General features: G+C 42.9%; 1 long non-coding RNA gene across 4 annotated transcripts; it reads left to right on the forward strand.

Moving 5' to 3' along the window:
* Nucleotides 1–361: 361 nt before the first annotated feature.
* On the forward strand, nucleotides 362–116,220 carry LOC135239690 (uncharacterized). 4 transcript variants are annotated; one of them, XR_010325460.1, is made up of 5 exons: nucleotides 362–431; nucleotides 3,412–3,577; nucleotides 111,892–112,008; nucleotides 114,262–114,469; nucleotides 114,611–116,220. It is a non-coding gene; the product is annotated as an uncharacterized LOC135239690 (long non-coding RNA). The 4 variants fall into 4 exon arrangements; XR_010325459.1 differs by lacking the exons at nucleotides 114,262–114,469; nucleotides 114,611–116,220 and adding an exon at nucleotides 112,257–112,822; XR_010325461.1 differs by lacking the exons at nucleotides 114,262–114,469; nucleotides 114,611–116,220 and adding an exon at nucleotides 112,282–112,822.
* The last annotated feature ends 27,959 nt before the right edge of the window (nucleotides 116,221–144,179 follow it).

The raw sequence follows: 144,179 nt of genomic DNA on the forward strand, positions 1-144,179 counted from the left end.
AGATTTTCTAAACTCTCTTGCAACAACACAGAGCTACCCCTAGCCCCCCATGAGAGTTCCCCAAAACTGAACTACTGTCCCTCTTATATAGGATAAATAATTTCAATAACCCTCTCCATGAAAAAATCCATCTGTGGGCCATATAATGGAAGACATAAAGCAATGGCATAAAATAAACAATAATGAACTATTACAGCACATTATGAACATACATGCACCTTCAAAATCACACAAAAATGCAAACCATATTATTATTTGCATATTTATATATTAAAATAAACAAATACATAAAAACTGCAATAGGTACAATTCTGTCATTGAAACTTTCCCCCATTCAGAATTATGGCGCGCTCGTGAGCTTTAACTTGCACCCGCAACCGGCCGTGCACGCTATGCGCGCCGCACAATAGAAAGGACTACGAACTACGCAGGTAACTTTCCCTCCCAAAATATAATCTTTCTTCACCGTTGCAACACTCCCTACTACTCTGCTTAACCAAAAAATAGCGGGCATTTTTTAATGGTGAAATTAAAATTGCCGTTTTAAATAAGCAACTACAATAAGCACCTGCGATGCCGTAAGCCTCAATATGTTTCATTTAACATTTTCCCGTTTCGCGACGCCATAACCCAACGATACAAAACCTGAAATTGAACATATATTGCATACCATGTTTCAAAGGAAAGGTGTGCATGATATTATTGCACTGAGTGAGAAAGCATACGTGGGACATTTAATTCATTAATATTATACATATCGCGTTAATTAAAGTGCATTTTCGTTCAAAAAGACGCCGAAATACAAAAGCGCGGCAAGTCCGCGATGAAGGAGGGCCCTCTCGACTTAATCATACATACTTGCAATAATACATGTCCACATACATACATAAATAACATTAATTGACTGCACTCTTGTTTCAGCTGTTTGAGTTAAAAACAAAGGCATTAAAGATTCAGTAACTGCACTGATGAAAGATCCACGCTCCACGTTTTTAAGATGAGGGTAAAGCCTCAAACCTTCCAACATATTGGCTTCTCATCAATTGGTGATTAGGCTCATGGCCGTCCTATATTTCTATAATGCAACATTACTAAAAATAAAAGGTAACTTATGTAGAATATACATCATATTTGTTATTTCATGTTTCTTTATTGATTTTTCAAGGACATAGCTTAGTAACAATTAATCATTGCTTCTATTTGTTGAATACATTTTTTGTTTAGTAACCAATGTGAGAAAATGTACTATAAAATTTGCTTTATTTTATGTCTATCTACATAATTTGTTTGCATAATTCCTTACAAGTACTGTTTCGTTTGGTTAATTTAAAATTAAATGCCTTCAAAAAACCCAAGTCTGATGGTTGTCATGGAAATTTAGTGAAATTCATTTTATTACTTAGAGCGTACACAATACCACTTTATTTGTATGGAGATGTAACTCGAAGAAGGGCTCACTGTGTTTATGAAAATACAGTTTAAATGAAGACACAGCAGCAGTATTACACTAGGTGGCAGTGTTACACCAGTAAATATAAGAGAGAGAGAAACTTTTGGCAAAGCAGGAATAAGATTTGTTAATTTTCCAGAGGCAGTGACGGCAGTTATCTTTTAATAGATGTGCACAGAGAAGGCAGGTGCCAGTTGTTAGTGTGTCCAATTGTACAATCGCCTAGAGGACTTGCCAGATCCATCACTGTCAGACACCATGACACCCTGTCACCAACCCTAACTTGGAGATTCAGATGAGCAAACCCCCAAACGAGCTATGATGTGTGTGTGTGTGTGTGTGTGTGTTTCTGTGCGCGTGTGCATGTGTGCGGAAAGGTGACGTATGATCATTTTGTTAGAGAAGCTTTTCTTAGAGACACAAAATGTGAAATATATGCAAAAAAGAATGTTTCAGTAATCATGCTGACAACTGTAACAGCACAGAAGGACAAATGATGCGGACATACTCTAAGTACTATTGATGACAAGCTCCAGTAATTATTATTACTTAAAAACAGCACATTTTGCACAGAATATATCTTGAAATGTGTGTTTACAACACAACAACAACAATAATAATATTTTCCTTAAATTCATTTTCTTTATTTTTTGGGGTAATTATGTTTTGGCTAATTATGTTATGAAAGCTTAATCGAAAACTAGCAGTACTCTACAGTAAAGCATCTATGCTCTTTCTCCTTTAAGTTAATCGTAAGAAATTTTTGATTCTTCAAAAGAAAAATGTCCTCTAAAATGCTGAATGTTTGCATGCATTTAAGCATCACACTGTCAGTACTGCAATATCATTAGTTGTGCATGCAGAACGCATGCATGCTCAAATAAAGTTTAATACAGATCACTGCGATTTTATTGTGTTTACGACGATACGCTCTTCTGTTTCAAGCATGCAGCAGACCGGTTTTGGGACTGCAGAGCCCCTGTGCTGTAATGTGTTCACCCCGCAGCTGCCTGCATCGCAGCAGCGCTTGCGCTCGCATCTCGCAGAGACGGGGGTCTGACCGACCCGTGTGAACGTGCCCCGCTGAACCCAGGCGCCGCGTGACCTCGCCGCAGCGCTCCGCGTGAAGGAGGGGGGCTGGCGGCGGTTTTGGCGGGGTGCTGGAACGCGCGCTGCCAGGTGCGGCTGTCGGGGCTCTCAGAGGCGTGCCGCTGTGCTCCGAGCTCGTTAGGGCCCCTTTCGGTTGCCAGGTCTTTGGTAGGTCAGTGTCGAGTCTGCTCCGGTGCAAACGCTTGATGTGTCGAGGAAAAAACGAGGACATCTGTGTCTCCCGCACCCCCTCGCCTATAGCTCCTCTCCCATAATGCAACAGTGCAAGAAGGTCCTGAGGTCTGGTCTATGTATGTACATTCAGCTCTTCGCAGGTAGATGATGGAGAGACTACAGTCTGCTTTGCTGCTACCCAAAGCGTAAGCATAGACAACAAATAAGCTCAAGCTTTTTTTTCTTAGTTTTTGGAGTATTCAATGGTTGACAATAATCATGCAGAAGCATTTTTTGCTGTGTATTCATGTGAATATTTTGATAGCTTTAGCTGTTTGCCATGAAACGTGGTAGCTGGATTTGTTTTATACTATAAAGCCTACCACTTGATAAGTTTATCATTGTAAAACAGATTCATAATTCTAAATTATTCCACTAAAACAGTATCAGTTTGCATGTATCCATATTGCTATCATCATATGGGAAGTTAAAGCATTGTAACTGATTGTCCTCATTTAGGAATTATTTTACTAATGCTTTACCTATTTTCACAAATTTTACCAGTGCACATCCTGACTAAATATGACTTCTTTGAAACAATTGTTCAAAACCATCCCAAAACCTCGTTCTTGTTCTCTTTTACACAAAGGAAAGAAAAATCTATCACGTTTTCACCGTTTTCTTTCTTCGCCCTGCAGCCGGGTGCGTGCTGTGATTTTTGAGGCATCACGTCGGTCTCCTGCTGGCTAGCGGACTGCGCCCCCTCACCCCGGCTGTGATCTGCAGCACAGCCAGGCCTGAGCTCTGCTCCTCTGACATCTCCCCCAGCCCCGCGCAGGCCACCGCTCCATTCCCCACGGCCAGGTAATCACAACCACCCTCCCCCCCCCCCTTTTTATTTATCCCCCTTTCTACAGAGCAGAATGAGTAGACGAGCTAGAGAGACATTCCTTATAGGTAAGGCACGCTACTTCATTGTGTCCTCCCCTCTTTCCAGGTTTAAAAATGGTTTTTAAAACAAATCGATGCAATGCCTTTTGTATGGAAGTCCTGATGAATGAATGCAAGTTGGCACTGTCTATTTTCTGTGCAAGGTTTCAAGGCTAAAAAGTGAATCATGAAAATAAAAAGATTTAATACTGAAACCTTTTAGCAATGAAACCTTTATACGCTATTTAATTTTCACAGGACCATAGCAACTAAGAAACAAACTGGAATGCTATCGAACAAAAGAGTTGAATGATTTCCGCCATTAAATGTTAAAATATACAGTAGTGGGTGGACTTTATTATTATTACAACAACAGGGGCCCACGTGATGTACAGCACTGATGATTAAACAGTCTTCATGATCACTTTATCCAGTCTAAAATGCATCATCTTAATCCAGTTCTTTGTCTTTTTCCCCATTATGTTGCTGTTTCTTTTCCTGTGTTTTATCTTGGAAAGATACACCATTTTAAAGGAAACATTTGACCTATCAATGCATTTATTTCTCTTTTTTCACAGTGTACTAACAAAATCTAGAAAAACAACTTTTTTTTTTTACTGAACATATTTTAAATTATCCATCCTCAAGAGGAACAAATTAAAATCTTTTTCTACTTATTGCTGCACTCTTAATTTGTTGATTCACAAGTTGGCTTTAGCTACATCAGTGCATTTTGCTGTAGCTCCTGGCATAACTCTGACCCCATCAAAGGCTTCATAGATATGTGCATATTTTAAATTTAATATTAGGGCCTATTTCTGTTTAAAAAAAAAAAAGAAAAAAGAATTCTATCCTAGCTCTTACTGAAAATAAGTATTAAATATATAACTAACCACAGCCATATAGGGTAAGGTATAAAAGAGAGCAGAAGAAAGGCATGGCTGGCGATGGAGACTTGTTCTCTCGTGCTAATCCCCGGGTAATGTGGCCGCGCAGGTTGAGCGGTCCGATTTAGCGCTCAGTTGCGTTTCGAGGTTAATCGCGGGCCAGTAGTGTTTATGTTTCTATAATGTGGGCTTTAGCCTCTCTGGGAAGCCCGCAGATTTTAAAAGTCACGCGCCTGCCTCCCCTCTCTTCCGAAAAGAAATGCGCTGAGAAAGAAACCGTGAGGTGACCCGGAGAGGATATCCAAATGGTAAAACATGGTAACATTTACATAGCTCTTCAGCCATTGCAGTAATAGCTCTCCCTTTATTTTGCTCAAAAGCAGCTAGACAGTTTTTTCTTTTTTTGAAATAATTATTTTCAGATGTCATTGTGGTCATACTTGGGGTTTATGCGGGATACTGGGTTTTGTTTATGGCGACTGTAAAATCTGACTATGATGTATTACTTTTTCAATACTCCTACAGAGTTCTCCAAAATAATCAGCGATTATCGTGTAGTGATTAAATGGCAAGCACTATTTCACTGTCACTGTGTTATTTAAAAACATAACAAAATTACATGAATTAAACTTGGAATCAGGGTGGAATGTGAAAGTGACTTTGATTCATTCCTATAAATAAAATTGTGTCATTTTTGCCAGCATTAAAATGTAAGTTCAGAGAGATAATGAAGGAAAAAACGACTTTAAATAAATGGACTGAATGCTGGATGGCAAAGTTTTCAGAGAATAAAGCAACTGTTTTCAATGTTTGAGTGTTTGAGGATAAAGCAACAATGTGAAGACACAAGACAACAAGATCATTGTTGCTCGTTCCTTTTGGTCCATTGGCCTGTCCACAAAAATTTGTGAGCTCATTTTTATGCAGGTTTTAGATCCGTTAATACTGAAGTTTGACTGGAACATTTGTATAACAAACGAGTAAAGCATTATGTGTTAAAGTAAATAACATGTTTTTAACCACTGCAGCCTGCATGGTTTTGTGGGTACAAACTGGTGCAGGCATATTGTATTAAAACTGTGTCGTACTCATAAGCACAGAGAGAAAGTACAATGTTCAGTCTTAAATCAACTCTGAGCAAATCGTACTCTGATACAGCACGTTCATAAAGTATCTTGGGGTAAAATTAATACTGAACATTTATCGTGTACACAGCGTGACTATAAAGACCAACTCTATCTCTGCAGAGACTGACAGATGCAGACTAGCACTTTCAAGTCAAGCGTATTCGACCTTAACATGTCACCTGGCAAGACGGTTCTTATTTATATAGACGGGGAGTGGGGTCACAGCCCAGCGTGCCAGAGAGCATTAGCCGGGCTCTAGACCCAGGTGCTGAAGCTCAGTGGACTGTGACCCGGGTTCGGTGGCAGGCGCCCCCCCGTTTTTATTTGGACGTTTAAAACAATAAGGGAGCAGCGAAGCCTCGGTCAGGGATCGGCCCCACGGCTCTCTCTCTCTCTCTCTCTCTCTCTCTCTCTCTCTCTCTCATCACAGGCCCATTTCGAACGTCCGCTCTCCGCCTCGCCACGGCCCCGTAATGAGTTTCCCGCGTAAGGTTCGACGGTGAGGGCGGGGAACGGGGAGCGGCTTTCGGTGAGAGACGGCCGTCCGTCTGCGTGCCGAGGAGCCGCCTGCCTACAGATGGCCAGCATTCAGTCAGGTTGCACTTTTTTTTTTTTTGGGGTGGGGGAGGGGGGGGGGAGAAGTCTGTTTTGATTATTTTGGCAGGATTTATAGCAACACTTGGAAGAAAGCTTTTCATGATCGTTTTATGATCGTTGGCGATCAATCAGAAAGCAACGTTTAAAAGCAGAATCGTAAACATGTAAAAAAAAATTTAAAAAAAAAGACGCTAAGCTTTGTCTTTTAATTGACTTTCTTGCCGCATATGGAATGGCACATCAATGAATGAGAAATCAGAGGAAAGACACATTAAAGTTACAGATGCTTGTCTGACCAGGTTGCAAAATTAGAACAAATAATTGAAGCAGGGAATAGTACCATTTTTAAAGGGATGTGCTTAAATTCCTATTTTTAAATGCGACAAAATATTCCATTTTTGTTTGTTCAAATGTGGTGGGTGTTGGAGAGGTTAGAGTCCTGAAAGTTTTATAGTCACATATACACAGTCAGTTTGAGCATATAGCCTATATTTTGTATCATCTGTACTCATGAAGGCTCTACACAAAAATGTGGCACCATAAAAAAAACAAATAATGATAATTCATGGAAATAAATATTTGTATGTTCATGTTTTAGATTATAACATCTTCAAAAAGTTTTTGTTTTTTTATCATCCAATATATTGAATTGAATTACCATATTGGCTTTATCCAATCAGTGCTTCTAATTTAATTGTTTCTCACAAAGAGCATGTTTGCCATTGAGGACAGCAGTGTACTGAGGATATATTTTCGTCATCCATCTTGCTGTTCTTGCTGGCCTGGCCAAGTGCACTTCAAAGTAGAATATCTGAGTTTTCCCCGCTTCATTCTTCTTCTTTTTTTCCCTTCTTTTTCTGTGGGCAAACTCTCTAATTGCTTTCACATGTAAACATACAGTCCATTTGCGCAGTCCACCAGGACAGATTTTCCTACAATTGAGCCAATTTAAAAGCCTGCCCCTCATCATCCCCCACCCTCCGGGCCTTCAAAATGAATGGAAGCAGCTCAGAATATTTGGGGTTAAGTGTGCTTTTATAATTTGGATGGGAGATAAGACCGGGAGTTGTTCAAGACGGCTCAATTACCTCTGCCTCGGTGGAGGAAGTGGCCACGAGATGCCATCGCAGGGAGAGGCTGAGGGCTCGCACTCCAAATAAAGTCTGTGGCATAGCTCTGGTGTGTTTGGACTTTCCCACCCAGAGCCCTGCGAACTGACAGACAGCAGGATTGGGTTGGGGGTGGTGGGGGGGGATGACAATGACATCTTTGTTCTGCTTGGAGTGTACCACTGAATAAAGGTGTATTAACAATTCTAATTTGCTGTGCCAGCTCCTCTGCATTTGAAATTTATGGCTGCAGGCCAAATTCCCCCCCCCCTCCCCCCCAACTCCTTATTGGACTTACAAAACTGCTCTTCAGTGTGTTGTACTGACGTTTCAGTTATTGTTGTGTTTGCAATAACTGTTGCCACACACACACACACACACACACACACACACATGTGTGTGTATACATAAATATTGCACTTGTGTGTATATATTAAAGTTGAGTATTTTTCTTGGGCCGTAGGCTGGCCGATTTAACTCGGGACCACAGGGCTCCTCTCCCACTCCTTTATCATTTTGTCATTTCTGAAAAAAAAATGCAGACAGGCCCTTTACTATAAGCGGATTATGGAGAAGGTGCAGTTCAGCGATGAACTGAGGCCTTAGAGAATGACATCGAATGAGGGTGCAGTATTGATCCGGGCTCTACAGCATTGTGCTGCTCGGTCAAGGTGCAGACGGTATGGAACCAGCTCAACCCAACCCAAGTCATGCTTTAGCCAATCCAATTGTGAAGGAATGCCGGGTGCCAAGTCTTTGAGCCAATCAGCTGTTCTTCTTTCTTTAAAAAATTACATTTGTTCTGTTGAGCTGTTGAATACAATACTCTTCAAGTCACGCAAATAGAGCAAGACATTAAAAAAGAAAGACATTAATAATAAATAATAAAAAAAAACAATCTGAATCTTAGATATTTAAAAGTAGGCATCTTTTATATATGTAACTTTTCATGTTGACTGAACCTTATTAAACAATTATAGAAATATCAATCCATCTATCTAGCTAGCTAATTATCAGTAATTTAAAGGAAAATAAAACTAAAGATTTATCAATGCAGTGACTGTAAGTGTATAAACTCTTTAATTAAAGCTCTTTAATTACAGATTTAACTTTGGGATCTTCTTTTTAGTAACAAATATTTATCTTCTAGTGTCTATGATTATATGTGGTGGAACTGCAATTTCCAAATGGCGCCAAAAAGATACCACAAGTGATTAGATGACTGTGGGAACATATCAGTGAAACGTGAGGATAAGCTACAGTATACGTGTTGTACAGTATACATGGCACGGACTGCTGATTATTAGAGATGCTTTCTGTTGGCCTAGCACGGAAGTAGTCACAGCATTTTAAATCCAGAGAACAGTACAGCATTATGTCAGCTGACTGGTTTGGTCCTGGTCCAGGCATTACTTGGACTCCTGGGTTTGATACCATCGTACTGTTCATTCAAAAAGCAATATAAACATTCCACAACAAGGATACTTTTAATCAGAAACCATGGTTAGTTTAGCCAGAATCTTTCTTAATACCAATTGCTAAATATCCTATCAAATGTTATAGCATATACATACATTGCATATACATAATGTTACATTATGATTACCACGTCGGGTTTGGTCCTGTAGGTTCCTTATTGTTACTTCATGTAAGAGCAAGCAAACAAACATTCTAAGATAGCTTTTTTTCAGGCTTTTTGAGAGAACATTTGAACCCTCACCAACCCAATCCGCTGACCTGCCGAGCCGCGACTCCTTCCTGCTTCAAATGAAGCCCCGCGCGGCGCCGTACCCTTTCGAAAAGCGGGGGCGCGCTGGAAAGTGCCACGATGGCACGGGCCAAGCAGGCGAGAGCCGCGCTTTTCCCCATCTCTTTCGGTCAGCTCCTACGGTCACTTAAAAACACGGTTTTCGTCTTTGTCTGGAGTACACAATGGTGATGTAATGGCTCCTCTTTAGTCAGACAGCTCTATTGACAGAGGGCAGCACGGTTCATATGACAAACGTGTACAAAATGGTGTTTTTTTTTTTTGTTTTTTTTTTTTGTCAGAATGCTCTTCTTTTCAATTCTCAGGATCTTTAAATTGTTCCCAGGTGCTCTCAGATTGCAAGTAGTGGACATGACAGCAGTGCAATCAAGTGTATAAATTTAATTGCAGTCTCATTTTGCAATGCTTATTAGCTGTTCTGGGGCACATCATTCCACGTGAACCCAGTTATTTTGAAGGAGAACATCTGTTCAGGTCTTTTTTTTCCCCCGGCATCTGTTTTAATGCAGAGCTTCGCAAAGTAGGTTTTATTTGCAGTAGTTCATTGCAATGATCTATTGTGCAATGAACTGTAAAAATACTTAAATACAACCGTTTTCACAAACACTTGCCAAGCACCACATGCAATTTTTTTTTCCCTCTTGTAAAACAGAAATGCAATGTTTTATTACAAAGAATTTGTTTTGGCTTTGCTGTGCGTTGTGATATGCAAATTGATTACGCGTAATTTAAATTATACTGCTTGGCTTTTATTTGACAGATTTATTTTTTTTCTCTCCAAATACCACTTGCCATTATTTCCTGATAAAGTGCTTCATCACTGGCACTTTGAAATGAGCCCTCTCTTCGTTAGTGTTTCGAGAGAGTGTGTGAAAATCTTAGTGCCGGATTAGGTCTTAGGTTTTGGCCAGATGGAATTGCCTGACTGTGGAAATTTACATTTTAAAGGCCATGTTCAAAGTACAGTAAAGGACAAGGCCATTCCAATCGAAATGTTAAGTCACATTTAAAAGAAGGAAGAATTTTAACCAGCACACTGAAGTTACCTCCTGGCGAAGCATTCATCTTGCTGCTCGTTTTTGACGCCAACATCACAACCTCCCTCGCCCTGTTAAACACATGTAGACATATTCGTTGTCAGAAAATAAATTGTATTACTGTGTATAATGTAAAATGAAATGCAAAAAGAGTAAATCCATCAGAATATTGTCCATAACTGGGCAAAAAAATGATTGAGCTCTTGTTTTCTGAATTTTCAGCTTGACTGCCTTTTAAGAGGCTGGGGAATAATTTTCTAGTTCTTTTTTTTTTCTTCTGTTTTTCTATTTATCCAGGAAAGTTCACTGTGAAGCACCATGTGGCAACTTTTATTGTAAATGGCGCTATTTAAAAAATGAAAATTGATTGAACAACAGCAAGAAGTGTAGATATGCAGGATTCGGAGTCTGACCGTTGGACATTGATCACAGTGCTAAGCAGGGGTAATGGAACTGTAATAGCAGGTACAGTAGAGCTCAAGCTATGAAAATATCAATATTTCACATTCATTTTTGTCCTTATATGAATAAGATCTGTAAAACACTCACTTTGTTGTGGCGTTAGACAGCGCGCGAGAGGAAATAATCGATATTCCGGTAACATCTTAGATGTTGACGCATGGATGCCTGCAGTGTTGATGCCCTGTATTTACTGCATTAAAATGCACAGTAGAAGTGGCACCATTAAGAAAAGTGCAAACTAACCAGGTGCAGGGCCAACATTGGTGATTTCTCGCACGCTGTAAATCACCTGACTAATTGGAGCAAATTGCAGGCTGACATTGAGCCATGATTTTTATCTGTCAGCATCACAAACATCTCATAAAGCACGAAGCGGGGGACTTTTCAATCCACACATTTCCTGCAGTAAGCGTAGGCCTGTGTATTCAGTAAAACGCACGATGTTAAAGGTAGGAATCCATTAGCGTGCATTTTTTAACCTTTAACCACTTCACCCGTTTGACAGAATTTGATAGATTGCGTAGGTACTCGTCTTTAATGCCTGGCATGTCCCTGCCGGCTGAACAAGAGCACTTTAAAACAAAGGAGTGTATTCACACGTCATAGACAAACTGAAAATCCCAGGACATACATTGAAATCCCAGTATAACTTTGCATCAGGGGGGTTCAGCTGGAGCCTTCTGCATGGTTGACTTTGATAATTAACAACCTCTCCACAATTTAAATCATGACAGCGGCTCTCATTTCACCTGCTCAGGTATTTCATTCGTTTGTAGTTCCCGTGCACCGTTACTAAGAAAGAGAACCATAGATTGTACATGACACAGTAACAAAAATAGCATGTTTTCAGGAATGCTGAGTAACATCCCCATTGTGGTGCTTTTGTGTGTTCAGCTGAAAAACCGTAGACTCTGTTCTTGAAATATACGTATGTATAACGTCTCCATATTTCAGTCTCTCGAAAACCAATCTAGAAGCAGAGAGGAACAGAACATTTCTCAAACGAAAGCAATTTAGCTACCTTTCTCATGAAAGGCTCATACAGTCACATTGTCCCTCCATCTTGTCTAAGATATGTGGTGACTGTCGATGTTTATTGATTGGCTGTCCCAGGTATTGCTCCCTCCTCCCCACTTTTCAGCCTCAGTTTGGTTTTAGGCCTTCTCTCCCATCGGTGTGCACCGATGTTCCCCCCCAACTGACGGACGACAATCGCCGAAGAGAGAGAGAAGGAATGAAAACTCCTGTTTGACCCCTTTAATGCTGGCGGCTTATTACCGCGGGCGGCGCCTCGGCCGGACGTGTTCGGGGCTGTAATCGCGGTTGGAAAAGGACAGCTGTGTGTGGCGGCGCGTGTGCGGAATGCTAATACCGCCCTTATTCAAATGATCTGCCGCTCGACTTATTACGGCGACGGCCCCTGCTGTCTCAACTCCAATAACTTTTAGGTTTGCGAGGGAAAAGTTAACGGTGGAGGCACGGGCACGCTGAGGGCGGAGCTCTTATAACTTATCACCCATCAGGTGCGTTGTTAATTATTGTGACTTGCGGAGAGGCCTGGTGTTTGACAAGGTTCTTTTTTATTGCTCTCACTCACTTCTTGTCTCTCACTCGTGCTCCATCCCTCACTCTGTCACCGTGTTCCTGTCCAATCAGTACTTTTTCCCAATGACCTCAGAGAGGCGTGATACAAAAAAATGCAATTAATAATACACTAAAAAAACACCTGCATGCATGTGCATTCCTCTCCAAACCAACTGCGTCCATGTGCGTTGCTGTGAAAACCGTCTGCATGTATGTGCATTGCTCTCAGAAACACCTACATGCATGTGCAATATTCTCAAAACTCCTGCATGCTTCTGCATTACTGAAAAACACTTGCGTGTATGCATGCATGTGCATTGCTCAAAAGCACCTGCGTGCATGTGCATTACTCTAAAAAAAGAAACGCCTAAATGCATGTGCATTACACTGAGCAGCACAGACATCTTCATTTCAAAGTGACCGTTTATTAGCTGCAGTAAATCCTAAGCAGGTTTTTAACAGGGTTCCATCTCCGCGGGTTGTAATCTGAAGGTGACAGGAGGCCATTCTGGGAGAGGGGAGGGGGGGCCGGGGAGGCGCTTTTTGAAACGGCTCTCTGCGAAGGATCAACAGCCCGTCCCCGCCGCCCCTCTCTCTCACCTTCGGGTGACACGCGCCTCTTTTTTTTATTTTTTTTTACAGGCGATGAGGCCTCGTCATCTGCCGAATCGCTCTATAAATAAGAGAGAGCCCATCTGTCTGAGCTGACAAACCACTTCACTCCCGCCCGCCACCTCAAACGCTGCACCCCCCCACCCCCCCGCCTCCTAACAGGCCGTGCCAGCACCAGCGTGCGCCACTGCGCGCAGATTTATGCTGTCCTGATTCAATTCAACACGGCCATTTGTTTACTGCCATTTATTTTGATGTATGTGGAAGCGGTGTTAAAATCCTGGGAGAAGCTCGTTGGGAGATGGATTGCATGATTTATACTCCACAAAGCGCTTTGTCTTTAGGCTGATGTGTGTATAAACACGCATGCACGCACACACACACACACACAATTATACACATGGGCATGCACAAACACATACAGACGAACAAACATTTCGGACCAGCACCCACACACCATAATACGTATGTAATGTCCTGTGTATATTACAGTGCCTAACTATATGGAAAAACAGACAGGACCCAGGTGGTGTTCCTGTTTTCTATCCGTGTGAACTTTTGTACTTTTTGTGGGATTCAGCGCCCACACACAGGTCTGTTCAGTTTTGAGCTGAGTATGTTATCTTGCAGTTCTTTCGTGGGGTGAGAGGTGGGGGGGTGGGGAGGAAGGGGGGCAAGAACAGCAGGTTTATCAAAAACCCTGCAACTATAGCAGGCCAGACCGTACAGCTGCACCTCTGAGTCATGTGACACACTCAACCTGCTTCACGCAGCGTCAGCCCTGAACCTGTCTCTGTGTATACCATATCATGACACAGATTGGTGACAATTGCGCTTCCGTACCTTGGGGACTAAACGGTGTGCTGAAGATGGAAATGGCGGACATTATATGGTTAATTATTTCCATATATACATTTTTTATGGATGTATCTGTGCTGCATGGGCACGTAGGATTCTGTAAACGCTTAATCTTTATAGGAGTGTCTTGCAATGCAGGTTTTTAAAGGTGTGATTGGGATATGCATCTGTGGACATTAACACTAAATAACAGAAAAATCTCATCCCACACTCATATCCTCCCTGTGCAACAGTGCAGTGTTTTGCAAAGGAGCACTCACATGCGCAGACAAGGGCCATTTCAAGAGAAGGCAGATGTGTTATGAAGCCAGTTGTCACATTATTAATTGTTTATTATCCCCTCCCACGGATAATAATAGGATGTCTCCTGTGGTGCTTGTGGAAGGTACTTTATTTCTCTGTCCTGTCCGTCAGTAGGGAAGTGTCGTTATAATGGTGATCTCCCAATAAACCCTCCAGCCCCTTTAAAAGAAACCAAACATGACCGAGGCGCGTGTGGAGCAGGTCAGATTGGGTCGCAGGCCAGATCTCCGGTGGGACCGGCGTCTTGTTGGTTGAAGTCAAGTTTATTTAGTCCCCCCCTCCCCCCCCCGGCCCCGTTCAATAAGCGGTCTCCATGACCGGCCTCCAGCGTGCGCGTTCTGTCCTGGGCGGCCTGCTTCATCAGCGGTGGCGTGGGAGGTCACGGGCAGACGGTCCAACCGTTCCGTGTCGCTGCGCTGACTGCGGTCTTGGTGGCCTGCATCACCGCAAGCCTTCATTACATCTACGGTTTTTTAAAATGGAAACACAGCCACTTCATTTCACAGTGGGAAAAAAAATGCATCTCACTGGGTGTGGTAAGAGCACATTTTTGGAAAAGGGCAACAAACGGACAAACGGAACCGCGATCAGCATGGCATGTGCGACAGCAAAACTAGGAATAGTAGTCAGTGTGCTGTTTGAGTTTGTTTCAGTTTAAATAAAAGTCATGGTTTACTTTCACAATTTTTACCTTTTTCATTTTTTTTGCATTTATATACATTTATTATTTATCATTTATGTTTATTTTTAACATTTCTGCAATTTTTCACAATTTCAATTCTTATTTAAATGAAAATCAAACATTTTTCATGTTGATGTTTTTATTCCACAAATTAATTCCAGCTATTTTCTCACGTTATTTTATCTGAAGTCAAACTGGCAAGCCACATGTATCTATGTAATATAGTATATCTAGCAACTGGAATCCTGTGCAGTGGCAAATACATTTTTAAAACATTCCAATAATTAAATGTTATTCTCATACATATGCAGTATCATACAACTGGAAATGGAATTTTATTTTTTATTTACAGCTGTCAATGTTTTTCTTAGAGAACTACAAGAAAAACACCTGGGAGTTTTCTGTTTAGAAATGTTGTGTTTAGAATCTTAATTTAATTTTTATTTGAACATAAGGTGTACAAAATTACCAAAGTATTGGAAAATAAAAACATATAAACAAAACCCTGTGGGACTAGGATGCAAGGCAATGTGGAGAGAAGAGTTTTCAAAGACACATTAAGTTACAAACATAATGTTGAGATGACAAAAATTGTGGTCGAGAAGATTAAATGGCACCGGATTGAAATAATAAGTAGTTTGCAATATTTAAAGAAACTTGGAATCCGCATTGACATATGAAAAAAAACTGATAAAATATATTCATTCAAATCCTTAATTGTTAACCGCAGGAATGTTATTCTACAATTCATAATTTTTGTTCCACAGGAAATTATTATTATCATTGCTGTTGTTGCTGCCTCTGCTATTATTATTATTATTATTATTATTATTATTATTATTATTATGATGTCACACATATTGTCTATCCTTCCCCAGGCAGCATGTATTGTGAAGCGAGCAGAAGAGTGGACGCGTGAGCTAGTATTTCTGAGAGGGAAATTCTGCTTGTGTGTTTTTATTTGGCGTCCTTTGTCTCCTTTCTCGTGACGAAGCCTGTACCAGACTCGTCTGGTTTATCTGGAATGTTCTTCACCTGACTGAAAGATAATTAATGATGGCACTCAGTGATGATTTATGATATCGCTGACATAATTAATGATACACATCAATTTTCCTGTCTAACTGAAGGAGGCGTTAACTACACCAAATTCCAGAAAGGCAGCTTAGGAGAACATCAGATACATGCAGACAGCATTATTATTTTTCCATGTTTTTTAAATGCACTTTCCCTGAAAAAAAAGTGACTGGTTTTAAATCAGTTTCCCAGCATGCTGTTAGTGAATGCAGAGCAGAAGGAAAGTCCAGAGATGTGATTACATGGAACACGGTCGCCTTCAAAGGGCACTGCTTCTTAAAGTTTCCCTATAAGACTGGCAAATGCATAAATGTGCCGAAAAAAAATTAAATCACATAAACCTTATTTCAAGCTGTCACATTTTTTAAAATTTAAAATAAAATCAACATTGCACATCTTATCATTACATCACCACTGCTGAAGTATACAATAGAAGAAAATTCACAGATCTAAAATTGGGTATTAAGAGAGCGTACTGATATTTAATTAGCATTCACTGGTAATGTCTTCTTCGGCCTTTTTTTAGTTCGCATCGAACTTGATCGTTGGTGCGAAATGAGCTCTGGCTGAGTGCACTTTACTCTGATAGAATACTCATGAGTACTCACACTGAGCCTTTCCACTGTGCAGCCCTGGGGGAAAGCCAAGCGTTATTTCAAAATGAAGACTAATAATAATAACAACAACAACGACAACAGTTGGATTGTAAAATATCATTTTAAATACTCTGGTATTGTGCAAACTCGTTCTCTCTCCGGCTTCAAGGCTGGCGGTAGAGAGGGAGGCCGAGGGGCTCCTGAGTGTTACAAACTTGATTTGAGTGTTTCACGGCGCTCCACTCAGTCCCCCATTGAGGGTGCGATCAGGTGCTGTTTTTGTCTGTGTCAACAGAGGGGAAAGTGGAGGGGGGGGGAGGGTGGGGGATTAGTTTCCATGGCAACGGAAAAGCATCTCTGTTTGTGGACAGAAATTCTGCTACATGTGAATGTGATTGACAGGTCTATGCCTTCGCCGCTGACCCATAGAAATTAGCAAGTGAGCGTTATTGTGCTGCTCTGTATTGAGGGCGTCTCAGTATCTTAAAGTGCTCTTGTAACTTCTTCTGTGGTATTTGCATGAGAAACTTGACATGAACTGTTTTAGGGGTGGTGGGGTTGTGGAGTGCGGGGTGGGATTGAGAGGGGGGGTCATATCTGAGGCTTGATGGTTTCTTTGTGAGGAATGAGAATAGCTTAATTTCCAGCTCTCTCATCATAGAACGGACTGAGTATTGCTGTGTGGAGAAGCACTTTGAAAGGATCGTTTTTACAGTGTGGAGGAGTCTGCAGGAGCAACATTCTCTGTCTGTTACAACCATATTTATTTTGTGTTTCAGCACTGCACAGAAAATGAATGGGCCTAGGAAGTAGACTTCACAGACTTCTTAAGCATATTTGGTTGGAGCAGACAATTGTATATTGAAATAAATTACGCACTTGAAACCATTACTAGCTCACAGACAATAGAGATCTGCACATATCTCAAAAGTCCTTGCTCAATGTGGACTACATATCAAAGAGTTAGGGACTCAATAAACATGAAGCTATAACCACAAAATAAAACGAAAACGCCAAACATTTTTATTCTTTTTTTTTTTGTTTTTTTTTGTTGCAGATTGATGGTTTGAAAAGCAAAAAGCAAACAGAATGCCCCACTTGCTCTGTCCACTTTAGTGAATGTGCTTCAAGGCTCTGTCTCGGCTCTAATTCACCTCAAGAGGTATTCACTTATTCTATCAAGAGGCTGGTCAACCCAAGCGCCGGGGTCACTGCAGCCTGCCGAGGGGGCAGGCCCTATTAGAGAGTGGCACAATGGCCTCTTTTGAGGGTGCCAAAATTGAACGGCAATGAGGGGTCTTTTCAAGGCAAGGCACTCTGATTATGGAGCAAAGGTAGGGGTGGAGTTGGGGGGGGCGGGGGGGGGTGTCAAAGGAGGGGGAAAGAGAGAAGGAGCGATGGACAGAGGGACAGAAGGAATGACAGACATGAAGAGAGAAAGATTAAGTATTTGATGGGTTGTACAGAAACTCAAATTTGCAACACAACCATTGTCTCAGACTTTATAACACAGGGACGGCAAGATACTGTCAGTCCAGAAAATTTGAACCTTGGAAGAGAGGTGTAATACATTTTTCTATTAACTAATGCATAGACTGATTACTTTCAGTACCAGGTGATTTGGGAGAATGAATTTCTTATTTTAAACTATTCGCTCTCATCGATTTTTGAATACATGTGTTCTTTATTTTGAAGTAAAGCAAACAATTTTTTCAATTCTTTATCTTTTCAGTTGAATGTGGTCCTCAACATTAATATATGGTTTGAATAGCCAAATTATGCTTTTATCAAAGAATAAAAATATATATGTACAGCAGAAACTTTCAAACAACATTAAGTATGTAAACAGTAGGGGGCAGTCTTGATCCACCTCTGAATAAAGATTACAGCCAGGCCACTGGTTTTTCAGAAAAGATAAAGATTTCACTTTTAATTATGCTACAAAGTAAACTATCATTACAACTACTGGCATTTTAATAATGCTAAATATATTGTAATAATATTATATAATGAACTGTAACAAAAATATTATTCATTGTTGCGTATTGTTAATTCTAGCAAGCTATGATTATTATAGCTTGATAAATTTATGGAAATTCCAAGTTCTTTTCTTTTATCACCATAAGTACATATACTACATTTTTTTTCTTTATTTTAAAGAATAACAGATACTAATACATATCTCTTTGGCAATTTGTCTCCTGTACTTTTATAATAAATTGTGACTCTTTAAAACACATTTTTAAATTTAAATAAACTGAAGGTTTAATGATTCAATTTTAAAAATGATACCGTCTAGCTTTTTGCTTACTGCTAATGGAATACATTTGTCTGTTAGCTTTATATATATATGTCTTTATTAATGATGTGGCTATTTCATAGCCCTTATACTTAAGTTCACTTTACCATTGCAACTAATTCAATATATTGCTCTTAAAATATAAAATTAATTTAACTGAATTCAATTATCCTTTGGATAAATATAATCAAACGCATGTGGAGCTCAAGTGTACGTTTTTCTTAAATAAATGCACACAGAAAATTTCTACAAATAACTTCATATCTCATATAATTTATATTCATACAATTCATATAATTGATATGTTCTCCATAAATCTAAAATATCTTTAATGAGGTTAGACATGTTCTCCATTTCACAATTCAAAAAAAGGATTTGAATGCATTTACAACTGGCATAACAAAAGTATTTGTAACAAAAATGTTCATGCAAAAATAAATTGTAATGAATAAATATCCCCAAAATTTGCATAAAGCAAATAAAAAATCTTACCACATTTATTGGCTTGTATTTTTAAAGTAAAGAAAGCAGAGGAGGTAAGATTGTGATAATTATCCTCAGATTTCTTCCATTTTTTGGATGTGCATTTTCCGATGATGATGATGATGATTATTATTATTATTATTATTATATTATTATTATTATAGAAGCATGTCACGTTTGTAAACTAGTTAAACCTTTTGTCAAAACACGCAATTTCCTTGATAGCTTAAAACATTCTCATATCAATATTATTTTCAAAAACATCAATTAAAAACAGAAATAAAATATTATATACAATGCCCTTTCTACTTCCTTTCTACATTTTGTAGTTTATAATTATAATGAGTTTGCAATTGTTATTTAGTATATTTGCTTATGTGTAGCTATAACGTTTTCATAATTCACGTTAGTATTGATGGTTCAGGACATAAAGATGACTGTAGAGGAGGACGTGCGAAGCAGTGCTAACAGCACAAAGGGAAGCAGGCAGGAGCAGGGTCAGGTGGTTTGCCGCTTTTGTCCGTCTTTCCCTTTTCAGAGGGTCACATGACAGGGTTTTTGAAGCAGTCCGTCTGATGTCACCGCGTCGGGATTGGTTCGCTCGACGTCACCTTTTGCGAGAGGCCGCCGGCCTCATTTTCAACCCCGGCTCCGTGTCGTTCGCGGCTGCCTCAGGACGGGGGGGGCTCTGAGGATCCCCGCTGGTCGATGCGTTGGTTCCGTCAGCCCACGACCGTTTGGCGTGTTTCTCACCGGCGTGACCTCGCCATTCTCCCCCAGGTCAGCACAGGCGGGAGGCGAAGGGGGGTGGGGTTTTCACGGCGCGTTAGTAAATCTCCTGTCTCTGCAAACCCTTCTTAATATCTTTGTTAAACTCTTGCTTATCTTCTTTTATTGAAAGCAGGGAAATTAAGGCTTTCCCTCTGAGGTTTTGTGTACAAATGGCACTAAGAAAGTTTCCTCAACGCAAATGAGGGAGTCGGGGGTCGCTGAAGAAAAATGTCTACGTAAGGATTCGGAACACAGCTCCAGAGTCCAGCTACCTGGAACTTAAGGGGGTCTTTGGAAATGTATAACCCCATGGAAAGATATAGTCAAGCCCCCCGTCCTCCAGATTAAATTCTGACATGATTTAATTTGTGGTCGATCATTTTAGAGAAACCCTTTGTTGATCTCTCTTTTCTATTCATTAATATATCATAAATGGTGTTGTGGTTTGGGTAATTCACACCTTTAGTTTCTCTGCCCCTCTCAACATTCAATTAAATGACACAATTATAATGGCAGAATGATAGGAAGGTTTCTGCCGTTTTATTGTCCCTGTTATTATAAATATTACTGCTGTTCTCATTCCGTGTCTGTGGCTAGCCTGTGTGCTTTCACTCAACCTGCCTGTGCACCATACTCTCCTAAACGCTGCTTTTACACTGGCTGTAGATCAGAGGTAACTAGCGCAAATAACAGTAAATGTTTACAATATAATTTCCCTCGTTTTTTTTTTTTTTGTTTGCACCATCACCCACCGCCGCACAGATTTACACCAGGGATCACAATCACAAATCAAGCAGGGGGATTAAACCTTGATGTTTTTAAAGGCTCTGCGGTGTGTGAGCTTTTGAGTCGGACGCCCATCGGAGATGTATATGTTTTGTTTGGCCCGTGGTACTCACGCGTTAAACCTTGCCCTAGCTGGCATTGACTTCTGGGTTGTGCCAGGTCAGAGAGCACCAGCATCAGACCTGTGACGAACATGCATGTTTATTTTAGTTTATTTGAAATGCCTTGCCTGTTTTGCTGCTTGTAACATTTTAGAACACAAATCAAATTGTAAAAGAAGAATTATACTAATGAAAAAGTACAATCATATGAAAGAAGATTTGTTATTTAAAGAAAATATGTACAGTGTTTATGTAATGTTTAAAAAAGACTTTAATACAGAATATGGTGCTGTTATAAACACGTTTTTTTTGCCGAATGGAAACGTCATGAGAATACCGGATATTGGCAATATTGAGCACAGTGAAAGTAATTTGGATTCCAGTGCTTCCAGATTTGGAAGTTCCAAGGTTACCAGTAATTTCATGAGGTTTGTTCAGTCTGCTTCTTAAAAATTTGGTCAGCTTTAACTAATTGTTCACAGGAAGTGCTTTCGGTAACAGAACATTTTACATTCAAGGATGTTTAACATATCTTAATCAAGCTTGTAAATACTGTAAAAAAAAAAAAAAAAAAGTAAATAATAAAGCTACATCGTGTTATAGATCCCAGTACAATTTTGTATATGTGCAGCATTTTAATTTGAAATTGAAGGAAATAATGAAACGGGACGCATTTTCAACCTTGAAAATGCAGACATTAATGCTGCTTATTGAGTTTAGATTTTTATATAGTTGGTCTTCTGAGGCGTGAAACCTGTGTGCCCTCTTTAGGCAGACAGCTTCATTCCTGACAGAAGAGGAAATGTTAAGCATGCCTGTGTCATTGGAGAGAGCGTCGGTTTCCTTAGAAAGATCTGCATGGATGTAATCAATGCGCTGCTACAGTACGCTAACCATCGTCTCCTCAGATAGTCTCCCGTCAGCCGGCAGATTTGATGGCCTTGGAGCCACTGTACAGAAACAAATCCATTTCATTGTGTGTGTGTGCATGCGTGCGTGCATGCAAGAGGGAGAGGGAGTGAAAGGGAGAGATGGAGGGAGGAGGGAAATGGAAAGGGAGAGAAAATAGAGAGGAAGAAAGAGAGCTGTACAACTTTCATGAGTGCTTTTCAGTTTTCTCGGCTTCCTTCCTCTCCCATTAGTAATGATAACTACTTCTATAATGATTGCTGTGGTGTTTGTGGCAGTATCACATTCTAACATCAATACACATCTCTACAATATCTCATTATGGAGCCAAGTAGTATTTCTGGCATCATTTTCCAGTAAAGTGATTTCCAAATATGAAACATCAAATATCTAGTGTCTGATGGGCCAAATATCTCGATCGAGTTTCTCTCCTTTTTTAAAGACATCATTAAGAACACTTATACTATTTTGGTGGCGGTTTAATTTAAACTATATCTATGTTTTTAAAGTCTACTAATGCCTTTGCATATCCAGGGTTGTTCAGAAGTCTGAATAATGAGATGCAAGTGACCAAGGCAGTGAGAGTTTTGGTGAGGACCCAGGCTCGTTTTATTGGTTCCCTGAATGACCTCTGATCTCTTTCTCAAGCTGAGAAATCAGTGAAAGTCTGAAGCAGAGCAGGATGGTGACTGTGCAGGATGTGTTAAAGATTCCTTTGATGGCAGAACCTTCTTGCTTGCCAGGGTCTCTCCGGATCGATGGCAAGGTTAGCTGTGTCCAGGAGTTGCTGGGTGGCTCATCCTGTTGAAGCACTGTGCACAGATGGGCTTCCCTGTCTTATGTTGTGTCTTGGGCTGCATTGGTACTGACTGTGGCCTGTTAACCCACAGAGCAACACAGAGTTGGCTCTCAATGGGCACTAGCGACCCCTGCATTTGTAAAGCGTTTTTCTGTTGGTGTGATCTTGTAGACTGACCACGTGTCTAGGGGAGATAATGTACACTAGTTGTGGTCAGTATGAACCTAGTATGAAAAGTTATATAAAAGTATGAATATATTTGTATAAGCTGCCACCACTGGTTTCTTTCTGAAGGTTCAGCTTTGCCTTTGTGATTTTAGTGAGTGCTGTAGGTACACATTAAAATGTTCAGTGTTAAATAAATTCTCACAGGTCTACTGGACTCATATGTACTCTGTTAGAGTTGAATTAACACTGGACATTTTACTGTGTATCCAGTGTTAAAATAATTTTACACGAAAATCTTTTAGTCTCATCCATTCTAGTAAGAATCAGTTAGTTTGAGGCTTTGTAGTCTGAGCCTTTATTACATTACACCAGCAGTCAAGGGAGGGAGGAGGGGGAGATGTGGTTACTGTGGACCGGGAAGGAAGTTCACCACCAGCAGTGTCCCTTACAGAATTTTAAACACATGTCTGCCCCATTGTACAGTATCCAGAAACAGGAGACAAACAAAAGCTCAGCGCATGAATACAAAAGCAATTATTTTTCAAATGAACGAATGACCGAAAGCTTGGCTTTAATTCTGAGTTCTCCCCAATGAAGTACCTTTAGTGTCATGTGTATGAGTAGTGTGAGTGTGGGTCATAGTAGTGTAATAGTGGCAGTGTGAGTGTGCATCATGGTAGAGTAATTGTGCAGATGTGACTGGATCATTGCAGTGCAGTGGTGTGAGCACAGTTCATTGCAGTGCACAATGTTCTCTCTGTTCCCTTCTCTTCTCGCAGCTGCTCATATATTGTCAAATGAAAGCATAAATATGCTGCGTACAGCAGTTCCAGGGGTGTATATACCATTGAATATGAAACATGACAACTTATGATAAACGGCCTGTGTTTTGAATTTAACACTACCGATGAAAAAATAATGCTGTGGAAATAAGATTTTGAGGAATCAGGATACCGCTGTATCACAGGAAGTGCAGAGTGCTGACTTCCTGTGGTTCAGGTAATATTTGTAGCTAGAGGTTTGCAGTTTCTGAATTAGCTGCTTTTAGGACCCAACGCGCAGTTATAGAGCAAGATGTGCTTTTCCAATTTTTTAACATTGAAAAGAGTGACTTTAGAATATAATTGGTCGACGTCAGGAAAATAAATAGTATAAAACCCATTATCTGTGAATATCTGAATAGGATATTTGGCTTCAGATACACCCCTTTTGGAAGAGGTGTGGTATGCAATGGAAGCAAACAGGAAGTGACAATGAAGGATAATGTATCACATATATAGTGCCTTTTATGGCTTTTCATATGCTAGAAATGCTAGACCTTCTTTACAGGAAATATGAGTTTGACTGACCTCTTGAAGGCCAGCTGTCAATGTTCAGATGAGTACCACCTGTATAGCAAAAGCTCATTAAAACAGACGCATACGCACACACACGCACACACACACACACGCACACACACACACACGCACACACACACACGCACACAGGCACACGCGCACACGCTTGTCCAAGGCGTCAGGAAAACCTGCTTCCTTTCGCTCTCGGCCATAAGTGCCAGGGGACCTTTAATGATCACCGTGACCTTGGTTTAACTCCATCTCCAGAAATGTGGGTATTTATGAGATGGACGGGATCGCTGAGCTGCGAGCGCCATGGGGCGAGCAGCTGTTCCAGCGTCAGTGACAGAGGGAGTCCTCTCGCTGATCTCCAGGCAGCCTTTAATCCCAATCCCGGTGTCCTCTCCTCGCATCAGGGGACCTTTTCAAAGGATGGAGGGTAGGATGGAGGGAAGCTGGGGCGCTATCGCTCTCTCCATTCGCTTTGATACCCTCGCAGTGCATTATAACAGCGACAATATGTTTCATTGAAGTTCAGCTTTTGCATTCGGTCTTTGATGATTCATAGCAAAGTGCCCCGGCTCAAAATTTGCACTTGGCTTTAAGTGCCTCAAGGTCATGGAAAGGGACTGTATACAGTCTCTTGAGTCGGCTGCATAACCGCTGTTTGTTAAATTGAGTTTCCTGGCCCTGCTGTTGCAGGTGGGCAGGTGTACGCGGGCGATGTACGCGTCTGACTGCACACACACGCTTATAGGAGTCCTCTGGGTACAGGCCAAGTACACGCGAAGCAAAACTCCCACTTTTATTATTTTATAAAGCGACATGAAAGTGACAGAACGTTTCTTTTCTCTCTCCACCAGATCACAACAGGAGGTAAAGGAGACTGTTGTAATGAGAGCCAGTCTGGAACCGAAATGCGTGTCAGTAACTAAAAACACCGCGTTTCGCCATTCTGTGTAGAGCACAATAGAGTAGCCTTAGTTTAAAGCAAAATCACCCCTGCAGTGGGGTTTTGTTTCAATAAAATAAAAAATAAAAAGCTCACATAATGAAATCGTTCTGTGAATGGGCCTTGGGTGAATTCTTGCCAAGCAATACCTGAACAATATTTGAAAAGCTATTGAAAATGCCAAAAGACTGATGAAAGACTGGAGATGTCCAGGAATGCTGAAGCTAATACCCGTTTGATGAATGGATCGGCAAATGAATGATGATTTTATCTTAAATTGCATTTCTTTCCTATGCATTTTCAGTCTTTTTTTTGCATACCGTTGTCTTAATTCATACCCTCTTCCCTTTGACTACGCAGGTAGCTTCAATGCCTGGAAAAACCCATTGGCACGTGTAAATATCTTTGCTTTCAAACAGCATTGTTTTGTGAATTTAGTCCTTTTTAGAGATGCCGGATCTGTCTAACAGAAGACGCCGAGCAGTGAAAGCTATTTTTTTTTTGGGTCTGGGCTTGTATACATTTACATGTGAAACACCATAGACTGCAGAACATATTAATCAGTAGCCATCATTCATAGTTAATGAATTCAGCATTTCGCTGTGTCTGAAAGACTCATAAATCAAAGGAACACAGCCATAAGATTAGGTACTCAAATTGCATAGAGAATGCCCACTTACCTCTGTACAGGAACATATTTCTGGTAAAGAATTCTATACAAAATTAGTTTTACCACCTCTGCCATAGCTGGGCAGTGCTTGTCTGCCCAGCTATGGCAAAAACTACAGGAAAAGACTGGTTGCACAATTTATGTACAAACATCCACAACAATGCATAAGCTTTCTCTGAAATCTTATATCACACAAAATGCATGACATATGCTTTCATGATCGTGCATATACCCAGCAATGGTACATTAATTGAAAATGTGTGGCGTTTGTTCAAGGTGTTCCCCTGCACACAATGCACGGGAGTGGCAGTCTGTTTAAACAGAAACAGAAAAAGAAGAAGAATAAATCTCCATGCATCTAACCATATACATTTTGGGAAGTTGCATGTCCAGTGGAAATGATGGGGTCATATACAGCTCTACAGCACAGACAGTGCTGAGATGGTGTGGCAGACAGCCTTTGCCTGGCATGGTGTGGCCAAGCAGGACCCCAAACAAGAAATGCAGTCAAACATTTCATTCTCACAACATGGTGAAACTGCAGGACCTAAAAAATACCAGAGTGCTTTCTGTGGGGTACGGGGAGTGCCGTTCTGAGAGTCGGTTGTGTTATCCATCTTTGTTTTTCTGGGTCTCTCCGCTTCTTCACTAATCAGGCTCGCGCTCGCCCCACCAGAGACGCCCACATTTCTGACCCGGGAGAAATCTGTGACTGATTGACTCCATATCTAGGGTAATGCGCCATGTCTCGCCTACCGGCTGGTAGAGATCAAGGTCTTTGGTCACACGCAGATACACCTGGGAGCTTTCCTTATTGCAGTCTGGAAAGGATGCTGGTTGGTGTTCACTTTGATGACTGGATGGCAGCTTCGCTGTGCTGATTTCTGATTTGCCAACAACTTTTCTGAGGCATAGGTATCGCTTTAGAATAAAGGATTATTGCCTGTGATATTCAAAACATCATGCTGGTTTTTGAGGCCAGAATGAATAAATGCTATTCGCAAGTGTTTTACTGTAAGTACTGTTTTTGTGCTTTTTGCAGTCCCATCCCAACCCTGGGTGTTTGAACCTTGTGTGGAATTTCATGTCCCTTACTTTAATAACACATTCACTAATGTTTATCAATGTCTAACTAGCCATAAGCATTAGCAGTCACTAGCAAGTGCAGTGCATTGTTTTTCTTGAACATTCTAACAAAATGAAAATCACAGTCCATAGCGGAGAAGAAATCTTATTTACCTTTAAATAAAATCATTATATGTACATTGTACTGGAAAATTTTACAAAAGGTCCCCATGCTCTTGTATTTCAGAGTGGAAACAAGGGGGAACATGGGATCCACGGCTGTACACTAGCCTGCACATAGCTCCCTCTGACTGAATCCCTGCAGACCATATACGCGAACATGAGCTATTTCTGTAAATAGTGTCATATGGAAAACCACAGAGCCGACAGTTATCGTTACTGTGGCTACCCTGCTGCCTCATGGTGGGCTTATGCCCTCTGTCTGGTCCATTGGGTGGGTAGACGCTCCTTGTCCTTGTCCTCCTTTCGGTGGCCTTGGACTGTGTCCAGTGGCTTAATGAACCAGTAACCTAGTAGGAGCCACCGCAGTTTAATTGATCTAATTCTTTACTCAAATGACCAAAGCAATCACTCTCTTCCAGGCCTGAGTTTGGCATTAACAATAGCATTCTGTTGACACTTGCAGTACTGGGCCAGGCTGCTGTGATGTTCAGCTCATTCGGAGCTGCCCGAACATACTGTATCTGCCCTGCTTTCGGATTTGTCTGAAAGGCCAGTCGTTCAAGGGGGCTTCCGCAAACTCCTCGCAGAATGTTCCGGAAGACCTGGAGAGCTTTCTTTTGTTTCCACCACGATGGCCTAGCCCTGGCTATCATGGTGGTCGGTGGGACATTAGGGTAGAAGATGCACTGTTCCGGATTTTTCTTTCTGAAGGCCACGAGGGAACGATCCAGAGCGCACCCAGCTTGCGTCCCCCGGCTCATTATCCGCACGTTTTATCGCCGCGCGTCGGACCTTCTCTAAAGAGCGGGTAATGGTCGGGAGAGGTAAGAGGATCCTGGAATTAAGCAGCCTCGCGCAGAAGGGTAATTTGGTTTGATGAATGTGCCTCGACTGGCGTCTAATAACACATATTTTAAGTAGCACCTCGCCGGCGCCGTAAAGCTAGCGTCATTATTAATATCTGAGCCGCGCCGCGCCTCTCCTCCGGGTTACGGTACAAGGTCAGCACGTGTTTCACTGAATTAAAAGCCGTTCTGAGCCGTGGCACTCCCCATCAACTCAGACCTTAAGGTGCAGCGCTTTAATTATGACGAGACACCACTGCCTTTAAATAAACAGAGAGGTGCGCTGATTTAGAGGCGCGGCGTGCTATCCTTAGAGCTCGTTAGCAATGACCGATATCCGCTAGTCTTCGGGCCTCTCTTTCCCCGAGTGCTAAAGCTTCGAACCAAGTGACGCCTACCGTGAGTGCCCGTAATGTACATTTTTATTGGGACACTCATCCCAGTCATTAGAGAAAACGATGACAGAACACCTAAATAACAGTAATGCATTCCCTCTAATTACATGATTAATTAAAACTGGATGTACATCCGTTTCACATCTAAGCGTCTGGGTACGTCTTTATGCTTAACATTTTATAAAAGCTGTCCCCTGCTGACTAAGTGATGTGATCCATAATACCGGGCATATTTTTTCCATAAAGGGATATGGCGATGTGTCTGTACAGTGTGGGGGGCAGGGGAGAGTTGCTCTGATTTTATGAATACATGAACAGCCAGGCTTTAAATAGCCTGCACCCCCCCCCCCCCCCCCAAACCTCACCCCCTTCAGCAAATGACGGCATGGGGAATTGTGGGTATTTTGAGTATGTTTTCTTTTAAATTGATAATTCTACATGGCGAAATTATCTGCGTTAAAACAATCCTTTATAACACATTTAGTCCCTCTTGGACTCACAGAAACACTGATAGAGTTGATTTAACGCTTGGAATTTTGCTGGGTACAGTAAAACATCCTCACTACTAATATGCTGTCCACTTTTATGCTTGTACTAAGCTCAGAAAATGTGCAGGCATGAGAAAGTGGAGCCCGGTTCAGTGGCTGTATCACTGTTAGGGCACGCTTTGCTCCGAGTTGGCAATGCGCGCTCCTTTTAATTGCTGGAGGTAAATAATTCCCTCACCACTAAATCGGTAGCACTCATAAAGATAATCGTCTGAGTGCCTTAAAGGATCTTGTAGGTCTCTAAAAACACGTTCCCCTCTAAATGCTCTTCTTATAATGATGGCACATTTATTGACAAGGACCTCTTACAAACGGTACGTTCATTTCTGCTGTTGTGTGTGTGTGTGTGTGTGTGTGTGATTCCACAGTGCGGCTTATAGGCTACATCCATGTTATCAGGCTAACTTCACAGGTTTGGGATTAAGACTTTGTTGCCCTGCAACAAATCTGGCTAAATTGTGAATTGGCTTTGTGAGTTTATCCCAAAATGTCAATGAACTTATAAGGTCGCTAACTGAGTTAGCCACATACGTGAAACAGGGCCCAGGGCCTTTTGGGGAAAAGAAAGACATGTCAAGGCTAACAGCGGCCCGATCTCCCTGGGCCAGCAGCTCACCGGCGTGGCAGACCGCGCCTCCTGCGCCAGCGCTCGGCGGCATGGTTGGCGGCGTGTTAGCGACCTCATTGCGCCCTTAGTGGCCCATCGCTCTTTTGCGCTGTCCTTGGGGGAACAGCGGCCTGCGTCGCATCCACCTTCACTGTGCATCTCATTACGGGCTGCATGGAGCAGCTTCCTGTGGCTCAGCAGCGTGGATCCAGCCTGAGCCCGCCGTGATTCCCCCCTCCCTGGGGCCAGCCGTGTCTGCTAAGTCTCGGGCTGGGCCCCTCGCACGCGCGTCAGATGCGGAGGTGGCCGCAAACCCGTGTGCGCTTCACCTTGGCTCAAAAACACATTTAAACATATATATTTATCATATACATTTCTTAAAATGTATATGCCCAAGATTGTGCTTTCGATATTTGCTTGGAATTAGCTTTTGAGCCTTTTAGCATCAGGGTACGCTATTCCTCATGAGTTCATAATGATTGAGAATATGCAAAAGTATGTAGGGTCTTCGCTCAAATGTGACCAAAGCTGGTGAGGTTTTTACAGGTGCATTGTGGTCGTATGAGCCAGAGGGTTTCTATGGGGGGGGAGGTGTGCACATTGTGTTTGCAGGTTGCAGCTGGGCTCACACCTTACAGCTGTCAAAGTTTAAAAGCTTCTGTCCGGGGGGGGATCGTCACCCCTTTTGGTTTGCAGTGGCGTGCTCCGAGCCCCCCCCGCGCGAGCGTGACTGCATTTCATGCCCTGTCGCCCCCGGTGTTCGCACTTATTGAGACTGATGTACAGCATGTCTGCGCGCCGTGCTGCTGATTTCTGTTCCTCAAATAACACTCGGGAAGCCTTGAACCCTGACTATAAACCTCTCTCCGGATATTAGCGCCGAAGTGAATGTCATCGCTTGTGAAAGAGAGTTGCCTAAAATGATATGCCGATGCTGTCACAGAAAACAGAAGTGGGCCTTATCTAAGATGTTTTCTGAGCATGGAGATACATTTGTGGGTTGCAGCGCACTCAAACGGGCACATACACTCATGCACGAAAATGTACACTTACATCTTTTCAAGATTATTTTAATCTATGATGACAGTCAAGTTGTCTAATTTGCAACAAAGTTTTTTGTTGATCTCACTTGAGACCAATAGCGTGACAATTACAGCACACTTCTGATAACTCTTAAGCCAATAAGAGAGCAGTGTTGATTAGGGACAGCTCTGCTCACCCAATCACATCTCAGCTCTCGACTCCTCGCACGCAAACGCGTCACCTTGTCACCTGCCTACAGCGACGGTGGCAGCGACCGGAAGCTCCTCCCTCCCCCAGGGTGCCATGGCGACGCTCTGCTCCCGCCTTGATTAATGCCGTCTGGGTCCGTCCGCCAGCCCCTCCGCCTAAGATAACGGCGGGCGGGCGGGCGGCATTAGCGGCTGACACTTTTAATGCACAATGAAGTAGAAGAGGGGAGAGAGAGAGAGAAAAAAAAAAAGTTGGCGCGGCGTATGCAAATTCACCGAAAATGACAAACGACTGCGCGGCGGCGGCGGGGATTGATTCGCCGTAAACGAAACTAATTAAGGAAACGTCAAACGTAATTAATAAAACAGGTTTGAGCTCCAAATCATTGTCATTTACAATGGATGAGGAGGCGCCGGGCCCCATTGTTTGGGCTTTATTTAGGACCCCGTGTTCCGCGCGCGGCGCCCGCTTAAATGCGCTCGCCCCCGCCTCCTCGGATTCCCCCGGCGAAGCGAAAATAAATTCGCTTGTCTCTCCCGTGACTGTGGGAATTAATTGCCGAAATCTTGTCCCGTCCAAGTGATACATCCACCCTCAGAACATTAACATAACTAATATGAAAGAGCCCAAATGAGCCTGTAATAGGGCCTGGTCCCGCGCGCGTGCCTGCCGCCTGGTCATACCAAATTAGCTCGGGTTTATAATTAAAATTTTTCCCCCTGCGCTAATTTTTTGTGCTATTTCCACCCCTGTCAGCCTCCCCTTTTCATCCCTGATAAGAACAAATGTCCTATAATTCACAAAGAGAGTGCTTGACCTATAATTAGAGGGAAAGGAGGAAGGGAAGGGGAGGGGGCTGGAGAGACGAGTGTAGCTGTATTGCCGGGAAAGAGGGCCCGGGCCGAGGAGTCTCCGGGGAGCCGGATGACTAATGGATTCTGATATGTATTTTTTTTAATGTCCGTCCTGTGCGCCGGCTATGACCTTTGCCGGCGAATGCACTTCCGCGCCGACCGCTGGCTTAGCACGGGGAGCGCCCGTCTGAGGCAGCGTTCGTAACCTCCAGACGTGAGCCCGGAGTCCACCGCAACTTTAAAAATCACCCCTGCCACGTGCAAACCGCTGTCCGACGTGGAGGTCGGCTAACATTGGACCGTTAGACTCTATTGCATGTGAATTTTGTATTCATCTCATCACCTGCACGCACCGCACATGCCTGTTGATACTTTTATTCTCGTTTTTTTAATTATGCAGCCCCAATGGATTATATCAATAATATATATTTTACATTACATTCATTTAGCAGACTCTATCCAGAGGGACTCACAACACTGGAGAGCATGGGTGTGTTTACCTTATTCATATGAACAATAGTGTCAGACCAGGCTAACGGCATTCCCAGATCAGCAAGTATATGTAACTTTGTATCAGAGGATGGTCAACGGTCCAGATGTCCTAAATACTGTGGGAAGTTTGTTTCACAGCTGGGGGGGGTCAGTAAAAGCAGCCATAATGACTTGGTGAAGTGAACACACAGCGAGGTCGTGGGATAGAGAGATCTGGCCCGGGTGTAGGTTGACTGGGCCTAGGTACGAGGTTTGAAACTTTACGAGCTGTAATGAGTAGCCAGTGAAGTGAGTTGAGAAGACTGATGTGTCGCTTGCGGCTAAGTTTTCAGCTACAGATGAAAATTTGCCTCCTTCATTTGCAGAACTGTTATTAATGTGCATTCTCCTTCTCCGCAACTGTCCACAGGATTGTCATGTGTAAAATGACAAGAATATTTGGAAATCATAAGGAAATGACCCTTCAGGATCCTTAAATGTTTTTATTTTATAAAGCTTATTCATCATATTGTAAAACTGATTCTAATAATAAATAAGGATTATGTCAGTGGATAACACGTTATACATTTTTCATCTTGTTAATCTGTGGAAGGGGTGTGCAAACAGAACAGATGCAATCGTTCGAGGGAAAAACTCTCTTGTCGTTTCATTACAGAGGTTTTCCACACTCATTGTGTTCCATATGTATTGTCCCAGGCCCTCATTTAAATGCCGTGCTTGCATCAAGAAAACACAAACAATATGGCAGACGTTAATTCGCATGCTGTCAAAAAAAAAAACAAAAAAACAATATTTGTGTTGGCATCGTTTGACTTGCTTGGATGTCAGATTCTTCCCTGCGTTTTGTCGAAGAATTAACTTCCTCAGAGTGAGCTGAGCATATGGCCGCAGCTCTCTGGAGAGGGCAGCCTATCAGAGCGAGCCCTCGGGGGGACAGCGGCCTATCGGAGCGAGCGCTTGTCGCGGTTCCTGCCCCCCCCCCTCTGCCGGCAGATGCTCTGGGCCTTTTCCGCGATTAAGTGGAGACTGCCACTGTTTTCTTTCAGCTCCTCTGTGCCTTGCGCTCACAGGCGCTTTGTTAATAAGCGTCTGCTGTCAACATCAGCTGCCAGCGCCCTCCTGAAGTTTGAACTCAGACATCATGCTTCTGTCCGTTTGTCTTTCTTCCTGTGTTTCGGTATGCAGTGTATTGGCCCGTGATACAATAAACTGTCAGATTTTGCAGTGAGTTTTAACCACGGAGAATAAAACTAGAATATAAATAATAATTAAATGCACACAAAAATGAGGACAAAATGAAAGGCTCTAATTACCCTGCTTGGAGTGCTAATCCAGTCACTTGATTATATTCACATACACATGCTATATTCACATGCTAAAAATCTCAGATTGGGTTCCAATCATTAAGTTAAGATCATTAAGTATAACATTTCAATTTAATTTCAGTTCACAGTTATAAACCTGCATGTTTTATCTGAACCTGGTCGAAGCGATGCTTGATTCATCACTTCCAGGTAAAAATGAATGTAGGTGCTACAATGCTCTAAAGCAACGGCCCTCTACCTGCCCTAGAGAGCCACGCTCTGTTGCTTTTTTCCCCCTAAAATCAGGAACCAATTCAGACCCACGAAACCAGGCAAGGTGTTAACTGTGTGATCAACTGAATTTTATCTATCAAGTGCAGAGAGGCAATGAAAACCAGCAGGCCTAGCAGCTCTGCAGGACTCGGGTTGAGGGTCAGGAGAAGTGCGCTACTCTTAACCAATATCCAACAGGAAATATCGTGCGTAAGGGGAAAAGAAAAGACTGGCTGAAATAATCACCTGAGTAGACTCACTCAGGCCCCCTCGAAGCGAAGCGAAGTACACTTTTAAAGTGTAGTTCAGTTCAGCTGTTCACATGGGCCCCAGAATTGAAAGACCAGACAGCGATTTTGTGTGTGTCCAAATTTCAGTGTGCACCTTCGCTTGGGCAAGTCTTAAAGAACGATCTGTTCCCTTAAGAAAGAGAAGTGTCACTGCAACCGGCTGGCCTGTGCACTCTTTTAGCTCCTGCAGTGGCCTTTGGTTTCTGTGGTGAAAAACTGAGTCCTCATGTGGCCAGGACTTTAGGGGTGATACTAGAGAAACAGGGCAGTGCTGTAGGAGAGGGAAAGTATATTTGTACTTTTCCTCTGCACAAAATTGTGTCTTTTCTCCTTAAGTAGTAGCAGGGAGCCAGGGAGTGGTCCATCCTTGACACACTGAATGCACCATTGTTGGCACCTTCGTTGGGGAAGTGGTGGACGATTGAAAGAGGTTAAGGGTGAAGGTCTCGCTTAATTGCAGGGTTAGGCAGTCAGCCGCTGCCAGCGTGCTAAAGCTAGCTGGGAGCCCATGGCAGGCTTCATCTCCGTTCCAAGCCTAAGACTGATGGTGTCTACAGTAATGCCTCTTTAATGGCCCCCTGCTGGACCTCAGGGTGCCATCCCACTCTGGGGCGTCGCCACGGTTTGACGGGCAGTCCCCACGCCCCAGAAGAGAGGGCCGCGCCAAGCCGACACGCCGGCCCCACGCCCGTCTGATCTGCCGGACCCCGCCCGCCGCTTCTGAGCAAAGTGGGCGGAGAGCTCACCCCTCTCTGCTGCGCGCGGCTCTCGGTGCTGTGAAGGCGGAGGAACCCACGCTCCGCTATGGCTGTGTTGTGACGCGGCAGCGGCTCTGGTGGCATGTGACCCTGTCGTCTGATGCTGCCTGATAATCCGCCATGACTAAATCTGACTTTCAAAAACCGGAGAGAATGGCAGTCTATGAGTCCTTAATCACTGGACACTCAGAAGTGTGAGGCTGAAAACCACTCTGGGATGAGGCTGCAGCTCTCATAAATCCCAGAGCTGGAATATTTGCTCACAGAAAAAAAAAAAACAAGCGTTTAAAAAAAAATGCAATTACATTTTCAGCTTATCAGCATGTCGGATAAAACAGTCTGTCAAAGAAATGATAATATTCTCTAAGCTTCAGTTAGCTGTTTACTAAGTTATTCTGTGCGTGGGCCTATATGTCGAGACTTCCTTTGGTGTTAATAATCGTTCTTTAGCGTGAATGATAAGTGTTGACATCCATGGACCTTTATCAAATGGTAGCCAGAATCTTAAACAAACCATTTTCAGCAGGTAACCACCATTTCAAACAGACCATTTCACCATGTAGCCAGTATATGGAGCAGGCCAGTTATCAGGTAACCGATACCTGGATCTGACGGATCCACCACTGAACTGATAATTTTTTGCATAAATATAAGCTTAAAAAATATTGCATTACTTTACATAACTTTATGCTTCATTCCAAGCAATTATGTCCAATTCCCACCCTAATTTGGAATGTTTAATTTATTTGGCAACCGCAGCTGCGTTCATGCATGAACCCCATTGCCGATTCGGGAGCGCAGATATTCCTTCCCCTTGGTGTTGCCAGCCTGCTTCTTTTCACACCACAGCCCACAGCCAAGCTCACACAAAACTGAGTTGGAGGATGACCTTTCGTACACAGCTTTGGCATGCAGTCTACAGGAACCTTATTGACCAGCAGGGGTCTCTTGAGATGAAACATTGACCCCTAACCAGCTGAACCCTTACATACCCTGGGCAGCGCAATTGGCAATTGCATGTCACCCTATGGAGCTACTGGCCACAGTCGGCACTAGCACTAACACTAGTCCGGATTTGATCATCCATTTGATAATTGGTGGTTTGATTTATTGTTTTTTTAAAAAATGCTGAATTGTTCTAAAATAAGAAATGATAAATAAAAATCATAATTTTTTAAATTATAGAAATAAATCATATTTGAGCTTTTTTATCATACAAAAAAGTTACAATATTTTTACAGCTTTATGTTTGGATGGACCAAGAGATGGATTTTTTTTTGTACCGCTGGATTCTATAGGAGCCAATCAGTGCCACGCACCTCCTCCACAAGGACAAGTGAGTGTAGAACGTGCGGAGGCGCAGCGGCAGAATGTGTGAATGCGCGCGGAATGGCTTCTCTGCCTCTCTGTGTGCACAGCGCTGCAGGCTCTGCCTTCACCTGCAGTGTTTACCGTCAGAACGCAATCGAAAAGAGCGTGAAAAAGCAGCTCTGTGATTTATTATTTATAAAGAAAACTTTCCAGGGGGAAGGTGTCGGAGAAAGGCCAGACAGAGTGCACAGATAGCTGGAGGATGCGGGGCCTTGTGTGTATTTTGCCACCGGCTCTTCAAAGGGTAGATCCTGCCAGTAGCCCAGCTGGGAATCGGTATAAAAGTTAGAGGCTGCCCCCACCCCCTACCCCCCCCCCCCCCATTCTGCTGATGCAAGTTGTTTTTTTTATTCTTCCTCCTCCTTTTATTTTCGCTGAAAGCCTGTCTGGCGTTCGCCCCCTCAGTCCCGAACCTCGCAGCTCTCTGCCGGTCCCGGGGGTGAGGGTGCTGGGGGATTTCAGCCGCGTCCTGCGGGTGAACCCTGCCGGGGGTTCGCTGGGAGGGCACGCGTCGGCCCGCTAATGCCATCCCCGCTTCTCCACCGCCCCGCTGGTGAACCTGCGCCCACCCCCTCCCCCCTCCCCCCGCCCTGCCGATGGGGTGTCAAACTGACTCTTACTTCCCAGAGAGCCCTGACTCCATGGGTTATAGCTTCACTGTAAGTTACTGCATACACCCCACCCTTAACTCCATGCTCTGCATACTTTTCTCCATACTTTTATATAAACACGCACGCATGCAGACACACACTCAAACACACACACACACACACACACTCAAACACACGCACATGCACACGTACATGCACACGCACACACAAGTATATGCAAAATCTTTGGATTACTCATGTGCTCTGTGCTCAAAAAGTATCTTACTGTTAATAGCTAAAAAGTATAGGAGTAATTTAGTTTCATTTTATTCAATTAAATGTGCAGATGCGGATATACAGTAAATGGCTAGTAAACTTCGGTTCATCTGTCTTACATAGTGCTGCCACTCAAATGTTCTCAACATTTATTTTAGTTTTTAGTGTATTTATTTATTTTGTAAATCATATATTATATATATATATATATATATATTATATATATATATAAATATATATTTTAAGATTATTTGTGTGCCCTGTACAGAGGCAATCATTCTGTGAAAAGTACAGGAGTGAATATGAGTGGCTCATAAAATAATTTGACCAGTAATGTTTACTGTATGTAATTGCCAGTGAACAAAACCCAAACAACATAATTTGTCGACCTACATAAATTTAGTTTGACATTCTTTATCAAGCGATATCCATATAGTCATGGAAATAAAAATAAAAAAAACATTGTTTTTATATACATAGTTTAATTTATGCAGCTGATGAAGGAAGGATCATGCACCTTGTAGCAAAATCTAAATGAATTATTCCAGATGATCTCTGCATAATTCATGTTATTCCCTCTGGTGGAACACACACCAATGGTGGCCGCAAGAGCTAAACTTTTAGTTTTTGCACCTGAATTCTTTATCACTGACTCTTTTTGTAATTGTTCTAATGGCCTTGAATTACATTTTTTTGATGATATATAAAATGAATGGGGGGACTGTGTATAAAAAGGGCTGCGATTCCTACACAGTTCACCAGATATGGATGCATCTTCAAATTAAAGCTGACCATCTACACTAACTTTTGTTGCCATGTGCAAGAGTACAGAGCGAAAAAAAAAGACAAAAATAGTGTCACCGTTCAAATACTTACGCATTGCACTGTATATCACAATTATTGTGTAAAATATAGTACATTGAAAGTACTGTGCACATTTATTTTTGGAAAGTACATCATATTTAATGCATTAATATACTTCCAAATGTGTATTGCATCAGTGCTACTTCACAGTACAATTAAGTAATATTAATTAATGCCAATAGTTATGAGTTATTATGACATTTAAACATAATGCCTTGTTCTTGGTTTGTCTTCACTGTATGTTGTGACTCAACAGGCAAGAACAATATGGAAGGTACCTTGAGATTTACAACGTGCACTTTTACATATATCTGGTGACAAAAGTCTATTTATGTATTATATCTACAAACGTTATATTATGTACATGTAAAAATAGAATTCACAATAAAGACTATGTTAACAGACTGGATGGTAAGATGCTAATTTGTATTAGCTCCTTTTCTGTGTTGTCACCTGGAACGAAGGTCTGTGCTGTTTCTATCCACTAGAGGGAGCCTGGATTAACTGTACAAACCATGACGGTTGCTGTGAGTCGTTCTTTGCAACCTTACAATAGATTAAATATCTTTAACAACTGCCTACCTCTCAATTAAATAATTCATTTGCAACCAAGACAGTAAAACATGTCTTGGTTTAAGAGGTTGACAGGTGAATTATACTGCAACTCTATCCAAAAACATGGAAAAAACATTCAGAAAGGTGACAGATTTTGTGAGAAAATCTAGGTGCTAACATGGGGTTTTATTGCATTCAATTAAAAACTCTAAATGTATAAAAGAACAGACAATCAATTGTCAGTCAATGAAAAATTATCAAAAAAAAAACAACAAAAAAAAAACAAATGCACAGGGGGATCATTTTTCTACATATATGAGAAAAGGATGTTTAAATTAGGGAGCAATTAAAATCCATTCATTATTTTATTTTACATTAAAATCCATGTATTTATATCCTCTATTTATCAAAATGTTACATGTTTGATATTACATATATGCATTTAGTAGACCAGAGTGGCATGCATGATGCTCATTAATATAGTTGGACATATTTACTGAAGCAAGTCAAGTAAATTACTTTTTCTCCAGGGTACAAGTACACTGCCCTAGCTGGAAATTCTACCTGCAACCTATTGTTTACAAGCCTAATTCACTGACATCATGCACCTGCTGTGAACTTCGGCAATTAAGTCATTTTGCTGACAATATGAAGTAAAATTGAAGCTGGATGATACAATGTGATGTTATGATAAAACTGTGATTGCTGGGTTAATATTGATTCTTGCGCTGTAATGTTTCCAGGTCAATTTGGCTCTAAATAAATTTTGGCCGTGATACTGAGAAAGCCACATGAGAGCTGGTACATGCGGCTAGCGTCTGTGAACCAGATACCTGGCTTCAGAGGGTAATCTCAGAGGCATTGTAAATGTCACACCGGCTCGTATCTTTCCCCCCCTCCGCACAGACGACACTGATCCGTCAGGGCATTTTACACCGTGCCCTTAATCACAGACGTGCCATTGGACAGGAGCTCCGAACAGGCTTTCAGCTGATTCAGCACAGGGACATGCCTGTGAAATGGAAGCCTCCTGGCCTGGTTAGATTCTGACACAATCATGTCTTTAATCTTCTATAATATCAGACAATGCAGTATTTTTTTTCCCCCAGTATTTTTATTAGAGTTTTACCCAGATTGGCCACATCAAACACTCTAGAGTACTTATGGTTGAGGTATTACTCAAGTCTTCGGGCTGACCTATTTGTGTTATGTTTTAAATATTAATAATCATTGATCTGTTGCACCGTGCTGCGGTGCGTGGATGAGCCTTGCGGCCTTGGATCGAATCAGACCGTGTCGGTGGCGAATGGCCAGTAGCTTCATTGAGCGATGCGAAATTGGCGATTGCTTTTCCTGGGCATGGGAGGTATGGTTCAGTCATTTAGGAGTTCACATTCATTGCTATCTACCAAACTACGCTGGTAAACCAGGTGCCCGCGGACCGCGATTTAAAGCCGCGTATGAAAGGTCCTCCTCAGACTCCGCTCTACGCAAGCTTACCAGTGGTCTGTGGTGTGAAAAGCAGCTGGCAGCACCACGTGTTTCAGAGGAGAACTGCGCAGGTCTACACTCTTCTGAGTCAGCAGTGGGGTTTGCGCATGCACATTAATGCCAACTTCTGCTATTTTATTAGCCCAAGCACCATGGGATCTGACCGTTTAGATAAGCTCATGAATGACATATGAATACTGTACTTGTGCCCCTATATGAAGCATTTTGCTGTAGTCTACTCTATCAGTGAAGCAGCATTGGTGTGCTGGTAGTTAAGCTAAATGAGCCTGGCTAACTGCAGTGGAAACCAAAGCCTGCATGTACAAACCCACCCTCCAGGAATGGAATTGTTCAGCCCTGCTGTTAAGCTTTGCACTAGAGTGGCAGTGGAGTTCAAAGTAAGTAGAATATTGGAAGTACTGAAAGTACCACCCCACTGATGTCTCATTAGATTCATGAACTCTAATATGTTTAAGCCAGAGAATTCCCAAATCAGCAGGAGAAACTGCTCTTAAAATCTTAACTAGCCTAGTCACTCCCCAACTTTTATCGCGTTAAAAAGAAAAAGATTGATTACAACTGAAAATACATCAGCATACAATTATGCAGCTAATTAGTTAATTGTGCCAATTAATCTAGGGTAATTGGGTGGGGCAAAAATCAGCACAGCACGTCAAGCTTCTAGGACACCACTGGTGTAAATAGCAGAATACTGAAGGGCCTGGTAACCTGTATCAGTTTAGCCTGATAATTGATCCAATTATGTAATTCTGCTATTGATTGGACCAAATACAGAACTCTACCACCATCCACCCCTGGTTCACGATTCATGAGGGCAAGCATGTAGAGTTTTGAAAAACTGCCCCCCCTCCCATTTAAATGGAAGTAGAAAGTGAAACAGTGATGGCAGATGCAACCCTAATTATACAGTTGTTTTGAGGCTGTTTGACTGGGGTGAGGAGGCAGTAATCCAGGATGGGCTGGTGGGGGGGTGGAAATCTGGTTTACACCAGAACCGATCGCCCCTATCCCACAGTCCGTCTTCCAACGGCAAGTTGTGACAACCTGTTTGCATCAATGAATGGGGTGTGGCTGTGCTTGCTCAGAGATCCTGAACTGTCTGTTTGTTTGTATGACAGTATGCGTCAAATGCTGTTCTATACTTGGGGATGAAATGGGGCTATATAAATATGCAGCTTATTAATTCGTTGCTGGGGTCGCTAGCGATGAAACGCGGACCCCTAACTGACTGAACTCTCCTATACCCTGTGTGAGACGATTGCCTATTGCGCATCGCCCTATGGAGCTACTGGTCGCAGTTCGCACTGACACAGTCCAGATTCCATCATCCATGCATCACAGCCTGCTGCCTTAACCACCCAGCCACCCAGCAGCCCCAAGCACAGGTTTGACTGGTCTGTGATTGGCGCTGTATGAAAGCTCCACCCATTCTGTGGTTCATGAAGCCTGTTTCACCCAAAATCGTAGGTGGGCCGTTGCTTTCCCAGTCCACTCAACAAGAAAGGCCCCGTCCGAGGTTCCCAATTTGTCAGTCGTCAAGTAGAACATCCAGAGGAATTTAAGGTGCACATTGCTGTTTGCTGTTCCCGCATTACGACCTTCTCCCATCGTCTTCTGCGGGGGGATTTAAAAAAAAAAAAAAGGAATAAAAATGCGTATCGAGGGAGGACATGGTGGCCGTCGTTCTCCCTTGTGAAGTTCACTTTGGCGGAACAGAGCGCTCTTTGTGTGGGGCGCGCCCGGCACGGGGCCCTTTCACGCTGCTCGCCCAGCTGTGAAGCCCGGCGGCTTTCCCGCTGGCTGGGGAAGGTTGTCAGATGTGTTCTCCGGGTTTATCGCTTAAACCGAGGAGCACAAATGGGAATTCAGACGCAGTCGCTCGGAAAAAAGTTCCGCTTTGTGCGACAGAGAGAGAGGGAGACGGAGAGAGACTAAAAGCCAGCTGCTTATTTATTTTATTTTATTTTTTTTTCCAGAGGAGAACAGATGTTGGAATGCTCCAGAAAGAGTGGATGATTACAAATCTGCTCTCTGTAATCACTGTGACTGTCATGAATACTTTGGCTTGCGAGACATGCTCATTTTCCACCAAGCTGATTGTATTGGTTTTTCACATTTTTAACCGTAATCAGCATTCAGCCCTCCAATCACACTGACACTTACACGCTGCTGACAAATCACAATCTCAAGTGACGATTCGGCAAAAAAAAAAAAAAAACTTCCTTGTGAAATGAAACTTCTGCAGCACAAAACAATCTGTGAGGATGTGCAGCTGATTATACATGTAATGACAGGACTCACAGACTTCAAAACTGATAGCGGGCATACCTTAAAAAATTTCGATTTTTAATTTGCACTTATAACTGCATAATTTTCATGTTTATAAGTTTTACCAGGTAGTAAATTCAATTAGCATATTTCCATTCATGCACTGTTCATGAAAATGTATCTTGTGCAGTGGCAACAATTATCATTTTGAGTGCTGTTTGTTATAATCGACAGACAGCTGAATACACTCATGCACGCGAAAGGCGTCCTTGTATTTTAGGAAAATATTCGTTGTTTTGTCATTCGCGGCTGCTCAACATTTTCAAATTTTTCAAATGTATTCGATCCCGGTCGCGCTGCCGCCTCAAAGCTCTAGCCTTAAGATTCAGAACGCGTTCCGTTCGCCGTCACGTCTTTTTGACGGCCTCTTCCCACAATGAAACACGGACCGCGGTGCACTGGGGGAAAAAAAAAAGTGTGATTAATATTGTGTGACACCTTTTAATTGCGCTGCCCGTCGCCACGGAGTCGATGGAGAGATGATCACCTACGGAGGTGACGGTGGGGACAGGACTGGACCGGCCCTGCCTCCCTTCCGCGGGAGATTATCCCCAGGCATCACAATTAAAATTCACAGCCGGCTCGGCCTTATCTCGCGTAATTACCGAAGAGCGCCGCGTTCACTCGTGTTGATGCGTGAGGAAAAAAATCACACTGGTGTGTGCATTTACATATAATGGGAACCAGCTGATTGGATTGACTGCTACATGGGCTCTAATTAACAGTTAGGAGAGTCTGTGTCCGTGCCTGCAAATGTGTTTTTGCGGGTGTGTGTGTGTGTGTGTGTGTGTGTGTGTGTGAAAAAGAGAGTGAGAGACAGATAGACAGAGAGAGGGCATACATGCTTTTGTTTTGTGGTGACTATGAATGTGCTGGTGCGTATTTGCTTGTTTACTTATTTATTTGATGACTAAAATGGTGGAAGCATAACAACTACATCAAGAATAACAGTCAAGCATCAGGCTTATGTCTTTCTTTCCATCTTTCTGGCAAGATGCCATGGGATGACATGGGGGAGAAGCCTTCATGTACGTGGCTGTGTGTATGTGTGTGTGTGTGTGTGCATGTTTGGGCAGGGTAGCACAATGTGGAAATATATATTTCTAGATGTGTGTGCTGGATATGGAGCGAGGAAGTTGCAGAAAGGCCTTTACATTCTTTAACCATGTTATTAATGTGTTTACTGTGCTTTTTCTCCACTGTGATTATGAAGACAATTATTCTTAAGCTTGTGATGAAAAGTTGCAATTAGAATGTTTCCACTTCATTTCATACGAAGCAAGATTTCTTCTCCTGCGGTCGATCGATTGTGTGCAAGGAACTGCCGGGATCTGTGTGGGTGCCTGCAATGACATAATATTTACATCACCGAGAGAATCAGGAAGAGGAAATAACATACTGTATATCTTTTTTAGAAAGCTTTGGTATGCTGTAATCTGTTACAAACAAATATCTGTACATTTTGTTTCCAACAAACCGCCTAAGGACGAACTGTACTGTGTAATTTTGAAGTGTAGAAGAAAAAAACGGAAGGTGCTAGAATATATATATATTTTTACAGATACAAGAATTTAATCTGTGCCTGACATTATTGAACAATTTTCACGGATATAAAACAGGAATAGTAGCTAGTAATGGTGCATTATCCACAGTGGTGGTCATAGTTTATTGTCTTTGAGGAAAATAACTGCGTGTCTGAAGAACCCCGTTCCACCCCCCTAACCCCCCCCCCCCCCCCCCCGCTCATTCTCATTGTTGTCGGCCCTCTCTGCTCAGTGTCTAAGAGGGGTGGGGGGGGGGGAGTGTGTGCTGTGTGCTGGCTCTAGACTTGTTTTCCTTGTGGGAAATCTCATAAGATGAGCCCTCAGCTGTTCGGGCCGCCATTACGGCTCTGCGCACTTTTTATCCCGGACCTCGGGAGACCCCTAACTGCCAAAGCAGGTGACTTATGGCCGGCTCGGCAGAGTGGACCCCGCGCCGCAGGGGAGCGGCCCGAGCCCGCGGAGCCGGCGACGTGGCTGCCCATTAAAAGCCATCCTGACACCGGCACTTCATCTTTCCTCCCCTCGCTCGCCTCTCCCCGCCCCCCCGCCCCAGAGGAATACAGATGGGGGCAACTATCGCTGGCCGCCCCTCATTAAATGTTAAGTCCTTCTCCTTTTACCTCGGCTTACCTGCGCCGCTTCTCCCAGCCTCGCCCCGCGCTTCCCACCTCCGCCACCGAGTCACGTGACACCCGGCTAATGGCGTTTTCTGATATTAGTCATTCCCGGCCCTGGCGCGGTCGGAGGACGCCCGCGCGCTCGTTTCGGCCACCCGTGGCGTTTCGCCTCGTGCGGACGGTCCCCGACCCGCCTCTCCGTCCCCTGCGCAATAATTGCGCACTCAAACGGTCGTTGGGAGTCTTACACAGAGAGCGCTTTGAGTTATGAGGGCCCTGATGGGGGGGGGGGGGGAGAGTGCCTCCAAGCTTTTTGGATCAAAGGGAACGACCAGGAAAGGCAGGTGCTGGAGAACGGGATCCGTTTCACTCCATAAACTCTCTTTAATGCAGGAAATTATAAACCGAGCTTGAAACCACTTGAAAAAAAACATGCTCTTTTACAGCTTCTGTATCTAATATCAAGGGTTTTTTTTCTATCCCCAGATATCTATGGCTGTTTATGAAATGAGCTGTGGTTTGTTTTTGTGACGTGGTGACAGAATCGCGCAGACGCTAAAACGGAGACGCCGCTCCTCGCCCGTTGCTGTGCTGCAGGATGGGTTGTTAGCGGCGGGCAGTGGTCTGGCCATGGCGGGTGCTCTGGGGCCCTGGGGCCGCGGTGCAGTGCAGTGTGGGACCGAGCCCTGATAATGACAGCCTTAATGAAGCCCAGGTCTCGGCAGGCCCAGCGTACGGACCGGCGCACCGCTCCGCCCTCTTCGCTTGGCGGGGGGGGGGGGGGGTGGAGAAAAAGAGAGAAAATAAAGTGTGCTGCGCTAAAGGACCAGGAGCTTGTTAGCGCCTTGTATCAGGCACTGGGGGGAGAGAAAATCGGACTCTTTGTTGTGGACTTGCCTGTTCTGCAGCCACCTGACTGTTGTGTCTGAGTAAAAACCAGCCCGGCCTGGTAAAAGACGATCACTCATCATCTGTGTACCACACGTCCCTTACAAGGGCCGCATGTCTTTAAAGATAAATAAATAAATAATGAAACAGGACAAAAAAATCATCAGTTGCAGTGGAAATATTTTCTAAAATTTTTTTTATTTAATCTGAAAGTTTCAGCATAGCAGAATATATGGTTTGTGAGATTAAGACCAGAGACGAATGTCCCCTACGGAAGAAAAAATGAACCGTCACATTTCTGGAGGATATTTCATTTAACTTCACATAAGTCCTGTAATGCAATATTTTTATTATTATTTAATTTTAATGTTTATTTGATAGGGACAGATACATTTAAAAATAGATTATTGTCAAACAATATCCAATGCAATGTATCACAGCATTTATAGCATATGCTAATTTCCGATGCTTGTCCCTAGACAAGCTTCCGTGTATCAGTTGTTTGTACAATTATTATTAGTTATCAACACTTTTTCCTCTTATTTTACTGTAAGTTGTACTGACAATTAATGCAAATGCGTGGAGACTGAGCGCATAATAATGCTCCAGAATTGTGCTGCAGGTTGTGTGATTAGATATTAGGTGTAAACACACACAGCAGCCTCCTGTGTGTGAGTGACTAACGGCTGTGTATTTGCCAGTGATCATTTTTACATTGACAGCATTTAACAGGGATTGAGTGTCTCTCTGTTAACATGCAGCTGGTGCAAGAACAGTATGGGAGGACAAAAATAAATCAGACAGATAAGGAGTTTACTCATACTACTACTACTACTACTAATAATAATAATAATAATAATACATTACATTACATTTATTTAGCAGACGCTTTAATCCAAAGCGACATACAAAAGTAGTAAATAATAAATTATTATAATCTGCTAATGACATCTTTAGTTTTTAATTAAGCAGGATCCAGACTAGTACCACATTAGTAGTAACTAACACTAGTAACATTTTGTGGAGAGTAACTAAGGGGTGATTCACTCATCAGAAACCTGCAGAATAATGGTCTGAATACTGCTGCAGAATTCAGGGAACTATCGAATGAATATTATTAACAAGTCAGTGAAAAAAAAAACGTTTACCTTTTCCAGGGAGGCTCAATTAATGCACCTTGACAATCGCTTGATTCTGCGGGTGGCTGGGAGATCAGTGCTGCCTGAATGGTAAGCTCTGTTTTGATTGGCCCTGCCCGTGAAACGCGGTCTGAAACGCGCAGACGTGTGTGGGCTCCAGCTGAACGGTTTCAGATGGCCTCGCTGAGTGAACAGCGGATTAAAATGCATGGCTGAATCTGACTTCTGCCTGAAACGGAATATACGGTCTGGACTCTCCACTTCCTTATCTTCGCCTTATCACTTTTGTATCAATCGTTGGCCTAGTGTGCTGGGAAATGTATTTTTCTGTCAGATATATTAAAAAAAAGTTTTCCCCTTAAAGATTTCAGTGCATGTCTACGAGCAGGAAATGTATGAGCGTGACCTCTGTTAAGTTCATCTAACGTGCAGTAGGGCTGAATTGTTAATGAATCTTTCAGCTCATTATAACGCGTAATAATAACCGTAAAATGACAATATTCCCCGTACACCGATGCCTTCGGAAGGAGTTTTGATGAGGTCATTCAATTCCCTGGCGCCAAGATTTGTTTCCCTTATATGCCCCTATTAATTTACCACTATAATAATTATTATAATATTACCTTTAAGCCACGCGGAGCTCCCGCCCCCTGTTAAAGTGGCACTTTATCCGGCCTTTTAAAAATCGCATTACCATTTTACGCTGCTCTTCTGGAGAAAGAAGGCCATTTGTGCAAAACTGAGGGCCAATTATTAAGGCTGAATTATGTGCCGTTTATTGATCCACCTGGCATAATACGGTCTTTGAATTCATTCGGATGGATTAGGCGGCGAGATGATTGAAACTCAGAGGGCCCTAGCATGGATCCCTCTGCTCCACAAGCAATTAATGCCTCCCAGGTAATGGAATTTCAGTTTTACACTAAATCTATGGTCCATCTGACATTTCAAGTGCCTTTAGAGAAAACATTGGTGTAATAAATTGGTGGGCCGAAGCGTCTTTCTTTAACCCTCTGCTTTGCTTCTACTGTATGAATCATTTTCATAAAACGCTTTCCAGCTTGTTTCAGTGTTTTCCTAGTGCACACAGTTTGAAGCACAGAGAGGAAGGATGCTGATATTTCTGTCATGTTTTTGATCTGTACGTGGATGGATTTTGTTTGCTTGATGAATAGTTTTTGTGCCACAGATATGCAAATACATGCACACAATATCTCCTGTGGTCGAGAACATGCAGCCATGGAGGTCCTTCATGTCATCTCCTTCATCATGTGAAGTACATGTTCCAAATGTTTACTGTGCAACCTAACCTGCTGTTATACCACCGAGTGCCATTTTGTTTAGTCACAGGCAAGGTCATCAGATTCAGAATCACCTGTAAAATAGCTCACTTTAATCAATTGTCTGGAATTCCTTTAAAGGCATTGCTCCACAGAGACACAAGTGCACCTGCTAGACCAGGGTTCGTATTTATCAGGTGAACACACATCCATAACGAGGCTGTACTGCGCTAGAACATATCTACCGATCATTGACACACACGGACGACAAGAGAACGGGCCATCAGCTGTCGACAAGAAATGAACTCGCAGACTGTTGATATACTTCAGACATCCTTTGAAAGAAAAAGAGTTAAAAAAAACCTGCACCCTCCCCTCTCCCCCCCCCCCACCCTCACCCCTCAAACCCAGAAAAAGTTTACCTTCGGGTTAATTGAATTTTTAAGTACGTGGCATGCCACCAGCTCCTGCAGCTGGGCAAACGGGGCTTCTAAAGTGACCCGGAATGTTCTGAGCGCTTGACTGGCCACACAGCTGGCGCCGGGCTGTGTGGTCCGCCGGAATCCTTATTGCTTGTGTTTGTTCAGGACCTGTGGGGCGAGAGAGGGGGAAAGAGAGAGAGCGGGAGGAGGAGCGAGAGAGAGGATAAGATTTGTTTTAATTCATAATTGTGCTCCGGTGAATGGGCGTTTGTGAGGGGAGGGAGGGCCCCATTGTTGCGCGGGCCCGGGTGCAATAAAAGATGCAAAGCGGGGAGCTTAAAGCCGGTGTAGTCCCAGTTGTTAAAGGAACTTAATTAGAGCTGGAACTGGACCTGAGAGGGGAGGTGGGGGGCCGAGCGCCGCAGCGGGGGGGAAAGTGGACCTCGGGGAGTCAGTATAGACCTGTTGGCGGAATGTAGACAGCCAGTCAATGGCGCTGCTCTGATAAAAGAAATATGTTAATTCTGTTTAAAAAAAAAAAAAAAAGGCTCAGCGCTTTTTAGTTTTTCTGAGGAATGAACTGAGTGTAGCAATTCATATTCTGCCTGCAATGTTCAGGTAAACATTTATTATTATTATTATTATTATTATTGTTATTATTATTATTATTTTGCCCTTCCTTATGTTTTTCTTCCATATACAAGTTGTTTAACCAGTTTTAGCAGAACAAATTATCTTTGTAAAATATAAAGTCTCCCAGTTCATCTTGAAATATCTAACAATGACATCAATTCAATGTGAGAATAAAATAGAATTTTTCCACCACTACTCATTGAAACCATACAAAATGTACAGTATATAACTGTGATAGAGCTGTCCAATTTAGATTTGATATTCAGATTTAGATTTTGAACAAGAACAAAAAACATTCAGATCATCTATTTATGGATTGGTACTGTATATCTGGGATTGAATGTGATTTCAAACCATTCTTACGATCATCCTATAATGTGACTGTGTGTAAATATATGCGTAGGCTATATGTTTAGTACGACAGCAATGTACTCAGGTTCAGACCCTCCCACCATGCCTTGATGAAGTCCCTGTGTGGTCAAAACTGGTCAGCGCCCTCTCATTTCTAAATTTATAAATTGTATGTCTGATATGCCCATGCTATGCTAAAGGATCTGATCCACCCTCGTGCTGCGGGATAGCGTGACTGAAACTAGCCGTGTTTGGCTTTTTTATCCCCAAATTGAACAGCTGTTACAAGTAACGTCTGGATATGTAATCACGTGTGCGGGCGGAAAATTTAACTTGTTCCCTGTTTCAAACTGTCCCCCCTTGCTTTGGACAAGTTTTCTCACTTGTGCATTGCCGCTTAAACTAGCCAATCACAGAAGAGCTCACAACCTTGGAAGCAGTGATGAGAACTTTCATTCCTTTTGGTGAGCTGCATCTTTTGGCTCTGTCGGTGTGAGTTTGAGTGTGAGTAAATATCACTTTACCCTGTTGGTAAGAACATTTTCTGGTTTTTCTATTTTCTGTTAAAGCCTTTTCGTGGCAGTGTCTCTGTAAAAACACAAATCATACTGGATTTGTCAGGCAGGGTTTTACACTGAAGTGTATGTAGAGATTGCTTTTAAATATTTTAGCTTGTATTTGGAGCTTAACCTTTTATGTTTCATAAAAGTTTCATAACATTTGGGGGAGACACATAAACATTCAACCAGACAGAGGGACGCTAAGGATTGCGGTGCTGTTTCTTTGCAGGCAAAAACTGAATCCTAAAATTTGAGAAATGCATGCATTTTTTTTGCATTAAAATAGGAGAATGGCAAGTTGAACCAGTCAAAAACTTGTTAGACTAAATTTACCCCAGAGTGCCCTCATACTTACTGTTATTACATGTTCTGAAGTAAGCCATCCACATGCTTCGCCTGCTTGGCCACTTATATGATTAAATCTTATTTGATATTGTATTATTGTATTCATGTATTCATATTTATATAAAAATCTATGTATAAAGCCTGTTCCAGGATCCCAAGGGTCTGCATATTTTAGTGCTACAGTATACACATATAAAGCTCAAGTATAAGACTAGTAGTTGGTTGCTGTTCCTTTTGAGTTAAAAACTACAGTACTCAAACAATCTTTTTCCAGCCCAGTCCAGGTTGTATTATAGGCTGTCAATAACCCAGAGTTGAGAAGGTAGGGAAAAATTAAACAGAAGACTTATTCCCAAAGCTGAAGACCAACCGGAGGTGTTTCCCCCGCCTCATTCAGATCAATGAAAGGAAAATGGGGTACATTTCTTGTTTCTCAGCATGGTATTGATTGCCTTTACTTCCAGTCCCATTGTGTCCTGTGTCTTCCGACCCCTGGGATCTTACAGGTTACTATCGATGGGACAGGCTAACAAGCACATGATGAAGAACACGCCTCTCAAATAAGCCAACATGAAAACACGCACACATGCACGCGCACACACACACAAACACACACATCCATCTGTGGGAAAGAAAAAAAACAAATGCGCAAGATTTAGACTGGAGCAGCTGTGTGGGCTACGGAGGGGTGTTTCGATAAATGCACAGTGTGTGTGCGCACGCGTGTTTGCGTATGTGTGTGTGTCTGTGTGTGTGTGCGCATACATGTTTGCATGTGTGATTGTGCTTTTAAAAAAATATTGCTAGTAATTGTGTTTTCAAACCGCATTACATTTTTTAACTGGCTTATTACAAGTAACAAAAACATAAAAATTTTCATCATGGTCATTTCTACCTCGGCTACCTCTGCCTAAAGGAAAAACCCTGTGAAAATATGTGTTGAGCAGCAATCAACAGTTTATAAACTGATTGAAAATGTATGTATTTGTAAATATAACTTCATGGCTAAATTTTCACCCCATGATCCCTTTGCATATGCACTATCTGCTGGAGAATAAGATATAATCATGTTGCAATGGACATCATCACGTGCTCCAAAGTTTTTGTTTGCATGTGAAATAAACACTGACTACAGACATTCCAAAGGCAAGCCAGATGGACATGTGTTGCCATGACAAGGTATTCAGCATATGACCTAAAAGCAGGAGGCATTCTCAGGCTATCTGCCAGTGACCTTCATTGACCTCATTCTGCAGGGTGACTACTATTAAAAACAGCAGACCGCTAGTGATACTGTATCACTGTATTGTTTCCATCCCTGTCTGCTCAAACTCTATTTGCATGCCATTTTTGACAGATCCTGTAAAATAACATACTGTATATCAATTTCTATTGAACAAAATAATGGACAGTCCTTAGCACTAAATCTGGTGCAGAGTGCTGAAGATGTCGCTTGGTTCCGCGTGCAATCATTGAGTCAAAGAAAGAACTGGAGACACATGCTGTGTGTCACTTGGGGGGGTTGAGCACCGCCCTTGGGGAGCACATTCATTATTTGCGGTTATCGATCTGCGGACACAGACGAGGCGTGCGATTCTTCTGTTGACTTAGGCGCTGCCCGTGGCCTGTGTTAACTCTCTCTGGTCTAACGCTCATACTTTATCTGCCTCTGAGTGCGTCTCCCCAGCTTTTTAATCATCCCCTGCTGTGCTTCCAGGGCCAGAGGTGGTCTTAGTGAACTCAGGAGTATCTCAATCACCAGACAAACATTTATATAACAGATTAGATCATCATAGAACTGAATACAATAGAATTTTATTTCATACCAGAGGAAAGCCATAAAGCATACTATATAAGCAGCAAAATTAAGGAAATGTACAGTATTTGTTTTTTTGTCATTTCAGCACCAAGATAATAATGTAGAAAGCTACAATACAGTAGCTGTACTGTATGTTTAAGTTACATAAAATGCTAGATGTACAAACAGCAAAATTATGAAATAACAATATTAAAGAAAGTGAAATGCCTGAAAACTTACATACAGAATAGAGCATACAGTATACAGCACGATACATGCGGACAAACAGTACTGACTGTAGCTGGTAGTCTTGTGGGTTGGGGTGTGGTGGAAATATAAAATAGGCACAATGGAGTGTTCACAGGCTTACCACTCTTTTCAAGGAACCATTGTCCAGGACATGCACATACATTTGTTTCTGAAATCAGCCACTTGAGCACTGGGTTGCCGTGGTTATACGCCTAACAATTACCTTATGTTAGCTAAATTGGTTAGGTAATGTTAGCAAGCACATGTACATTCTTGCTAACATTGAACCACAGAGCATGTAGGCTACACAATTCTCTATGGGAAGTTAGCTAACTTAGTCAATTCATCGGTAACTAGCTTAATGCAAAATGCATTGCTAATGAAAAGGGCAGCATTTGTGTGTAGCAGGTAGGCAGTTTACGGTGCAATTTTAACTAACATTCTGGGGCAATAATTGAGAATGCGGCTAATTTGCCTTAACAGTAATATGCTAGTATGCTAGTATAACAATTGCAAGCAAATTTTTTTTACCTTAACCGCAAAGGGCATTGACGGTCAAATTGATCAAATGGATCGTTTTTCCTTTGTACTAATCAAATTTTCATTTTTAAATCATATAATTAGGCAAAATTCACAATGTCTACATTTATTTCATGTTTTTTTTTTTTAAAGCAACGTTGTCGCATTGAACTATATTACAACAATGCCATTCAATTAGTCAAGTCAGCATAAGTATTTGGACAAATGACCATCAACTGTTTCAAATTGCACACATTATTATTATTATTTATACACAAAAAGCTGTGAGCGTCAGGGCACATATACACATTACACTGCCCCCAAAGTCTTCCCATACATACACTGTCTTGCCAGGTTCACAAGAAGGGTGCACCATCCAAGCACAAATCAGACAAATCACACATCCTGGCCAGACATGGGAAAATAAAAAAAAAATAAAAAAAAGTGTTAGAGAAATGAAAACCAATAAAGAAGGCAGACACATCATTTATCATGTTGACTATACAGACAGTAAATAATGGCAGTCGAGATTCACTACAGTGTGACAAGTGTTAGTGCTGATCAGGTTTATTGCTTCCAGATTCTCAGACTATAGAGATGAGTCTCTGGCAGGTCCCCAGCAGCCAGGACCATCATTAAAAATCATACTCTCAGGAAAACAGGCGTTCTCCTCAGGTTTGACCCCGTCTGCAGCCATGCGAGTCTTATTGGCTGCTAAGGTCGCCTGCATGTGTGATGTCTTTACAATTAAGGCCTGATATATTCCTAAGATTACCCCCCGAAAAAACAGTGTGTTCACTTCAGGTGTAACTTGTACAGGCAGACTATGTGTTGCCTGGTTGACCAGAGGGGATTGTGGGTGCAGGACAAGACCCAGACACCTCCCAGCTGAAATCCCGCCTTTTTGTGGCCGATGCGGATAAATCACGTGCCGTCCGGATAGAGTGCCTGACTAAAAATGACATTTTTGTTTGTGATGTCTCACTGTAGGGCTTGACAATCTATTTAAAAATATGAAATATAATATCCATATATTTTTGAAGTGGCAGAGTACACTAATGTATGGTATGTGGTGACCCAGAATGAGGACTGCACAATTTCCACCCTCCTGTCAATCATGGGAAAGTTGGAGAGGGTGATCAGTCAGAGACCCATTCAGTGTTGGTCCAATTTTTCCTTTCAAATCTGAGTTGCTCTATAACCAAGCGGCCTACTCTACAACTTGCTCTACAACCAAGCGGCAATGCAGCCGTGTGGTAGCTTTTCAATAGCTGAGCTTACAACTATGAGGCTGCAGGTTTGATTCCCAGATCATACACTATCATACTGAGCAAGGCAATTGAAGGCATAACTGCTTTACGCAGCCATCTGCATTTATACAGTATATCATTTCCTCATTTCCCCACTTGCTGCAGAAATAAGGATAAATAAAATAAAAGATGATTACAGGGCACCATTTTGGAATGGCTTCTTATTGTGGTCATTGAGTCAATATTAAGTTTCATTGAGTCAAAATAGCAGTGACCACAACCAGTGGTCATGCTGTTCAAATTAAACAAATAAGAGGCTGCTGAATTTCAACCTGTGAAGAATGTTCACTGTGCATTAACTAAGATTTTCACATTCCCTATTTTTGTTGGTTTGTGTATTTTGCTTTCGCACACATTTGCATGCCTCGGTCTCTCTGTTGATAGGGTTGCTTTAGTCATCGAAGTGAATACGGTTCATTTCCATACAGTCAAGCTTAAAGAGGAGGACCTGATTAACAGTCTGATGAGCCCGCTGCACACAGTGCCATTTATGAAAGAGGCCTGATTGCTGTTTCTCATTGAAATAATTCCATGAATGCAAACATTCCCCGTGGCTTTGCTGACAGGTAGTTAATGGTAAGTATTTAATGACAGTGCCAAGCGTACGGCTGGGGTCGGAGAAAATGTTTGATTTCGGTTCCACGCTATGTTCGAAGAGGAAAACAAATCCTTTTGGTGATGGCTAATTGGGGACTACATGGGCCTTATAAGGCAAGCACTTGCATGCAGTTTCTCAGATGCTCTGTACATCAACAGTACAACTGCACATGTAGCACTGATCCCAAGCAGAGACTTTTTTGAGGTTTGAACACAAGCGTGCTAATATTTACAATATTACAGAGGGGCTAGTTGACAGCTCAGACCCACAGGAAAACCCGCAGGACGGTAGATCCTGGAACAGAGCTGAGCAGCCCTGGTTTACACAGACCTGTGTCAGCTGGTGTCAGAGGGGCAGATTTGTGACAATACAAAAGCGATGAAGTGCCACTTGTGCACGTTAGCCGAAACAAACGGGTAAAGTACCAAAGGAAGAAATACGCTTGAGCTCAATGTATTCAGCTCCACCTTTAAACAGCTGCTGAGAACGCATTAGAGAGCATCTGAACACACAAACAATTACGATGCAAGAAATTAATTTACCATACAGAGCCAATTAACAGCATTCTTCCTAAGGGCTGATAAACCAAATCAAAATCCAGTCATAGTTGTAACATTTTTAATCACTGTAAATGCCAAGAGCTAATGGTATGCTTCATCACCAAAATAAAATATAATAGAAACAAACCCAACTGTAATAATCAGTGTTTGTTGTAGGCAAAGTGGATTTAACACAATTTGATTAATCTCTCCAAATAAGCGAACTTGGGGTTCTTATGAGAACAGTTTTTTTTTTCCTGAAACAAGTGAATGAAAATCACATTTATTTTTCATGTGTGTATTTATACCTGTTAATCAAATTACAACGTCTAAATTTTGTTTAAAATAACACCCACACCTGGAAGCTAGGATCTTTCTCACTTAATTTATTCTCTGTCTGTCTTTTCTCCTTGGTTTTCCTACCACACCCAGGGCCTCATTTATAAAATTGCCTTACGATCAAACAGTGAAGTGGGCTGTGTTTGTGCTTTAAGAATAACACTTAATTGATAATCAATTTTAGGCAGGAAGAGTGCAAGACAAGTGCAAAACCTTCTTTAGAGGAAAGTGGGTGTTATTGGCCACACTCTCAATGCAAGTTCAAACTGAAGTTCATTTGAGATCTATATATCACATGTCCGTAAGACTGACACATTTTAAAGCAAGGTGAGCAACTTCTTTCAGTCTGGTATTTTTATAAATCAAGCGCGAGTACAATTTGGGAAACGATCTTGAGATTACATACAAGTTTAAAATGAGAAATGAGGCCCCTGTTCTCTGACTTTGAATTGAGCTATTTCCCCTGCTGACTCAAACCTTCCCTCCTCTTCACCTCCCAACCACAGACCCCCCTGCCCCCCCCTGACCGGACTGCCAGCTGCAGTCAGTACTGGCACTACCAGGATTTGATTGGGGACAATGAGGGAGTTTCACTGCACTGAGACCAGGTGCTTTGTGCTTTATCTAGACCTGCTAAAGAATGCTGTAGCTGTTGCTGTTGAACATTTTGATATGTTAATAATAATAACAACACAGGGACAGTCTACAGACGGTCACTCACAGACATTTCAGTCAACCCTACAGCAGTACATTTGTCTCTGCGCTAATGTCTGACTCACAGATATGGGGTTCAGAATGATAAGACAGGAATATAATTCAATTTTTTGGGCCTGTCTTGCCAGCCAGGCTATTGAAATTCAGAGTTAAGGAGATTACATTTGCTTTCCCATCATGTCTGGATATTGCTGGATTTGCATGTTTACAAGATTGAGCTCACTATACCGTAGGAACACCTGTTTTTTTTGTTTTTTTGTTTTTCGTTTTGTTTTTTACATTTTTTAGGAGGGGGACATAGCGAACTAGGAGGAACCTTGAGAAAGGGCTCAAGCGATATATCAGTCAACCAAATTTGTCTTAATATGGCACATGAAAGGAATTGTCACAGAACCCTTCCCAGGGTGCACCAGGCCTTTAAACGCTTGCATGTGTCCATAAAGAGTCTCTATACTGAGGTAAATGGAAACACATTCACCTGGAGCTCCAACAAATTCTCAGCTTCCAAACACAAAGGCTGTCTTTGTTGGGGGGTAGGGTTTGATCCTGTAAGAGAAGCCAAGAGCGAGGGCAGATCCCATTATGGATCTGCACCTGAAAGGGCAACAACACCCCCCCCCCATCCCCCATCGCCCCGCCCCCGATCGCCCCTCATAGCGCCCCGCCTTAGATGACCTGCGTCCTGGACTGTGTTTATTAGGGTGGAACATCTTTTCCGCTGGCTAAGCTCGGACTGTCATTCGCCGCGCTCGGGAACAGGGTCAGGTCAAGTGCACTCAGTCTAGATTGGACTCATTTGTCATAACGTTACAAAGCGGAGCCCTCCCCCCCCCTCCCCCCCCGCCAGACAAGGGTGTGCTTTTAAGCACCCTCCCCTGCCCTACCCACCCACCCACCCACCCCCAGCAGCACCTGTGACATTGGGAGCAGAGAGGGGAACCCCTCCGCAGATGGGCCCCCCACCACACCCGTCCCAAGCTGTTTGCTCCCAAAAAGAGACTTTTTTTCTCCTCAAATTACGTATGGAGGAAAGCTTAAGAAATCTGCTGTAAAAAAAAAGGAAGAATTGTGAACTTTTGACAGTCAGCATATTTAAGAAAGTTTAAACTGCTTCCAGGTTTTTTTTTTTTGTTTCTTCTTTTTTTTTTTCTTGTGAAGGTCTAAAATTGCTACTCGAGTGGCCATGAAGATCAGGGTTGCCTTCTGGACCGGAAAATAAAGCATAATTCGGTTCGGGGGTCTTGCTGCTTAGCAGCGAGGAGAGTCGCAATTTCGTCTGAAGCAAAGGTTTTCCCGTGGTCAGCACAAGGCCCGTGTGAACAATGGGCCGTGCTGAGCTGGCATGCTGAAAATCACTTTAATTCTCCGAACAGAGTGGCTGCTCTGTCATCTGGAGGCTCCAGGGAGGAAAACAAAAGCAGGACTGATCTTGGTGTGTATTGCTGCTTTCACAGGACCGAGCTCATAGGCAACATTTAACGCACACCACGTACTTGTGCTCATATGAACGCTTTTTCGTATGTTCTGAAAGCATGTGCGAGACTATGTACAATAAAGCAATAAAGGAAGCTTTGAGTAGTGGTTGGAAAACTGTAGGTGTGACCAGATGGTTGCAAGTTCAACTCACACTTCTGTTTCCACCAGGGGCTAGGTATTATTATCCTAAATGGGCTGGGGTGGCTGCAGGTTTTTGTTTGAGTACAGCACTAAGACACCCGATTCTACTTAGTCTTGAAGACCATGATGAGTCAATTAGTCGAATCATAAATACTTTCTTTTCTTGGTGCAAGTTATATGTTATATGACTGCTCTCATTTTTAATGTGGGAATTTCCCACTGCTTCTAACAAAACCTATCATAGTAGTAAGTAAATAACTGAATTTAACGTGTGTTTTGCTTGTAAACATCACTGTCAATCATCATCTGTGCTTAATTAGTGGCAATTACTTTATCAACTTGGATACTGAAGTGGTGCAAATGGAATAATTGTTTGAGAAAGGGCTTGACAAAGAGGCTATTGGGACCTCTAGCTGGCGGAGGACTGAAGTACAATGCAAGGAAACAAGGAGAGACACACTGGTGGCCCTACTAATGAGCTACACTGAGGACCGAGCTCATAACTGGTTTTGAAGGTTGCCTACAACATCTGTTACTCAGGCCACCTTTGCTCTGTTGTTCAGCTGTGAGGTCAGAGGTCAGGGGTCAAGTGGCACAGAAAACCTGCTTTTCATTTGCCTCTTCTCAGTTTGAGGGAGTTTTTGCCTCTAGGTGAATTCTTTGTCCTTTTTAAGTGCTCATTCCTGCTGTACTCAAATGCATTAGGAAACTATGTGAGGTGTAAACCGTAAGATACAAGTTCATATAGACCATGCATACTTTCTTTATCCAGAGTATAACTGTAATGTGTATAAATATATTTAACTGGTCAATTAGCAGTCAGAAAATCGCGACTTTGCACTTTGAGTTGCACCTTTTCTCCATGCTGACAATAGCATTTATATGTCTTGTGTGGATCACCCAGTTTGTGGGCCTCACCTTCACCGAGCTGCACTATGATGCTTTTACCTGAGAGAGCTTACAATATTATTAATGTAGAGCTGGGCATTTACTACAGCATCTTTAGTACCATGCGCAGGGGTATAACAGCAGTGCACAGATTTGGAATCAAACCCACAACTCTCGCACCCCAAGCCCCGCCTCTGCCCCGCCCCGCCCCGCCCCATTTCCGCGTCGCTCCTCTTGAGCGTGATCGGTCGGGACGGCGGAACCCTCAGCAGGGTCAGGCCACGCCCGCGTTATTTATGTAGCCCTGACCTCAGCGAGCGGCCGGGTCAGTCCGGCTCCCTGACCCGTCCTCAGAATGTGCGAGGTTCACGTTAACAGATGTAGAGGTCAGGCTGCCCGCGGTGCCCGGCGCGCTCTGGCCTAAATCCCCTAATAACCCACTGAAGTGGAATACTCAACGGGGAGCCCCACGATGCCTTTATGATCCCTTCATCATTAAAGTCTGCTTAAAATAATTGTTTCCAAACTTGCACTGTTTTTTTTTTTTTTCTTTTTCTTTCTCTCATTTCCCCCCCCCCCTTCTGTTGTGGTCCGTGTAAACTGATTTAATGTCGCCGTCGGCGTTTTTTTTTTTCTTTCTCAGCTTGGCTTCACAGAGTGTTAATTTTCATTAACTTCAATATGGCGGAGACCTCTTAAGGGATTAGCTGTAAAATACGTATCCTAACTGGAGGCATGTGACATATTATTAGAAACTGTATCTGATCCCCCTTCAGATAATAGGCTTTATGTTGAAATTGCACGTTAACCCATGCGAGTCTGGCAAATCTGGACAAACATCAGGGCAGAGGGAAGCTGGTCAGGCTTAAAACAGGATACGTCCCATTGCTGACAGTCCCTTGATGCATGTTAGAATGTGAAAGCCTAAATTAACGTTCAGTTTTGGTATTTGCCAGTACAATTTGGGTTTGGTTTGTACAGTTTTACATTTTGGCTTTTTATATTTTCATCCGGTCAGACCCTTGATGAACAAAGATTCTGGGCCTGGTGACAACTAACTAGTAATGCTACAGATATTTCACAAATTCCTGGTCCCCTAAAAAACTTCTTTAAAGCATTCTACTGAACAATCAAATGTTGAATAATAATGAAGCCAGTATAATAATACAGTAGATAAATAACTGACCTGCTTAATCTATTCTTTCCTGTCTATGTATATTACTCTCATTTTCACACACTTTCATGCACAAGATAGCTAACATTAACTATCCTAACCAATCTCTGTTGTTACCTACCATTGCCTGGAGTGTTGGACCTGTTTTCTTGTACGTAAATATTCGACTCATTGTTGTTGTGGTCGTAAAGTAAAAAGAGGCATTGCAGATTTGTTTCAGCCAGTGTCCTTTGTACACACCTGGTGACTCAGCGGCGAGTTTCCAGCATCCAGGCCTTATCAGGGTTTTTTTTTTGTGTTTTTTTTGCTCCTAAATCTTCCGGAGTCAAAGACCTCGCATCGGTTCATCTTAATCTGTTTTCGCCTACGCCAGGGAACACGGCCATTTTGTTTTGCAGACAGAGACGTTTTTCATTACGCATTACCCAGCATGCTTCCTGCTACTCCTGGGTGGCACGAAGCAGCTTTTTGAATTGAATAAAATAATATTGAGTTTCTCTGCGCACCCCTTTTTATTCTTTTTATATTTTTCTAGCAACAAAGCAGCCATTAATGAACGCGGGATTACCTGGTGACCTTTTGCGGGCTGTAAATGGACCTGCTTGTAATCTGAATACATTACATCCTTGTGCCTTCACACATAGTGACTGAACTTTACCCTATTGAATACTTACCCCTGCTCCTATCTCCCCCCCCCTCCCCCTCTTCACCCACCAAGTCTGGTACCTGCATGATTGCTAGATAATTTGTACCTGGCTTGTCTAAGACTCGCTCCAAGTATGAATTCTATTCCTTGTGTCTCAGCATTTAATTATTTTATATATATATATATACAACAGCTCTTTGTATAGATTACAGATACATATGAGTTTGGTGACAATGGGGATGGGGGAAGGGTGCTGACGTATACGTTAATTTGGGGGGTTTGCACAACACATTTCTGTTTATCAGCTGTATCGGCTATAAATCACACGTTACATTATCCCTTTGTTCTCCCAATGGAATTTCACCAGAACTGTAAAACCTCCGCTATCGATTTGGGAGGACAGAGACAAGCACGTGCCGATCCGACGCATGTGATGTGAGCTGCCCCTTTGATCACGCTGCAGTTCACCAGTCGGGCTCGCTCTGGTGAGAGTCAGAGTCAGAGTCAGAGTCAGAGTCAGGCGCTCAATGCGGCTCACCTGCAGCTCAATGAGGGGGGACTCACCGCACGGGCACCTGATCGACCGGCATGGCCGCTGTTGCGTGAAGATGTGCTGTCATTCTGACGGACTGAAACCTCACCGTCCAGAGGCGACTCTGGTGCGTCCATCTGCAGGGCTGCCTAGTGCAGTCAGTATGGAATAGGGCTGGGGACTGAAACCTGGTACCGCTGTAGCGATGCCTGATTTCAGTGCCTCATTTCGGTGCCTCATGCCTTCTTCAGTTAACGTTATACTTGCTCTTTCAGCCAAGCCAGTGACAGCGGGTACCATTAGCAAGCCAGCTAACGTTAAACTTGGTCAAAATGCCAAAAAAGCGAAATGGTGTCAAATAGTACAGGTTATAATTTAAGCAATTAAATAAAACAATTGAATGGTTCAATTTCTTTTCCTTTGCAGTAAATAAGAAGTTCTTTACTGTCGTTTGCTCTTTATTTTAAAGAACGTACCAGTTCAGGCATCGTTTAGGCCTGAACTACCGGCAGCAGTTTTGTTTTAGCATTAGCATCGGCAAAATCTGCACACTACCCATCCGTAGTACCGTCATGAATCGGATTCCAAGCGGACCCACGGGGCCCATCCACCCACTAGAGTAGTGCCTTAACTGGACGAGCCAATCAGCAACGTCTAAACGCATGGTTGCATCACGTCTGGGTAACAGTCTGGCTCTCTAATAAAAGCCGATCCTTCGGTGCTAAATTACAGTTGCAAACCAGTCAAAAATATGGCAGTTTGACTTTGAGTTAATGTGAATGTGCTTTTTTAGGAATGCATGTGCGCCATGTGTCTCCACTTTATATGTGGTGACTGTGTTGATGTATTTTCAAGAGTATTGTATTTTGCAGTGTAGATACACTGTTATATATAGCCTTGGTACTTGGCTGAGTGAGAGAAGGTATGGCCGACCATTGCATGCTGACAGGAGAACGTCGTGCAGGTGTGGCAGTATGACTTCAGTTCGAACTCAATTTGCATTAAAGCCGCAATTCAGGCTCCCTGGTTTACACTGTAATAAAGCACCCATGCATGGATGCATGCATGCATGCACATATGCACGTATGTGGGAATGCACACAAATACTCATGCGTGTGTGTACACGTACAGTACGTGCATGGCTGTAGGTTTGCGGAGGTTAGTGAAGGGGATCGATGATGACAAGGCACCGGCAAGAGAGAGGGACATCACGTCACCGCCGTCCCAGCTGATTGGCCCCGCCCCTGGTTACACCCCCACCCCCCAACCAACACTGGGCCTACAGCAGGAACAGATGTGCAGCCTGGCGTGGATGGGGGTGGGGGGGGGGGGTGCATTCTCTGCATGTGCTGCCGCAGGCCAGCCGTGCCGTCTCTGTGGTGACGGTCGCGCCGCCTGCCTGTGAAAGACGCCGAAGGCGAGCTAACCCGCCACGCCCGCGCGATTGGCCCCGGTTTGATCTGTGCGTCAGACGGCCTCTCCAAAATGGACAGAGCCGAAACAACAAAAGAACACGAGAAAAAAGAAGAACGAGTTTAACGGAGCATATGTTGGATACTTGATTTTATTCGGGCAAAAATACATTTTTGTATGGGAATATGGATAGCAGGGTCATTAGGGGTCTGGCAATTGAGCAGCAAGGCATCGTTTGGCTTTTCTTTACTTAATATTGCAATCAAGTTTGGCCGCACAAGCGTCACCCATTTTCATGTGACAGCTAGCTTTTCACTTTGGTACGCCATTTGAGGGTGGAAGCGAGGCTCGAAAGATTGTAACAGGTATGGATCGTGAACCGCAGCAGGTTTGGTGTTCTGCCTCTGAGACTCAGAGAAGACTAGCGCTACAGAGAAGCAGTAGCTCTCGATAGCAGCCTTTTTTTTCCTGGGGTAGGGGGGGGGATTACAATCTCTCCCCATTGGGCGGACAAGGTTTCACAGTCTGAATTCATCACAAGCCCGGGCAGAAAGTAGGTTAATGGACACTCGGCGGACATCTGTTGCCACATTGCTGCCCAGTGCCCCTGTCCGGCGGTCAGCTGGCAGCAGATGAGCAGCCCGCCCCGTCTCTTCCGCCCCTCGTGGCGCTGCTCTCCGATCTGGACTGCCCCTCGCGCGCTCTGGCGCAGGTTTTCTGAGGACAGAGAGGCTTGGGGTTGTGACGATAAGGATCCCTGCACACGCTGTAATCCTCCACACCGGCCGGACACAGATCCTGGCCAGTTTAGACTCAGCGCCTTCCAGCCAATCACAGGACACGGTTCTCGCTTTGGCGGGCCTGTGGCAAGTCACCTGACACCTGACCATTTTCTTCTTTGCAATAGTTGTGATAATTATTCATTTATTAATTTTTTTAAATTTTCTTTTAAATCACACTTTTGTTGGATGTGATGAGAGTCTTTACAGGTGATCATTATTTTTAAGGTAATAGCTGTATTTGAAAAAAAAAAAAAAAAAATTATAGTAAACCAGAAAATTGTAATTTGATAACTAATGATGAATGCATAATTGAATTACAAGTATGTATTTGTATATTTGTATGCGTGTCTACTTGCATGTGTGCAAGTTTGCGTGTATTTGCGCGTGTATGTGAATGTGCGTGTGCGTGTATTTGTATGTGAGTGTGTGTGTGTGAGAGAGCGTGTGTGTGTGTGTATGTGCATGTGTGAGTGTGTGCGTGTGTGTGTGTGTGAGAGAGAGTGTGTATGTGCATGTGTGAGTGTGTGTGTGTGTGTGTGTGTGAGAGAGAGTATGTATGTGCATGTGTGAGTGTGCACGTGTGTGTGCATGTGTGACTGTGTGCGTCTGAGTTTATTTGGGTGCATGTGGTCTGTTGATGTTATCCTCATGCAGTCAGACGTGCACTGGACCAGACCTCCTCCACCGCTGTGCTACGCTGTCACTGCTGCTCATGCTGAAAGCTTCCGCTCGTAATTCAGCATCGCGCTCACCGTGTTTCAGCCAATGGCTGGACCCGCTCGGCGCAGTAAAGGACGCGTGGCTGCAGGGTCAATGTATCTAATGAGTTTAATAATAACAGCTCTTAGTTTTGCCACCTTTCATAACGATTCACAACCATTCGCGGGCGGGAAGCCTTGTTAAACTACAGTTAATGAATGCAAAGGTCTAAACCGGAGACAGTGAAATTAAATTCCTAATGTGTCCTGTCTTTTCTGTGAAGTGGAACATTATTATAGTCTGTACGGCCTTGTATTGGTGCTTAATGTTTCACAGTCTCTTTTTCAAATTGGCTACATTTATCGCATGGCCTGTTGCGTAAATTAGAATTTAAGACGATGTTTTATTTGTTAGAGGGAGCCGGACGGATGCGGCTGTTGAAGAAAAAGAGTGGTATCGGCTTAATGTCTCCGACACCTTTTCCCCCGGGCACTGAGGACTGTGATCGAGTTTAGAGAGCTCTCAGACACACACGCACTCGGACCGTGTGAGTGAAGTGCGTTTAAACAGGGAGGGGTCTTCTCAGAATGACCCATTAGAAGAACAATCCTGAAATGTGGATTCTCAGAACTTGCACTTAATGTGGGAGTATCCAGGTCAGAGGGGTCTTGTGTGGGGTTTAATAGGAGCTGTTGAGATGCATTTTTGGTGCTCAGATGGGGGCGAGGGGAGGTGCCTTTTTAGGCCTACCTATCGGTAAACTGGTGTCCTCCCCTTTGTGTTTCATGCTGGTCCTTCATTGGTTCTTCTCTCAGTGCTGCGTTCTGCATAAAGGCCTGTGGGCATGAGTAATCTCCTCCCTGGCGGTGATGTCACTTTACCTAGGATCCGTTGCAGGGAGAGGAGAAATGTGCAATACTCTTTACATTTCCAGAACTGTGAGTCTGCTTTGCAGAAACCTCAGGGCTGCTTTATATTTTCATGTTCATTGTTTGAATTGTTGAACACTCCATTATTACTGTATATGAGCATCATTCCAAACAGATGAATTGGCATTTACATTATTATTATTGCAAATTATTATACAGATGACTATATGTATGATTTAATGCTACTACTAATACTAATACTAATAATCTATTATTATTATTATTATTATGATGCTGCTTTAATTGTTGTTTGGCCCCATCACGCAGTCCCTGACATCATTGATGGTATGCGTTGCATTCAATGCCATTGTTATCACAGGGAAAGCAAGAAAAGAAATGTGTAGAGAGAGAGGCACGGTGGCAGTGTGAGGCCTCAGCTGTGATGTATTGATCTGTTATGAAGGCCCTGAGCAGAACAAGGCCTGTTTGTTTTAAAGTTCAATGGCTCTGCGCCACTGTTAGTGTTGTAGCCACAGGAGGAATCAATAGCCGGGATGACAGCTGTGCCATGTATCACAGGGTCCTGTTAGGGGCCACAGCGCCACGGTTTACTCTGCATACAAACACTGGGTTAAAGCTGGAGACTCCGGCGCTGTGGGCTGTAATAGGAGTGGTGGGAGCCAAGCGCACGTTCCCTCTATAAGGAAGGTCAATTCCGTACAGTATCTGGCCTCCTTATTATAAGACCCTGAAGGTCATTTTTTTTTATAAGGACTGATAAGGGTGTAAGACGACTGTTTAAAGCCCCCGAAGAGACATCTGAGAAACAAGCATGCTGGGAGGAACATGGAGAAGGAGCGGAGGGGTGAAATGGGAATTCTGCTGCCCTATCGCTCAGAGATGAACGGGAGGCTGCTGTGCATCGCACGGCATGCTTAGATGTGCCTTGCGTAACAGGGGGGGGGGGGGGTCATCTCGGGGATATCTGGGGGCCCCCCTGTGGCAATGGGAACGAGGGGTGCGTCATGGGCGCCCTGTTCCCTTCCGTAGCTGCAACGATGGAACTCTGTGTGCCGTGCCGCCCCCCTTTCATATCTGCTAACGGCCCCCCTGCACAGCTGACCCCCACAACACTGTCAGTCCGCTTTACTTCGCCGCATGTGGCTGTTCCTTCCCACCGTTTGGCTGTTCACCCTGTCTGGCCGTTAATTTGACGATGCCGACCAGTGGCGCCGCCGGGGCGGCTCGGTTGCGTCCCGTCGGCGTCTGATCTGCGGTGCGTCGTGCCGTCAGTAGGGCGCTCTGCGTTTGGTGCGCTGCACTGTCTCTCAGACTCAGAGCGGGCGAGATGACTGAGAGCAGCTTGCTCGTGTTTGATCTCACCTCACTGACCTCTTTAAAGGAGAGCGCAAAGATCGTTTCTTAAAGGGATGGAAATTTAAGGGGTCGAAAGCGGACCACAAATGACATGCATATTTAGTCCAAGCTTGGCGGGGTTTTTTTTTTTTTTTTACAATACGGAGACAGCTGACAAGTGATAAATGCAGACTTTGTGCTGTAAGATCACCCCGAAACACACTGCATTCTGCATAATTATGTTTTTTACTGCAATATCCACAAGAGGGAGCCGCTGGACAGCCCAGCTCCCTTCCTGTGGCATATAAATCAAATCACTTTCCTGTGAACTTGCACACGCCCCCACAATCACATACATGAAGTTATGAACTTGGTCTTTTCCCAGTATGGCAAATTGACATTTTGCTCATTAAGTACATTACTTTCGTATGCCTGCGATGATAATTATGGCAATTATTTTTTAGGTGATGAAGCTAAATTATTATTTTATTCATATTCTCCCATCTTTTTAAAACTAATTCTACCATTAAGAATAAAAGTACGACAGACAAAGAGCCTATTGTGGGCTCAGAGGGAAGGGGGATTGATGAGAGAAATTCCGTAATTGCTCGCTGTGCAAAGGGACTGAGCTGGTCAGAATAATTTCCTCAGATGACAAACATCAGAGAAACAAGGTGATGTGAATAAGGAGGTCTGACACGAGTCGTCCAGACAGGTTTCTGTCACACTCACAGATCCCAGGAATACCAGCAGCTGTCATGTAACAGTGCATAAAATCAATTCTTACACCCCCCCCCCCCGACACACACACACACACACACACGCACACGCAATGAACACACCACCATAATTTATAAAATAAGTACTTGCTGAAAACTGACAGTGTTCAGAACGAATTGTCATGGAAATTTGTGTCATGTACACATGTAAAGCAGCCGTGGAATTTCATATTGTGCGAGGGTGATTCTGAATGAAACTACACAGCAAGCAAAACTGGTGAGGTGAGGAATCTAATGTTTCCAAGGTAGCAGAGACTGCAGATGAAAATAGCAAGTTGCTTTTATTATGTATTACAAAAACATAAAAATACATAGAAAAAAATACATTTTCATCTATTGCCATTTGGAACTATTGCTGATCATAATTTTGTACAGAACTTGCATTAACTGATTATGATTATTATTATGATTATTATTATTACTATTATTATTATTATTGCTGTTATTATTATTATTATTATTATAACAAACAATCTGTGGTCTGGAACTCCCTCCTGTTTTAATGGAACAGATTTAGACTGTTGTGAACGTGTCCCTCTGAAAGACAAAACTGATTCCAGAAAAGAGAATAAAGGCATTCATTTCGATTCAAAACATGAACAAGGGATATGTGTAATTTAGCAGTTTTCTCTTCCATTCCCCCAGGTCATCAGGTCATCACCTTGCGTATACACTGCGTTTAGACTGCCCCAAGAGTGACTGGCCTTCATTTTATTTCAGCCTGCATTTTGAAAATTGGTGCACCTGTTAAAGTATGCTTAACTTCCCTGGGTTTAATTTAACAGTGATCCGCGAACTGTGTTTAATATGAGGAGCAAATATAATGTCTTTTATTACATTTAATTATTTATAAACAGTGCCCTCTAAAATTATGCATGCTCTGTTAAAGGTGAGCAACAATGATTGCATAAAATAGGTATTACAAGCACTGAGGTACAATATTAATTCTCACTCATAGAACATGTTTGTTGTAATAATGATTCAAAAGAAATCAACCAAACACTTTTCTGAAATTATATATTTATTTCCCAAATACTGTAAATATAGCATTACAAATATTCACGTTCCTAATTGCAGTTATTTGTGAACTCTCTTCATAAGGATAACACTACCGAGTTGACTTTCATGTGGTCTCGTCTGGCCATAAATTTACATAACGCTCAGTTAGATAAAAAATTTCAGTGCCATTAAGCAAACTCCAGACTTATTTCTGTTGATTTCCCTCAACTTTTGGAATGGGGTATTGAAATGGAGGTTGCACTTGATGGTAGATTTGGAGGCTTGAGGTCCCCAATATGCAACCAAGTTTTGTAGGCCTCCAGCAGTGGCCCTTGGATTTTTCTTTGCCTCCCACACTATCTGCTTCACTGAGCTTGGGTTCACAATGCACTTGCGGTCTCTATCAAGAAGGTTTACCACTGTTCCAGCGGTATATTTTGTTTTTTAGTTATTTGTTTGTAACCATCTCCAGACTTGTCCATCCATCCATCCATTATCTATACCTGCTTATTCTGAGCAGGGTCACGGGAGGCGCTGGAACCTATCCCAGCGTGCATAGGGTGAGAGGCAGGAATACACCCTGGACGGGCTAGCAATCTATCGCAGAGCACACACACCATTCACTCACACACTCATACCTATGGGCACTTTAGAGTCTCCAATTAGCCTGCCTGCATGTGTTTGGACTGTGGGAGGAAGCCGGAGTACCCGGAGGAAACCCACGCGGACACGGAGAGAACATGCAAACTCCACACAAAAAGACCCAAGCCGAGATTCAAACCCATGATTTTCTTGCTGTGAGGCAACAGTGCTACACACTGTACCTGTCCCTTCTCCAGACTTGTGAAGGGTAAAAAACCTTTTGTTTTGTTTCTATTGAGAGTTCATTGCCTTTCCTCGTGGGGATGGATAATGCATGGTTTTGTGTGTTACCTCATGTTTATACCCCAGTGAAACAGGAAGCTATGGGAAGACACAATGCAGTTCCCTAAGATGGAGATTGACTTGGTAATTTGTAGCAAAACGTAGCATGTTAACAGTTATGTATTTGCTGTTGGATTTAATTTAAAGTCATTTTTTGGGTTTTAAATAATTGTGACATGTTTGAAATATGTCATGTTTAAATAAAATCTGACTACATAATGTTAACATTGCTGACAGTATTTTGGAATAATAATGGGAAAGCTTAGTCCGAATCTCTGTCTAAATATTAAAGAAAAAGCACCTACAAAGCTACCTTCATCTTCAAATGATGGCTACCTTGAGAGGGAATTTAGATATTCTGTATCCATTTATATATTTATACATGCATATAAGTAGCTGCATGCTAAAACTAAAAAGACATTGTTTAATTTTAATGTCAACATAATGTGTGTGTGTGTGTGTGTGTGTGTGTGTTTAGTGTAGAATCAACTCTTTGAACACGTTTACCTGTAATACAATACATATAGTCCTTACTGGGCTCATATTAACACCGTTGAATTTTATTTAACAATATTAAGGTTGATGTAATACTAGAAATTTAGCTGTGTGTTAAGAATGGAGATTAAAACAAAAATATGTATTAACAAGATTAGTATTTTTACAGGATTATTTTTATTGTACCAGTAATACATGTGATATTTGGTTGGATTTATACCAATATAAGTAGTATTTCAGCTGAAGATAGGTACAGCTGCAATTCCTCCACTGCTTCCCGAGGAAGATAGCCCAGCTATGGCTTCTGATTAAAGATATCTGTTTGTTATTACGTTCTCAAGAATTATGGCGAGCGAATTAGGCTGATGCATTTTATGTCATATTTCATGCAGGTAGCTTTTATTGGATTAATTTATGTATGAATGCATTACCGGCAATAAACACAGTTAATCAAACTACATTATTATAATGAAGTGGCCTTGAAGTGTGGAATAACAGAGATCAAAGGGGAGTTTCCTCTCTCATTCTGGGCCTTATCACAGTTGCTCTGACGAATTGCAGAAATGAGTTTCTCCCTCGCCATTGTCTGAGGAGCGCGCAGCAGAATGTTAAACTGCATTGTAAGAGATAAATGAAATAAAACTCAGCGGAAGAACACGATCCGTGCATTATCGCAGCCTTGTAAAAAGAGGGACTTGGAGGGCCCAAGTACTGATTCTAATTTGTTTTTGGCTTTAGTCATAGGCAATGGCTCTTTCTGATAAACACACACTGGCAGCAATCATTTAATGTTTAGATTCAATACCGCCTGCAACGCATTATGAGGCGGAAAGATGTTGTCAAAAGTTATTAGTAAAACACTAAATGGGGACAGGCGCTCATTACGCCTGTTGGTGTGATGCTTTTTAAGTAACGACTGAACCGTTTTTCTAGCATGTTGAAATAACAGTATCATTAGTTCCGTGAGAAGATGTTTCCATGTAGTCTCTGCATGCAGTCCATGGTGCTGTACGGGGTGTAATTGCTTCCTCTCATTGTAGGTTGATGTTCACGACAGGGCCCATTCCCTCCCTCTATGAGTGACATTTACTAATCAAGGCCAAAGTGCCGGATTATAAATATAACTGGGGAGAGACGGGGAGGGAAAAAAAGAAGGTGACACGTGTAAATGATCTTGTTTAAGAGCATTACATCTGAATGTACCAGGGGCTCTGGAGGGCTGGTGGGTGGGGTGGGGGGGTGTGGGGGGTTGGGGAGGGGGGTGTGGGGGGGGGGGGGCTGATTGGACTTGAAGGAGGCGTAGTATGTAAATGAGGGTGTGAGTTATGAAGCCTGAATCTTGTGTGAGTTACATCGCCGTACTTGAGTGGTCCCGTTCCATCTGCTCCGGGACCCCTTGGGGGGGGGGGGGGGGGCGAGGCTTCAGCCAAAAAGGCTCGCGAGTTCTTTCAGCTCAGATAGAGTACATTTTACTCATGCGATCCCTGTTGGACTCGTATGCACTGCATTAGAGTCGAATTAAAACTGAGCATTTTACTGTAAGCCAGCACAATGCTCTTATTGCTTGCCATATATTGCACGACCAGTACTGCGGTACTGCAAACTGTCATACTAAGGAATGTGGACAGGGCCTTGGCTTTTTGGTAGGTCTCAAGCTGGAAGGCTTATGAGGAATCTCAGAATTCTGTCAAACATAGCTGGCCTCGCGGGTCCCTTAGAAGACGAATGAAAAGCATTATGACAAGGAGATCCCAGGACACAGCATAGCTTAAATATTTTCTAGATTGCTGAAGCCATCTAACAGTCCATTCTGACAAATACATTTATGTAATGTAAGTTCATAACACAGTCCAAATAAAATGTTGAAGTCATAGACTAGCAGCCAAGTCTTTTTCACTTGTTTTGTTAACTGTATCATTACATTGCTTTTATGATGGAGCTCACCTATTGAAATGGCTTGGCTCTACCTTGCATTTTCATCGTTCACTGATGGATTTAGTGCAATGCAGAGCAGAGTAACAAGTGACCGTTGTACAGTGTGTATAATCTACAATGACTGTTATAGTATGGAGAAATAAGATAAACAAGCTGGATTTTAAGCATACATCTGAACTCAAACAAACAAACAGAATCCCTCTTTTTTGCACACAGAAAACCATTTATTTTTCATGGCTGATATGTTCCCATTTGGCTTCGTTGTCACAGTCATACTAAATGGATTGCAGGCTCCTGAAATGTGCACAGAAGAGACTGAATGACAAGAATGAACATCATTTCTTGTCTTAGCTAAAAACAATGTTTTTTTGGAAGTGGGGAGGTGATCATCGAGACAGCTTGTTAGTTTCCTCACATAATGTGTTGAGGCTTCTATTATACATGTAGAGACTTGATTGCATTTGTGTCTAGCCAGCCTCCGTACTCCGTGCAACATTTGCATTTGGACTGAAAGCACATGTGGGAGTTTTATTTTTGAACATCTCACCCCTTTTGAAATGATCTTTCTTGTCAGAAGTTATTGAGAAGCAGAAGTGCTTCAGCACATACACATCTGTGCAACTCAGGAACATTTTCAGATCAATCCGTTAATTCCTGGTTTTAGTAATATTTCAGGAAGTAGTGACTTTCTTGGTGTGACCTATTTATGGCTTAACCTCCTTTCTTGGATCAGTAAGCATGAGGATGAGTGTTAAAATCAGATGAGAGGCACTGAGTGTTTTTCACTCAAGCTGGGTACTTAACCTGAATCACTTCATTGAATATTCATATCTGTCAATGCATAATAATCAATATAAAATGCAAGATATACAAGCATATCTAGATAAGGGGCACTGCCCAGCAAATGGATGAAAATAAATCACCTAATTGACTTACATTAATACAGAAAATTACTCGGTGTTCACAATTGCTGAAAAAGTTACAGTAAGTGTTTGTGAGAACAAGTGAAGATCACAGAAACTCGCAAAAATGCAAATTAAACATTCAGTTGGGGGCAAAAGTTTAATTTGCATGTCATTATATTTTAGTTGTTTTCAACACCTTTTTATAACACTGCTGAAGAAATGAATCTTAAGAACCTTGCTCAATGGCACTTAATGGCAATGCCGCACCTGGGAACTGAACCCACCGTGAGTGACAGTCCAGTTCCTGTAGCATTACACTACCCTTGCTTAACACCACTTGGATTGAAGCCAGTTTTTCTTATTATTATTAATATGAGTGTTTCCTGTATCTTCAAGATGTAAGGCGCTTGAAACTGGCCGCCTATGTTATTTTGAAGCTAATTGTGTTGATGTTCAGTTGAAGCAAATGCCAAAATTTCAAATAGTCAGGGGGGGAGAGCCAAAGCTGCAACACTGTTTGCCCCCCCCCCCCCCCCCCCCCCCGTAATCCTTCACTGAAACCCTCCTCTCGCTTTATGGCCACTTAGGCCCCCGAGTCAGAATTCATAAATACAAGTCCGATAAAGTCCTGGAAGTAAATGCAGATAAGCTCGCTTTATAGATGGGAGCAGTTTAGAAATATTACCACAAGCAGATTTGGGCCACTCGCATCTTTTATGGCCTGTTGTATTTTACCGCGCTGAATCTTAAAATTTCATGACTGACTCTGTACTTCTTTTTTTTTTTTCCCCCAGTCGCTCAGTGCAGCAGTGGCTCCCACTGAGCTGTCTCGTGTAATTTAACAGCAGGCCCGGGGGCTGATCAGAGCAGCTCATTTCTGGGCTTGGGAGTCCCGTGGACAGTGGCAGGAGAGTAGAAATCGGCGGCGTGGCGCAGGGGGGGACCGTGATCACCTTTACGGCGCTGGAACCTCGCGCTCCGCCAAAGCAGCCTTCGCTCGCCGGAGCGCAGGTGAAATTTAGCACAGGGATTCTCTCTCTGCGCATGCTGGGGTTCTGCTCCAGCCGAAATAGCTCACAGGGTCTAATGCACTCTTATTTCAGATAACACGTTGTTCCTGTTTCGTGAGGAAGGCAACTCCCGAGAATGAACTTTGTATCTTCAGACATCCTTGCTGTTACAAACTGACACGTTTTTGACATACTATTTATCAAAGTGGGATCAACATTTTTTACAAGCACCCCTATCCTAAGCACGCTAGCTTGTATGAATATATCATCTGAATGTAAAAATTGGCACTACTAACTGCGTTTGTTATACAAACATCATATTTACAAACTCTCCGCCCTTCTTCGGTGGTGAACTGACAGCTCAGTCACTTCAGTGCGAGTGCACAAGCGACACTTCTCAAAAAGACAAGTCAACTCATCTGCCAACCGAATAATCCCCAAACTCATCTCCCCGCGGAGCCTCTCGGCCGCCTCAGCCAATCCGGCGCCAGGAAGCGGCCGCGTCCCCTCGCAGGCGCGGGGCGGCTCGCTCGCCGCGCGGCCCTGGCAGATGCGCCCGTCGAGCGCGAGCAGCTGGAAGCAGCCGCCACCGGAGGCCTCGTTACAGCCGGCGTTCGGCAGACAGCGAGCGGAGCGGGGCGCCACGCACCGCGTCTCGGCGGCGAGCCGAGCGCGACGCCGCGCGCTGCGTCTGACTGCGGCCCGCCGGCGCGTGCCGGCTCTCGGCGGCTGGGAGCGGCGTGCCGCCGGAGCGACGGTCTCCGCGCAGATGGCCTCCGCCGCGCTCTCAGTGCGCACTAGCCAGTCACAGTGCTGCGTCCGTTAAGCTCACTGCCACAGTGACACCGTCCGGGGGCTACTTTAACACTGCGCCAACTCGCAAAACAAAATTCATTTCTTTTTCTTTTTTAACTGTTTTTTTGAAAGCTTTATATTTATTACATTCTGTGGTAATAACTGAAAAGGATTTTGGTGATGTCATCATTTACAATAGCCCCAATGACCCTGGCTGCATTGGGAGTGTGATTATATTGAATAACAATGAGGACTACGCAATATCTCAGTGTGATGTCTTTCATCACTGAAGGGTCCGTTTGGTGCATGCTTTTTTATTTATTTATTTATTTATTTTTGCTTTTTAACCTGTCTTTCCACAGCTTGGAGTGCCCAATTCCACCACGTGTGTACAAACATATAGTAGTATCCCCTCACCGCCCCTTTACTTTGGAAGACATCTTTATTATCATACTGAAATGAATAACGGAACAATTTAACAGTGCCTACACTATCCTCCATAAACAAACACAGCCAACTGTTTGTTTGGGTATGATTTTTTGAAATGCTCGGCTAACGGCTGCCATTGCGGCTCCGTGCCTCAGTCTTTCCCTCAGGACGGCTTTAAAGGAGGCCTCTTCCCCCTTTGAAAAAAAGCCACCTTTTCTCCTGGGTTCCCCATGCTTCTTCACCCCCGCCAGCTTGGGAATGCCTCTTTATTCCACTGTGCCAGTTGTGAATTGGTAATTGTCCCTAATTGATAGGGAGGTGGCTGAGCCTTTTCTGCTAGCTTGAGAGAGCCGTAGGATTTAGGGGTGAGGTAGGGTTTGGAACACTTTGAGTCTCCCCGGGTAATGACTCACTAATTTCTCCCGGTTTTTGTGTGGACAGCTCATTATGGCTCAAAAGAGGAGCGAGAACAGAATGTCCTGTGGGGTAGGAGGTGATTTAAATAGATGGGGCTCATTACAAAGGAGGGAGAGAAAGTTGAATGGGACTCGGAACAGATGCTGTAAAGTTGACAGATGAAAATCGTTAACAATTCTCTGGGACCTTTATAACATAAGATTCGTAACACAAATTAAATTTCAATTTAATATTTCCATATGCAAACATTTTATAACACTTATGAAACTGGAATGCACTTACAATATATATTACATGTATTATCAAGAGCAGAAATACTTTGTAACACTTATAACTTGCACAATATATTGCAAACTATACTTACTATACTATAACTATACAAACTATACTATAATTATTGCATCATTCAGTTCACAAAGAAAATGGCTGCATTTTGAGGGCATGTAGGAAAAAAACTGCAATTGGCAACAGTTCCTCAAACTAAATCACAAGTGCGTGTTAAAAGAGTGTCCGCACACTGTTTGCAAGGGTAAACCTAGAACCTGCTTTTGCAGGCATTTAACTGCAGAAGAATCACATGGACAAGCGAAAAGTGCTCAGTGGAATTTAAAAAACAGGATCATGACTAATTTTATAGCCAGAGGCCTTCTTCAGTGCTGTCTCTGTGCCAAGCATAACATCATTGTTTTTCAAGGGGAATGCACTGATTCACAGGTAAGCAGTGGCTAATGGCCAGTGACCTTTTTTTCCCAGAAAATAATTGCAGTGAAATATATTTGTAAAAAAGACAATATGTTTACAATGTATTGGAATATACTCCATTTCTGTAAGGGAAAGTGCAAGGAACACAGCAGTTATCCTATAGTGAGCCAGGCAGACAGAAATTCAGGAAATACAGAAACATAACAACAGCATGCTAAAATTCTATGTAACTATGCAATTCTTTGTGTTTAATGATCAGGCTGCCTTATGGCGAGAGGCATGAACGATGACAGCAGCAGTTTGTGGCCCTTGCCGTTCTGAAGCATGGGAAAAGCACAACCAGTTTAAAAGGCATGTTTCATAAACTTCAGCTGCGCAGATAATACATGGCGAAATGCAGAAATCTGTACTGCTCTTGATTCTCGCAATGAGAAAGCGAAGCTGCACAATCCACGCAAACGGGCAGAGCATCAACCACCGACTTCAAATGAACCAATTAAACGACTCCTCTTCCTGCAAATGCTCTCCGATTGGTGCGGGTCGAAGGATCGAACGCCAGCCAGTGCTTCCGTTGCTTCACCCGTCACGGGGGAGCACGGATGCTCTCGCTGCCGCTTTCTGCCGTGGCTTCAAAGACTCGACTGTATTGAGATTGACTGGCTACTGCATCTGATCCATGACAGTTCATTCCTGTTACACACATTTCAGGATCCATTCAGGCAGTGAAGATAATCAAGGTGGTCGACAGGTCCCCTGCAGCAGAACGGATTTATGGTGGCACTGTCAAGAAAATGAGGTGAAATGACACAGTAGCTGACTTCAGTTGCAAATAATGCGATAGGCTGCACTGCGGCTGTGTGTCAGCCACTGTCAGTGTAGGTAATAGACTATAAAGAAGGTTGATAGCAATACCTGTCATTTCCTAATGGCAGGCTTCACCAGAGAGCTTTTGTGGCCTTTAACATGGAGATAATAGAGGATGCAACAAATTTTACAGCTTTCATGTTGCATCCATAATTCATCTTGACGGCACTACCTCAACAAGGACAAAGTGTATGTGCTGGGAGGAGGAGATGAGACCACAGGCCTCTGGGCCTCCATTATATGTGTGTGTGTGTGTGTGTGTGTGCGCGTGTGTGCGCATGTGCGTGTGTGCTTTAGGGGTGAACATGTTTGGCGTGTGTGTCTGCATGTGTGATAGTGAGATGTAAGCAGAGTGGGTTTGTGTGTATGTGTGTGTGTGTGAGAGAGAGAGAGAGATACAGACAGACAGAGAGTGGGTGAGTGAGACAGAGTGAGAGACAAACACATAGACAGAGAGTGGGTGAGTGAGACAGAGTGAGAGAGAGAGAATAGTGCATTTGTGTTAGGCAGAGAGAGAGAGAGATCAGTGAGGACCTGCTCCTTCACCATGTGATAGGATCTCAGCAGTTCACACACTGTGGCTTACACACCAGGGTGGAACCAGGGAGCAGTGTGCCAGAGACGAAGGACAGGATTTGAATTAAACTGTTTTAATATGGGAGACGGGAGGAGAGTACATCAGGGTCAGGGCAGGAGGCTGCGTGGGGACATCTGGGGGGCAGGGAGGCAGGGCTGCAGTGAGGCTGGGGGGGTCCCCACAAGGGACACTACAGCTCTTTATCTTTATCTTTATAAAGTTGACTCATCACTTTTCCTTTCTAGAGAAAACTGTTTTTATTCTCAGTGTTTTTCCCCCCGCGCTAAATTTTGAATGCCCGATTGAAGTGCTGGGCTGAGGCCATCAGTGCGACGTCCTCCATCGATTTGCAAGGGTGTGCGCCCGCAAACTCTGAGATGCGCCCCCGCTCTCCGGCCTGCAGTGTGCGGGCTGAGCCAAACGAGTGCTGCCTCTGATGGCTGAACAGACACGCCCACTGCGGGTGGACTACAGGGCCTGTTCCACCGGATGAGCTGTTTAACGCACCATAAGACAGAGGATTGCCCTGCCGATTCGGACCCTCCCTCCCTGGGTGAGTTTATGGCCACTGGGGATTCTGGTGCAATCTAGACTAGATAAAAGAAACACACACACAGACTCACATGAACACATACACACATGTACACACAGACACACACACATATATGAACACATAGACAGATGCTTGTACATGCATGCTCTCCCTCTCTCTCTCTCTCTCATACACACACCCACAGATGCACATACACTCACATTCACTCTCATACACAGACACTCATTAGCACACGTACACACATACATTCACAGACACAAACATACACGCACACTCAGATGCACATGTTCATGCATACTCACTCTCACAGAAACACACACACACACACACACACAAGGACGGGTGGAAAACAGGAGACAGGAGACAGGAAGGTAGGAGGCCCAGCACACACGGAGTGAAATCTCTTTTATAAGGTTCAGCCGTGTCAAGCAGCTGGACGGAATCGGAGTGACTGCGGGAATGAGGCCGGGCGGTGGGGCGCTTATTCCGGGACGCGCCGCCCACACGCAAAGGTGTCTGGGACACAGAAATCTGAGCATATTGGGGGCAGCAGGTGGACGAGTGGAACAGTTAATTAAATAAATGACTGGCTTAATGCTGTGGGCTGTCACTCCGGGGACTGCGGGATGAATTGGATCCAGGCTCGGAGCTGTCTGACAGGGCTGCTCCTGTAACAAGCCAAAATGATATTACTCTGACCCTTGTCTTTAATATGTGGCCAGAATCCTCATAGACCTGGCCTCAGTCCTATCACAGGATATTTTCAGCAACAATTTATTGTTGTTTTTTTGAAACCTTGCAGTGAATTCTTGGTTTAAAATATTTGCCCATAGGCTGTGCCATGTTTGATTAAAAAAACCGCATACACACACAGAAACACGTTTCAAAAATCTCCCAAATAATAAAAGATAATTTTATATATCTATCTCTGCTGTGTAAAGAGGGTCCAATCAGAAATTTGACAACAGCCTTTTTAATGGTAGCACACAGCATGTGCTGGCTGACATATTGCTTTTGCAGCTTCGCAACTTATTCCACCTCTGAAAACAATCCCCAGTCGGCCGGAAACCATTCCAGGAAAGCAGGGTTGCGTTCAATTGTTCTTCCTGACTTCACGTGGAAAAAAAAGAGGGAAAAAAAAGTCAAAGAAACAGCTGAATTGTATTTTCGGGGTTAGCATGGCGATAGCGCTGAGCGTAGCGCGGGGACTCGTTGAGGTGGGTAATGGACTGACGGTTGCTTAGCCAATATTTTATCAGGGATGCGCTGAATCATCCCCGGATTGCTTTGTCAATAACCCGCGCCCGCTGGAGTTGAGGGCCGTGATTTCCTGGCTTGACCGACAGGCTGGAGATTGCAGATAACCTCGCCGAGCTGGAAGTGTATAAATCTTTCAGGAACGCTCCTCAACAGCAGATTCATTGGTATCTTTCGATCGCGCCGCGCCGCGCCCCGCGCGGGCCGCCGCGTCGTGAGCGATAGCTTGTCTGTCCATCACGGCGGCGGCTCGGGGGAGCCTCGCTCGCGCTGCGCTTCTTATCCGCCGGCTGCTCCAGTCTTTCTGAGCCCGTCAGGCGCGGGCGGGGGGTGGGGGTGTGGTGTGGGGTATGATGGGGGGGCGGGGGGGGAGGACTGTCAGTAAGTTGCGGTCTTCTCGCGCTCAGGTATTAAAGCTTTCTTAGGCAGAGCACTGGGGTGAGTTCGGAAATGTGTTCCATTACAAAATGCTGATTACTTTGGCCCTGTGAGTGATAGGCAATTTCCACTTACAGTGCTCTAACTAAGTAATCAGATTAATCTCGGAATACCTCTGGGACATTTATGTCTGCTGAATCTTTGCGGTGGATTTTAAATAGAAGGAACAGACTATTATGTGTTTAAAGAATGGCAGGATTCAGGTAATATTTGCCATGACATGCTACACTGTTTTGTAAAATAATGAATCTCAGATCTTAGATGTGTATATTAGTACACCATGGCCTGACATAATGGGACATAGTCAGTACATAGTGTATGCTTTAGGATTCTGAAGTTTGTGGAGAAGATGAAAATGCATGCATCCAATATCCTGCTAGGATTGTAGAGGACACTTTATAGAAAGCAGTTTCTCCAAAAAATGTTCATCCCTTCTCACCAAAAACCACCTGTGCCGTGAAAAGATACTGAAAGCTGTGGATAGAATGACTAATGAGGCATTTAAGTAAGGCTCTCTCAATCCCTCTCTCATTCCGTCTATCCCAGATTTATCATACAAACACATGTTATGGAAGCTGGAACCAAAGTAGGAAGTGGAAAGTACTTAAATGGAGGGAGGGAGGACGGAAGGAAGAGGAGAGAGAATAAGACTGAAGTAAATAAAGAAAAAAACGATTTTCTACATCTGCAAATCTAGAGTATTTTAGCCTAAGAGACTGTTTCCTGTTTGTGAAGAAGGAGAGAGGGAGACAGAAAGAGAGACTGAGCTGAAAAAAATGAACTGAGAGAGAGAGAGAGAGAGAGAGAGAGAGAGAGAGAGAGAGAGAGAGACACTCCATAGCTGCTGAAATGCTTAAAGGTGCCAGTGCCCTTTATCACCAGGAAACCCGTTTCTCTGGCGATGCAAGCTGTTCAAATACCCATTCCCATCCGTTCTGAAGGAAGAAAACAGAGGAAGTACAGACAGAAATATGTCTCGGAACTTCTCTGATAGGTAATGGTCCTCGTATGCGGGGAGACCGCAAGCCGGCCTGTCTTGCCAAATACCGATCCCCTAACTTAATTTCCTGCTCAATTGGTGTTTTATTGTGCATAGTGCAGTAAAGGCAGGCAGTGATATAGAAAACAGATTGCTTTTGCCGTACAGGGGGCAAAGAGGAGCGGAGAGGGCTGTTTCTCAGCTGCTGAGCACCAGCCGTCTCTAGGGGCGATCTGCAGTCTCCGAGCGTCAGAAACGCAGCGAAGCCAAACACTCTCGCTGACTGGCAGCTGCCTGCAGGTCTACCTGTAGGCAGGGCTTGTGCGTGCGTTTGTGTGTGTGTGTGCTTGTGTGTGCGTGTGTAGGTGCGCGTGTGTGTGTGTATGCATGTGTGTGTGCTTGTGTGTGTGTACGTGTGTGTGTGCACTTGCTTGTGATGTGCATTTATCTATACACGACAAATGTGTCAATAGTGTATGTTTAGTGGTGTGTGGGTGTATGTGTATTTGTGTCTGAATGTATCTAAGTATGTTGTTGGGTGTGTGTGCATGCATATGCAGATAGCTTTATTTATCTGAATGTTATCTGTGTTGAAAATAAGATTTCTGCTTTATGACACTATCATATATCTGTTGCATTTCCTGTTTCTATTGCAATCACACTGCTGTGACTTTTTATGTCAACATATTTTTTTGCAAGGCATTGTACGACTGTACACCTGACCTGACATTAATGAATAAAAAAGTGAAAATGGGTGGGGAAAAAAGTGGAAAGGGGTAGGCCGACATCAGGGTTATTTCTGTTTTCCCTCCTCTTTTTGAAAGGCAAACCACACACTTTGTCTGAAAGTCAGAATCTGAAGTCAGTCGCTGTGAAGGGGGGGGGGGGGGGGGGGCTGGAGGCTTGAAGTTGCCCGATTAGACTCCCTGCTGATCTAATACTCACTGCAGATCGTGTGCCAAGCCAAACAACACATTATGGAGAATTGGAAATAAGATTTAAGTGGAGCAGCACAACACTGCCAACCCCTCTCATCTTTTCAGACCATCCCTCTCTTTGTGTGCTGGAGTGCAGCAACCGCTCTTGTTGGAGGAGTTAAGCTTTGCTTTTTTTCACTTCCGCAGATTATGTGGAAGCGGCTCAATTGACCGTAGAGCTGCAATCTCCACCTTCCGAATAAAAGAGACCGTTTTGTGCAGCTCCCATTTTGCTCCACTCGGTTTGTGTGTGTGTGTGTGTGTGTGTGTGTGTTCCCCCTCACTCACTCACTCTCACTCTTTCACTCTCCCCTCTCTCTTTCTCTCTCCCTGAGTAGTCAGCAATATTTACAGTATCTATGTGCCTGCCTGCTGAGATAACAGTTATGTCCATACTGTTAAAATATGAAGCCATTATTGTGACAATATGCAGGTGAATATGTTCAGTGGAGACATCCTTTGGGAATGTACTGTATGCAAGACAGCTGTAAACTACATCACAGCAGACAATGCATTTGATTATTGATTACTTCAAAGGCATCACTGAAAAATACAGCAATGCTTTGGAGAGGGTGTGTGGGGTGGAGCATTCGGACGAATTATTGCGACTTCAGAAAATTAAGCAGGGTGGACTTCTTTTGGAGATGGGCTGCAGGCCACTGTGATTGGGCTGAAGGCCAGTCATTCACAGGCATGCAGTCCAATGAGAAAATGGAATGCTTCAAAGGCTCCAATGCAGACATGTGGTAATTAATTATTTCTGGTTTGAGTAGCCATGCTTAAACTGCTGATGGGCAAATGGCTTTGTACAGAAACCTGGCTCATTGTCCTCAAACATGTATTAATTTCCTGACAACCGCAAAACAAATTGCTGCTATTGTCATTGCTACTTTTCAGTGTAGATCCCACAGCAACCCAGTGGGCTGTCGCTGTGTGTGTGTGTGTGTGTGTGTGTGTTTGTGTAATTGCTCAAAAGTTTTTTATGTGGTGATGATAATCATCTTAACCACAAAATTATGTTCTTTCATGTAGTTGGCAGATTTTGTGTTGAATGAGATTTTGTTGTCATTTTGTGGTGGCTTCTTGCACGTCGATGTGCTGGCTTCACTGCTACCTTCAAGCGCCGTGTGAAAAAATGGCTAAATTGACCGCTCAGTTTTACTTTGTAGCATAACCTGGGTTGTGACATTACTGTGCTAGGCTAACTAGCTCAGCGGAGAACTGCAATTCAATGACAAACCTTTTCTGTTTGGTCGGTCCTTTTCTTCTTTGGTCCCTTTGCATGGTTTAAGTTGCCGGTTGCAGGCGATGAAACTTTTTTAGGATTAGGAGGGACCATTTTTTGCGCATGATTTGTGTTTTTTGAGTAACGTGATTAAGCTCTATCAAGTTTGTTTGCTCGTTCAGCTGGAGACGGTCTAATTTCACGCCCCCTCCTGAATGAGCACGCTCTGTAATAATAACGGGCAGGGCGAGTGGGTGGGAGGGGCAGGGCTGAGGGTACAGCCTCTAATCCCGCCCACCGTTTGTTCTGTTGAAATATTAGAGGGCTCATTAGAGGTTAATGGTGGACTGAGGTGCGTTTAAGGGGATTGATCTTGAGTGCTTTCTCGGGCGTTTAGCGTCCCGAGGGAGAGCTGTTTAGATCCTTGGCCCTTTGTTTTGCGTGAAAGTGCGAAATATGAGTGGTGTTTTCATAGGCCGGTGTTCCCCTTTGACATGGTAATGAACCCCCCAGGAAGTGAAGATTTGCCTTTGATATTATTGGTTCATTTCAGTCCAGTTACTCTGGTTTCATGATTGATATTCTTGTGAGAAGCATGCAATCCACCACGTGGCTATTTAATTGGTCCTGTCGTTTGTGTCGTTAATTTCTCTTATTCGTGTCTCTTTTAATTAATTTTTTTTTTCTTTGATTATTGAGATTGCAAGTAGTGCTTTAGATGTGTATCATAAGCTAGAAGTCTATTTGACACATAAAAGAAAACCGAATTGTAGAAACCTCTAATGTTAAGTAAAATAAATACAATATAACTTGATTTAGGTAAATGAGAACATGATTTTGGATACACAAATAAATAAACAATTACAACTGATTTTTTTTTTGGCAATAATACTGCTCAAAGATCCAGCCCAGTTAAACATTGTAAAATTGGACAGTTGGACTATCTGTGTAGCTGTAAAGCTGGAGACAGTTGCAAACAGCTGCACAGACAGATCGGTCATAAGCCACCCTTGTAAAAATAGAACTTAGGAAAATATTTGGAAAATATATGACAAATGGTAAAATTTGCTTCCCAAGCCATCCGTGAAGTAAGTTATGCCCACAGACTGTGAAAATGTAATGCAGCACAAAGCACATCCTGCACTCTTCCCTTGGGTGACATCACAAAAGTTTCTGGGAGCAAGGGTTTCTGGGATTTCCTGAAACAGGGGTGTCTCTTAGAGTGAGCAAAAATCAGGAAGTTTTTCTAATTTTTTTTGCAACATTTTACAAGCACACAGGACTGTACATTGTGGTAGTTATACAACATGAATTCAATCTAAATTGGTCATTTAACAATGGTGCAGATAACATTTCACTCTTCTGTAACCAGATGGAGCAGATGTTGTATGAAAACAGCATTCGTCAAGAACACCTGCATGCATGTTTAAGGCTGGTTTAACAGCATTTACCACACATAGCTAGATGGCTAAACAGCAATGCGGATTGGTCAACACAATTAGAGGAGCACAGTGCACTCGGTCTGGTTACCTCACGGAAAGATCCAGATCTCTTGCGGGGAGCTAATCTGTCTTCTGGCTGCATCAGGCAGGTTTTCTCTAAACCCCACCCCCCCACCCCCAAAAAAAAACCACAAAAACAAACTAATAATCTTCCACTTTGCCTCTTAAATAGAGCCACTCTGGTTCTGATGGAGACTACTCACTTTTGTCTGGGCCCTGCTAAACTCACAGGGGGGATGGAAACGCTCTCCGTAGGCCGTTCGTTTTCATTTCTAAGATCTTTAGCAATCAGCGGCACAATGGGGCCCCTCGTTCTCCTTTTTTGCCGCTACATCATAAAAGCGCCTCTTTTGTTGCGTTTCCATCCTTAAAAGGGCCCTTAATCCTTCTTCCTTTCATGCCTGGCCCCATGGTGCATTCCTCCGGGGGGGTGCGGGTGGGGGGGGGGGCTCCCCCTTTTTCGGGGGCGCGGAGTGCGAGCAGCGTGCTGGGACCTTTCAGCCCTTTCTCCCGCTGCCACTCTCCCGAGGACGTTGAACCCGCTGCTGTGTTCCCCGGGCCCGGGGGGGGAAGCCCCTTAATGATGATGACGGAGAGGGAGGAGTTCCTGGACCGCCACGCCACGCCACTCTGCCGTCGGAGCGGCAGTCTTTCGCGCCGGGCTTCCGGCAGCTGGGGCGACGGCGAGGGCCGGCGAGGGGGAAGGGGGCGCTGCAGGAGGAAGGAGAGGGTCTTTCCTGCCGCAGATGAAGTCGCCTGCGTGGATTAGCTCGTTTAAGTTCACGGCGTGGTACCGTGTGCGCTTAGCGATGTGTGTGTTAATCGATGTGTGCCCATGCTTGAGTCTGTGTGCGTGTGTGTGTGTTTGTGCGTGCGTGTGCGCGCATGTATGCACGAGTGGGGGGGCCACCAACTCGGGCCAAGTTTCCGATTTCCCATGCCCACGTTCTTCTGATGTGTTTCCATCCTTTTAGAGAACCTGTCTCTTGGCAGTGTAGCGGCTGATCACGTCCAAACTGAACCTTCTGCCTCTAGAGGCCCCTGGTGTACTGATATGCTGGATACTGCATGCCTTGTTGAGCCTGTTAAAAGAAACACTCTACTTATATAAAACATCAATCAAAGCTTAAATATTCTGCACTGTTAATCCATTTGTTGTCCACAGAAAACACATTAAAATATGGCAAATCAACTAGTATTTTGACCTCCTATAATTTATATCTTCTGTATCAAAATACTAAATGCTAGATGTCTCAGCACTAAAACAAAAAAGTTTAAAACCACAACGACAATAAAAGCAAAAGCATTTGTTAAAACTATTAGGATGATGGACAGATGTGATTGTAGTTCGAATGCACACATTTCCTGAAAAAAGAAGGAAAATTCCAATCGAAGATGAGTCAATCCACATCCACAATGACCTCTTTGATAAAGACTCTGAGAATGCGTTCACGCTTGAAGAAAAGCAGAATATGGAAACAGAAACTTTCTGTATAGCAGAAGAATCGTTGTGATAATAACGACATTTTCAAACATGTACATTATTCTCACTGTGTCCAAAAAAGAGTCACCAGATAAAGTCTGCCACAGTATGAGTTATGTACTTGGCATTAGCAGGACAAGTGCAACTGTGTTCTAGATTCACACAGCGTGTAATTTGATTAATTTAATACATATTTGAAATACAGGGTGAAAAAAGGCTGCTATTACAATTTCCAGGGCTCAGAAGCCACACATGAAGTGGGCAATGCAAAATATTGTAACGTCAGAAGACATGAAAACACATCCATTGTGATGTGTGAACTGTTACAATAAACATGTTTTGAAGTCTTTTGAAGAGAAAAATGCTAAAGTGCTAAACCAATTCTGATTATGATTGACGTACTTTTTATTCTAATAGAAAAGATACAGTTAACATGGAACATTTTACCATTATCATACAGTATCTCCCCCCTCCCCCCCCCTCACTCTCTCTTACACACACACACACACACACACACACACACACACACTCTCTTTAATTTGGAGCAGTTTCCTGTGCCTTTGTCTGGCCTGTAGGAGAGAGTTGGGGGGGGGGCAGGTGTAAGGACACTCCAGCCCTCCTGCTGTTCTGCGTGCTGGGGGACCAGTAATACCCCCCCTTACCCCGGTGCACGCCGCACGCGTGTCTGTACTTTTATTACTTTACAAATAAAAGGAAAACATAGCCCACTTAGACTATTAATGGTGATGTACTGCAAATGAAGGAACTTGCCAATTACCTGGGCTTTTTATGCTCTGACCGATGTGGCTGTCCGTTCCGTTGCGCTCACTAATAACCTGCTCCCGCTGGCTGATCGCGCCTCCATTTGTCAACGCTCGTTAGCAGCGGGCTAGCATAATTCCCCATCCTGATTAAAACGTCTCATAATTTCAGGAGGAGGATCAGATGGATCTATCTTCAGCTTACTACTGGAGCATTAGCGGGCTCTTGATAAAACTTAGAGCGGACAAAGATAGGGCGTGGATAAGAAGAAGTGTGGTAGCCAGGATTTATGCCATCTTTATACATGACTAATTATAAGACACCTGTTCCTTTTATGTTATTTTTTCATGTGCGGACTTGTTATTGTATGCACTTGACTTTATGAAAGCACTTTTATTTCCATAAATACCACACACAGCATCCATTCAGGACATTTACCAACGCTGTCAAGGAAACCCATGTACAATTTTAAAACCAAGACATTTTTGGTTTTGTATTTATTAACTTATTACACCGTTGACTCTGTATTGGCTACATTCAAGATAAGAAAACTGCTTAGGATGAATGTAGCATTGAAGGGAATCCACAGCAAAATGTAGTAAATCCTTTTGTAAAGTGCCTTCACTCAGGTAAAACTACCTCCACTCTGGCAAACTGCCTGTGCCCTGTGTTTTAACAAAAAAAGGGCTACATAGCCAACCAGCTCATGGATACATTAGTGCATTCATTATATTTGCTTGAAGACTGGGAAGATTCATCCTTACTCGTAGGTAAAATAGCAAGGCCCCACCTGGGGATCAAACCTGCAACCACTAGACAACAGACTCAGTTCCTTAACCCCAGAGATAACCATGACAGCGTGTGAAGCAGCCATATATTTATACCACACTGGGACTCTTTTCTTTACTGGTGACTGGCAGTAGAGGTGACAGGAAGTGACAACAGCAGTGTCAGGAAGTGAAAACTCGGCTTGACTTGGGCAGGAATCTGCAGGACCACGCGCGTGGCGTGCTGCATCAGTGCCGTCGCCTCGTAACGACCCCGTAACCAGCAGCCGAAAAAAAGACCTACCGGAGCTTCTCTACCGACAGACAGTGCCACAGCGCCCGAAAAAGCATCTAAGGTCAACACGGCCGTAATGACTTTAAAATGTCAGCGTACAATAAAACACAACGGTTCTCCTGGCAGAAAGCAAATTAGCTTTGACCATGTCGTAATTACCCTTTCCAGCAGAACTATTAGAGGAGATCGAATCTCCTGGCGTGGGTGTTTGAGGACGGGCTGTCTGAGTGCTCCCCTCCCGACCAGGTAACACGTTTGCCATTTTGCGGGATAATTGATTGCCCTCATAATAGAGATTTTTTATATTTGACTCTAGAATTGGAGAGAAAAAAAAGGAAAGTGTAATAACCTGCCAGCTCTATCTTAACCATTTAAAGACAGCGTGTTGCCCGCCCTCACCCACACCGATTTTTCATTTTCATTTCCCTGGAATTTTCTACATTATCTTGTCCGGACCGTTTTGTTTGAGTGACATGCAGAAGGATGTCAGATGGACAGTTGTAACTCTAGGAAACCTCCCTCCCCATATAGGAAATCCGCTCACCTGAAACAATAAACACTAGCATGACTACTTGGAACCAAAGTATTTACGTTTCCTTCTTTCACTAGTGAACCTGGGGCCTTTATTCACAAGTCTTCCGGAACATATGGTCTTGCCTCAGCATCACATGTGAGTTGTTACCCGTTTTTATAAGTTAATAAGATAATCAAGGGAATAAGCGATCGGTATGTATTGTGTTTCCTGGCACTGGATTGATATTGATCAAGCAACATGAATTTATGAACGCATTACATTATTATTTTTTTTAAATCCCTAATCCCTAGTTTTAATATGCACACAATCATTGTTTGAGGCTTCCAGGCTAGCATATGTGGCTCCCAACTGTAATTACAATGCCAGCACCTGATTGTAATAATCTGATCGAATTTACCCTGGATGAGTGACATGACAATAATTCAAGTGCGGTGTCTGGGAGCATGTTTCTGTTGGGCTGCTAAAAACAGAGGAAAACAAGTAGGGCTTAGCTCCCGCTGTCCCACTGACAGATTCCCAGTACAGAAATGCTCTCATAATTAAAGCACATACATGCAGTCAGGTAGAATCATTTCAGTTGGGAATTATGTCTGCTTAATGTGCAGACTCCATACGCAGTGAATTGGAAAGATCCAGAAGTGGAACGCAAGGTTACCGTTGTTACTGCACGGTGACATCACCACTGCTCCCTGGTGACACGCTGCCTGACAATCCAAAATAATCTTGCAAGCACCGAAAGGCCAAGAATTGTGTTCAAGGTTTATTGGCGCCATAATCCCCCTAAATAGCAGAAAGGTGGAACTGAGCAGTTAATCAAATTTGTCCCGGTTTTATTACTGTGCGATTCTGTGCGCCTGTCAGGTAATTACTGGAGCTGTGTAAATACACAGACCAAACATTTTTGTATTCATTCTGCGTGCTCGTTTAAACCGCCATTGTGGGAAGAGCAGGGAAGAGAATAATGTTTGATTAACACTCATTACACACAGCGAAGAGCTCTACAGAATATTACTCAAGACGTGTTTGGATTTGTTGCTGGTCTCTTCAATCAAGCTTAAACATTTGTTTTTCATCAGAGGGCTTATTACTCCATTATTATACCTGATGGTATTTACATGCCTGGCAGATATCTCGATCTCCGTGATGATCGTTTTGCATAGCTTATACATTATGCTCAATCTATTTGCTATTGGCTGAATATGTATTGAGGTTATACTGTAGGTTAGTACTTAGCGTAGACCCTCCTGTACTCATACTGTTAGCAGGCTTTGTAGATCAGGTCTTGTAGACTTGCTGAGCACAAGAGGTTTGTGGGGGGGGGGGGGGTAATGTATGGCCCATACTGACTAGGCTGTGACATCGCATGGCCCCTGTCCAACCCTAACATTTTTGAGAGAGGCAACGTCTAACTTATTACGTTATCATGGCAAAAAGCCCGTAGAAAGGCTAAATCGATGTTCTGCCCTTGCTATCTTCTCTAAATATGTTCTGTTTGGAAAACAACCCAAAGTAAATGTTTTTTTGTGCCAGAAACTCCCTTCCGCCAGCCCCCTCTGGGTGATAGTGAGGGAATTTATTTTTATATTTCCTTTGTATACAAGGTGATAAGTGACCTTGCGCTGTGGTAACTTGTTTATGGTGTTGTGTCTTTGGGATGTTTAAACATTCTGCATGAAATGTAGTTTCACAGGACTTGTACTTGCCTTCAAACAGCTTTGAGTTTTTTCTGTTTTCCCACCCATGTGAATCATTTACTGTAAACTCTTTATGTTGATATATTATTTTGGTTAAGCAACAACACTCTTTTTACAATATTACAGTAAGGATAAAAAATAAAAATAAAAACTTAAAGAAGGTTATTCAAGTTATGCTGTCTAGCCCCTGAACCCCCCCCCCCCCCCCTTCCTGGTGTAAAGTGATATTCCACACATTAACACGTAACGTTTAAAAGAAATAATAATAAACACCAATAAGCAAACGCCAGTATAAGCCTGCCCACACTTCTCCACTGTTGGCCTTTTTGGGGCACTCCTTCACCCTCGTGGACCAGGCGGGACCAGCGGGTGCTGATGTCACCGTGAGGTCACGGGGTGACATGCATGATGTGGATTTCGAGACTGTCCTGTCCCGCTGGCTTTCAGAAAGGCCGTCTCGATGACCAGACGCTGCCCCCGTATGTTTGAGCTCGGAAAACGGGCTCCTCGCAACACTGTGGGGCCTCTCCCTGTCTTCCGCCACATCTTTCCTTCGGCCCAGCGAAAGTCCTCATGTCTCTGGAGCTCGACTGTTCCTCCTCTCCGATTCCACGCACTTCCTGTCTGGCTGTAGCTCCTCGGTAACGGAGGTGCAGTAGACCACAGGACAACCTCACCGGCAGCGCTGCTTCCTGTGAAACGTGCCTTTTCCTCTTTGACAGAATTTACTTACTCTGCTACTGTATAGACAAGCTCTGATTGGCTGTGATGGATCAAGCACACAAACATTCAAACAGGCTTCATTACCATGGTGGGAAATATGAAGTGTTGCCAGATCATTTCAGAGGAAGGCAATATTAGACCACCGACAGCCCCCGCGCTTTGTAGACAAATACCAATGAAAAGAAAGCAAATAAAAGTGACTGTGAAAGATATGCATGTTACAGTATAATCCACCGGTGAAGCTCACACAAATGGACTGGTGGTGTTTGTCTGTCACGGCGTTTTACGCTCTCTCGGTGTTCTGCGCGTCGACGCAGGCCGGCGCTACTCGCGGAGACGTCAGTTCTTCCGCCGCCATTCATAAAGAACGTGAGCCGCGCATAATTTCAAACCCGCCCGCTGTTTGTGTGGGAAAACACTCCGGCTTTCAAACCCCGGCTCCGAGCCGACAGGCAGCAGCGGGACGCGCTCTGGCTGCGAGGAGACGCGCCTGGCGTTCCCCTCGCTTTGATTCATCTTCCTGTCTGGCAAACATCATCATTTACCTCAGAGTCGGAAGCACAAAGAAAACAGCGAAAAAGCCATTATCCGCTTAAGCTATAACTAATAGACTGTAAGATATTGATATAAGTACCCGGGGAGGATTCCAGAAACGAGCAGGTTTTTCTCACGATAATGCGAGCACTCTGTAAGCAATATGAAATAATAAGCAAAATAAATTACATTTGTGCGGATTTGCATGCTGAGTGTTTTTAATATGAGTCGCAAGTGGTGGAGGTAGGACAGCAAAATTGAATATCACAGTTTAACACCGTGTGAGATCAGATGGGAAGGACAGCATGCGGGAAGAGAATCCATTAGCACAATATTGAATACAATGTAAATGGGATTAAGCCGTTTTCTGTGTAATTTGTAAGACTTCATCCAGCCAGATTGAGTACACATGCAATGGGATAGAGGTTTGTGCTTCAGCCAAATCCAGGCCTGACTACATTTGCTGCTCATATGGTTTGCACATGTATACACATGTATGTGTGCATGTGCACAGAAACACACACACAAGCATGCACGCACACATGCACAAACAAACACACACACACACACACACAGTTTTTCCACAAATGCTTTCTTTGTAAAGCCCTAACTGTTCCATGGTTCAAGGGAATGTCCCACTTTTCCCAGAATGACGTACAACAGCGATATCTGATGAAGCTCAAACAGACAATATGACTGCTGTGTCTCAGTGGATATGCATTTAATGACAGTAAATCTTATTTTAGCCGTCTCAGCTCAACACCTGGAAAACATTATCAAATGTTCCGTTAACTGAATGACAGTTCAGTTAAAACAATTTGTTTAGAATAGCAAGTGTATTAGAATAACAGCACTTTAACCCGTCTTTACTGTGCAAATACAAACACATAATGGGGGGAAAAAACAGGCTCCAGGAAGAGTGAAACCTCGGTCATCGGTTTAGGTTCCTTATGTGTGTCCTTTCAATCAGCTGTTTTCCGGTTGCAATTACATGTGCGGTTTACAGTTTGTAAGATTTCAAGCCATTGCTTAGCTCTTGACCTTCACAGCTGAAATCAGTATCAGAAAGGAAAGAGCTGGAAGCTTTTGTTTTTTGGTGAAAGTTGAGGTAGAGTGCCCCATGCTTCCCATGCACTCAGCAGGTTATTTGAAATCCCCTGACATTGCAGCAAGTGTTTATATTACAGCTCTGTAAACAGTATCAGAATGTTAGTCTGGTATCTGTTTATTGTTCTCTAAGGGTGATACATTCTCTTATTGTATTACCACACAGTTCTCTCTCTCTTTCCCTTCCTCCTCCCCCCTCTCTCTATCTCTCTCTCTCTCTTTCTTTTCTCTGTACAGTATCTCTTATGCTTGTGTGTAACTGACAAGATAGACATATTTATCAATACAGACCGAATATTATACTGATGAATTGCATTTAGCAGATTGTACGTTTGTTTTTCATAGTTCTTGATGCTGTTAATGGCTGAGGCTTTCAGTAATGACTTGTTTTTCCTGATTGTGCTTTACTCTGCTCAACTTGGCAACTGAACCTGCAAGTCATGGAAATTTAACAGTGTCTGTGTCCCTCAGGTTAATACATCTGAACTTGTCAAAATGTGTGACCAACACAATTAATCAAGCGTAGAAAAGCTGCTTGTAGTGCTTCTAGAGGATAAATTAACTGTGGGAGAGAGAGGGAGCTCATCAGTAGTGTCCTCAGTGTGCCACAGGCAAAGTGACTCCCCCCCCCCCCCCCAATAGCAGTCCACATCACTGCATTCTTTCTCTAACCTGTCAAGTGACATCATTCGACAGAAGCACTGTGGCTGGCCTGCTTGCACTCAGGTCTCAAGTACAAGACAACGACATCATTTCAAAACATAAACGTACGTGATAAAAGCGTGCGTTTTCACTGTCACTGACACAGTTTCTGTGCTTACTGTCCTTGCCTGACCATACTGATTGCTGAAAACAATGTGCTGTTGGTCTGTGTGAATCTACCTGGAAAAGTGCAACTGTAAAAAACAGCATATTTTATAAGTTGACTACAGTTTGTTATTGGTTATAGTTTTATTTTGTTTGGTTGCATCTATCTTGTGAAAAGGTGATTGTTCTTGCATTGCTGGAAATATGTTTCATTTTCAAATATAGCTGATAAGCTTTTAAGACAGCAAACAGACAGACATTTTACCATAAAAATTAACAACTGACAAATGATATTTTTTCATCGTCATCTAATGATAAATACGTCATCTTATGTAAATTGCATATTTCCCATTTTACATACATAGTACATAGTCTACATCGTAATTAAATTTATCTTCATATTTATTTTAGATTTATAATTCTTAAGTATAAATAACTGAGTTAAATTCTGCAGTACTGAAAATATTTCCCCAGTGTTCAAGTTGTGTTTAGTGTTCTCTGACTGTTCTATCTGACTTCTGTCTCTGTCAGAGAACTTCTGGAAATGTCTGCATTAATCTCCAGTACACTAGTAATCTTCCCCCCCCCCCCCCCCACCAGAACTAGATAACCTGCTTGGAATTTAATGAACTGAAAAACATCTGAAATGCGGATGTGCCGATTACGTATAAATTCCACGTGTGTTTCAGCTCTGCGTTCTGCATCTGGACGGGTCCTGTTATACGGGTCAAGTTCAGACGTGATAAATGTCTTTCTGTTGAGGGCTTTGGGGAATGTCCTTGAGTTTAATCAAAACTATTTGTTTTTCGTCAGCTTTGCTGTTATCTCTGGGCTCTTGTCCACTGATATCTCGACATTAATGACATCGTAAATCATTTGAAGTGGAGCTTTGCTTTCGTAACCACCACCCCCCCCCCCCCCCCAACCCCCTTCAGACTGTGCTGCTCAGAATGCCAGACCAAGGTGATCTAACAAGTCATAATGGGAGAGGCTCTTCAGCCTTCCTTAAACCAATCAAAGCAGCTATGGAGCTGTGACCACATAAAAACACTTTGACTGGGTATAATCAGTGTTTTTATGATAACACATACTGTAGCTCCACTCATTTCGGGGTACGTGAAGCCTGAGCTCCCCTAGCATGTTATTGGAACTAAGCTCAAATTAATGCAAATAAAACAGAACAAGAATCATATTCTTGTAGTCAAGGATCTTAGGTGGAAAACACACGATGTCAGGTTTAAACTCCCACTTTGTGACCCCAGGCAAGGCACTGCATGTGAAGGCTCCTCAAAAAATGGACTATATTTTATTCGATTCATTTAATTAGATTTAGATTATTCAGATTATTCCCTTCCTATATTTTTAATTAACTGATTTATGTATTTGTTATCGATAATTGGTTGGACTTCATTTGAAAAAGCACATTAGCTCTTGTTGAATTGATTTTTTATTTTTTATTTCACTGAAAGGAGCAGACGATTTAAAAATATATATAACATGGTAGCTGCGGGAATGGTTTTTGCTCCTTTAAATTTGTGTGTGTGTGTATATATATATGTGTGTTTGTGTGTGCATGTGTATGTTTGTGTGTATGTGCGCACGTGTGCACATGCATGTGCGTGTGTGTCTGTGGGCGGATGGGGGGGGGGGGGTTAGCTCTAAAATAAATTAAATCAGAACGTCTAGCCAGATACATGATTCTCTTACATCCAAGCACATGTATAAATGGTCATATACTTAGCTTGGAGGTTGGGTCATCATCAAAATGCCATCATAGGCCATATACTGAGAAGCTTGTGTATTAGCATTAAACCTGGACCCTGCTGGCAGATGTAATTTAATGTGCAGCATGCCCTTCTTAATTCAATCAGGTCTTCCCTGTCACCTTCTTTTATATTCCAATTCGATTAGTGGGCTAAAGCCATCAAGATTTCCTGGACAAAATGAATGCTTGTATTAATCCTGCAATTTCCATTTAAAATGCGGCATCGACTTGATTAATAAGGCCTGATGCTGAATAATTATTCTGCGGACACGGCCCGGTATAGGAAAGCCACAGCTGTGACCACTGAAAACAAGATGCCTTATGGGAAGGAAGGGGTCAAAGGTAAGCAATGGCCATGACTGAGATGATGAATCCTTTTCCTCTTCTCTTATGCAATTAACAAACGCCGCTTCTATTAATTTGCTGCCCCCAGAGAAGCGACTGGTCAGATGTCTCAGGGTCAAGGGTCAGGGGTCGAGCTCAAAGGTCGACCCCGAGAGCACCTCCGCAGCAAAACAGGAAAACTTGAGAAAATCCTAATTAAATTGGGACCCTTTTTTTGTTGTTGTTGCCATAGTTGCTTGCCCGATCAATTGCATATTTAAGAATCCCTATTTCCCATCAATGGAAACACTCGATGTGCATTTAATTGGAAGCAGTCAATCTGTGCATATGCATCTCAGAAGAGGTCTAAATGCTTAACATGGGAGTTTAGGGTAAATATTTTTTTCAGTTTAGAATACTGTGGAGAGCAGCATCAAATTAAGGTGTTGATCTCATTCATGAGTACGATCTTTGCTCTCACACTTATTGACGTTTTCAAATTACTATGCATTGTCAAACCACAAAATTATTTTGTTGCTTTCTTGAATGTGTTAAATGACCACCAGAATTCAGTAAATAAAATTCACTGTGGAGACAATTAATTTAGCAAAAAACAGCAACAAACGTACTCAAAAAGAATTTTTCATTTTTGAGAAACAGTTAATTTATAAACCTTTGAATATTTCATGATTTATATCAATAAACCTTGGTTCTGATTTTTTATAGCTTCACTGAAGGTTTATCCAGAGGTTACAAGACAAAAATAGCCTGTATTAATGAATTAATGAAAACCTAAATTAATAGATTAACAAATAAGAACCCTAAAATGTATGGGTTAATTAATTAATCAATACTTTCCCACCCATTAAATAGCTCATCACAATGTTACCCTAGCACAGCAGAGCTTATTTCTCCATCTGACAGACATTAACATAATGTGTCCTTCCTTTTCCCTGTAGAGAAAATGAGCTGTAGGATTCTTGCATTGATAGAGTTGCATTTAAATGTAACACGTCCATGCATATTGCATACTGTCCTAGGAATCACCACAGTGGTGTTCTGAGTTTTACACGTGTATGTATTTCCTAATTGTACATGCATGTCTGGGAAACCATGAAATATACATTTGCATGTACTTTTACTTTGTTGTTAATCAATTTAAAATATGAAGGAGGAGTATGTAGGTGCCTTGTTTCAAGAATTAGCTGACATAAGCATATGTTGCAAGGATGAGTGCATTAAAAAGTAATGCACTGAGGTTAAGTAACAGTTAATTAACACAATTATGGCCTGTTTTAATGCCAGAAATGTGCTCCAGCTTAAAATGTATAAGATTTATGTCAGTCTTAAGTGAGTGTCTTTTCCGAAGAAACATAATATCCTTGTTTCATGTGATGTTCATGGACTTAAAGGGCCCATCCTCTTAAAATGTCTCATTACTTCACACAGTAATTATTACTGAAAATGCTGTACATACCGTATGTCATTGTTTGTAATTGATTTGAGGTTTTCTGCAAAATAGTCAATAGGTATTTGAAAATGAACCCCAGGGAAATAATTAGTGGACATGGTACGCAGTAAGTCGATTTCCTGCACAAGTTGGTATAGCAGAGCCCTTGGCATCCAGAAAAAAATGCTTCTCTTCAGTTTAATATTCTTGTAGAAACACCTGAGGTGTCATTCGGACTGTAAAAAAAAAAAAACATCTAGCTCAAGGCAGCCCTAGCAACTTTGAATCAGGACATAATGCCTGCTTGGATGCCTGTTCTTCCATTTACACACCAGTGGATTTATCCTGTCATGGACCAGCATTCCTGAATAGTGATGACTAACTGCTCTATGGCCCACTGCCTCATAATTGACAGCCCATAGTCACTCAATGTAATACTAAGACGCTCTGTGTGGCAGTCTGGGGTGTGTCTAACCAAAGGGGGCATTCAAACCTGTGGTCTTAAAGTCAGTGTTGTGCCAAGCAGAGATAGCACTCATGTTTCAGTAGTTCATCTTGTGATTTATTTTATAGTTTTATAGTTTATCTGCCCAGGGACCACAGATTAAAATGACATTTTAGCGAACACTACTGTGATATGTCAGACTTCACAGTTCTGCATTCATGTAAAAATTCACATGTGGTCCCTGAGAAACAGATGAAACAAAATACAGAAAAGAAAAGGCGGACCTCTGGTCGCCTGTGCAGCAAGGCCAGGATTGGTCCATTATGTTACTGACTGTTGCCTCATCAGGCAATGCTTGTCCTTCGACAAGCTCACTTTTGGCTACTACTAATCAGGACTGGTCTCTTTTCTGCCACAAGTAAGGCAGTCATCTGTCCATTTTAGAACCTAAATCAACCTCTTTAAGAAAAAAAGAAAAAAAAAAACAATCAAAAAAAGTTCATGACCTTGCACACTTTTTCCAGCTTGTCTCATCTTCTTCCGCAAAGGATTGTGGGTGGAAAGTGAAGGCCGTGGGCTGGCCCCTCATTAACAGCGGAGCAATCAGCTGCGCTGTTGACCTTGGCCGCTCCGGAGCGGCGCTGAGAGAGTTCAAACGGAGCAGAGCGGCCGGGCGGTTAACACCGTGCGAAGCGGCGAGAGGCGATGTCAGAATTAACACTTTCTCAGAGCGGCCGCCACTCCCGCTGGGCTTTTCGGCCTCTCTTTCATGTTCGAGAGAAAGCTTTCCCACATGTTTTGAAAAAGTTGTACCAGTTCTCCTGGGACCGTATTTCATAGCAACCTCACGCAACCTTAGAACACTTCCTTGTTGCTCTCCTTCGGAGGGGGAAATTGAGACTGACGCCGTTTTTTTGTTATAAAAACACAAGCTCTCTTTGCCCAGCCCTGGCGTTTACCAGAGGCCTTAAGGAAGCTGCGCGGTGCAGCGGCAGCACATCATAACTGCTTCTGGAAGGGGAACTTAAGTGGATCCTGCTAAATACCAGTGCATATGTCTCTCTGTAATTAACCAGCGCCTTGTTAAACCGCACTGCTTTTCAAACATGATCGATTGAGCAGCTCTCTAAACTGGATTTACATCACTTTGTGTGTGTGGGTGTGTGTCTGCAGGCGTGTGTGTGTGTGTGTGTGTGTGTGTGTGTGTGTGGTGCGGTAGTAACATGCCAGAGTGTGACTGTGTTCCACTGTGATTTGGGATTTAACAGCGATGGTGTTGTTTGGGAGGGAGCGCCAGATTTCCACAGGCCCATTATCCACCCCAGCCCCAGTGCTGCAGAAATTAAATCAACAGCAACAAATGAGACCAGTGTTAATCCATGCAACCCAGCAAAACAACATATGGGTAGACACATAGGGTTTCTAACACTATCAAACTGTCTCCCCTTCTATGGGGTACTATGCTGGAGTACCGAGTCAAAACAACAAAAATCGAGTCCCAATGCATTTGCATTTAACTGTATATGATTTGGCAAGTGATGCAATACGCTGATACCTCTGTGAGTGAAAAAAACACTTCCAGATATTAGGGGGTATATGAGAGTGAGGGTGGTGGTTTTATACCCAAGGCAGACCTACCCATGACAGACGTACGCCGTGCGCTGAAGAGGAGAAAGGCCTCTTGGCTGGAGAGATGTCGGAGCTCAAGAGGCTTAGACTGAAACGCTGACCGCTGTAACGGAGAGCGGGTTTCACACTCAGACGGTCATGTGGGCCCCTCTCCTCCTGGAGGTTCACCGGCCGTGCGTGAGCGGCCGTTTCCCCCCCTGTCCTCTGGGGTTAAAAGCCACTGTTGGCACCCGGGCAGCATCACATGCTAAATGGAGCAGAACGCACACAAGCCCGCACGCGGGCTTTGGGAATGGGAGGAAGTGTCGCAAGCAGGGCCTGCGGAATGGAGGAACCGCACTGCGGTGCTGCTCGAGTGGGAAACCAGGGGGCGGGACTCGCCCATGAGAAAGGGAGGAGACTTGAAATTAATAAGTACAGTTTGTTCTTCTGTTTAATATTATTTCACTGCAGATGATTTCCTCAAAATGCCACTGCATCCTGGCTGAACACACACACAGGTACATGCTCACACGCACACATACACACTCACATTCATGTACAGACACTGCCACTAACACATGCAGACACCCCCACACACACACACACACACACACGTGCATGTACATTGACTGCCACTAACATATGGAGACACACACACACGTGCACACACAGACACAGCTATACACACAAACACACACACACACACTCACATGCATGTACAGACACTGCCACACACACACATGCAGACACCCACACACGTACACACGTGAGGGACCTAAAGATAAACAAATTCAGGAAATATCCTGTTGGTGCAGGAAGCAGGAATAAGTTCCTAAATCCTCTAACAGGCAATGTAAAGCTGTTTCATTTCCTCCCGTGTCTTTCTTGGCTGTCATGGATCATCCTAGCCGTAAACAAACACTCCCATAGCCCTGCAGATAAAGTGTTCCTGGATAAGGATGTCATGAAGCAGATATTTCATGCAATTTGCAGAAATTAAAGGCTTGTTTTCCAGCTTGACCTTACTGACTCCTCTCTCTCTTTCTCTCTCTCTCCCTCCCTCCCTCCCTCTCAGAAAGAGAAAGGTAACAGTGTAAGAGGTAGGCAAGGTAGCATTGGTATTTGTATTCTTGACTTATGACTCCAAAGGGACAGTTCACCAAAGAATGGCATTAACCGTTTCTATTACATTCGCCATTATTGCTGGTATGTTTCTACCCAGAGTATTATCTGTCATTCTGGATAATTTTGCTGAAATGAGATGAGTTCTTTCGATATTTGCTGCAGCTCAATCTCACAAAAAGGACCTTGTGGGTCGATCATCGTGTGTACATTTGGAAGATTCAACAGTAATGTCTCCGTCCGTATATAATTCCACGGTTACACACGAACAACCACAAAGATTAATTTCTACACAGTTTCAAACTGCTACTTCTACCAAAGTACACAAACCATGTAGGCTATATCTAGGCAAAGTCTCATGCAGGCAGACTAGTATGAAACTTGAGTGGTGGTGACATGACGAGATTAAATGCAATTGTTGGTTGTAGTTTCAATATAGAAACTTGTTAGCGACTTTACCTAAAACTGAGTATAAAATGTATTATAACAACATTGTCAGATAACCGAACAAGAAAATTCACAAACATTTTTCTTGTTCTTCACCCAATTTTAATAGGTATAGAACAGTCATCTGGATGAAGGTACAGGAACACTCTGACCCTTCTGAGCCCCACTCTACGCACCTTATTTCTGGAAAATAACTACCACAGAAACACCTACACTATAGTTCAGGTGTCCAGGAAATGGGGGTTTTTCAGTGATGGAGTCTTTTTCTCTCTTTTTGTCTCAGTGTTATTGCTTTGTACTTTTTTGAAACCACCACTTGAACCTGTGCAGCTGAAATGTGTTCTCTTTTCCAATGCACTGAGCAGTGTTGATGACAGTTCCACACTATACACCGAGTGTCACAGCATTGCAGGGGAGCTAGCCTCAATTAGAGAAGATGCATTTCTCTCACTGATGGCAACTGCTAACCTGTGAGCACTTGGCTTATCATTGGCAGGAGCTTTAATGCAACAGTAGCCAGAGGAATAATGTTGATAATCTCTCATTTCTCACATCTGGGTTGTTTGTATCCATACAAAATAGATTTACCTGACATTACCAAGTGTTTCCTCAAAGCATTTCAAAGCAGTCCATGGATCTTGTACTCGTTGGAAAATTTAATGTAAACTGCTGATATAAATGAATTCCAGAATAAACCAGTGCAAATCCCACCCTCCCTTATTTTTTAAACTGCTTTTATATTAAAATTATGTTCACTGCAACTGTTTGAGAGATACTGTTCCCTTGTAGCACCAAGAAAGTTTATTTATTTATTTGCCTACTCGCTTCCGTATTTACTTGTTTATTTATTTTGTCTAGGAAAAGTGACAGAGGACAAGGCTTTGCATGCAGCAGTGTATGGGGTATACACAGAGCAGCATATTTCTTTTCTGTTCTTCAAGCAGATGGTCTAAAAGCCAAAGCCAAACACTTTGTGCTTTAATGTGAGAGGCATAATTTACAAGTCCCAGATCAGATTTCTTTGGGCAATTTGTCTCAGGTAACTAACACTTTAAAGTAAAAGGATTTTTTTTGTCCACACACCCCCCCACCCCCCACCCCCCAACCATAGAAAGGTGTCCTGGGAATGATTGAGAAAGCTTTTCAAAATGTTGATGGATTCTGCATAATGTTCTCCTAACTGATAACAGGCAGGCAGGGACAGTGCTGACTGAAGAACAGAACAACGTGCGCACAAAGAAAAATAAGACAAGCAAATTGGTAGCCAGGAGCGCGCCGCGGAATCACAGCCATCGAGGCCCCGCGATTGTGCTTTCTTGCACTTTCATCACTCCTTTTGGGAAGCTCCAGGGACAAACTGACAGTTTCCCGACAGTTACGGCTGGCGAGTGAAGCGCAGCGGAGCCTTTTGTTCTGTCGGGTGTAAAAACACACATGAAATACTACACTGCCTCTCCTCTCTGAGAGAGGGCCCGCCACGCCCGCCGTTCCCTTTGGGCTGCTCGGACATGGCAGCCCAGACCTCCACGGAGCGCTCCTTTCACCCCGGCTACATCCGCCGGGAGTCGCCTTCTTCAGGCTGCTCTGTGAACAATCTGACAAAATACCATTTCTACGCACGAGTCCTCTGAAATTTGATTTGTCAGATTGTTTTACAATTTTTTTCTTTTTGTTTTTACAAGACGTAAATCTATTTGTACATTTGGCAGTCCTTTTTTTTTTAGAAGGTGATACATATCCCCTGGCTTGGAAAATAGGCATTGGGTAAATAATTTCTGTTTAGGCCTTGGACAAAGAAAAAAAAGGCTAAAACACAACTAGTTATTTTTAAGAATACAAAGATGAGTCAAAAATGTACATTTGGCCACCAGCCCTGCATAGCACTTGACTAAACTATATTAATGAATGTACTTGGATGTAAAGCGTATGGTGGGGAAGTCTGTGGCATGGCTTTAGTGATACAGTCATATAGACTACTCCCTCCCACATGCAGTCAAGAACATGTTGTAAAAATGTCTTTCCCTTCCTTATCATAACATAATATTTCATAACAACGAAAACAGGCCATTCAGCCCAACAATACTCGCAATATTCCTACCACTGAAGAGTGTACCTAGTGCTCAGATTACCTACAAACTAGATAGTATCCAGCACCATATCAAGCCTGGTCTTCAAAAGCTCCCAGAGTTTCTGTCTACATGACCTGGGAAGCTAATCCACATTGTGACTACTCTATGTGTGAAAAAAATACTTCCCAATGTCTGGCAGAATTTACCCTTTGCTAATTTCAATTTATGCCCCCTCATTCTACGAACAAAACTCAACCTGAACAATCAACCTATTAGTTCACTTTGTTAATCCCTTTTATGAATGTAAAAGCCTCAATGAAATCACCCCAAAGTCTCTTTTTACTAAACCTAAAGAGCTTAAGCCTTTCCTCATAACTTTTATCTTTCATACCAGGAACCAATTTGGTTGCCCTTCTTTGAACCTTTTCCAGAGCCTCTATATCTTTCTTGTAGCACGGTTCCCAGACCTGCACAATACTCTAAGTGCGGTCTGACAAGAAATTGTATAAGATAAGTTTAACTTCCTTTATACTCAATACTTCTGAAAATATATCCCAGCATCATGTTGACCTTTTTTACTGCCATAGCACAGTGCCTAGAATCTGAAAGACAAATGAAAATAATAACCTGAAAGGTTATTTGTTAGTAAGTCTTCAAAAGCACTGAAATTAACTAGACACCATTGTTTTCTGCTCAGAACACCTTCAGTGTCTGACTCAGAAACATCTGAAGCCCATTCTCATTAACCGTGAGTCACTGCAACCTGAATGTGTCAGAAGCATTCAGGTAAAAAAAAAAAAAGGATCACTGCTAACGTTCAGACAGGGAGACTGATCCAGGCAAAGTGCCAGGCCTGCCATTGCACTGGAAAATAAGCAGCGGAGCACACAGTTTTAAGTGATGTCTTCCAATGGTGTGACAAATCAAAGGCTCCAAGCAATAATCCTTAAACCTCACTAGGATGATGGCCCTCTCAGCCCACCTTATTGCCTGCCTGCTCTCAGGGTGATGATGCAATCAGTGACAGGTAGATGGATCTCCAAACCATCTCAACTGAATGCCAAGGAGGCTTAGAATTCTGAGGTCAAAGTGTAAGTTCTGAATTCTAAAATGATCAATTTTCTTACAGTGCTGCAGTCAATGGCAAACATGGAGCGTGCACACACTTATGATCCTTTTGGTCTTTGTAACTTAGTGTTACATTTTGGGAACTTTGTGTTCTCCTGATTTCATTGGGTCACAAAAATGTACTAAAATGTTTTCTGCTGAAAAACATTCAGCAGTGATCTGGACCTATTTGTAGCATAGCTGGAACAGTGTGATTTAAGAGAGGGAAAGCAAAACATAAAAACATTGTTAAAATGCTGTACAAAACTCCTCATAACCTCACTGCCTCATTGTAAAGTGCTGCAATAATGTTTTTTTGTGCTAGCAAGGATGACACCATGTTGTCTGAGTAGTGCAATGGTTAGGGAGGTAGGCGGATAACTCAAAGATTGTGGGTTTAATTCCCAACTGTGGCATGGCTGTTTTTATCTTTCAGCAAGGTCCTATGCCTATAAACGGAGCAGGGTTGAGACCTACGGATAAAATCTGTATGATAAACTAAATGGATCAGCTGGCATTCTGTTGTGTAGTTCCATTTCCACTTCCTCATTTTCTTTTCCGTATTTGTAGGCATGGTGATGGACATCTCACAAGATACTATTGTGTTAAGATGTTATTGTGAAGAATGTTTTTGGGGGGCACACCTCACATTAATCGTAGAACATGGCAAAAGTATTGTCAAAATGATCGGCTTGTTTTAGAGCAGAGAAAAAAAGAATGCATGAAAGATTTAACAACTAAAAAATGAATACCAAACATTGGCTTGGCAGATGCACGGTACAGTCGAAACAATAAATAGCCAATGCATCAAAATAGTCAGAGAGGTTGCAGAGAAAACTGACAATGTGTGGCAGAAACTGACAACACATTACAACCACAATGCACTCCAGTAGAAACCACATTTCTTTCAACCATTGGACAAATTCCATGAGGCTGTTAGGGTTTTTGATTGCAAGCTAGTCTGCTTGACTTGTCTTGACAAAACTCCCGCTGGACTCTATTTCAGAATTTGACAAGAACTGTTTTTCCGAACTCGTCAATTACAAATTATTTATACAAGAAAACAGCACTGCAATGCCACAGGGGAAGCTCTGGGTGAGAACCTATTTCTAAATATTGAGCAGAAAGTATCATCAAACTCAATCAATTCAGAAAAATGTGTGCATTTATATGGACAAGCTTACACCAACGTTTTCAAACAATGACCAAGGACACTAAAAATATTGATCACGATTAAATTCCATCTCAATCCTTAACCTTACATTTCCATTTAATTTCAGTTCATTTTTTTAACTATTTAATTTTTCTGACCATACCATGCAAAATATTGACATTATAATTATCATTATCATTATCTTTATCTGTTTATGATTTTTGTGACTGCAGTTTTTATGTTTGCAGAATACTTCTGACAGACAAAAATAGAGCTACAATATAGCACAAGTGTATAAAAAATATACTACTGCCACATATATGTGATTAACCAATCACATACACACATCACTACATGTTCTCACACTCAACCAATCACATACACGCATCACTAAATGTTCTCATACTCAGCCAATCACATACACATCACTACATGTTCTCATACTCAACCTATCATGTGCACACATCAGTAATGGAGCACCTTTTTAAGGACCTTTTGAAAGACCTATCAGGTGCTGCTCATTGCCTGCACTGTTTTTTGTAATCTACGCTTGCTGCAGCTCACAGAATTGAACAACACTCTCCAACACCCCAGCTTCCATCTGTTTTCTGGATGTATTTGTAGATTCTGGGGGGTTCTGGTATCTCTCCCATTTAGTAGGGGATATGTATTGTGATCCCTGTTTGATAGTTTAGTGCATGCTGGTGTGAGCATAGACATACCTAAAGGAGATCCATCCAGTGTCAAACCAAAAAAGAATCACTTTGCATATTCATTAATATATTTAATCTAAATGTGTGCGTTGTCCTAACTGAAATGATAAAAAAACACAAGGCCAATATTCATTTATTGCATAAACTGTCAATTCAGGTTGGGTTCTGTGGGGAAGCTTCAGGCCTTCAGAACACAGAAGGTCTAGGACTGACCCCACCATGGTTTTAATCACTGAAACTCTTGACAGCTTAATAAGCTGAAGGTGCTGGATCATGGCCTAACTCAATGAGGTTCACAGGCAGGCTCTGGCCATCTATGATTGGTGTCATACGTCAGGGCACGTCTGTGCCACAGCCTTGGATGAGAAACATTTTTCCATACGTTTCTGAGTGCATTTGCACTCACCTCTTTCAACCTTTAATTTGCCGATGATGTGATGCATCGTGTGCCTTTGCTGTCAGTGTTCAACAGACAGTCCCCTTCTGCTACAAGCATTCATAACATTGGAGAGAAAAAAAAGTGCACCCACAATAATTTATAGGTACTCTGTGCAGAACTAGAAAAAAATCAATAAAAAGTAACACTTGCTCAAATTTAATTACCTAATGTTCAGAACAAAGCACGGGGGCTGTTAGATTAAATGCTCCTTTAAATGAATGTTCATTTGTTGGATCAATTTTTATGTATACAGCAAAAAAAGGCATCATTCTACTTTTCCTGTGGATATGCAGCATTTGCTGCAGGCACAATGAGATGCACTTTAATCACTGTGCTGTTCATGCACACGTTTTACACAGATTTCCAGTAATCCTGAGATGAGCACCGTGTCCTTATTTCACAACGTGGCTCTGATGTCTTTTTAAAATGTTTTATTTATTTGTTTTAGAATTTCCCTTTCTCTCCCTTGGCAGAAATTCTTATATCCAAGTAAACATTCAGAATGCTATGTGTGCACCACATGGCTGCATGCACTTTGTACAGTAGAATGTATGTCCCTTAAGGTGAAAGGAAACCAAGTTTATAATTCAATTTGTTCAGATTTTCTAAACAGTGTTTTTTTTTTTTTTTTGTGGGGGGGGGGGGGGGGGTGCATTGGGTGGAAGGAAGCAGTCGCAGCCCGGGGAATCGATTGCTGCAGACACATAAATAACAATATTGTATAATTAAGATGTCTTACTAAAAACTTTAAAGTTGAATTCTGTAGCCCAGGCATGCTTCTGGCTAAATGACGGCATAGTGTGTTTATGCCAGGAGCCGGCTCTGCATGTGCTGCACAGTCAGTTTGGTAAATATCCTGTACTTTGGAGATAGCGTACCATTTTAATTTTGTTAAATTCAGTTTTGTTTCATATAATTCTGCCTGACTGTGCTTCTTACGCTGTGAATGTACATTAGTTTAGATAACTTTAAATTTTTTTTTTAATCCAGTCATAATTTCTCTTGAAAGGTTTGGTGAAGTCACAAAACTAATCAACAGATGCCCATTAGATCAATAATGAATGAATTTTCAGATTTACTCTGTTTTATTAGTTATGACCAAGGACAACATTAATAATACAGAAATTATTCATACTGTATATCCACACAAACCTGCTTGTGGTACCCACATCTAAAACTATTAACATGTATTAATAGGATTAAGGAATTATTATTATTATTATTATTATTATTATTATTATTATTATTATTATTATTATTATTATTCAGAATAATTCAATTATCTATTTGATATAGTTGAGAATTACCTTACCTCTAACCCGTTTTTTTTTCTTTTTCTATATAATTCTAAATTAATCCTACAGTTTAGAATAATCAGTCTTTTCCATCTCTGTTTCATACATGCAGTAGTGTACTAGTCGCACCCTTTTAGAGCTGAACATTATTTCACCTCTCAGAGGTCACAGTTTAGAGGAATTCCTCTCCTGTCATATCCTCTCCAAAGAATTGTGAAAACATGTCCAAGCTAATGGACTGAAATTCATTAGTTGGATTTGGTCATATAACAAGCTTTGAACTGAAATGCTTTGTTGTTATATAGAATGGCTTTCAGCTATGTTTAGAGGCCATTGTAGAACTGTTGATTACAAGGAATGACAGGGATTCACAGGTTTGGTAGTAATAAGCAGTCAAAAACTTTTGAAGTGTACACAAGCATCGAGCATTCTTAGATTAACTGTTTTTCTCTTACAGTTAAAAAATATATGTTTAGAAAATAGTGTTTTTTGTGAACTAGGTGGACAGAAAATTGTAGGCAGTTACTCTCACTTTTCATTCCCATCAGTCCTTGCTATGTACAATATACTAACTCCAATAAGAAAGCAGCCGCAATCAAGGATTTTATTTTTTAACAGATGCTACTAGCCAAAATTTTGGCTCAACATGGGTCTCAAATTGCGCAAAGGGCTCTTCATAAATTAGGTAAGCCAAAGTCCATGGTGAAGTAAAGATGCAAAAACATGTTCCAAACCTGACAAGTTTAGTTTATTTTGTGCACTTATATACTTGTTCTAACAATTATTCTTTGCATCTCCTTTAAGAACAGCATTTAGCTGGTAATGGTGGATATTCTCCATCCTTAGGGCAACATTCAGGCACTAACAGGTGCTATAACTTGTTACACTGATTTTTGATAATATTGTTTTGAGGATATAAGTACACCCACTCTCCCTAAACAGTGCCCTGAATTTATTTATTTATTTGAAAGGGACTACGGACAGTTAGTAACTGCCCCAGAATTAGCTTGATAGCTAAATTTCATCTGTAGATGTAGATGACGCCTCTCTTAATAAATATTACCATGAAGGCATGATAAACCCAGTCTAAAGTTTCTACACATTCTCAAGAAACAAGTAAGCTGTAAAAGTAAGCCTCTTGCAAAAAAAAATGATAAAATATTTTACCAAGGGGGCAAGGGGGGGGGGAGATAGCAATGATATATTGTGAAGAAGCGGAGCAGCAGTGTAGTATAATGGGCAAGGAACTGGTCTTGTAACCTAAATGTCACAGGCTTGATTCCTGAGTGGGAATAAAACTGCCGTTGTACCCTTGAGCAAGATACTTAACCTGCATTGCTTCAGTATATATCCAGCTGTATAAATGGATGCAATTTAAATGCTACATAAAAAGTTGTGTAAGTCACTCTGGATAAGAGTGTCTGCTAAAATGCCTGTAATGTAAAAGACGGTATACCAATAACTGCACAGCACATCACCAAGAGTTCAGTCACAACCTCACTTTCACCCTCTCCTAAGCCAACACATATCCTCATTATCCTTTTTCTGCCTATCATTATTCATACAAGTGGTGGTGTTAATTTAAGACATTATTTTTTTGTAATTTTTTAAAGTTGTAATTTTGCTTTTAGGAACCTACCCCACCCCCCCAATCTGTCTAAATGGGCCGTGTGCTGTCCTGCCTGTTTCTGTGAAAATCACCCAGAAGATCTCTCAGGCTAATCCTCCCTTGATCGGCCCATCACGCTGCTTGTTATGAAAGGCACAATGGCCATTATACTTTTTAACAACCCCAATTTTCCCCAGCATCAGACGGATGAAAATGTGACGAGGGGTCAGCCAAGGGACACGACCGAGGGAAAATCAGAGGAGCAAGAGATTAGAAGAGAGCAAATGCAGCTGTATTAATAGGATTATGCATCCCGCAGATTTCAATATGTCATCCGTGCCAGAGCAAAAGCAGGAAAAAGAAGACGCTAAAAAAGGAGAAAAATGTTTTTAAATGTTGATGGGGGTTATTTTTCGGGGCCCGGTTTTATCGGCGAAGGCCCTGGCAGCTGTGCCGCTGCGAGGCTGAGCGTCTGGATTTCGGCAGCTGGTGTCACCGTTGCGGCACGGGGCCTGTCGCTGTTGTGCCAAATGGGGATGGGGTGGGGGTGGGGGGAGAGGGGGGGATGACTTTGTGTGCAACCAATCAGTGAGATCGCCTTGGGAAACGAACGAGCAGCACTTGTGAGATATCACTTGTGTTCCTGCACATGTTACGTGTCACATACACTGCGGGTGTGGGTATCAGTGCCGATCACCCATCAGTGGATGCTTCCCCTATGGTTAAAATATTTCAGTATTTCACGTGTTATGTCAAGTGCAGACACCTTCATTCTTTGATATATAAGCCATATTTTGTAAATAAGTAAATATTTAATTACTATAGTTATCCCCCTTATAAGCATTCATCGTCTAGCAAAGATATTAGCACGGTAACAATTTAGTGATTTAGTCCGTAGAACCACAAGCATTCTCCTTCCGGTCATATTCATTCCATTGGCTTCACAGTAAGGCTAATAAAAAAAGCTAACGTGCCATACGTTCCCTAGAAAAGGCAGTAGTATGTAGGTATGAAGCAGCATGTAGGTATGTAGCAGCATGTCAGTTGCAGTAGCATGCCTTCCCTAGCAGAGTCAGAAGCATGCGGCCTATGAAGTCCTGTGGAAGGTACTGTGTTTTGCGGCCGTGTTCCTTTCTCTCTCTCTGCCCTGTCTCTGCTGTGTAGCAGAGCGGTTTCGGGGAAAGGGCGGCGAGCGAGGCCCCGTCTCACAGCGTGAGCCGGCCCCGGCAACAGCTGGGGTGACACAGTTCACTTCAGCGGCGTTTGGTACCGCCCGCTGTCCGCTTGTTAATAGCGGGTGAGGAAATCTGTATTCCGACACGACGCGGGAGCAGGGAGGGGGGCTTTCAACCTGCTGGAGAGCGCTGTCGCCGTGCCGACCTCACCACGGGAACCATCTTCTGCCGTGGAGCGGGAGTCAGGCTGCTCCAGATTTTGGGGGGATTTTTCAGTTTTGTTTTGTTGCGCTGGCTTGCATGAACTCGGTGCACTAGCGTTGGTGGTGCTCAGAAGCGAACTGTGGGCAGAGCTGGAGAGCTGTGTAGTCCTGATGCTTCAGCTTCATTTCAGCACAGCAAGCTTGAAAAATAGGGAGGTTACTCAGGAGCATGCAGCCCTAGCTGATCATAGCCGCATCAACAGATGGAAATATGCTGTCTTTTCTTTTCATTGACTGTTTATTTTCATTTTGTTTCATTGGCTGACAGTCTATGGCATCATTCAGTATGATGTCATTGTTGTAGCTCTATTTGCAGGTAACAGTAGTAGAAACACCACCATTCTGTACCAAGACAGTCAGCTTTGGCTTTCCAGGAAGTAGCTTGGTTCAAGCTGTAATTAAATAGTAAAGGGGTATTACTGCTGTCTGCTAGTTTTAACACAACTTTGTGTGACATTCTTTGTGAAATGAAAGACTTTTAAGAGATGGACACTGTACAAACATGGTTCTTATAAAAATAACATAAATATTTTCAGATAAGCTGTGTGGATAAGACATACTTCCGATGACTGAAAATATACTTCTCTAAAATTATATGTCACCACTTCACTAAGCTGTCCGTCACACATAAATTCATATCTTAGTTTAAAAAAGAATTTGTTAGAATGGAAGAAGGAGCTGCATTTGTAATAAGAATCTTAAGAGGAATAATGACTTCACTAAGTGAAACCATTTTCATTGTTCTCCTGTTTTCATTATTAGTAGTAAACATGTTCATTTGCATATTGTCCTTCTTCACCTCAAAGCTTTTACCTTAATTCCTGAGAAGTAAATAAAATTAAATTGTTGGTGATGATTGAATGGGGTGCCATTTTTATAATCCTTATTATTTCATGATCACTTTTCAACAAACACGCACAACATTGTGATATTCAGCCCATTTGTAATTCCTTAGATTTTTCTCATTCTGTGAGCCACCCACACCATAGTAATGCATGAACTTAATAACATACTGATTGAGATTGGAAACTGGAAATATGCCACGCATTAACATGCATACGGATGTAAATAGGAGGCATTCGTTTTGAGTGGGAGGAAACATAACCAGTTTCCTCACAGTGAAGGTTTATTAAAATTAGTTTGCATTTTTTGCCCATGAAAATGATTTCAGAATAACATGAACTGAGAAGCATTAGTTTAAGGAATACACTTTGATGATAATAATAATAATAATAATAATAATACATTTATAAAGAACCTTTCATACATGGCACCCAAAGCAATTCCAAATATGACAAAGGAGTAAAACAAAAGGAATAAACACAAAGGCAGATATTAAAAGACAAAGCAGGCCGTGGAGTGCAAAAAATGAAAGCCATTAGAAGAGATTAACACTATCAAAAATCCTAGTAACAGAACCAAGTACGAAAAATAAGGCAAACATTAGTCCCTCAGGCTGGGATGGTGCACATTTCATTTAGTTACGCACGCGTTCACGCTTGCTCCACCTGGAGGTGTCAGTGGCAGGGCAGAGAGAGGAAGCTCCTCTGGGCCCGGGGAGCGTGCGGGGCGTGGGGGGGCGACGTTCGGTTGGCTGGGAGATCGCCGTTTGACAGCCTGGGAAACTGAAAGAGTTCCATCTGGCGAAGGGGGCCAAAGGACGGCGCTCCGCGACCTTTGACACAGATCGGTCTTTCGGTAAACATCCCCGCGCGGATTTATGGGCCGCCCAAGAACAATAACAGCCGCAGCCGGCGGGGACGCCGCGGCTCAGCCCGCCTCTGCTGACTTCACGCAGATGTAGGAGAGGAAATTAAAGGATAAGCTCAAATATAAATGTATACAACGTGCTAATTCCACGCGTGTACATGCTAACTCCAGCTCGACGGTGTCGTTTGACCTTTCAGGTTGGATCGATTGGACGTCTTGCCCAGTCAAATACACCTTGTCCTTCACTTCACTTACAAACACACTTTAACAAACTTCAACTAGCTTTAAAAAAAATGGACTTATTCATTTGTCTTTCAATTCAGAAAAATTGTAAGTGTTAAACATGTATTAATTAAGCATGCTTAATTATTATTGGTGGCCACAATTAAGGAAAATTTTTTTACTAAATCGTGCTGAATCTGACAGTGTTCTTGTATTGCTTCATTATGGATTTTACAATGGCGAAAATACAGTAAGAACTTTACCCAGAGACTCTACAAAATAATTTATGGTAGTTTTGATTTGACTGCGTGTCAGAAGGTGAACCCAACAGAAAAGGTTTTAGTCAGCTTGATGGCAAAGTTTTAGTCAGCTTGATGTCCTTTTGGACACAGTTCTGTCCAGTGTTCCTATAAACTAATCTAAAAACAAACACACACTTGCCTGTAACTTGTTACTGATTGCAGTTTGCCCAAAAGACAAAATTAGTTTTAAAATAAAATTCACACTGGTCAGATTTATGTCATTTTCTGTCAATAGCTTCACAAGCTTGGAAGGCATTTACAGTGACCTTTGTGGAAAAAAGTACTTTCTCCCTTTCCTGCGTCCCTGCCTTTCCCCCCTTTTTTCTTGTTTTAAGAAGGGAGTGGGGGGCTGGGAGAGTCTATAAGAGGATTCAGCCCTGAATAGACTTTTGTTTTGCGCATTCTTTTTTCTCCTGACAGAGAGTCAGTTGCTGGGTGCCCCTCTTGCAGTGGCCTGCTCACCAGACATGATCCGGCCTGCTAGTTAGCATGCAGAAACAAACGACGATGCTCAGAAGGGCCCTGCAGGAATGTGAGGTAAGTGACAGGCCTTTCGAGAAGGAACCCCTCGGACAACACAACACAGCACAAACCTAATGCTGTGAAAATCCAAAAAAAGAATGCGAGGCAAGTTCACTTTATAAATTGAGAGCTAGAAACATAGAAAAAACAAATCCAGCTGGGAAATGCAACAACCAGCACCGTACTCTCTCAGTACTTTTAGGTGCTTGTCTAAGGTTGCATCTATGGATGGTCGTGTTGTTGGGGTTTTTTTGGGTTTTAAGTCCGAGCACATTCGACACGTGACAGTGCTCTGAGAAATGCCTGCCGGAATTGAAAAAGGGAGAGCGGCATAAAGCCATCGCCCCCGCGTCCCGTGGCTGTTGAGCGCAGTGATGACATCACAGACACAAATGGCCCCAGCCAGCGCCGAATTCTACAGTGGGAGGCGAGGAATTCCAGACGTCCGTTTCGTCGTAAGCACTGGGACCCGCAATGCCAGCTATGCAGCCGATTCTGGGAAAGGGAACAATCCATCCCGGTGCTCCATAATAATGCACTGTGTCACGGGAACGGGACAATCCGTGGCCACTGTTCGGCCTCCTTTTACGCAGAGTCCAAAACGTTCGAGGAATGCAAAGTTGCGTTTCTTTCCAAAGGAATGAAAAGATTCTATTGAAGTGCAGATTGACTATGCAGTAGATCAACCGCTGCACTCAAAAAATGTGCCCAGTTTGTCCTGTGCTGGGACTGCACATTTAGAGTGGTGGGAAAAGTCCATGGAAAATTGCAGATGATTCAACCAGAAAAGTACATGTTACAATAAAGATTAAAATGTAGAATTTTGCAACATGTTTCCAGTACATTATTGGGGTATGGCTGCCATCCACAAACAAGTCTCTGTTCATTTTAATTTATTATATACTGTCTCTCCTTAAAGGTGACCTCCTGCACTTTATATTTCCACAGGAAACATTTTTTTTAATTCTCCTAGGGTTAGGCTATGTCTATAAGTTCTGTGTGCACAACATTGGTTCCCATTTGGGAGCAATATAACGCTTGAACAAGACAGAAAAACACAAATGGAATTATGAGTTCACCTTTGTGCGCCGTGTTTTCGCAGTAGCGGGCGCGGTGTTTGTACACTGACTCTTGCACCAGGTTCTCTGTGGCTGGAGGCGGCCGCCCTGAGACAGCGGGTTGAACCCTCTGCCCCCTTTAACACCTCCCTCCCTCTAAAAAAAAAAAAAAAAAAAAAAAAAAGCAGGCAGCCCCTGCCCCTGAGCTTAAGAGAGCGAAACTGTCCCCTTGAGCTCCAGAAATCGTTAAATCCACTCCCAGCTGCCGCTCGCGCGATACAAGATACCTGACAGCTTCCAGGGGCCTTTGTGTTGCCAGGACATTCGCCCATTGACGAAGCCTGCTGACACCAGCAAGATCTGCCAGGGCTCAATCATCACAACAAGGGGCACAAACGCAGGAGCGGGGGGGGGGGGGGGGGGGGGAAAGCCAAGCCAAAGTGCATTATGGATTTCTTGTTGTGTTGGAAGGCCTGACCTCAGCAGCTTCTCGACGGCTGTTTTATTAAGAGGGGCTAAAAACCTCCTGTAACGGGGCCCAGAGCGCTGAGCCTCTCATCGCTCCTGGCAGAGGCGCTCGCCATTCGGTCCAGGGCTCCTGTGCCCTCTGCACGCTGCACGCTGCACTTGTTGGCCTAAAAAAAGTAACTAAAAAGAAAACAAAGCAGAAAGGAGAAAAGTGAATACGTAAGAGTAAAAGTAAATCGATCAGCAACAAAATAATATTGAAAATAATAGTGTCTTTACGGATCTCAAACACACGTGGCACAAGGAGACTGTGTGGCACAGACCACAGTGTGGGCAGCGCTTGACCCATATACGGATCCACCTGCGGTGTCGAAAGTTCGATTCGCACCATGGTGTTTTCTGTACTGTGATTCTGTGATCCTATGTATCTATAGCTGTCTCTGCCTTCCGTCTGTTTGAATAAAGTTAAAACATACACAAGAAGGCTGGACTTTCCACTCCTCTTGTATACAACAATAATATACTGTGTGAGTGTGTGTGGATGTGAAATGGAGGGAGGGGTAGGGTTATTTATCACTGGGGTCAAGGTCACAAAGTTTTACATAAACCTTAATGTATGACAGGACCGAAGCTATGTAAATGTACCTAATGTCTCCATGAGTATTTATTGCATTGTAACCAATGTAATAAATTGGAGGTGTCTGGTAGAAGTAATCTCCTCTCAGTCCTTTGGTTTCCACAGGTGTAGTTGTAGTAAGCAGGATTTGTGGCTTTAGACGCTCAAGACGTTCCCAGAGCAAGACATCCTGTCATTCGGCTTTGTGAGATGATGAATCCATAATCTATTCTCCCTGAGCCTGCCAAGCCTGCCTTTCCCTCCAGCCTGCCTACACGTACGCTGCGTGCCCTCGGATGAACCTCAGTGGCTGTGGAATGGCAGGGACAGAGGGGTAAGCAGTATGGAAAAAAACAGACAGGCTTGTTTATTCTGGCTACATCAAACCCGCAATTTATAGACATGGTAAACAGAATGCAGGAACAGCTAATCCTGTAAAATGTAAGGTCATTTTTTTTTTTTTTTTTTTAAACAGGGGCTCAGTCCTTGGCTGTAAGGGATGACACAACATTGATAATCTTGGCACGAGCAGCATTCTGCGGGGCATCACACTGGTCCCTTTGAGAATATGGGGATTTCACGACAAGAACATGACATCGGCATACCTGGAGATAAACGTGAAGCCAGTCACATCAGGCCACAACGGAGCTATAAAGTGTGATATAAATTATCTTAATCATGTGATCACCAAGTGGATGAAGCATTCAATAATTTTGAAGTTTTCTATTCTGCTACCCAACTTAATGCTGTCCTTAAAATATTCTATATATCTATATTTCTACTTTGGAAATGTAACTTTACAATTTCCATTTGAAAGGCAGTGCTTTATGAGCTGCATTAATGTGAGCATTTTTTTTTACACTTGCTTACTGCTGGTTTCATCTGACTCATATGGATTATACAGAGATTCTATTCATAGTTCAGAAGCATGTGGATATTTAATTATACATCATATTCTTTTGCCCATTTCATAGAATCTCCAGACTGGATTCATTCTATACATATACTTGAAAGTTTGAAAACCTCAAGTGACAAGAATGTTAATGTGCCAACACTGTCATATTTATTTCTCCTCATACATATTCAATTATCCTGGCACACCAAGATCTATGTCAGACCCAAGCGCCAAAGTGTACTTTTCAACCGCTTTGGATATTCTGAGCTGACGTTAGCAAGGTCTTGAGCTGTTTGCGAGAGCAAGGTGGCCTATAGTGTCCGAGAACAAACAGATCTATCCACAGTCCACAAAGAGCTCGGACTGGAAACCCTTAATGCGAGAGAACAGCATGTTTCAGATGAAGATTACAGCTGATCCTGTGGATTATCTTTTAATTAAAGATGGTCAAATTGTGCCGGGTCTAGTGGAGTGAACTCCTGGCCACTAATGAAGTTTAACCAGAAGTGTTCCATTTAATTACAGTTAATCATAAGAGCCCGGTGTGCAATGGGTGATAATCTTTCTAACAGACACTGCCTGACTGTTTTTAAAAAAGTTGCTGAGAGAAGATTAAGTGCGAGTTAATTAAGAGACTGTTGTTGAGCAAAACATAAAACGAGAAAGAGAGAGAGAGATATAGAGATCGATCAGGCACTAAGACCCTGCAGAGACAGAGCCAAGACAGTCAAAAGAAATGCAGTAGGGGATCTGAGGTGTGTTTACTTGTGTAAGATGCTCTGGGTAAAAGTGTCTGCTGAATGTCTAGTGTAGAGTGCAGAGAGAGAGATATCCTTGTGTCCACAGGAATCCTACTGTTTCTCTCCAGTTCTGCTTTTCCACTCGGGCAGGGCAGGGGCAGCTTAGCTCCAGGGGTGTGCCGAAGAGCAGGGGGCCTCAACTGCTTGACACCAGGGGTCCTGGGGTCAGATGGATCAGTGCGTGAGTGAGAGTGGCGGATGTGAGTTGGAAGGTGCTGAGAGGTTACCGAGGGCAACAGGGAACAACATAAAGCAAGAATAGGCAGTTTTGAATTCACCTGTGGAAAGGAGCGGGAAGAAACTCATTTCCCAACCAAATAACTGCCATACTGCAAAAGGGGCCTCATTCAACTCCTGCAATATCACATTTCTGTTCAATCTTGATGATAACACTAATTAATTCTCTCGCTGCATGTACAAATATACCACCATGACAAAATATCCTTTATATTGTACTTCAGAAAATTAATCCTAAAATGTAATACTTTAAGTGAATTAGGTGTTCAAAATCTTTGTGATACAATCAAAAAAGGAATATTTATATTTCCTGTGCAAAATATTAACTTCAGGCAAGTATCAATGCTCTGCAGAAAGCCATATCAATGCAACCACTCTTTCATTCATTATTATGCTAAACACTTTAACCTAAACTGCACTTCAAAATCAGATAATGATGTTCAAAGAGAACTTGTGATGACATTTCTGAAGGAAAAGTAAAATTATATCCTTCAATATTGTTATTCATTTAGCATAGTTTACGTGACACACCATGGAAACAAACTATGTTGAGCATGTGGAGGTCCATACCACTTGTTGATTGCAGTTCCCGGTATCCAGCTCTTTATAAAAGTCTCTTGGTGTCACTCTCATTGTCACCCTAAGCCTTGTCCCTGGAGCTGCTGTCACATCCGAAGAGAGTCCCAAATAACAACTTTTGACGTGGCACCTCTAAGGCCGGGCCTTTGCTCTCCTGACAGCCCGGACAAAAGCGCGGCCTGCCACCGATTGCCCTGCGCTGTTATGCTAATCACTGCCCTGCTGGGCCCTCTCACCAAGACGGACGTCAGAAACGCCGCGAGCCGCTTCTCTTTTTTTCCCCCCTAAACCCCGAGCCGACGTTCCAAGGGTTAAATCGTTTATGAAACAAGAGGCGTGTTAAATAGTTCATAAATGTCTATGGCTTTAGACATGACGCAGCTGGCGTGCTCGTGGACGCGCACAACGCCGAAAGTAAATCTCTCCTTATTCCTGCTTTTTTTTTTTCTTCTTTCTTTTGAAACGTGTGCATTCCTGTGTGTCAGATGGAAGTCATAGTCAAGCCTCCTGTAACCTTTGTAAATAACCAAAGCCAATATCACAGCTACAACGTCACATCCCTTCTTTCCCCTTCTTACGGACAAGCCTTTCGAAGTGGCAGCAGTCATTGGAACTTGCTTGTGAAAAAAAAGGATTGTGGAAAATTCTAATGTGATTTTACTAATGGTCTCCCCAGGAATATCTTTAATAACTTGAAGTGCAAGTACTCAATGTAGTCACTTGAAAGAATCAAATAGTAATGCATAGTCTTTGTAATTTACTGTTTGACAATGCACTTGTCTAAGCTCCAGGTTTTTTTGGGAGCTATTAAGAATACACATGCATTGAGGGTGATTTACAAAATTCACTGACCCCCACTAACATTTCGTGTTCTCTGGATTCATGTGTGCCAGTTGAGCAAATATGGACAAGCGATTTACTGGAGTGTATTGTGTGTATTCTACCCTTGCAAATGCTTTCTAAATCTAGTCCTTCGAGAGCACTTGTATGTTGGTTCTACAATAAAGAGCACCTGCTGTTCATTCAAGTGCTTAATTAAGTACAATAACACTGTACGTGAAAGGGAAAACCAATATTTGGTCACATTTACACCTCTGTCTAAGACTATGGGTTTCAACTGAAGTAGAATGGGCCACCAGGGCCAAATTATATTTTATGCTTGCACAAAAGGAGTGGGGAGTATTTATTTTGGATGAATATGCCTGCTTTCTATGGTAGGGAAACATTCTCTTCTTGTGAATTACCTTGGTGTATGTACTTGAAATGAGAGATTTTTATGATTTTGCAGGATGTTGGAAAGTGAGTACTACTAAATTAAAATAACGTAAGCCTCACTGATGTATTAAATGATTTATTATTATTATTATTATTATTATTATTATTATTATTATTATTATTGTTGTTGTTGTTGTTGTTGTTGTTGTTGTTATTACCTAATAATACTTAATTATTACTTAATAATAATAATAATAATAATAATAATAATAATCCTGAATAAATATATTAATACATGCTAATACGTAGTTGTAGATGCGAGTACCACAAGCAGGTTTGCATGCATATAAGGTACAGTATGAACAACTGCTGTATTGTTAATGTTTTACAAGCTTGAGGCAGGTCTAAAAGGTACTTTAAAATTCAGCAGCCAAGTAAAAGCAGAGTCACAGTCCAAGTGCTAGAATTAATCAGTGTAACTGGAGAAACATTGGAATTTAGCAAAATTAAAATGGTACGCTATCTCCAAAGTACAGGATATTTACCAACGGATCTATAACAGTCTTTGCAGCACATGCAGAGCCGGCTCCTGGCATAAACACTCTATGCCGTCATTTAGCCACAAGCATGCCTGGGCTACAGAATTCAACTTTAAAGTTTTTTGTCAGACATTTTAATTGTACAATATTTGTATTTATGTCAACTTTATGGTCTTTTAAGCCAACAAGTTAACAAATAAATCTGTACAAGTTTTGGAGGGCACACAGGATGTGAATCATGGTTACTGAAACAGTTTGTGTTCTCCAAATCTCCTCCGAGACTGAAATTTACATAAAATGTTAGATTAAAGCAGGAGTGGGAGACCAGGGAAAAGCATGGTATGAAGAAAAAAAAACTTTATCTGAAGTTTGATCAACCACAGCTATCTCCAGAGGGCTTGGTTCAGTTGAATTCTTTTTTTTTTTTTTCCATGGAAATATTGGATATTCACTCTGAATTTACTTCCATGACTGCTTGTGCTGAGTGCAAAAACTGTTCACACAGATGAGCGAGAGAGAGAGAGAGAGAGATGGGAAAGAAAAACAAGCATGACAAAGAGAAAGAACAGTGCATCAGAGGAGCGAAGAGAGTGCGGAGGGCTCCAGCGCTGTAGCAGCCGTGTGTTCCCGTGTGAAACGACGTTAGCTCAGCAGCATGTAGCCGCAGAGGCAGCGCGACTGCTGGGGTCAGGTATTGACACACTGCGGGCCTGCTTACGTTTTGTTGACGACCCTAATTATGTGCCTCCTCTGTAAGAAGTCAATAAACAAGGGGATTAGCATATGGACCAAAACGGTTTGTTTTGCATTTCACAAGGCAAGACAACTGCCAATCCCTCGTGTTGCGGTCTAAGACACAGGCCTTGATCTGGCCCTTTGATTGATGATGGGATCAAGGCAGCCAGAGAGTGTTAGTGCCCTCTGGCTTTTCCCTTTCTCTGTCCTGATGGCTGTGTGTCTGCTATGCTTGCCAAATGCTGATAGCCTCTACACTTTCAATATTCATAATCAAACGCATGTGTTTCTGTGTGTGTTAGACAGAGCGAGATAGAGAGAGAGTATGTGTGTGAGAGAGAGAAAGAGAGAGCAATAGAGTGTGAGTGTGTGAGAGAGACAGTGAATGTGTGCATGTATGTGTGATTGTGTATGAGAATTTTTTTTTTTAATTTGTCGTTAGGTTTGACTAGCAAGACTGCCCTGAAAAGTTTTTTCTTCTCTTAAACAGTTTGGCAGGCTAAGTGCTCGCTAACACTTACTTGCGAAACTGAGTTCCTGAATAAAAAGTGAAAGGCTTACTTTTACATTTAAGCTAAAGTTAAGGACAAAAATTGATTGATGACAGGCATTTGTACAGTAACGGATACTTTCATAAAGCTGTAACAGAATACATCTGTTACTAAGCAATTCATTTCCCCAAGTCATAAATTACTCTCTAATGTATCAAAACAGCACCGGGGCGCAGGGCACTGCAGGATAATGAAGTGTGTTGATTAAACAGTAGAGGCTTTAAGCAGGAAATTGTCAGTTGAATTTGATGGGAGATTAAATGAGGGTCCTAATGGATTTTGTCGCTGTACATCACAGATCTCAGCTTAATCTGTACAAAATGTTAAAATAGTGGCTGCAGCAAGACAGAGCTAATGAGCTGCCGCTCCACCATTTTAGGAGGATGGTGCTCTTGCCTTGATTTTGGTTTGTTCATTGCTTCATTGCTTAGTATGAATTTACTGGTGGATTTTGATTCATTTAGGTGGATTAAAGCGGTCTTCTTTGGCCACTGTCTGAACCAGACAGACAGAACTTTGACCTGGAAACTTGAATATTCATAGCGCTGACCTTCAATATCCTTACATTCAGTAGTTAACACCTTTTTGTTATAGTTTTATTTTGGTCTTTATTGAACAAAATCACTCCAATTTGCATGTGTGTTTGTGTGTGCGTGCGTGCGTGCGTGTACACTTTCATTTTGCAGTTGACGTGGGTGGTTTTCCCTCACTTTCAGCCTGAGCAGTCAGCAACATCTCCAGGTACTTTTCCGAATGAACAGAAGGTGCGATCCGTCCACACCCCAGTGGCCCAGCATTATAGCCTGTTTTGGAGAGCTCTCCAGGACAATCCCCCTCTTGAATGAGCGTGTGGGGACCCCAGTGGGGAGAGACATTGATCCCTGAAACGGCCTGATTGTTCCTATCAAGAGAGGGAAGAGAGGGGCGGACCGGGTGGGACGGCTCAAACTCCACCCAACGCCATTGAGAGGGAGTAAACAGGGAGTACCCCTCTCCCCATGAGTGAGAGACGGAGCCCGGACCCCCAAAGAAAGGGCTGTGGGGAGAACCAATGAAGGAAAATCTTCAGCCTCAGACAAGCTCTGCCTCTCTTTTCCCTTAGATTTATACTATCTGAAATAATGCAGAAAGCTCATTAAATTGTTTGTTTATGTGTCTTGTTGATGGCCTCATCAAAAACAATTTACATGGCTCATATCTGCCAAATATTATTTAATTATTTTTATTTTCTTTATATTCTCCATCGATAAAGTAATGGATAATCACTACCAACAGACATGACAGTGTTTTTGGCAATAGAAATTTAGCTGAAGGACATCACTGTAGGAAAGCATTTCCAATGTATTTTATTTTTTCAATGATATCAAATCTACAGTTCTATACAGTTTATACTGTAATTAGAAAAATATATAAACTACATAAATCCTTAATGGCCATTATGGGCTAACATTGGAAACATTGCATCTTGGTCTCTCGCATGTAGACAATTTAAATGAAGTCATATCACAACATGCAGGGCTTGCTGTATATCTCTGCTCCCAACATAAAGCAACACTTGCTTTGATGGAAAGTTTAGACACAAGATAAACTGGATCTTTTTTTTTTTGAGGAAAATTAACCTCAACATGCTAATGGAAGCTGTAACAAAAATCTGCTCTTAAGAACTGTAAGTGGTGGATTTCATCGCTACAATCGCAGAACTGTCAATTAGAGCATCTGCCATTTCCTAAGGGGTTGTTCTTGGATATTTTTGAGATGCAGTGTTTGCTTTGTAATCTAGAAAGCTGGCAGGTAATGAGGTAGATATTCACCCCCCTGGGGTATTTTTAAGCCAGTCCTCTCTTGAAGTTTTGTTTGGAGGTGACAGAAGAAACATGAGCTCCTCCGGGGCGTTTGAAGCTTATCAGGTTGTGAGTCTGAAAAGCTGACCGGTTCATTTAAAGCCAGAGACCTTTACCCTCTCAGTTAAACCAAAAACAGATGCCAGTGCTCAGGATCATATCCGGCTATAAATAAGCAGGTGAGGAATTTTTCACCACGTTGTTGGCTTCGTTATCCGACCTTCTCCGCAGTTCAGTTACTGTTGTTATTTATTTCCCCGTCCCTGCAATCTGCATTGCTTCTTTCTCCCTGCGAGAAGATGAATCATTAATTATGTGTGGTTCCAGAACTTTCTTTGTGCTCCCAGTGTTGGAGCTGGCTTGTTTATGACCCCGACCCTTGCTTGCTTGGAGCCTTGAGTCTAATAGCGAGCTGTCTCTGGCAGCGCGGCCCCCCTCTCTGTTTGCTTTTTCGGAGACTATTTACGCCCGAGGGCGTTTGAAACTTTTCTGCCACACTTTAAATCTTGTGCACTGAATGCTAAAAATACACATTTGATACACTGTGTCTTTGCGACCGCTCAACAGCGAATCAAAAACAAATCAGATTTTCTGTTCAGTTTGATCAACGTTTTGTATTCTTTTTACTCTTCTTAAGATATCATCCAGCAGGATGAAACCCTCCCATCCCTGGATAATGCTAGGGCGTGTTGTGCATTGTGCTGCTGGACCGAGGCAGCAGTGGTACGATCCAGACTTGATACAAGACTGTAGGTTGCAACCGTGCTCTAGAATAAACCTTAACAAGCTGAAACACCCAGCATCCCTGTTTACTGTACTTTTTGATATGGTATTTAAAATAGCAAGCCATATACTTGCCATAACACCAAGCTATTTTAATTAATTTGTTCAATTTAGTAAAGTTTTGTCAAAAAGTTTTAAACCATTTTCGGCTCTGTTTTTCCATTCAAACTTCCAAACATAAAACTGTCCAATTCCCTCCCATTCGTTTCCCATAACTCTCACTTTCGTTTCCTTTCCGTACGCATGTTCAAGCGGACCGCAGCAGATTTAGGAAGGATACATGGCATTGCAGAGATGATGGATGGCCAGGGGCAGGCGTAGCAGCACGGTTGGTTTCAGAGGCCTCTGTGGGACTGGGTCAGTAAACACTGGGCCTGTTCCGGGAGCAGCAGATAATATGACAAGCGGGGAGGGGGCGGGCGGTGCCATCCGAGGCTGGGGCAGCGCAGGTGTTCCCCGTACCGTCCCGGGACGAGGCCTCAGCCAGGGGGGAGGGCACCTCCAGGAAAATGGAGAGGCGTTGAGTTACTCAGCCGGAAGCCAAACCGTGAGACGGACCGGGGAGTGTTCCTGACACCGGGCTAAAGCCAAAGCGACAGTTACAGATCCCGCCGGTCTGGTAACACGAATGAGCGAGTGAAGGAAAAATAAAAAACCTTCCCCAGTGCGTACTATTTTTTTATTTGAGTTCATTCCCCACGCACTACTGTTTGTATCACGAACCTCAGGACATTACTCACTTTGGATCCGCATTTATGACAAATATGTATGATTTATGGATGAAGTTTATGGCCCAGATGGATTCTGACATAGGTAGTTTTCATTCAGCCCCCTTATGTGGATTGAGACAGGACCTATAGCTTGCTTCTGATGTCTTTCTAAGTTTAATAGATGATTTTTCTTTTTTCAGGTCTGAACATGATCATGCTAAAACATGCTAGTCAAAGCTAGCCTACCAGTGGCATATGAGCATGAAGTTTTCTCGGCTGTCTCGGTTGGGGTGTATATCCACAAGGCCCAAACATCCTAAAATCTCTCTTTACACAACGGGGAAGCATTTCACCAGCAAAAACCATAAGCACGTGTGAGTTTAGGGAAATGGCACAAACGATAGTTAAGATTCTGCACGACTCTTCCTTTAAGCTGCCCTTTTTTCCGTTTCTTTCTGTTGCCATGACTTCACATCCTGAGTGTTATGCTGAGGTTAGCAGGAGGCTGGAGTGTGTCATTCTGCCAAATGTTTGGAGAAATAAAGCAGGTATCCCTCTGCTTTACACCCCCCTCCCTCCTCTCAGCAGCTGGGGGGCCACGGGGCTGGGGTGATGTCATGGAGAAGGGGGTGAGGTGTCAGAGAAGTAATGGGGAGTAATGAGTAGCAGGTTTAAATTCACCCCCTCTGCACATGGTCACCCTTTAAAGTTTATCCATTTTTTCTCTTTATTTCCATTTTCTCTTTCCTTGCCAAGCATTGGCACCAACAATGCAATTATTAAAGCATGCATTCTATATTTGTTCATTTTGATCATACATAATTCATTGTGTACTGTAATGTCTACAAGAAATATGATCACCCATACTACGTATTCGCTGAGTAATAAGCTATTTTTGGCTCTGGTTTTTGTCTTAAGCTGTCATAGCCAGAATTTCTTTTTTTTCTTTTTCTTATTACGAAAATAAAATTGTAATGATATTCCATAATGAAATATCGTTTCATTATTTAATTCACGTTTATTTTTGCTGATAGTTTTCTTTGTAGCAATTCACAGGCAGCATTTGTTCAAGCGATTGCGCAACGTTTAAATAAGGTCAAGTTCGGTTAGCGTCAAGCGAGCGAGAAGGCAGACCGTCTGCGACTGGTGCTGGGAAGGTGTGGCGGAATGCAGCAGAGGAGCGCGGGTACTCTAACCGTGCTACAGTGGCGGCGGCGGGTCCCTGTCACACCGCGTCATCACCTCCAGCCTGACTCCGCCACATTAGTGCCTGGGTGTGCGACTCGCGCAGCTGAACTGTGAATTTGCAAAGTGAACGGCTCTTAAGTGGAGCAATTACGCTACATCTGATGTGCATTACGCGCATTAGCCTACGGTGTTCGCACGAGCTAGGAGCTAACGAGTGACCAAAGAAACTACACTCACACAGCGCTGGTCTTGAACACAAGCAGCTCCCTTGGGTTTGGGAAGTTCAAGTGCGGTGTTTCGGTCGATATTTGTCATCTTTTAAAAAAAATTATAACTGAGGGTAAAAACATGATTTAAGTTCATTCTTCCTCTTTCTTCCTGCTCCTGTTATCCATCCTTTCCAGACTCACAAACCAACCCTGTCAGTCGCACTGACACCAGTATGTGGCCACACAGTAAAAAAAAACAAATAATCAAATACATAAAAAATCACTATATGACAAAGTTATAAATTTAATAAAATAAAATAAAAATAAATAAAATAAAAAGTAAATGAAGAAATTGTAGTTCTTAATTAAAATGCAGCAATAATTAAATAAAAATGTGTTTACTCTCTTATGCATGCATATAAACATTCTAAATAATTTAATAACCAATAACATAACCAATAATTTCTATTCTCTTATCAGATTAAAAGTCAGCAGTGTATATAGAGGAGCAAATGGCATAACACAAGGCTAACTTAAGACGATACTGTCTACATATAGACATAACAAAATGGAAACAGCAACCCCACCACTAATATAATAATAATAATAATAATAATAATAATTCAAACAAGAGGAATTCCATGGATAGCTATAGTGATAACTAACAAGCAATGTGGAGACCATTTGTAGGTGCACTGGGTATCTGCGGTGCTTCTCTTTAATTGCAGCATATAGCAACATATCTGACTGCTAGTGGGGCTGCAGGTGTTTCTCCTAGAATTATTGACAGGTTTTCATATTTGGGAAGTGGGGGAGAATGGTAGATAAATTATGAAAGAGGATTCCCTTTCTTGGGTGTGTTTTTAGGGATTACAAATTGGTGAGTAAAAGGGAAAAAGGACAGTCAATGATTAAATCCAGGCCTCTCTGTTGCTTGGATATATTTGCTGCTAAATTTACAAATTTGCTATTAACCTTTTTGAAATAAAAACTAAACCAAATTGATTTTTGCACAGATTTGTGCTTTCAGCAGGTTCCTTTACTGCATCTCAACTGTCCAATGCCACTGCATGAATTTTACACACATTTCAATGTATCACATTTCACATTTAAACAAAACTCATAAAATGCAGTCAGTACATATTCCTTTGAATCCTATTAGCAATTGTGTTACCTCATGCTATGTTATTAGAGCACTTTTGCATAAATCCTTAACAAACTGAAACCTACTGACATGTCTCTCATGATAACTAGCTCACATGGTCCTGAAGATGCTAACAGCAGGGGATTCTACCTCGGTAGGGCCCGAGCATGGTCAGGGTTGACATTCTCAGCCACTCTGAGGTTAAACTCAAAGCAGAAAGAAAGACGGAGAGAGGGAGAAATAAAGTGAAAAGAAGAAAGAAAGGAGTTGTCAAAATGGCGGCTGGAATATGACAGGTCCTAATTTGACAGCACAGCCAGAGGTGTACTCTTAAGAGGAATGGCAGAAGTGTCAGAAACCCGTTGCCATGACAACCCGGGGTCACCCTCCTTGAGAGAGTCCACAGAGGAGGGCATGGAGAGTCTCGGGGGATAATTACATCAGAGTTCGGCGGGTAGGAGCATGGATATCAGCAACATGCAGCGCTTCAAAAGCCCTGGTTAACTGTAATGTTCTTAGCCACATGCCTGCTCAGGCATCTATCGAGGTTGTGAAGAGTTCAGATGGAAACAGAGCAGGGCAAAGAGGAGGAGGGCAAAGAGGAGGTGCAGGTGTAAAGATTGGTGCCTATGAGGGGGGAAAACAGGGCCGTGAGGCATACGTGTGTGTGCTCATACACGCTGGGGTAGCACTGGGGTAGCGCTGAGGGCTATACTCCCACATGAGGAGTGCTCCTATCGAATGCCTGCAGTTTTCAGGCCACGCTCTCCTTCCCTGTTCCGAGCAGGGTAGAGACTGGAGGCACTGAGAATAATGGGACAAACCTGACACTGCACTGTGACACGTTCAAGCACTGCACATTTTGGCTCTGTTCATCTCTATTCTATTTGGCTGTGGGAATGCATCATGGTTTATAGGCTTAATTCACAACCTTTGTGTACTTCTAAGGATTATGTCACCCTCATAGCACAACTTTATGGCAATAATAATAATAATAATAATAATAATATTATATATATTATTATAAAGTACTAAAAGCATTTTGTAGATGAAACAAGGCCACAAAACAAAAAGGAATGAATGAAGAAAATTTTACATTTAACAATTAGACTCAGTGGCGGTAATTATACGAAGCCAAAAAGTAAGTACATCCATTATCTATAATAATTACCTGCTTATCCTAGTCAGGGTCGCGGGGGATGCTAGAGCCTATCCCAGCCTGCATTGGGTGAGAGGCAGGAATGCACACTGGACAGGCCGCTGGTCTTTCGCAAGGCACACACACCCTTCACTCACACACTCATACCTATGGCAGGTATGGAGAGATGAGCCTTGGAGGTGGGTCTGAAAAGCCCACATCAGGCCCTTTGCTTTTTGCCAGGTGGTTTGAGCAATGAGGAATTCCTTGTTGTTTGCTGTCCTAAGAGCACAGCATTCTGGGCGTATTTGGTGTATCCCCTTTTTAGAAACCCACAGAAAGATGAACCGTCAGCCTCTGAAGTATCCTCCATCCCCACAAACCGCAGTAATAAAACAGGTTAATGCTGCTGACTGCATGGTAATGGAGTTAACCGCTACTTAACCCCAACCGATCCACCTGTTCATCTATTAAAGCGCTAGGTTCTTATCTGAAAAAGACAGAAAAAGAAAAAACGCTCGGATTTGAAAACATAAAGGCTAATTGATGTTCCCTCGTACAGTAAGTCATTTTCAGTGTTACATGTAACGGACTAATGTGGGGACAGACTATCGATATCTGAAGAGGGGTGCCAATATGTATATGTGATGATGTCATTGATAGGAATTAGGTTGATTCGATAACAATGAAGGTGTGTCAATGTATCAAAATAAAGTTATCTATGGTCTGATTGTGTTAGAGGCATCGATGTGCATGAAACCAATCACTCACCCATATTGGAAAATAAGACCTTCTACTGAACTATCAATGCTGTCAATATCCCTAGAAGTGAAATGTTGATAGTTTCTGGTTGGTGACACGGCACACGACGACTGTATCTATTGATTAGTGTTTTATGCAGTGAGTCATGTTTAACTGGAGCCTGACCGAGTAGAGATTTGTTTTCAGCTCACTAATGACCTATTAAACTGTGGATTATTCTGTGTGATTGCAACCTTTTTAATGTGTAATTTTGAGGAGAATAAATGTGCTTGAATGAATATGAACAAAATTCTAATATAGTAGATTTTGATTTTTGATAATACAGATCTCAGCTTACAATATCCAAAATATTTACTTATATTTTACAACGTGACCAGGAACTGAGAGTGCAACAGAAAATGTGTTATGTTGATCATGTGATCTGTGGAAGAGCTACTGCCTTGTGTTTATTTATTTAGAGTCAATAGCTGTGTTGTGATAAATCAAGATGATTACGACCGAGGTCGTTGCTTTGTTCTCTTGCACTGCTGAAGCGCTATGTGTGCAGCTCAGCAGTCTGTCAGTAATCCTGAGCCCTCACCATGGCCTTTCACTCCTGCATAAAAGGAATCGCACACACGCCATCTGCCTCCTCTCGCACACACAAGCGATGCTTCGTCTCACCTGTTTTCTTTGAAGCACGGCTGGAAGGTTTCGCCTTCACTCATAGGCTGCAGATTCATCAGTTTATAGCTCTGCATATTCATTATGTATGTGCCTTTGCATGCGTGTGTGAGTGTGTGTGTGTGTTTGTGTGTGCATGCATGCACTTGTGTGTGTGTGTGTGTGTGTGTGTGTGTGTTTGAGCATTTGCATGCAAAGCAGACGAGCCCATCCCTGTGCGTATGGCCCCTCTGGTTTGATTGATGGACAGGGCAGATAGCCGCTCCCATTCAGCCCCGCGGGGGGGGGGAGGTCAGGTCCTGAGCGGCGTTAGGCGTTAGCCTTCACCTATTTCATCCCTCCGCCTTGCGCACACAATGCCGCGGCCGGCTGGGGGCCCGGAGGGAAAGGTGCCGGGGCCCAAAGGTCACAGCGACGGCCCTGACCCCCAGAGGAGAGGCCGGGCCGCAGTTGGGACGCAGGACTCCTTCGGGGTCAGATGTCGCCCCTCAGGAACCCCCCGCTGTGAAAGGCGAGGTGACGGAGGGCCACCCCTCCGCGCTGGTGGGAGTTGCGCTTAAATCGAGGCTGCGCTGCCTGTCCCTCGCCCGTCAGTGTGCGCGAAAGAGAGCGCACCCATATATTAGAATGTTTGAGCAAACGGGATGCTCGCTATCTACTTCTGGGAGACATCCTAGCCCTGCGCTAACACAAATCCACATAATATATTAATGCATGGCCTGCGTTATGCCGTGATGCCATGATGCCGCTTTCCTAGCAAGATCCACAGCCTGACTTCACAAAACATCAAATAAAACAGCACTGGGATATGGACAAAACGGCACAACTGTGTGATACGCCAGACCTGGCTCCCAGCAGTTCTCACTGAGCATAATGACACACAGCAGGGCTGTGTCTAACCTATCTATGGTGCACAGGACAATGTCAGGTGTTAAACTCTAATAGACTACTGGAATCATAAAGTCTGTGAGTGCCGAATCAACACTGAACATGCTGGCGTGTAGCTGAACTGGTCAAATTCTGCAATACTTTCACTCATTTCTGCTGTTCACTACTGAACTCTCAACTCACATCATTACTGTACAAAGTTTTTATTTGTATAAGCTCAATTCAATTTCCTCTCCTCTTATCTGTTATCTTCTTATGAAGAATAAAGGAAAGCTTTTAGGAATAAGAGTTTTTTTTTGTTTGTTTTTAATTGTTGAATAGAAGGACACATCTGAGAACCAGTGGAAATCTGGGAGGAAGTCAAATTTGTTACCAAACAAAACCCCCGTTCCCAGAAACGAGACCTTTTGACATTGGCTTACGAGGACAGAGGCTGAGGTCAATCAGGGCCGGCCCCGCGGAACGCGAAGGTTCCACCGCTCATCGCCACACTCGGCCCGTGCAAAGCGAGGCCCGGGGACTTTCCTGTCCGTCCTTTCTCCCTTAATTTAATAAAGTCGCGACGCGACAGAGCCCTGTTCTGTGTCCCGCTATCTGCCTCCTTTCCCACGACCGCCGCCCCGGAACGGGTGCACGGGATCAGGCCGGACGGTCCCGACATACGCCCCTCCCCTCACGGGAAGGTACAAATCAAATTAGCAGCGCACAAAGATGGGGCACTTTCTCCCTTCCGCTCCACTTCCTCGGAGGTTAGGAGACGCGGAATGGGGCTAATGCACATTTATCAGGCCCCCCATTCATCGCACAGGCCGTCCCGACGACAGAGGAGACAGAAGACCCTCAACCCCGGCATTTTCCCCGACCGATCCCGGCCCGCAAGATGCAGGGGGTCGACAAGTACTCCGAGAGAGCGCACAATTCCTCTTTCTTTGGACATTTTAATGCCTTTCTTCTCTCCAACTTCTGCCATCTCTTCATATACTTTTTTTTGGGTTACATTTTAGCCTTCCTGTTGTGTTCTGGTCAAATTTGACAGATTTACAACTTTCCTTTATAAGAAATGTGGCTTCTTTCATCTAATTGCCGTACAACTTCAAGAATGAATAGGTATCTTTAAATAACATGATGATCATTATGTTTATTTTTATTTAAAGATACCTATTAATTCTTGAAGTTGTATGGCAATTAGATGAAAGAAGCCACATTTCTTATAAAGGAAAGTTGTAAATCTGTCAAATTTGACCGGAAACACCACAGATGTGAATAAAACACTTAACATGATGATCATTATGTTTATTTTTAAGTGTTTTATTCAAATCTGTGGTGTTTCCGGTCAAATATGACACCAATAAAGTATGATCTCCATCGGTAAGATCAAACCAGTTAACATGCTTGAACGTGCAAAAGTTTGTTTAGGACATCGACATTACAGTGATCCCAATGCCTGATGGACACCGCAGGATAATGGCTCCAATGCTGGGCCCGATTCACCCCTTCCCACAATCCCAGGGGCATCCCTGATTGGATGCTGATCCAAACAGATTATCTGCCCAGATTACCCAATTTAGGACGGGAACACAATCACACTGCAGCTTGTAGTTCAGGCTCATGCAGATGTGAGTCAGAGGAAGGCACTTCACCCTCAGCTCAACAGGCAGCTGATCCACCGGCGAGGGTCGCTGGCCCCTGATAAAGCCTTGTGATCCCGGCCGACTCCAATGCTCCTGCTGCTGGGCGATGTCCGAGCCAATCCCCGTGGGGTTGCATCTCTCCGTGGGTCCACAGCTGGCACTGGCACTGGCACAATCTGGATTAGATACCAGACCATGCGGCCAATCACTATGCTATATAACAGCACTTAACGGGAGCTGCCTGCTGTTTTTGCTTTAAAAGATGCTCGTGATTCTCTTGAAATATAAGCTTACGCTAAAATGATCATTTTGTGGGTGCATGTAGTTGGAGCTACATTTATATATATTTTTTAAAAACAGGCGCAAGAGACAGCTACGGGAATTTGTTATCGAACCCCAGAGAAAGTGCAGTTGGACATACAGAGAAAAAACATGTTCAAAGGCTCATACAAATGCTGATTATAAACGCTTGACATGCCTAACCAAGCCTACTCTGGTTTGTATTTTCTCACTGTAAGGGGCCTTGCTGGGCTGGTAGCGATCCCCCTCCTTGCTTCTTTCACACTGCACACCAGCTCGCAGCTGACAGACATGCTAAGCACTATTATGTAGAAAGCTCTTTACCATCCACACATCTGTCAGTATAGCCCTCCAGCTCTCGCAGCTGAGACACAGCGAGAACGCAAACGGAGCAACAAACCGTGTTCACAAACATGTCCGAGAGATGAACCGACACACGCACACACACACACACACACACACACACACACAGTCACACAGTAAAACCCCTCCGTTTTTTGTTCTTGTGGGGAAGAAAAAAAAAACAGATGGAACACATCTAGCGGGCAGCGCGGGGGCTGGCTGGGGAGTTTTCCGAGTTTCTGTTTCTTCTCCCACAAGAAAAGAGAGAGAACACACAAACAGGCTGAGAAAGAAAGCGCCTCTACCCGCCACACCCCACCTCCCTTTTCCCAGCACCCCCTGGGGCCGCCCGGCCCCCGCATCGGCTCCCCACTCTTCCCCGGCCCACACGAAGCGTTCGAGGGGGAGCAGCGCAATGCCAGCGCTTACAGTTTGTTTCATTACGTTGCGAGAGAGATTACTTCTTATTGATTTTTTTTCCCGCTCGTGCCCATTGAAAGGATGATGCTGCGCAGAGAGTTTACTCGCCAACTCCTGGGGGCCGGACCTCCTGCCTGTCATTCACCCCGTCACACCCCTGTCAGCTCCAATGAGAGCCCTCCACCTGAGACTTACCGGCCATGCTCGCCCCCCCACCCCCCCCATCGCACGCCGGGCTGACTGAACTCTGCGCTGCCGGGGTCGTACCCCTCTCGCTCCCGGGGGGTCGCGGCTTCCGGCGGACCGCCCCCGACGCCGAACCGTGGCGGGAGAGCCGCCAGCACCGAACCGCGCTGCGCCGCCACGTCAGTGCACGGCCTCTGACCCCCCCTCTCTCTCTCCCTCTCTCCCATAATCGAACAAAGCGAGGGAGAAAAGGGGAATGGAGGGTGGAAAAAAGAGACATTTGGACCCCTAAGAATGCTTCCATTTTAGGTGGGAGGTGGAGGGGGGGGTGCGAGGGTGGGTGGTAGGGGGGACCATTATAAATGGCACGGCTTTCTGTTCGCCCACCATTTTCTCCCTGACTCCTCCTGACAAGGGGGTCTTTGAGGGAGAGCGGACCCCACCAACATCGCTCTTTGTCAGGTCCCAGCCCGCCTGCCCCGGCACTAATCAAATGAAACCCAGCAAAGCAGCTATGAGTGCAGGGTTAAGAGGTTTACAGTTACCCACTGTAACTTCTTCAAACAACTTTAAAGGGTTTCTAACATTAGTAGATTAGTAGGGGTGGGTGGTTGGGGGTTGTGGACAATGGGGCCCTCTGCACACACCATCCTCTCTTCATACGCCGAGCGTGAACAGATAGCAAGCATTGTGTTTCTCAGCCCAACAGCTCAGGGACTGAGAAGCTTTCTGTTTTAAAGGTTTTATGCTGTATGCAGTGTGTGTAGGCGTGGATGGATGGGTTCAGTATCAGACTGTGCTCTTTATGAAATTAACGTTTGGCTGAAACCGAGAGCTTATTGGTTGGTTATTGTGACTCTTTAAAAAGTGACTCTGCACACCCTTCTACGAATATGAATAGAAATAAAGAACCCCAAAAGCCACTGACCTGTCATCTGTCCTTCCTTCTGTGCAGCCACATTAATGGATGAATCCTGTCGACAGCCCTCACGGTCAGACTTGGGACCAGCACAGCGCGCTCACCTTTTGCATGCTCACGTCCTCTGAGCACAGGTTTCATAAGGCATCCTTAAGACGCTGGCATAGACGCAGCCCGGGTCAAAATCCCAGATTCATGCTGTGCTTGTTCCATCAACCAATTACACATTATGGGTCTGCTAAACCAGGGATTAGAGACCTTAGGTGCCGAATTAGACTCATTCAAGGACATGTGTTAGCATCATTAAGCTAGTTTATTTTATACACAAATAAATAAAAAAAATCTCATTAAATTCTATCTAAGTTTGACTCATAGAATGGGGGGCATGATGGATGCAGGGAGATGTGAAAAAAATAGAACGAAACATGACCGTTTTCCAAACCATTTTCCATATATTACACGTGCTATTTTTAGTGTTAACATCTGGAAGCAGTTCAAGGGCAGCTTCCACTGAATTAGTCATAGACTTTCCCTTTCAGCCAAACTCCTCCCCCAGAACCCGCCCCCTCCCCTCCGACTGCCACCAATGTTACCGCCCCTCACCTGGCTGTGTGACAGAACTGCATGGGAATAGACGTATGTATAATAGTAAAGTATTATTGTATGCCAGCCTTTGAGACTTACATTGAAAACCATGGAAAACAGCTTAAAATGAAGACTTGCTAAACTAGTCAATCAATGAAACAAGGAAATTTGACTATTTATGCTCTGGTATTGTGATAAGCTAAAATACACAGTACAGATGATCAATCCACGAATATTTCATTCTGCCCCTATAGCCTAACATAATGCAGTGTGCGGTATGATTTTTAACAAGGTTCCTGTTTGTTCTCATAGAAATAGCCATGCGACCTTGTACTCTAAACTGTCTCATCCTTCTGCAGGGCAATAATTGCACTCAGCCTCGGTGGAATTAAAAAAAGAAAAGTGACCTAAATGACTTGGCTTGGAAATAATGGATTTCACCAGCTCACTCAACTTACTCTGGCAAGCTCAAGAATGGCTAGAGGATTTAGCTGTCACATCACATTTTGGGGTAATCTTTTACACATCTACACCACCTCTTCTTTATGTTTAATTTTTAGAAATATATATTTTATCTACTCTCTCTCTCTCTCTCTCTCTCTCACACACACACACACATCTTTTGTTAGTCTCTTTTAAGGCTGATCCCAACCATATTAAACCATAACCATATAAAAATGGTACTCTATCCCAGAGAAGTTCAGGCCAGAAAATAAATAAATAAATAAATAAATAAAATGAACTTGCATACTTTAACTGTTCTGTTATAAAATACACAGCATATGTGCTAAAAACATTTTCTTTTAAATAAAGCTCTTACTCATTAAAATGAAACCTTGCACATATACAAAATGAATACCTTGGGTGAGTGACACGTGGCAAATACTTACAAATGTGGTTAACAGACCTGAAAAGATCTGTTTCCATGTGTTTTTAGGCATTTATACATTTGGTGAAAAAAATTGCTTATATAAATAGCTTGCATAACTGATTCAAATTAATTCTAGGTCAGCTTTTCATGACAATCTAAACGTAGCCTAAATGGGTCTCGTAGTCTTTAAGTTTTCTTTTGAAAAAAAAAAAAAATGTTATGTGCTATTTTGAATAATTAAATGTTTACTGTTTGAATAATCGAGTGTTCCCCTTATGGACAGTTGTTGTTGCTAACACGGACGCTAATTGGTAATGAGGTAGCTTCTGATGCTTACCACACCTGTGATCACAGATATGCTATTCCTTCCATTTTCAGTCTGGGGTGATTAACTCTGGGGTGAAAATGTGTAAAGGTTTCTCTACGTCAAATATTTTTTTTCTTGTCTCATAATAATTACATATGAAGCTATTGTGTTAAGCAACTTCAGCGGGATAACAATTGAATCATTTAGGAGATAAATTTAGTCAAAGTGACTTACAAAAGTGCATTTAACATTGTAAGCAAGCACCTCTAGAGCTGAAGATAAATAATTACAATCAAATATGGAGGATGCCTCAGGACCAATGAAATGCAGAGAAAGAACAGTTAGCTTTTTTAATAAAAGCATTGAGGTATAGTCAGAAAATGTAGGTTTACAGATATTTTCAGAAGAAAGGCTAGTTGACTAGCTTAGTCACTTTTTGCTGAGCTGGTCAAGCTTTTCCTTAATGTGGCCCACTAATTATTTTCTTGGCCTGGCTTTGTTTGTATCCCTGCCATAAGGAGCGTAGAAACCTGACACGTTTCAGTCTCGGGGGTGCGTGCCTGATATAAAATTTGTTCTGGATCAAGAGCTCAGATAAGGGGCAAGATCACAGATTTCCATAAATCCAAACTTATTATTCCATCACATGGGCTGCATTATGTGGAAATGATTGGCAGATGCAGGATTTGAACAGGATTCTTTACTGGCCAGTAAGAAGTTATCGGCGACAGAATCAAGATGGTATCAGGACCAAAAATAGTCTCTGGGTTTACTCAGTTTTAATGGATTACCCTTTCAAAATATGTGGGGGCCTCCAAATAGTGCCAAGGGGTGCTCTAGCTTGGCTCACTCCTTTTTAGACCAGATACCACCTACACATCAAGACTTCTGCTGCTTAAGTCATGTCACGCTAGAAAGCCACAAATGTTTTTTTTTTTTTTTGTTTGTTTTTGTTCTTTTGTCTGTGTGCCAGTAGCCAATTACATCGATTCGGAGATAGACTGTCTCCATCATGTCACTCTTTCATGTCACCGTGAAGAAACTTTGATCTAAACGGCAATGGTGGAGATGTGAAAATGAGTGGTGTCTGTCTGTTAGAATGTGACAGAGGTGCAACTGGTCCTCTCTAAAATGAGTACAATTTAAATAATAACATTACAGTGTACCAGCATCCCTGTGGTAATGTGTGCTTGAAATTTGAACTAAGAAAATATGAAATATGAACAATACTTCAATTTGTTAATTCCACTTCTGACAAGTACTGTATATTCCCAAAATCTAAAAGGCTAAACATATGCAAGGGTTCTAATCATGACATTCCAATGTCTAATTCATAACCACAAATATATACTGCACTTAAGAAAATGCCAGCGACTATAAAATTAATTCCACAACTGTCCTTAAAAGTGTACAGCAGAGGAGAACTAGTGCTAGTATTAGACAAATTATTATTGCTAATGGTGTGTTATTTGCTTCGCAGTACCCCAATTGGACAATTGAACACATATTTATCCATAAAGATTTGCTAATAACAAGAACATGAGAGGCACATATTTAAAATGTTAATGTTAAAATGTTAAAGGCGTTTTGCTTAAAATCAAACATCAAACAGGAAATAAAACATAATTTTTTGCATTTAATTTGAGGTCAAACATTTACTGGCCAGGCTCCTCCCACATATTGGCCATCACGCAGTTCCTGGTTCAGCTGAATTAGAGCGGTGCTTTCACAGCGGAGGGGGGGCTTGGAGAGCAGCCAACAGCTCGAGTGAAGATGTCTCTGGGACCAAAGTGACCGCGCGGGAGCTCTGAGCGCTGGCCTTTTTTGTGCGTGCCTGTTGTTTGTTTTTTGGCTTTATGAGTTTCCCGTGTCAGAGCCGCTCCTCTCAAAGTCGCCCGCCGGAGCGCTCCTGGCACCTCCCGCTGCCTCTGAGAGCCGTCCAGCACGGAGGCAGAGCTAAGCCGCTCATTCACACGGGGCCGGTGGGAGTACATTAAACTCATTTCACAGTTTTCAGGCAGAGTTTTCTGCTGCCGCCGTTTTTCTCCTTTCAATCTCTGGCTGTGGGTGACGCAGGTGTCCCAGCGGCTGCGGCAGAGGGAGATTTCAGATTCCGGAATGGGTGGAGAATTTGAAGGTTTTGCCTTCCGTAACACCATGGTACAATTCAAAAGATTTAAACTGCAGTCCTAATAGACTCTCTGACCTGTGATGATGATGATATTATTATTAATAATAATAATAATACTAAAAATAATAATAATAATAATAATAATAATAATAATAATAGCAACAACAACCATCATCATCATCATGAGAAAACCACCTGAAACAAATTGTAGAAAACGTTTTACAGTGAATTCTGCCTGTTGAATGTAAAATGGTTACACTGAATTAGTGAACCTTGATGTGGAAAAAAAAACATGCTTCAGCTACACTTCATGCTGTATGTACATCACGTCCCCTCACAATGATCTCATAGCATTTGCCCACAATGTATGAAAGAGTACCAGCAATCTGTCATTCTTCCGGCTGCGGCCAGTGGGGTGAATGGAGGGGGACAGTGAGCAATTCAAATGTTTCAATGGCGCTATATTTGCCTGCATTGTTGGCGAGAAAGTGCCGACAGACTCTTGAGTTCTTTGTTTCCTGAAGAGCTGGCTGTCGTTAAAATAATTCATTGCTGATTAGTATTTAGCTGCGATAATACATCAGGAGACTTTTTTCTCCCTTCTTCTCCTGAAGAGAAACATTTGGCGTGTCACCATTGTTTGAACAAACCTGGGAGTGCTAACCTTGTCCCCTCCAGGGTCGAGCGGGGAAATGAATCTCTTTTGGAACATTGAGACTAAATTGCTCCAAGGCAGAGTCACATGAGATTTGGAGCCTGCCGAACAATCTGAATTTATTTCCAGAAGGGGGGGGGTGGGCGGTGGGGGGGGGGCGGGTGGGATTGTGTGGTGGGGCCGGAGTGGAGCGGGACCTGAAAGTTCCCCTTAACCTGTCTGCGCGGATTACATAAATTACAGCAATAAAGCGCCATTGAATTCACCCACCGTAGCATGAAGAACAAGTGACCACTTTTTGACCTCCCTGCAGAGGACCCTTCCTGACCCCCACTCTTAAGTTCAGGCGGTCAACTGCAGGTCACAGCCTGAGCTGGGAGGGGCGGTGCTAGGGGTGTGGTCTGTGGGCACGGTGTGGGTAGGGGGACTGGAGATGTGAGTTGGGATGCAAATGCAGAATTGTTTTTGATTCTTTTCTAATTGATGCCGAGAATAAATGACCTGCAGGCCCGGGCTTGCTCTCCGCCTCTCAGCTCTCGACGCATCTCAACTGCGAGTCAACCAATCGCAATGCTGCTGAGCTCGACAGCCAATCAGAGTGCAGGTACGCACTCCTCACAGCCCCCCCCAACCCCTACTGTCTGTCTCCCACCCCTCCTCCAGGCCCAGGCTTCAGGTTAGCCATCTATCAGCATAATGGTCTCACAGACAGGTTTAAGCAGTTGTCAGACACTCTCCACAGAGCCATTTACTTTAATTCCTCTTCGGTTTCATATCTGTGCGGAGTGACCGGGACCCTCCTCGGAGCTGGGCTGGAATAACAGGCTTAGCGATGCCGCCGTACGCCTTGATCACATTTTTCATGTGTTCGCATACATCATCCACTTACAGCAGACTGCCATTAGTTTGTCTGCCCCGGGTCACTTACACAGATCATACTTCTTATTTTATATGTCTACGGGACATTATCCTAGATATTTTCAGAACTGCTTATTTTTTAAAGTAATAAAGTACCTTAGCGAGGTGTCCATCTGGAAATCAAACTTATTCAACTTTCCGGTTAGTTGTTGAATCCCTCAACCAAGCCAAGCTGAACAAAAGTTGGTTTCTGGGTCTTAGGTCCTTTTATTGTTACAGTTAATACTCTCAGTAAAAACTCTCAATTCTTCAATCACGAAGCTTTGCTTACAACAGCATCACTTTCACACATCCTTAACCCATCCCCCTTCACTCCTGCATGGCCCATCATTTGCTGGGAGCAAGTAGTGTAGGCAGCGTTTCCTTGAGATTCTGGTGCTGACATCATACAAGGAAACCCAGAGCAGAGGGGAAGGTTGTTTACAGTACCGGGGAGCAGAGCCAATCTGTCACAGAGGGGCTCTCTGTACCACAGGCCCTGGCTCTGGGTCTGCAGAACACTGCCTGTATGAGCACAACCCGCCATGGTTTTGGAAAAACGTCAGGCCGCAGAAAGGACTCTGCTGTAAATATCAGGGCAGCCACCGCACTGTGGTCTCATGAGCACACTCGCACACAGACAGACAACACACACACACACACACACACGCATACTCTTCACATCTGACAGATATCGAGCCCCCGTATCGTCCCCTGAAATAGTATGACAAATATGTATGAAAAAAGTACACAAAACATTTTCCACTTTAATGTGACCTCATCTGCGACATGGCTGGAATTCTTTTGAACGTTTTCACCCTGAAAATCTTCTTTTTTCCGTATGGCTTCCTCTTTCTCGGTTTACCTGGCTCTCAGAGTTTTAACGGTTTAACGGTTGTCATGGCCACTTACAGCCATGTTAGCGCTGCGGGTCCGCATGCCTTTAGTTCAACAGGCAGCTAATCAGCTAACAGAGGAGGAGGAGAACAGAGCATCACTAATTTGTTTATTACTCCAGTTGAGTCTCGCCAATGCCTGCCTTCCCATTTTACAACATTGATCCACACTCCACCGTTTAACAGCACTGAAGAGAGAGAGAGGGTGGAAAGGAGGGACAGAGATGGCATAGCTTACCATCTTTACTGTTTTACTGTAATGTGTAAATATATTGTGTACGATTCTGTAGTATGTGATACAGTATCTTCGTATCTCTTTGCATTAAGCTGACATTACATGGGCATTTAGTTGCGTGATGAATCATCGTATAAGAGCCAATTGGAATAGTAGCTGTGTGGTATTTATTGTACATACAGTTCTACCACCCCTCCCCCCTATTAGAAACTGTGCAACATTGTACTGTTGTATGTTCATTCCAAATGTTGCACTTTTTCTTTCCTTTTGGGAACTTGAGACCTTTGCTATGTGCAAATCTCTGGAGTCATGCCAGTAAATCATATTTTTAGATTTTTGTTCATTTTTGGCAGGAACTCCGGCAATAGAGTATGAGCTTCCCTTCGGCCAAGGTTGTGTCCTGTCTCATTATTAGGGGCTTTGAAACAAAACAAGAAGCATCTGGTGGTCCAAGTGCATATGTGTCTATATGTGCAGATACATATGAGAGCCTTTGTGTGTATGTGTGTGTGTGTGTGTGCGTGTGTGTGTGAACTTGTAATACTGATACCAAATGTCCCCACAAGGATAGAAAAATTAGGGAAATTATGCTTTGTGGGGACCTTTTGCTGGTCCCCACAAGGTCAAGAGGCTGTTTTAGGGTTAGGACTTAGGGTTAGGGTTAGGGTTACAATTAGGTTAAGGTTAGGGTTAAGGTTAGGCATGTAGTGGTTGGGGTTAGGGTTAGGGTTAGAGGTTACGGAATGAATGTAGTCAATGGCAAGTCCCCACAAGGATAGCAGTACGGGACTGTGTGTGCATGTGTGTGTGAGTGTGTGTGTGTATGTATGTATATTTGTATGTTTAGACGTAAATGTGTGTGTTTGGGTGCGAGCGTGTTAACACGTGCTGATTAAGCGTCCAGTGACACTTTCCTGCTGGTGGTATCTGCCTTTGCTGCCATGGTGACAGATAAGCAGGCCAGGGAGGGCAGGGCTCATGTCCAGCCAGAGCTCCCCCCGTCAGAGTCAGATTCCACGGATAGAACTTTAATCAGCTGTAATCTTCTTACTGCCCACCCCTGGCGTCCGGGCTGAAGTGCATGGTGGAGCACAGAAACCAGGCGCGAGGCCTGCTAAAACAAGGCTTTTAATTAATCTGATTTGTTAAAGCTAACCGCATAACAGGGCACATCTCCTGCCCTCTCACTTCAGATCATTTTCAAACGTTTCACATGCTTCAAATGGACATTCAACTTGTCATCAGAGCCAACACAATAACACAAATAAATGCCCAGCATTGATTTTTGGAATTTATGTTAGGTACAAAATTGATTAATAAAGATTCAAAATGTAGCATTCTCACAAATCTAGAATTTATGATATAACAATATTTTGTCATATAATATAAACTTAAGACACGATTAGCATTTGTTTTTGAATGTTGTGAGGTAGCTTTGCACAAATGTCAAAATGTCAAATGTGCTAACTTTGTAAACCTCTCTCTCTCTTTCCCTCTCTCTCTCTCTCCCTCCCTCTCTCTATCTCTCTCGCTCTCTCTGTGGGGACAAAAGAGGTTATCTTAGCATTCAGTAAAGCTCCAAGCCAAACAACTCAGCTAAAGTTCAAAGGGGCAGGGACATTTACTGCTGCATATCTAATTGGATCCAATCCATGGTGACACTCAGTGACAAATCAGCATCATTAACTGCACGATCTGGTTTCCTCTGCCGTCACTGTCTATGTTGCCGGATTAACCTGCTATGGTTTGACCTGTGTTCCATCAACGTTTGCGATCTGGTTTCCGCTGGCGTCACTGTCTATGTTGCCGGATTAACCTGCTATGGTTTGACCTGTTTTCCATCAACATTTGTCCTTAACTGACTTAGAGAGGAGCAAGAACTTTTTTCCAATGCAATCACAATTGTGTTATTGATTGTTGGTGATCTCTGAACTCAGGGAAACCGTTTGTGAAGGAAAGGATGAACTTGGTGGACACTTTAAAGGGAAAAATCATGATAATGTGTTATCTTTTAAGCTTGTGACAGTGTTTGCATAGTTATGCACACACCTTAAAGGTTAACCTGAATATCACAGGACGACACAATAATGTGTGGGGCATGGTGGGGTTCTTGATAGCTGTAGAAATATTTGAAAGGAGTGCATTGTTTTAGTCATTCAAATAATGGTTTTAAATAAAAGGAAATTTGAAATGTACATCACAAATGAGCAGGCAAACAGCTCAAAGGCTTTTAGGGCTTGTTAGAAAATTGGCAGCCAGGTTTCCCTCCCCAGCAGTTTCAAACGGCCTGTGGTCTAGATGACATCATACACATCCATGATGAGGCGCGCTGGGTCGGAACACCTGCAACTTGCCTGTTAGGTTCTCACTTTATCGTCACCAGCAGACCATCGCTGCCGTCCGTCACCTGGTTCCACCGACATGATGCCAGCACACCGTGTCCTTGGGCAGACAGGAAGGGCATAATGACAGTTTCATGTCACTCTCCATTTCTTTCAAAGTCTCGTGAGTTTACATCACTGTCAAGTATCAAAGGTCTCAGTTCCGGCCTACAGTCATTCTTATGGCCTGTAATCTAGGACTTCCCCACATACCCCCCCCCTTCCTAGTCCCCAGCGATCACTTCATCAATGGCATCAATATTGAAGCTATCAGTCTCTTCAAACCCCTCGGAAGACTGGAGGGGCAGGGATTAGCGTGTGAGCCTGTCAAAGCGCTGCGTGTTAAACCTGTAAACAAAGCGCACAGGTGGCCTCTCTCCAGGGTTCACGCCCTCGGTCACAGTGTCACCCGGAGAGGTCGCGGAGGGGTCACAGGATGCAGACCGTAAGTCTGCCCTGAGCTTACAGTGACCTGGCAGAGCCGCCCGCGTTAGCCGGAGATAAGCCCAGGGGCTGGTGGGACAGGGACCAGGGGATTAATGCTGATGCTCAATACTGCTGGCTAGCAGGCCACTTAGGAAAACCATTATCAGTACACAGAGATTTAGAGCAGTTGCTGCTCGCAGCTTTTTTTTTTTTTTAAAGAAGATGAACCCATTCCTTTGACAGTAACCCCAAGGATTGTGTCCCAAAGCAGGGAGCATAATGAAAGCTGATATAATTCACTTTTATTTAAAAATGTGATATCTTATTTTTTTATAAAATGTCTTCAATTTTTCCATTAGAGGACTTGTGATGCTGGATATGAAGTATATGCTACTAGCATATAAGGCAACACAGAATTAAGAAATCATGTAGAGCAGTAATATACAGTGAGCTCCATAATGTTTGGGATGAACATATTTTGCTTGATTTGGCACTGCACTAATTTAAGTTTATAATTAAACAATTCACATGCGGTTGAAGTGCACTCAGCTTTCATTTAACAACATTTCCATACATTTTGGTTTCACTATGCAAAAAATGCTTCACTTTTTTGCCTTTTGAGCTGCTATTGGCGTTTGAAAAATATATATATACACACACACACACCACACACATTGTACATCACCAATAGCAAATTCAGCTCTTCACAATAAGCCAATCAGGCCATAAGAACATAGTTTTCAGGCCATAGGAACAATATGACTCAACACTGTTTAAAAATGTAATATTGGCAGTTTCTGAACTTGCCAAATTGTGATGATCAAGGGGAAAATGAACACTTGCATTTGACTGTGAAAATTATTTGTGTACAATATATTGGAACCGGGCCAGTGTTATAATCCCCTTTTGAATTGGGCACCAAATTGAATGTGTTCTTGTTGGAAGAGACTGGATTCTGGGAAAATGAGTTTATTAATCCATATAACTTGTGGGCATGGTTAAGGAGCGGTTATCCAGTCTCCAACCTCTGTGTGCAGCTGTGTGTATCACCGCTGTCTCTGTCATGCCTCTGACAGCAGCTATGCATGTCTGCAAGGCATGGCCAACAGAACTGACAGCGGGAACCAAGCATGCAAAGAACAAAAGCAGAATCACAAGGGGAAAGGAGGGCGGGACTAAAGTCTGTTTTCGCCTGGAGGTCGGCCAAAGGGCAGGTGAACTTGACACAGATTCCTACTTTTTGGCTTGAGTGAATCTCTCTGGCATCTCCCTCGTTGACAGTATGCCTCAGCTTTGTTTTCTGTCTACGATCACGACCTGCAATCTGGCAGTGTCATCGCCTTGACAGTGTAAACCCCCCACCGTGCGATACTAAGCGGCGGTGTTGTATTGGAAACCGCCTAAAGAGAGACTGATTCCAGACCAAACTAATCAAATCCAGAGTTAATCAAGGCCAAGTCAAGCCTGATATATGAGCTAATCAAATCAGGATCAGGAGTCAGGATCAAGATCAATTCAAGATCAAAAGCAAAGTAATGTGAGTCTGATTCAAGACCATGATTATAATTTTCTTAAATAATGCAATCAGAAAGTGAGCTCATATGTACTGTGTTGCTTTTTCCAATAAAATATGTATACTCAGGCATTCAAAATTCAGAATCTTCCCTTTTCCATATATTATTAGTCCATCTGTATCATCAGTGTAAAACAGTATGAGAAATGAGCAGAGGACTTCACCAATCAGTGGAGGCTCTTGGTGGGATTGGTCCAAAGGTGGGCTTATTATAAATCCTGGAGTGCATTGAATAGAATTGCATGAAACGCACTGAAAAATAGACACTGTGTGATCAATACCATTTGATACCATTTTACCACCCCACTCCATTGACATTAACATGAACCTGTTCTCAAAACATGCACCTCTCCCAATTCAGCAGCAAGATCTTGACAATATCAAAATCAAATACTATATACGATACTCTTTT

The sequence above is a fragment of the Anguilla rostrata genome, chromosome 14, assembly GCF_018555375.3.
Source record: "Anguilla rostrata isolate EN2019 chromosome 14, ASM1855537v3, whole genome shotgun sequence".
NCBI classification, from domain to species: Eukaryota; Metazoa; Chordata; class Actinopteri; order Anguilliformes; family Anguillidae; genus Anguilla; species Anguilla rostrata.